Raw genomic sequence first — 121122 nt, 5'->3', positions numbered from 1 at the left:
TCTTACTCTGTTCAGAATAAACTGTATGCTGATATTCAACGACCCTGGGAATTCTCTTACCTCCCACACCAGTTCTACATGGTTTCCAAATACAAGTGTGTGATGAACAGCATGTAAAGATCTATAGGGTCAAGCACACTTAGATCAGAGTTTACACTGCATGTGTGATGATTTCACAGTTTACTAGTTCCAGGGAAGCATCCATATTTTAAGGAATCATTGATCATCATTGGCCTAGTAATAATTTAACAATGCTATTTGCAAACTGCCACTTTACAATGTGTTTGCAGTTACTGTTTTCATGACGAATACCATATATATTTTTTTTAATATATATATAAATACATTGATCCAACCATTCTTGTTTAGGTTGCACCTGTATGTACTGTGCTCTTACTATAAATGCTACATTTAAAATAGAATTATGATAACTAGTAAATATGGACACATACCACATGTAGGCCACGTTTACTGTGCTAATTTTAATAAAAGCAAACGCAATAAAAGTGCAATAATAATAATAATAAATGTATGATTATCTGTAAAACAAACGAAAAATTATTTAATGGGAAAATATTTCCGATAAACTGACCTTGCTACTTGCTTCTATCATCTAAAGGTTAAATTAGTCTCCGTCCGTTATTCTGTCATGGTTGTGTCTCAAACCAAAGATAACTGTTTACATAGTAACTAATTGGGTATTATTTCTATTATTATTAAGATATTATTTACGTAAAAAATATTTTTTTTCTTTTTTGTAAATTTTCCATATTTATTGCGCTCTTAAGACAACACGTCACACGTCAGTGATGGCCCAAACAATGGTGTCTAGGTAGGCGGCTCACTAGGTTTTGAGACGTAGTCAGAGTCCAGTATACACACCGATCGCAGATGAGCGCTTGTGCTAAAACAATTCACCATTCTTCCTTTCAGCTTGATGTCAGTAAACAGTCTGCGGGACGTAGATGGTTTTATGCAGAATAAGTAAATTATATGAAGTATAAAAATAGTAATATTGGAATTATAGTACTTCAGATAGTTACATCTTGATGAATGGATCTCTTTTTATTAGCTCTAGCAGCTAAGCTGTTAGCTTACCGGTAAACTCTACTGCCTTAACCGACGACGCTTAACTTCCTGTAGGCGTGAGAAACAGGAAAGACCGCGGTCTCGCGGGCCTAATAAGGGCTTGTGTTTCTGCTGTAGCCAGCGGCTCTGGTAAACTTCAGGTAAGTCGGTTCCACTACTGTTCCACGGTCCCCAATGATACAAAATAAATTTTTATTAGATTCTGATAAATTAACGCCCAAGCTAAAGAGTTTGATACGTTAAATATAACTTTGTTTTTCACTGTGCTGTGCATCTGAGAGCAGTTCTCGTCAGACTGAGCATTCTAAATAGTATTTTTTAAATAGTTTTTTTTTTTTTTGGAGCAACAAATGTTAAAACGCGAATATAAATTTTTATAAATACACCTAAAGTAAACTCACTATTAAACTATGGAATTGTTTTATTACCATATTCATATGGGAATATGGGAACATGGGTTTAACATTGTAAGTCATGTTAATACCACAGTGCTGTTTTTAGTGTGGGTTTTAGTCACAAATGGCACCAAAAAATAAATGAAACAAAATTACAGTTATACTTAATTGAAATGAATAAATCCCGTAGCCGTTTATTATAATGATTTTACAGTAATAGCAATAGTTGGACTAATTTATATTATGTAAAGGATGGTTATTATAAACCTTTTTTTTTATCTCAAATGTTTGCTTTGTCTTTCCCTTTCTTTCTTTGCAGCAGAATGGCAGACAGTGTCAGTCTTCAGTTTGTGAGTCCATATGCATTTGAGGCCATGCAGAAGGTAGATGTGGTCAGACTAGCAGCTTTAAGTGACCCAGAGCTGCGGCTCCTGCTGCCCTGTCTGGTGAGGATGGCTCTGTGTGCCCCTGCAGATCAGAGTAATGCCTGGGCACAGGACAAGAAGCTCATCCTGCGACTGCTGTCAGGGGTGGAGGCGGTAAACTCCATTGTTGCACTGCTGTCTGTGGATTTCCATGCTCTGGAGCAGGACGCTAGAAAAGAGCAGCAGCTGAGGTGAGTTCAGAAGCTAGAAATTGCATTCATGTGGTCGTTCTATAGCAGGGATAGGCAACTCCGGTCCTGGAGGGCCACTATCCTGCAGAATTTAGCTTCAGCCCTCATAAAAACTTTTCTAGTAATCCCGAAAACACTGATTGCCTTGTTCAGGTGTGTTTAATTAGGGTTGGAGCTAAACTCTGCAAGATAGTTGCCCTCCAGGACCGGAGTTGTCTATCCCTGTTCTATAGATTCCGTTCACTGGCAGAATAAATCAGATAAGTAAATCTTTCTCAGAATTACTCTGAGAAATTAAGAGAGGTGTTTTTGAAGGAATTTTGCTTAAAGGGGGGGTGAAATGCTCGTTTTCACTCAATATCCTGTTAATCTTGAGTACCTAGAGTAGTACTGCTTCCTTCATAACTCCAAAAAGTCTTTAGTTTTATTATATTCATAAGAGAAAGATAGTCTGTACCGATTTGTCCCGGAAAAACACGACCGGCTTGAGGCGTGACGTGTGGGCGGAGCTAAAGAATCACGAGCACCAGTAGGCTTTTGCGTTGAGAGCGTTTGGAAGCTGTGACATTACCGTGAGGGAAAAACCATCATCCAAAACAAACCATGGCTAACAGTCAGATTCAGTGTATATTTATGATCCAGAATCAGATCCAGAGGCTGAAATTTAACAAGAGCAGCATCAGCAAAGGCGTCTCTGTGTGGTATGTACTGAAACTGTATATCGTCGCTGTCCGATGAAAACCACGTATGTCCATTTTGCCGATTTTGAGATTTTTTGACGGATTGAATGTCCAGGTTCATTTCCGTATACAGTATGCTTCACATATCTAAATGGCCAATGAAAAGTTGTGAAATCATGTCATCTGATTTTCACGTATATCCATTTGGTGTCAAAGCTGTCAATCACGCCGCGTATCTCCCGCCCTGTGGAAGCATCTCGCCGGTCTCGTAAAGTTTCATCGAAGCTCAGCACTGGATAGCCGAATAACACCGTGAGGTAAAGTAAATAAACATAGCCTGGTGAGACAATGACTTTCCTTCATCGAGGTAAACGTTTCCCCCCTGACGCCAGACGTACGTCTAGGAGTGACAAAATTACGGTAGGACTGTGCAAACAAAGTATCTGTCTAGCATTACCATGTCAGTGTATTGATTCATTGTCACTTCATAGTTTGCAAGAGACATTTAATAAATTTATAATTAATATTAAATAAACTAAGCGTATTTAATAAACTAAGACGTAGGCTATTTAATAAACTGAGCGTATTCATCTGTCAATATGAAACGTGACTTGGCCATTCTAATTAATGATCGGAAGAACGCGTATCGACCACCATTACTGTAAAATATGCACGTATGTCCATTTAAACTCAATTTTGGTCAAATGTGGATTATATCATTACACTGGCAAGAATATGGTTACATGTAAAGATGCCGTACCAAGTATGACAACGCTACATTCAACTGCTTTTGAAATACAGTGTTTTTTTCACTTCCTGAAAAGTAACCGTTTTGGACATACGTGAGTTTCATCGGGCAGCGACGATATATTAGCTTAGCGGATTTGGAAAATGACTAAGTTCCACTTTGTCGTCTTTTTTTTTCTTTTTTCTTTTTTTTTTTAAGCTGTACATGTGGAAAGTGCAGTTTGATGACAACATCGCATGTTGTTTACTTGATGTGCTTACGCGCCGATAGCTAAGTTAACAACACAGAGATATTTGAAGCAGTTTTACTCACCGGCTGCGGTTCCAACACACGATTGTGACCCTTTTTCGTTGGGACTGCATTATCCTTAAGAAATAAACGATGTGCAAATCCGGCGTCAAACTGGGCCTTGTTTGTAAAACAAGCATCTTCGAAATGCAGGGAACAAACACAAACACTTGCACAACTCCGTTGATGCTCTGTAAAAATAAACTCCATCCACTGGTCCCTTAATGCTGTTTCTCTTTTGGTAATCTGTGCAGGGTTTTCTTGCTCTGGCAACCAAAAACACACTCCTTTCGTGATATTTCGCGACGCTCTCGCTGTGATCAGTGATTGTCTGTGCACAGCCTCTCTCTGCTCTGCTATACGGGAGCGCGCGCTCTTCCGGCAGACGTGCCCTCAGGACCCATATAAGGAAATTCCGCTCCATCTAACGTCACACAGAGCCATACTCGGAAAAAACTTTCCGAAACTTGTGACAAACCGGAAGGAGTATTTTTGGAACAGAAATACTCCTTCAAACGTACAACTTAATTTTTGAAACTTTGTCCATGTTTAGCATGGGAATCCAACTCTTTAACAGTGTAAAAAACTCAGTATGCATGAAATAGCATTTCACCCCCCCTTTACATATCTGATGATTCGAATTATATTTTCTCTCTACAGACATAAGGCTGGTGGCTCTAATGGCGAGAGCATTCTGGTCTCTCAATTGCAGCATGGTTTGACTCTGGAGTTTGAGCACAGTGATCCTCTCAGGAGACTCAGACTGGCTCTTAGTGAACTGCTGGCCATTATGAACAAGGTTTAGTATTTACTTCTGGATAATGATCTGTCCTTTAAAAGTGAAGTGTATCATTTTTTAATGACAACTGTAAGTTAGTTACTGTGTGTGTGTGTGTATATATATATATTTATAGGGAGTTTATTGTGCAAAAAAAGATAACACCATTTTATTTCATAAAAAAAAGTTTTTGTGTTATACGTGTTAGTAAGCTTTATTTTTTTGTTATTTTTTACCTAATCAAAATAACCCGACTGCAGTTTGATTTGAGATTAATTGGAATTCACAATGACACACCAAGATTTTTGAAAATTGTTATCCGTCTTTGCAAATGAGCTCTTCATATAAACATAAACACAAACACACACACACACACACACACACACACACACACACACACACACACATATTTATATATGATTTGGAAAGGCACACGTCTTAATAAAATGTTGATTATTAAAACAGCTGATAATACATATCAGAGCAAAAATCAAGCACTGAGGTTAAAGAACTGTCTGTAGAGCTCTGAAATAGGTTTGCGTCAAGCCACACATCTGTGGAAGAGTTCAGAGAAAAATTCTGCTTCATTGAAGGGTCATAGAAGCGGTAACAGAGTTTGAAACAACAGTAACAGAAGTTTGAAACAGCCATGCCTCTTTCTAGAGCTGGCCTCCTGGCCAAACTGAGAAACTGATGGAGAAGGGCTTTTGTTAGTGCAGTGAACGAGAACCTGATGGTCACTCTAGTTGATCTCCATGATCATGTGTGGAAATAAGAGAAATCCACAGAAGGACAAACTTCACTGCAACACTACACCAATCTGGGCTTTATGGTAAAGTCTTAATCCTCTCCTCGGTGGAGACAAATTAAAACACACTTGGGATTTGCAAAAAAAGCACCTAAAGGACTCTCATACTCTTGAAAAACAAGATTCTCTGGTCTGATGAACCTCAATTCTAAGCATCATTTTTGAAGGAAACCAGCTCTGCTCATCACCTGCAGAGTATCACCCCAAAAGTAAAGTTTTTTTCAGCGGCAGGGACTGAGGGACTCGTCAGAGTAGAAGGAACACTCAGTGCACCAAAATACAGACTGAAATACAGTGAATATCCTTGAGTGGCCCAGCCAGAGCCTAAGCTCAAACCTATTCAAATATTCTGAAAATGTGAATCAGTCCCCATCCAACCAGACAGAGCATGAGAGGTGAAGAGATGAGAAGAATGGCATATAATTACTAAATGATGATGAGTAAAAAATTGTCAGCATCAAAAAAAAAAAATTACTTGACTGTAAAGGTGCTTCAGCTAAACGTTTAGTTAACGGTGTGAATACTTATACAATACACTTAATTCAGCTATTTTTTTAATTTGCGAAGTTGTGACATTTTTGTTTTAGTTTTGTCAATATTGTGTATGGCGTGTAGATTGATGTGGGAAAAAAAAGTAATTTAAAGCAGTTTAACATAAGAAAACATAACAAAAAGTGAAAAAATGAAGGCACTGTGTGTGTGTATGTATGTATGCATGTATACATTGTTATTATGTTTTTGTTCAAATAAATGTAGCCTTGGTGGACATAAGAGACCAATTCTCAAAACATAAAAAAATGATATAGCTATTATGATCCTTTTAGCAAACTGAAAGACAGAAAGAAAGAAATTAAACATGTATGTTTTCCTCAATATTTCATAAAGATGTTTGAAGAAGATGTTTGCTATCTTTAATTTATTCTATCACACTCCGTGTTCAAATATTTTCCTGTGTTGAACAGGTGGCTGACTCTAATGGAGAGTTTTTCCTCCGGTCCTCTGAGTTGTTTGAGAGCCCCGTGTACCTGGAGGAAGTGGCTGATGTTCTTTGCATCCTACAAGCAGGTGAATGGTTCAAAGACCCAATCTATGACACAATCATCATCACATCTGTAAACATTTCCTTCAGCATGTCAGAAAAGAAAACACTTGCTAAAATGATACTTCAGCTGTGCCTGACATTTGTCCTGTTTTGTCCTTTATTTACTGTCTTTGAAGATAAAACTATAAATTTGTCTTAAACAGAAAATATATATTCTTTTATTTATCTGCTCCCAATAGAGCTGCCTTCTCTGCTGCCCATCATTGATGTGGCCGAGGCGCTGCTTCACGTGCGGAACGGAGAGTGGTTCCTGTGTCTGCTGGTGGCAAATGTCCCAGACAGCTTCAGTGAGGGTATGTCAATCATCTGCTGAAATATCCAACAAATATCGAATCAAAAACAATTAAAAATGTCACTTTTAATCCATTCACTATCCTGTCGTTTAAAGACATGTATTCAGCACTTATTGGATGTACTTTTTATTTACACGTGCCTGGCCTACTATGCACATTTAATCAGACATGTTCATTTGTGACCCGTGCTGGCAAAATGAGTCGGAATACGGAATGTAGTTTAATTTTAAACTACCGTATTTTCCGGACTATAAGTCGCACTTTTTTTCAAAGTTTGGCTGGTCCTGTGACTTATAGTCAGGTGCGACTTATTTATCAAAATTAATTTGACATGAACCGAGAGCAATGAACCAAGAGAAATGAACCAATAGAAAACATTACTGAGCTCTATGCTGCTCTGTGCTCCTGTAGCCTACACTAAGCAGCATAGAGCTCCCTCTCGTGGCTGGAGATGGTAATGTTTTTTTGGACTGATGCGACTTATACTCGAAAAATACGGTATATGCAAAAAAAAAAAAAGGTTTAATTTAAGGTTTTCACCAAAATGAGTTAGGCCCTCCTCGTCTAGTGATCCTAATGCTCCAAATAGTAATTAAACGTCTAAAATTATCTTTATTTGTACCTTTACTTGCAATATTGTGATTAAAAATATAGAAATGATCATTGAGAAAAGAAGTGGAGGAAAAGATGCAATGTTGCTAGGTGAATTTGCTTTGGAACTATCAGAGAACTTTTTATATATATATATATATATATATATATATATATATATATATATATAAATAAAAATTCTAAAAAATGTAAAAATAAAAATAACATATTAAAAAAAATTAGCTATTTGCTATAAATCATTTTGCCAGCACAGGTCACATTTATAAACATTCCACATTATGAAAGTTCATTAAATTGTGAATTCACTTTTAAATAGTTGGAGTTGCATTCAGGTGTTTCTAGGTTTTGGATCAGGGGTATGTAAATTAGTTTTCTTTTTAAAATATAAAAATAGGTTTTGTTTTTCTTCATTTACTATAAATCCACGTGAAACTCAGTTTTACTTTACATTTTATCTGTCTTATGTGGCCATTGCACGATCATCTAAAAGGTGCTGAATTTCCATTTTGATGAGTATGGCAGGGTTGATTATGTGCAGTTTGGGCATGGGTCTCTTTGTGTACCTCTTTATGTGTGTATGTGGGTTTTCCACAGAGATTCTCTAAGTGGAAATAAAAACATCTCAGAGTCTGTGCTATCTTTTCATCACTCCTAGGTCCTTGTTGAGTCAATAGCTTATTTGTGTGAGACTCCATTCAGAGCCAGTTTGAAATGTTTCGTATTATTGAATGGCCAATTCTCAAAGCTGATTACCTAGACAGGATCTTTCATTGGGAGAATATTCCGCTCAAGGCTGAATCATTAAGGGAAAGAGCTTATCTATGGAGATGCACTGTAATCAGATGCAGCATGAATTGTGACAGACTCAGCTGCGGTTTCCCTCAATCAGGCGTTTTTTCATAAGGGGCTATTGAAACTAATATCATTCCGGCAGCCGTCATAAAAGATTCTCTGTAATTCTAATCATTCAGCGTGGCAAAATGTCATCTGTGGTTAAAATCACATAGTAAAAGGTAAACTGATATTTTAATTCAAGTTGAGAGGAGAGCAGGATTCCAAGCTAAATAAAGAAAGACATTTGTGAAAAATATTTTTAAATGATCTCATTTGAGTTGTAACATAGTAGTTGTGACGATCAGTCAAGTTTAGCTTTGGTGCTCACATGGACTCACAGTATCAAATCTGGTCTACATCTTGTCCCAATGGCACATATAATATTTGGGAAAAGCTATGTGTTAGCATTCCTGTGCATCTTAGTAAACTGAGACTGAACCATGTTAACCGGCCCATTTCTTTTTTCTTGATCGAATGTGTCTTTCAATAAAAAAAAGTGTCAAAAGGCCAAAAAAAAAAAAAAAAACGAAAGAAGCCTCTTCTCACTCAGGATGCATTTATTTGTTTAAAAAAATGGCAAACACAATAATATTAATTCATATACCAATTAATAATAATAAGAACTTCCTGTGAAATGAAGCTGAATTTATGCAGTCATTACTATAGTCATCAGTGTCAAATGGTCTTTTAGAAGTCATTCTAATGTATTGATTTGGAACAATTCTTATTATCAGTGTTTAAAACAACCTTTTCGGTACATGGTACATTTTTTCAGTGTTCTTTGAATGGAACATTAAAAAGAATAGAATAGAAAATCTGAAAAAGATGTCCTTCGTAACAGTTTTTCTTGTATTTACGGTCACGTTTGATCAGTTTGATGAATCCTTCCTGAATAAAGATTTGAATTAAATCATTATTTATCTTAATGACCCCAGACCTTTGCACTGTACTTAATGTATATAATAAAAATGCAACAAAATTAGCATCTTTCATGTGGTTTTCAGGCTACTTAAAGTTAAAAGCAGCACATTTAATCGAAGTAGCTCATGTGTCCCTGTGTCTCCAGTGTGCAGGGGTTTGATAAAGAACGGAGAACGACAGGATGAGGAGAGTGTGGGTGGGCGACGCAGGACAGAAGCTCTCCGGCAGCTGTGTCAGATGAACCCTTCTCAGGCTCTGAACATCAGGGCCATGGTGGTGAGTCTCGAGCTTTATACCACCTGTCATGCTTGGTAATGGACAGCAGCTAAATTGATCCGAACCATGTGTCATTAAAATCAAGCCCTTGGTCCTTCCACAGGTGGAAGAGTGTCATCTTCCAGGTCTGGGCGTTGCTCTAACTCTAGACTACAAGCCAGACACGGCAGATGAGGCGGTTAGTCCTCTCGTGTCTTATGTCAGCGGCCTACTCCTGGGCACCAATGGAAAAGTGCGTACCTGGTTCAGTATGTTCATTCGCAACGGACAGCAGGTAAGGAGGAACAACAGAAGCACGCAGACAATTGATGATAAGCTGCGTTGTAAACACATGAAATGCATGTATGTGTCTCACTTCAGAGGAAAAGAGAGAGCAGCTCAGTGCTGTGGCAGATGCGGAGGCAGCTGCTGTTGGAGCTGGTGGCCATCTTACCCCGCTCCCGCAGTACCCACGTTCCCAACGACAGTGACATGGACTCAGAGAGCAGCTCGGGGTACTCTGGCCTGCGGGAGGAGCATGTGGTGAAGGCCAGTGCGCTGCTGCGGCTCTATTGCGCACTTATGGGGATTGCTGGTCTTCGGTATGCTACAGCTGACACACATCAGTTCTTTAAAGTATAAATGGGTGGTATAGTAACTCTTAACCATGAGTAATTTAGATGCTTAAGGTGCTGACTTCCCCTTGGTTCTGGCTTCATTCCATTGCGAGGTTATGGAAGTTAATTCCAACAGTTTATTACATTCAGTTCCTAATGACACTGAATACCTCTTCCAAATGTTGCGAAGTTTTAATGGTGGTTACCGATGTGTTTTCTTTCCGCAGGCCCACAGATGAAGAGGCGGAGCAACTGTTGCAGTTGATGACCAGTCGTCCTCCAGCCACACCGGCAGGAGTGCGCTTCGTCTCCCTGTCCTTCTGCAAACTGCTGGCGTTCCCTACCCTCGTCAGGTACACACTTTGACACTTATACTCCACCTAAATAAGGATTTAAAGATTTAAACGGTCATATCATACTTCAGTTAAAATGTTGTCATTGAGGTTCAGTGGTAATGTGCCATAAATCATTATAATTTAGTTTGACACAGTTTTCCACCTCCATTTGAATCTGTGCTAATGCTGATCTTTTAGGACTTCTGAAACTCTGCTAAACTGTTACACTACAGTTCAAAAGATTGTAGTCAGTACAATTCTTTTATGGACAGTTAGTAATACTTTTATTTAATAAGGAGGCTTTGAATTGATTAAAAGTGACTGTAAAGGCTTTTATGTTTTTACAGAGGGTTTGTAGTTCAAGTAAATGCCGTTTCTTTTGAACTGTCATTTCCATCAAAGAATACTGAAAAAAAATACATCTCAGTTTCCACAAAAATAATTTTACTCCACGTTGATAATAAGAAGTTTTTGTTGTCCTCTAAATCAGCATATTCACGTGATTTCTGAAGGATCATGTGACTCTAAAGACTGGAGCAATGGTTTGCTGGAAAGTCAGTTTTGGAATAAATTACAGGAATAAATTACATTTTTAAATTCAGTTATTTTAAATTGTAATAATTTTCCACAGTTTTTTTTTTTATTTTTGCTGTATTGTGGATCAAATAAATGTAGAGCGCAAGAGACTTCTTTTTATAAAACATTAAAAACACATTATAGACCCCAAACTTGGGCAATAGTGAATGTCAAAAGATCAAGGAAAATAACTGTTGCATGACATGACCACTTTAAATATGTAACATTAGCAAGCACTTTGTATTTACAGTAAACATCAACATTAGCACTTTAATGTTCTGTGACTCAGTTATGTTTAATGTGAAGTTCAATTCAGTTCAATTCTGGTGCAATAATTTTATTTACTCAAAGTCCTTAAACCCAGATGCGTCATGGTGCTGTTGTTGTTTCTTCTCTCTGCAGTACTCCAGAACAGGAGCAACTGATGGTAATGTGGCTCAGCTGGATGATAAAAGAGGAGGAGTATTTCGAGAGGTACAGAAGCCCTTCAAACCCATAACAACCAATAAATGCATTTTACAACATACTAAAAATGCCTGTTATTTTATGATTCGGCAAGAAGGAAATCTTCTGGAGAAGTTTACAGGAAACAGAATCGTCTGCTTATGTTCCAAACGTCTGTTTATCCTTCAATCCAATTAGTTTTAGTTCATAGAGAACTATTTAAGAAGTATTTGGAAATTACATTTTGAATTTTCACATTCTTTATGTCCGCAATCATTTCATTCCTCTGAGGTCTTCCCAGTCTGGAGCGTTCAGACCCACTTCTGTTGTAGATAAAGGCGGTTTGGAAGCATAGGCTGGTGAGCCAATATGAATCTTAGCCTGCAGTACAGCCCTTTTTTTTTTACTTAAAGACCACTTTTTTAGTAGACCAGAAAAAATTAAATGTGTTGTGCAAAAATAAAGCATTTGTGGTGAAATGTGGTAAATGTGGTCAGTATATTAGATAATTTTATGCTTATAAAAGTGAGATGGGGAGAGCATGAATGATGGAATGAAAACAGATGGGGTTAAGCTGAGGTTAGGCAGTGGCAGGCTTTTTCAATTTAATAACTAATAAGCAGCTGATGGGTTATAAGTCATCTCCTGTAGCTTGTGCTCCTTGTGACCCACTATGATTGGAGCGCTTATCCACATAAATTTAGAGATAAATGTCCATCGATGCACAGCCCGAGGGTGTTTGTGGTTAGTGTTATCGTATATGTGAAGCCCACTGTAAACCTGGGGGTTGATATGTGTCTATCTGTTTGTTCTATATAAAAGAGTGTTTAAATATGTACTCTTTTTAAAGCATTTTCCCCTTCTACTCATTGTCTTCACTCTATTTTGCCTTTCTGTCCCCCTCTTCTCCTCCCTTCTCTTATTCTTTCCAGTGCCGCCGGTGTCTCTGCCTCTTTTGGAGAGATGCTATTACTGGTTGCAATGTATTTCCATAGCAACCAGCTCAGTGCCATCATCGAGCTGGTTTGCTCCACCCTTGGGATGAAGGTGAGTTTAAGCAATCAGTTGGTCAGCCAATGAATAAAACCTACAGTAAAGACACTTCAGCACTAATCTGGGGGCATTAGGTTTCCAAGTTATTATTATTAACGTCGGATGCCTGTCATTTCATGTAATTTATTAAGATGGGAGTGTCTCTTGAATGTATTTGGATGTCATAGATGTTTGTGCGGTGTATGCATGTGCAAATTGAAAACAATAGCATTTATTTGAAAAGTTAATGTTTTTACTGTCCCTTTAAAACAACTTAATGTGTCCTTTCTGGATTTCTGCATGTTTATTTATGTCCCCAAACTTTTGAACAATGGTGTATATGATTAGGGAATTCTATAATGAATGTGCACGAGGTAATGCATTAAGTGAGGATTGGCCTTTTAGTTAGAGTAATGAGTGTATAAATGAGTGTTAAAAATACATTCCACAATCGCAGATGTTTCTACCCCGGTGAGTTTAATTTCACAGCGGACCCCAAAGATAGGCGATGAAAAAGTAGCTAATATGCGCTGTAATTTTTTACCACAGTTGTGTGAGGACACGAAGACTGGGATTTCACAGAGTACATCTGCGAAACACATATTTCAAACAAACCCATCTGAATAGGAATTTTAGCTGTTTCAACTGTCTTACCTAGACAGCCGCTTTGGACATTCTGGACATTTGATTTTTAGCTTATAATGAGCAAACATGCTTTATAATTAAGCAAATTAGTTTTTTATTAGACACAATTAATTAATTCTAGTGCCTACAGCAGTAGGTCAGTCTATCCATCAGGGGTTCACTCTAGAGGTATTGGGGTTTTTGTTTGTTTCTCTATAAAAACAAGTCAAATTTAGAAGCAAACAAAGGGGGTACTTAGTCCTGTTTACTTTGGGGCTTAAATGCCAACATTGGTTAAATTCCAAAATTAATCCTCTAGGTGTAAAACATCCATTATACTTAGCTTGCACTGTAAAAGTCACAGAAGAGAGGGTGTTAATTGGTGGATTTATTGATTGTTAGTGTCTAGGAACATGCACATCCCAGAGAAGGCTAAAGTACGTCTGTGTAATATGTTATTGCCCTTAGCTGAGTCGTACATTATTGATGTGGTACAGATAGATGAGTCATGGAGGGTTTGTTTAGCCAGAATGAGTCACTTTCGGCATTAAGAAAAAAAACTTCATGTTTTGTTGAAATTTGTTTTTGAAGTTTCTAAACCTTGTACAGAGTTTAATCTAGTTGAGAACTGTCTGAAACTCCTTATCCTTCCACAGATCGCCATCAAACCCAGCTCACTGAGCAAAATGAAGACCATTTTCACTCAGGAAATCTTCACAGAACAGGTGCCTCTTTCTTGACACTGGATTGATGGTGTTTTAATGCAAAGCGGCCGTTAGCCTCTCCTAATAAGAGTAATGTTTTTGTAAAAATAATTGTGTGCTTCTGAGTATGTGCAATTTATTTGACATATTGTAAGAACTGTGTAGGCACGATTTCAAACATCTTAATTACTAACAGCCTGTCATATTATTACATGCACTATTATGGATATCCTTTCCTAGCAGCTATCTTTGAGAACTGCATACTTGCCATCTGTTGAACATGGCAGTCTAACGAATTGAAACAAAGCACTTTTTGTCATCATGGATAAGACATCTGTTGAATATCTTAAATGTAAATTGTGGCATCAAGATGGATATAGTGACAAGTGGATTTTTGTGTTGTCACAGGTGGTCACAGCACATGCTGTGCGAGTGGCCGTTACTAATAACCTCAGTGCCAACATCACAGGATTCCTCCCCATCCACTGCATATACCAGCTCCTGAGGAGCAGAGCCTTCACCAAACACAAAGTGTCCATAAAGGTAATCATTAGAATACTCTTCTGACTGTGTTGTTTCTGTTCTGTTGGAATTGTTGTGTTGTATTCATTTTTTTTTAATTCTTCAGCAGAATAAATCATAAGTATGTTTACTCTCATTTTGCTATAATAACAAACAAAACAACAGTTGAGAAACACACACACACAACAATTTTTTTTTCTGTTCTGTTTTGTTGTATTTGTTCCATTTGTTTCTATTGTGTTCTGTTTGTTAAATTCTAGTTACATATACTAGCTTGTTATATCTTATTATGTTTTATTTTGTTTTCTGTTATTTTCTAGCTAGATATTTTATTATGTTTTCTATTCTGTTGACAACCCTCTATGGACACCTTAGTAATTGTATTGCAAATTTCTTAAGCCCCTTTCACACTGCACGTCGGACCCGGTAAATTGCCGGAACATTGCCGGGTCGCCTTTTGTGTGAAAGCAAACACGTCCAAGGATTGATTCCGGCATTGAACCCGGGTCGGGGACCTAGTAGCATTGCCGGGTTCAGTCCCGGAATCAGCGCTGTGTGAACAAAAGCCAGATCTAATGCGGTGTCGTAGTGATGACGCACTTTATCGCGCAACTCTTTTACCGGCTGTTTTGAAGGAAGATCAATGTTCGGGAAAAAAATATGTGCAAACTGTAATGAAGCAGAGATCAGTTAGTTCCTCAGTTTCCGCGCTGACGCCGAGATCATTCGCAAGCTTTAATGAAAGTGTTACGTGCCTAACGTTTTCGACTCCTACATTACATGTCACGCCCTGATGTCACGTGTCGTTACGGGACCTTTACGGGGTGGGTGTGAAAGCACGCACATATCCCGGGTAATCACTGGAAGTGTGAACATGCACAATCTAGCGACCCGGGAACAATTGCCAGAAAACTTTACCCGTGTATTTGCCGGAATCGCAGTGTGAAATGGACTTTAGTTTACTCACCAGACTGATATATAATATAAGTATATGTGTGTGTGTGTGTGTGTAATTAGAATTAAAATTTGGAAACCATGTATTAATGCTTACTAGTCATTTTAACTGAACTTAGAACTGATGGTGGTGCATTTTTGGTCATTCAGTGTTTCTGTAAGAAAATGGGAAAAAAAATTTTTTATAATAATGAAAAGATAATAATAATAATACTACAAGTTCTACTAAGAACAAAATAAGATGCACTAAGGATTAATCAGCTTCTGGATTCATGAATATTAATCAGGTTGTGTGCATTGCCTTGAACTAATTTGCTGAAATCATGAAATCAAAACACGGGGACGATAATAGTGAGAGTCAGCCAATGAGACTGTCGTTTGTGCATTAGTTCCCCCCCCTTTACCAGAAAACCGACAGTTCTGAAGAATTTCAAAGGAACTCTGTAATTTTGACAGGAAAATACAGCAAAGAATATTGTTTACATGTGTCAATTCTGCATGTTATGAAAGACTCTCTTAGTTTTCTTTGCATGCAATGGCGAGTCAATGCGCCTTCACACTAGAGTTTAAGGTACGTCAAATACAGGTGTGCTGCGCGTCTATTCAGATGAACTGAGGAATATCACAGATGGGGTGGGCGAAACTGCAAATCAATCCGTTCCAAGTAAATTAAGGGCTCGTATCCTTGATACAGATACCGATGCAGATCATTTCTTCATTTAAAAACATACATTCAAATGATCAATTACACTTTGAAAATTAACAATAACTAATGCTGTTATGACTAAAATATTACATTCACCTTAAAGCTATGTGGATATTCTTTGACTTTCTGAAAGGAGTTTTCAAGCCCAAAATATGAAAGCAATGCATAAAGTTTCATGTTAAGTATTTTCCTCCCATAGAAAATAGTTATAAAGAAAGAAAAAAAAAATGTATGTGACTTAATGCATTAAGAAAGTAATATTAAAATATGCAGGCAAGCACCACAGGGTATAAATGCAAAGTCCATGAATGTTAAGTGTTTTCCTAATAGAAAACCATTATATATATATATAAAAAAAAAGCATAACGTGGCTTAATGGTTGAAGACAGAGATTCTGTATAAAAAGGACAAACTCTGTAAATTTCATGGGTCTGGATTCCAGTCTCATTCACTTTTCAGCTAATTTTAGCTGTGCACTTTTTGCTGCTTGATATTGTAAACTGGTGTTTCTTACCATATTATCTTAATGTATTGTATTAATTTTAGACACACAGAGTGGATAGCACAAACAATTGTACTTTTTTTTTATATTGCACTTTATTTTTCTCTTTGTTTCCATACTGTGCCTAATGAAGCCGAAGTCTCGCACATTCACCGAAAAAAGCTTCCTTCCACACTGAAAATTGAGATGGATAAGTTGGTTCTTGTTCTCACAGACATGTCTACTCTTTGTTGAATGTACTGAGCAATGTATTAAGTCTAGAGGGGAGAATATTAACCTAGAGTATTGATCTCATCAGGCTAGTATTGATCCGATACCAATACCAGTGTATGTATCGATATTATAGATATTAGGATCGATCCGCCCACCACTTATCACAGATCGCTTGACAGTGTGTTCGGCGAGTGAAGATATATATGTGTTAAACTCACTCCAAACACTGTAGAAATACCTTGCTTATACTGAGCCTCCACTGGTGAGTAAAACTGAGAATTTATTCATGAGGGTTGTGTTATTTTGTAATGCATTCTAATTTACTTGGTTTCCTGTTTTATTCTATTCTGTTCTATTACTTTTGTTTGTTTATTCTGCTCTTTTGTTTGTGTTTCGTTTGTTAAATTTTATTGTATTGTAATTCTGTTGTTGTTTTGCAGTCTGTTTTGTTCTGTTTCTTTCCTGTCCTGTTTTGTTTTTCTGTTCTCCTTTCTAACGACACTACATTACTCTGTTGACTCTGTTCAGTGCTAGTATCGACTTGAATCCATTGGGTTCTATTATCTGTTTGACTGGCTGGCTCCTCTCCTGACTCATGGAAAGACACTCCATTGATTTAATTAAGGATGTGGTTTTTGAATGTGGGAGCGCATCGCCCGGCTGATCAGAATTTTTCCTCACAATTACATTGTCAGCCTTAAAGGCTGGAATCTGCCTCCTCTGGAGTCAGTAAGCCATGTTATAGCTATTGATCTGCTCAGTTGGAAAGATGATTTAATCACCCGAGTGCCAGAGGTAGATGATTGGATAATTCACTTATTCTGAATGATCTCTGAGTGTCTTTTTCTTTCTTTCTTTCTTTCTTTCTTTTTCTTCTTAGGACTGGATCTTCAGACAGCTTTGCGAGACGACTACTCCACTCCACACTCAGCTCCTTCCATTAATTGATGTTTACATTAACTCCATCCTGACCCCGGCTTCCAAAACCAACCCTGAGGCCACCAACCAGCCAATCACAGAGCAGGAGATCCTTAATGTTTTCCAGGGCTTGGCAGGGGTGGGTGGAGCTTAAGCATCTTTTTGATAGCGTTGACTGCAAAATCTCAAAAAAGAAAAAAACTTAACTTTGATAAATGACTGGCCTGCAGTAGCAAAAAATCAGTTGCATAGATATTATTGAAGGTTATTTTTAGACCAGTGGCATCTGGATATTGCAATATGCACAAGTCAAAGATTCAGATTTTTTTTTTTAAACGATAAAAGCAAATTGTGTTGATCCTTGATAGAAGCATAATTAATATAGGTTAAAAGGTACTTTAAAACAGCTGAGGTTTAATTGTGTTAAAGACCTGTTATCATGTGTGGTCTGTGGTAAAGTATAAATCACTGATAGAAATTAATATTATAATTTGAACTGCATTTATATTATCGGGTGAGAACAAAATTTGAACTGAATTCAGCTTGAAAATGACATTAACTTTGCAACCCACGCTGTTTTTGAACAAAATTTGATCAACTTTGAACTGACTTGAGCTGAATAATGACACTATTGTCTAATGTAGAGATGAACCGAAGTTGTTACAGTTGTTAAACTGCATTGATACAATGTTCTAAATTTAGCTGAATTATGGTATTATTATCTTCTGTCAAGCTGCTTTACTAGTCAAATTGAATTTGTTTCATAATTTTTTTATATTACAGCATTAACAGTGTTATTTTCATGTTTATTAATGTGAAGCTTCTGTGAAACGTTCTGTATATTATAAAGCGCTATGTAAATAAATGTGACTTGTCTAAATTATACACTGTATATCTCCAGATCTATTTGACCTCTATTTGTTTCTGTCTCTCTCTCTCAGGGAGATGGAGGGAAAGTCCGTTCACAGTACACCATCACCACCCAGTTGCTCATTCTCTATTACATCCTGTCGTATGAGGAAGCTCTGCTCGCAAATACAAAGACATTGGGTAGGTATATTAAACAATTTACTGACATAAGTTAGGTGAAATGTACTTAATTTTAGTTTTTATTTTAAATTAACTTTTAGTTTATTAGCTTTTTTTTTTTTACTTTATTATACAATTGTATTTAATTTGAAGTTAGTTATTTGTATTGTATTATAATATTACATTTTATGGACAAGGATGGATGGAAACTTCATTTTAAATGTGAATAGTATATTTCCTGTTTTACATTTGCATTTAGAATTCACTTTTTTCCGATTGATCCATTCATTTCAAATTACAGTTTAATCAGTTGAAAAATATGTTTTTGAATGTTTTTATTTTTATTTTTAGATTTGTGTTGTGTTTTCTGATTTTGTCTTCTCTTACAGTCTTTTTCTTTATTTAAATTTAAACGATTCAACTATTAAATGATAGTCTCTGAACACTAGGATTTAATAATTTTATCTCCAGGTAATCTGGTGTATGCTTGCTTATGTAAGTTCCTGTCTTGCCACCCAGAGTGCTGTTATAATATTAGGATGAGAGTGATACAGCTTAGCTTCTTGCTCTCTCCTCTGCATATTTAATAGCTTCAAACTCACACCAATCACCTGCAGTTTGACTTTGCTTTGGAAGCCTCTCATCGGTTATTAGAGCGGTTACTCTTCAGTGTTTATGCACACAGCTCTTCCCAGAGTGCTGTGCTTATTTAATCTCTCTCTCTCCCTCTCTTCTCCTCTATCATTCTGGAGTAATGATGCCCTTTGGCTGTGCTAATGAACTGGAATACAATGAAAAATCACCTGTACATGAGCTGCACCACAGAGGCCTATTTTTAACAAACAGCCTGATAACCATGCGTTCTCTCTCCTCCCAGCACTTATGCAGAAGAAACCAAAATCCTACTCTCCTGCCCTCATGGACCAGATTCCCATTAAACACCTCATTCGCCAGGCCCAAGGATTGCAGCAGGAGCTGGGAGGTAAAGGACACCCCTTAACCTCCATTGCACTTATATAGATTAAACATATGTGATAATACAAACCTAGTTAGTTACATCACTAGATGCTATTATTTTTCTTATTACATGACACTGATACTTGATATCTTTCTAAAGAGATGTTTCATCAATTTTATGTGCATTGGATTACAGGCTATATACATGCAAACAGTAAAAATGCAATTTTATATATATATATATATATATATATATATATATATTAGTTATAAACTAATTTGTACTTGAATTGATTTTTTAGGCTTACATTCTGCTCTTCTGCGTCTACTGGCCACAAACTATCCTCACCTGTGCATGGTGGAGGACTGGATCAGTGAAGAAGAAGTGACTGGTACTCTGCCTTTACTGAGGAAGATGTTGCTGACATCCTCATCCTGCAAATACTCGCAGACACAGCTACGAGAGGGTAAGAAACTCACACTATCAGCCCCTTAGTTAAGAGCAAAATGTGGAAATCACATTTCTCATGTGACCGAGATTGCATTAAAGATTTTCTGCCATATACTACATTTTCGAAATTTGACTCGTAATTTAAAAATCATTTTGATGGATGACAGTAAAAATACACAGTAAAAAACATTAATATTGATTTAAAATGAAGAAAAGGGTATATGTCAAAAGTCAGTTTTGGTTATATCAAACACAAGGTCAAAATAAGGACCTTGTATGTACATGTTTTTTTTTTTTTTTTTTTTTTTTTTACAATTAACCTGAGTAAAAATAGAAAAGTTGTAGCTCAGGTGGATTCTGCAAAAGCAATTAGCACATCTCTGCTGTACAATGTTTTTCTCACGCAGTTTTCACACTACACTAAACCAGACCACTGAAATCTACATTGGGACTCATAAGGCCCTTTGGCACTGGACGAGATCACAAGTGTTTATTATGGTCTATGATATGAATAGTTTGTTGTTATAGTCTGACCTTTCATGTGCATGACTCAGTTTTGCACCTGCGGAGTAATGAGCCTGAAGGTGTTTCTGTATTCATACAACACTGCTCTGACAGGCCTGTTTCTCCACAGGACTCTTGTATTCACAGACGGTGACAGGATAATGCTATATTTAATGAGAAAAAATCTAATCTAAATCAAAATCATCCAAATATTTTACATTTGTCTTTGAATTAAAAGTCGTCATTTGTGTGCGTGTTTAAAAAAAAAAGTATTAATCATTAACTTTTTTGTTTTCTTAGCTTTCCAGAATGTTCTCTCTGGTGGGCCCAGGCTGCTGCGCATCCTGGAGCACCTGACGCTGCTCTCTGCGGGAGATCTGATCCCATACGCAGAGGCTTTGACTGCCAGCATGGGGGTGCTCTTAGAGGACGCCGTCTCTCGCAGGATCCTACAGACTGTTAACAAACTCTGGATGGTACTTAATACAGTCATGCCACGCAAGTGAGACTTCCTCTGTGTTTAGTAAAAATGGAAGGAAATCTTGCACTTTAGCACTCGTTCTAAGTCTCTTTCCTCTGTCAGGCTGTGGGTGATGACAGTAAACGCTTTGCAGCCTTCAGTAAAGCTCCTGCGGCAGCAGAAATACACTCAGAATGATCTGATGGTGGATCCTCTCATCGTCCTGCGCTGCGACTCCAGAGTCTTCAGGTATTACCTGCTTAGAAATGCCTGATAAGAAAAACCCTATAAAGAAATTCCATAATTCATGCAAATCTTAGTCTTACTGAAGGAATGTGTGTTTGTTCTCATGAAGGTGTCCTCCACTAATGGACATCACACTTCATATGCTGAATGGGTACCTGTTGGCATCTAAGGCCTACTTGAACGCCCACCTGAAAGAGACTGCTGAATTTGAGCGTCAAGGTCAGACGGTATCAAACCTTGGGCTGGGTGGCCAACCTGATACCCCCGAGGTCACGAGAGAGGAGCTGAAGAACGCTCTGCTGGCTGCTCAGGTAGACGCATGCACAAACACATCTCTACTATTGATCTCTGAATCACCAGTTTGTGCATTTGGCATATTTGTGTTGTTTTTGTCCACCTTCAGGACAGTGCCGCAGTGCAGATCTTGCTGGAGGTGTGTTTGCCGTCCCCTCAGGAGGAGCTGCAGCTGGGAGGAGGTGGAGGAGCAGACAGCCTGTTGAGGAGCGTTCAGTCTGCTCCAGGTATTCCCATGAGGAAGCAGGTGGGCGACGCGGAGGCCCAGGGGGAGCGCGAGGCAGAGGGCGGGCTGCTCAGTGACCTGAGGGAGGTGCAGTGTCTCATCTGCTGCCTGCTGCACCAAATGTTCATCGCAGACCCCAACATTGCCAAACTAGTACACTTTCAGGTAATTAAGTCTTTCTGTTACAGTACTGCCATCACCATTATGATACATACTTTATACTTACATGCGAAATGATCATAAGACACAGTACACACACAATGTGTTTTTTATGTGGATTTAACATTATGTCATGCATTTCAGAGTGAAACAGGATATTCAGTAGGAAACAAATAATTGTATCCATTGGGAATTGATTAGATTTATTAGTGACAAGTGGTCTCTGTAAGACAGGTGGATGGAGGGGAGGGGTTCAAATCAAGTTACAGTACTGTTCAAAAGAAATGTTTAATTTTTAAAGAAATTAATGCTTCAAGGATTCATTTAATTTAAAAGTTGTAGTAAAGAAATATATAAAAAATAATAGATTCTGGTCTGAAATAAATGCAGTTTTTTTTTGTGTGTGTTTTTTTAATATAATTGTTTTAATAGAATTTTATATATATATATATATATATATATATATATATATATATATATATATATATATATATATATATATATATATATATATATATATATATATATATATATATATAAAATAATTATTTCCTACCTCAAACTTGTAGAACGATACTGTCAAACTTTTTGACACTATTCTGTGCACCAGTACATCATTTGCAAATTTAGCAGAAACGTGTATTAAAAAATCATTTCATTTTCATCTTGGCTTGAATAATTAATAATAAAGCAGCCTATAGGTTTTTGTGAATTGGTTTCAGATAAAGGAAAACCAAATCAAAGAACTCACTAATTGGGTTCTAAAGCTCTAATTGAGTTCTGAAGGTTTTCTAAATGTTCTTTAAATGTTTCTTTAGGGTTATCCGCAGGCTTTGCTCCCTCTGACGGTGGCAGGAATTCCTTCCATGCACATCTGTCTAGACTTTATCCCAGAACTCCTCGCTCAGCCGCAGCTGGAGAAACAGGTAAGCAATTATCAGTCCGTCCATCCATATTTTCAGTCAGGACTACTAAATCGATCAGTTGCCAATTAATTTGAATTCATGTGTGAATGAATCCCTTCATTTGTTATCTCATGAATATACACAGAATATAATTTATCTTTTTAGAATTTAGTATGCAAGACTCTTTATAGCTTTATAGTATGTACTACAACTTAATTTAGAGCTGTATAGATATAAGTTGAAAGTATAAAGAGTATGTATTTTGCTACTCTAATCACAGACACATGGTGAGCCCTCAGGGTTGACCTCTGGGCTTGATGCTAATGGGAGTTTTGTTTTGTCTGGCACAGATCTTCGCCATACAGCTGTTGTCCCATCTGTGCACCCAGTATGCCCTGCCCAAATCCCTCAGTGTGGCACGTCTTGCCATTAGTGTGATGGGCACCCTCCTCACAGGTAGAAACAACTCTTTCAGCTGTTGCTTTATCTCTTTAACCTTCTTTCATTTTCTCTTTACCTTGGTCTCTGTTCTTATTAATTTATTAGGGCTGGCATTTTATTAAAGAATGTCTAAAAATAACACTGATAATTGGAGATATCAGACCATTACCTTGACTTCATTTGTAGTAAAAACCAGCCTGTGCAAACTCGTCCCATTCTCTTAGTACACACTGCCCTCTGCTGGCCACTTATTACTGCCTGTGACAAACCTTCTTCTGCAGTGTTTATGAATTATGCATCAGCCATCCATTTATTGTTTTATTGAATGGAGTACCAGAGTTAATATATTTACTTTATATTTTTGGTATCTTTCACAGTGCAGACCCGTGCCAAGCGCTTTGCATTTTTCATGCCGACGCTGCCATGCCTGGTTTCGTTCTGCAAGGCTTTCCCCCCACTCTTCGATGATGTCATGTCCCTGCTGGTTCAGGTGGGACAGGTGTCTGCTGCTGATGTCACCACCAAGGCCAGAGATATTGACCCTCTAATAGCCAGTGAGTGTATTCTTGCCTTATTTGGCTGAAATGTTTTAAATTTGTATTGATCAATGGCTATTGTATGGGGCAGGGGCAAGGCAAGATGTTTTATTATTTTACTCCGTTCAGAGTCAGATTTAATAGAGTAAAAGTGCATGCCGACTTTTTCAGGTGCCTTTTGTTCTTGAAGTATTTTTTCCATAGGTTTAAAAAAAAAAGTTGGTAACACTTTACAATAAGTTTCATTAGTTAACATGAACTAGAAATGACTGATACTTCTTCAGCATTTATTAATCTTAGTTCATGTTAATTTCAGTATTTCCTAATGCTTTATTTAATTTCATTTACTAACGTGTTCTATAATGCACATTACTTAATGCACTTTGAACTAACATGAACAAACAATGAACTTAACGTAACTAACATTAACAAAGATTAATATAGAGTGTAATAAATGTAGTGTTCATTGTTCATTCATGTTCATTAATGCATTAGCTATTGTTAACAGAAGACACCTTGTTGTAAAAGTGTTACCAAAAAGGCTTAAGAGCTAAAGAGTTAAAAGCCAAGAACCAAAACCAACTAACAGCGAGGTGAATCACAACATTATTAAACAACCGCAAAAAGACATTGTGGCTCAAAAGTGAAGATTTTGACATTTGAAATAATTTATACATAATTGTCAACTGCATATTAAAGCGCAAAGTTCTTTCTTTAGTTTTCTAATTATATTGATGTTCAATTCAGAATAAAATATCAATATTTATTATATTAATATTGCATTTAAATAGTCGATAACTAAAATATTTAATTATTGTATTATCATCAGATTTAACTTCATAGATTCCAAAAAGACTTGTGTTAGTGACAAGTGACCTGTGACCCCATCACAGTTAAAATAAATGAATATCCACTTGCAAATTCAGGTAGCCCAGATAACTTGGTTTGTTTTCATTCACTTCACTTTTGGGTCAGTTAAAAGTGATTTGAGACTGACTTTCAAGTCTGATGACCCTAACTGTTTCTGCAGACAAAAAAATGGCATTCTTTGGAAGTTTTTGCACAGTCTGTTGAGCACGTGAGCTTCTGTTCCAAAGTGTTCCATTCCTTCTTTGTTCCTTTATCTTTTATCTAAGCATCAGTAATATGAGGTTATCTTTTCACAGTTCATTTCTCAGTATTTATCAAGACATGATCACAATATGCTGTGGCCAAATCATGTAGCCCTGGATTTAAATCTAATCCACTGTGCTCTTGTGTTTAGGGCTGCAGTATGTCAGACAGAAGCCACAGGAAATACCGCTGTCAGAATCCAAATACTCTCTACGCAAAAGGTCTGCAGAGGAGCTGGGTGGAGCCGATCCTGATGTACAGCTGTGCTATCAGATAGAGGCCACCTTCATGGACATCATCAGCTCCAGCACACAGGCACTGTGACAACACAAACAGACAAATAGAAATGTTAATGGGTCTGTTTGTCCCATGTTAAGGTCAAGCCTCATGTTACAGAAATCTGCTTATGAACATGCAAAGCAGTATAATGATAGATGACTTGCAGCTGTTGGACTAGTGCTGGGACCATTTCAGTTTAAAGCCAGTCCGTTTAAAACACTGAACATGAATTTTCTCCTCCATTTTGGCATACCACAAGTTATGCAAACATCTGGAATGAAGGTAATGAAAGAAATTCTAATTTAATGTAGTTTTACGTGAACTCTACTTATATGGTATAAATGAATAGTCAAATCATGGGGTACCGTTTTTCCAAACAAAGGACGAGATGTACTGAAAGATAAAAATATAGATTTGCAATTCCATATTCTGTTGCCAGCCTAAAACCGCCATCTATATTTGACTCAAAACAATGTTTGGCTTTCCAGGAAGCGTCTTTTAAGTCTTAAGTGAATTGGACTTTCATTCTCTAGCCTGTCCTGAAGGATTGGAGTAATTCTGGTCACTAAGCAGCTTGCTGTAGATTTAGTAGAAGGCATTTTCTAAATAGTGTGTTAGTTAAGTGTGTATTTGAGTGTGCGACAAAATGTGTGTCCAGGGCACTTAGCAGTGATATTATTGGTCTGTTTTCTAGACCACCATTTAAAAGAGTGTTTTCTTGGCTCAAATTCACTGTTTCTTGAAACGTGACGTCTGAATTGTGATTGTGACCTTGGTTTTGTATACATGTCAAATCTTATGCTGTATTAAAACATCTTTTCGAAAACTCAGATACATCATTAAAAATATAGTAAGAATTACACACTTTCAGGATTTTTTTTTACACAAATTGAGGAGGAAATATGGCTGGCATTCTGATCAAATTGAGGTTGCCACATTGGCAAAACTCCAACTCACAAAATGCACCAACAGGAAACTGAAGACATTTGCATGAACTAATATTTTACATATATGCCCTGATATTAATTTATCCTTTATCCATGGTGAAAAAATAGTGTTTAACACATAATTTTAGATCCATGTGGGGGCGCTCTTGTCACATGTAGAATCACAGGATCCACAGCCTGGAGTACACATGGAAACGCTTATGCATGTTCAATGATGAAATGATCAATGATTGAAACATAATGAAAAACTTGGCCATTCACATGCTCCTTTTGCTCCAGAACAATGGTTTTCTGTGTTATGAGAGCTTTAGAAAATGCTCTCATTTAATTTGCAATCAAATTTGGCCCAACATACTTAACATTAAAGTAGAAAAATCCAGTAAATACAAGAATGTTCTTTTTTTAGAGCCAAATTACACCATGAAGTTTGACCTAACCTTCACATTAGCTTTTTTTGGAGTGGTTGAATGAAAATCTGTCATCTGTCATTCTTACCCTCATGTTGCTCCAGGCAGACTTACTTTCTTCTGTGGAAATCAAAAGAATTTGTTTTGAAGAATGTTGCTAATAATTTTGGTTCTCATAGACATCTATTGTACGGTCTGAAAAAATATAGTAAAAGTCATTGAGAACTAAAACTTTTTGGTCACCAACATTCTTCAAGAAAGTTTGCAAAGACTTAAAGGTGAATAAATGATGACAGAATCAGGCTCTGGCCTCATCTGGATCACTTTTGCAACAAAACAAAAACATAAACAATAATTTATACATAGCTTGTAATGTCCCTTTAAGAAGCGGTGAAGTTTCTCTTGTCTGATGTGCAGTGTGTGCTCCAATATAAGGATAAATAAAAAAAAATAACTACGGCATCCAGATCTGCCCATAGGGTGATTTGTAAATGTTGTTGTGTATGACAGAAGTGTAAGAAAAGACACAAAATATCCATCCAGGGTGTGTAAATGATTCTCAACGCAGGTCTTTTGCCTCTACAGAGCTCTGACTCTGAGCTGCTGAGAACGGCCTCAGGCTAGCGAAGCCGAAATCACAGCTCACTTTTGTTTCTCTAAGGCGCTGTCAAGTTTAAACACCTTTTTTGCACAAAAAAAACTTCAGTGCTCTTTTCTCTCTTTCACCTTTCCTTGCACCTCCATTCTTGCGCGAGTGTGCGCGGCAGAGAGAATTGGAAATGTTTATCACCTCCCCTAGCACAGCCGGCTTTCTCTGTTCCAGGGCCATTTCTCGTTACTTGCTCATTTGACCTGCTATCGAGTTATTTTCCTCACTTCTGGATGTCTTGAGTGGGAAGTTTGCCGTTGTGCGCATCAGTAAATCGAATTGACTTTGTGCTGCGAGACAAAGGTCTGCTGAAGTCTAAAAGCGCCGATAATGTAATTCACGCTTTGATTTGGTAATTGACATCTGTTTAGTGTTCTGCTCCTCACTGCACAGCATCCATTTGTGAAATCCGCCGTGGCGAGTGCCAGCTTTCCATCTGGCAGTGGCTGGCGGGCATGTGTGCGAGATTAAATCCGATACGGATCTTTACAGTAAAGATTGTAGGTTGCGACCGGTCAGGCTATCTTTTTCTTGCATCTTGTTGCAAGCGCTTAAAGATGGAGGCGATTTTTCAAACGAGTTCAAACGGGAATGTCAAGGAACTCTGTGAAGCCTGCCAGTTGGAAAGGCGAGCGAAGCCGAGCGAATTTGTCTCTTGCCCAGATATTTATATCAAGCCTCTGATCTCAGGGACTGAAGCCTTTGGTGAAATTCAAAACATCTCGCTTCAGAACGCGTGGCTCTGCAGTGAGTTTGTGTGTTTTATTTCCCACTGAATCAAAGCAAGCTGTGCTGCAAATCGTGTTGTCAGCGTAGGCCGACTGAACTGGCAAAAGCTATTTACAGACGCTTGCAATCAAATCACCATATTTCAGCTCCGGCCCCACGGGCTCCATCTAAATGCAATATGCCTCTGCGTTCATGGCACCCTGGAGCCTTACATCATGTCTTTAGTATTGTTTATGAGATTAGAGATTGCACCATGTAAAATACTCCTTCCATTGTTAGCTGCAGGCTCACGGTTGAAAGGTACCATATGCCGGCATGCGGTCTGCGGCGTGCTTGATCTAATTTCCCTTGCTATTACGAGCAGAGCGGTGCGGCCTTGGTATGTAACCTCTCAGCTCCACGCTCGCCGTTGCGGGGAGAATCGGATGCGGAGGAACCTTAAGGGCTCTTGGATGCTATACCATCTGGAGAGAAGGGAGAGCGTATTACATCCCACACCTGGTGAATGGGTGATTAGCTTCTGGTCTGAAGCATAAATCATTTGCAGCCGGTTGCTCTGGGCCCACATTGACTTCATCAGCTGCTCTAGGTGACTACGTTAGTAAAAGCAATAAAGCTATTTAAGAGATCATCTGAGGTTTTGGCTGTGCGTTACAGGTGTTTTTCAGAAAAAAGAGACACTCTGATATATATGAGCTTATAAGCAGCATTGTGAACTGACTTCACAGTAATGGGAGCAGGAAATGTTCGACTCAGTTAGCATCTCAATATATATATTTTTTTTTTTACTATACTGCCACGTAGGTTTCCAACATTCAGTGTGCCATGATTTAATTCCGTGGTTGTTTTACACCTTTTACAGTATTTTTCTCTATTTATATATCTATCCAGTCAATTTTGTGTTATGACCGAAAACTATCTAGCACAGTGGCTCTCAGCTCGTCTTGCTTCAGAACATCAAGTGTCGTCCCAACAAAGTACTATTTTTTTTTTTATCACAAAAACATGAACAAAAATGTACTTAAGAATTATAATAAATAATAAACGTCCTTGATAAAATATAGTGCACGACTGATATGGATTTTTTGGGGGCGATACCGATATTAAGGAATAAAAAAAGGCAGATATGGGTACATTGGCCGATATTCTTTGTGTATATTATATTACAGTATCAATCAAAAGCTTGGACAGTTTCATTTTATATAATATGTTATTATATTAATATATAATATTATTTTTATGTTTATATATATATATATATATATATATATATATATATATATATATATATATATATATATATATATATATACATTTTTTTATTTTTATTTTAAACTTTATTTGTTTGTGCAATTGTTTCTATTAATTAATATTGTTACTTTTGCCTGGTTTTACAGACAGGGTTTAGACTAAGCCCGGATTAGGCCAATAGTTCAATTTTAGGACATAGACATTTTTATAAAATGTGCCTTAGAAAAACATTACTGCATTTTGAGACAATACAAAAGGCACTGATATATTTTAGGATCAGGCAACAGCTCAGACTTACATTATAGCCTGAGACTAAACTTAAACCTTTTCTGTGAAAGCGGGGGTTTACATACTCATATTTACGTATGTAGTTTAAATATATAAAATGGTTTATATATTTAATTTTAGTATTAGATTATAACTTCAAATCTCATTTATATAAAAAAAAATGGTTAAGATAAATTTATATAAAACTAAAGTTAATTAATGTAAATAATTCAAATAATATTAACCTTAATAGCCTATATTTCACTTTAGACACATTAAAACATTATGGTCATGAATCTTAATACACTTTAGGTCATATTTTCATGTTGGGTTTAGAAGAATCCCACACAACCTATTTTTCTTGGCGTGTACTTCGTTTGTATACATTAAATCAAGTGGCAGATGGATTTGCGCAATAATACTGTAGTTTAGAACGGATGCAGAGCTTTCGAATTCAACAACACAAGATATCGACAGTGTTTTCTCCTCACTTTTATCATTTATAAGCCTGTTTAATTTGCTGCTTTGATGATATGGTTTATTGCACTAAATTGTTTACATTTAGCATAGTTTTCTCCCAGGAGAAAGAATTGATTTAGCCAGCACTGATTTCATAACAAAATTATACAACAGTGTATTATTTTACAAAATAACAATATTTTAGTGTTTATTTGTTTACCTAAGAGAGGGTAAATGCTGAATCTGTATAGGATTATATAAATGGCTTTGCTATTGAAATTATTATTATTTTTTTGCAGGCCAAAAAACATACCTGTTGTCATTTGTCAGATCAAGGTACCATCTTTGATGACTCCAACTCTCACTTAAATACACTGTAATCTTTAATTACCAGTGCTGACATGGCGTATTACTTTTCACTGTTTCCCCTCCGAGAGTAAATTGCTCTTAACCAGCCAACCAGCCATTTAACGCCCTCATTATATACACATTTGACCTCGTTCTGACGGCTGTAAGCTGCATAACGCGTCCTCTTAAAGTGCTGAAGAGCCTTTGAGCACCTCTCTCTCTCTCTACACAACAGATGGCTGCAGTGCTGAGAGAGTATACATATTAATAGCACAATTACAATGCTCTACATCAAGATTGTGTCATTATCATTGTGATTGAAAAAGCAATTATGGTTCTTGATTATCATCAGCCACTGTAAATCTCTGTTATTTTGTTGTTGCCTCTGGGCACGATCCCCCATCCGCTGTCAAGAAAGCGTTCTCTGTGGTGCAGGGTTTGGGAGACGAGCACTCCTCTTTGACTGCCAATTAATTAGCTAGCCTTGAATTTGCATAATCGGCTCCTCGGGTGGTTTTGGGAGATGGTTCAGCCTGGTTCTGAAGTTTGAAGGTGTAGATACTGTTCAGGGATCAGGCACAGGAAGTATTCGCTTTGAAATCTGTTGTGTTTGCTCGGGGTGGTGAAGTTCTTCAGGCAGGTTGTTTTGAGGCAATCACTTCAGCTATAAATGCTAAGCAATTAATAAAAGAAAAAAACAACACAAAACAGAAAAAAAAATCTATTAAAAATGAGTATATGACTAACAAAAGAAAAACTACTTCTACACACAAACATATACAAATGACCCTGGACAACAAAGCCAGTCATAAGTATCACAGGTATATTTGTAGCAATAGCCAACGATACACTGTATGGGTCAAAATCATCTATTTCTTTTATGCAAAAAATCATTAGGATTTTAACTAAAGTTCATGTTCCATGAAGATGTTTTGCAAATTTCCTAATGTAAATATATCAGAACTTAATTTTTGATAAGTAATATGCATTGATAAGAACTTCATTTGGACAACTTTAAAGGTGATTTTCTCAATATTTCAAATAGTTGTATCTATCTAATATAATATTGTACTATCCTATCCAAACCATGCATCAATGAAAACTTATTTATTTGTGATGTATGTGTATATATTTGTATGTGTGTGTATATATATATATATATATATATATATATATATATATATATATATACAACACATACATACAGTACATACACAGTAACATTTAAATATTTATTGTAAATAATTATGCATAATCAATATAGCATATGGAAATATAATGATGAATAATCATAATATTACTGGAAATCATGTTATATATATATATATATATGTCTGTCTTCTGCCAATCTAGCAAGATGTTCTTTGCAGTCAGATGGTGTATGTGTGTATCTACCTGCAGGGACTAACATGGCTATGCTGACCAGTCACATCTTGACCACTTACTTACACTGGAGCTGATCCACATATGTTAGTGCTAATAAATAAATCAATGTATTTGCTTTACCAGCACAATCATTCCCAGGGCTGTACTCCCATCACATTATCCAAACGATTGCTGTAGATCCATTGAGAGGATATGTACTCTTTTGTTATGGGAGGCGGGGGGTTGCTCAAGGGGGGTGTGCGTACCTTCACTTTGTAAAGTCACAGATCCAATCTGTAATGCTTTTGTAACCTCAGGTGTGAAATCTCGTACAGCCCACAGCTCAGTGGCTTTAGCAGCTCAGCTGTGAAATTATATCTGTTCTACCTCTTGAGAGCTCCAGAGGAGTGGGATGTGTGTGTGTGTGTGTGTGTGTGTGTGTGTGTGTGTGTGTGTGTGTGGAAGACTGTTAGTGGTCTTTGTGAAAAAGAAGAGAGAAGAAAAATAGGAGCAATAAGTGGGTGGCCAGATCAAGAGCAAAATCTGTTTAAAATCCATATGTATTCCTCATCGAAGGCCTTGCTATTGCATTCCACAGCTGAGTGGTTCTCAGCCTCCAGCCACTGTGTCTCTGTGTCCAACAGAGGAACAGAGACAAGCTGTGGGTTAGAGGACTCACCTGGGGAACCTGAGGCTGATGATACATGTGGCCACATTTTGGGCAATGTTGCCATCAACGAGTAATGTAAACAAAAACTTTTATTTTGGATGTGATTTAATCATGATTAATCGTTAAACAGCACTAATTTTTAAGCATATTAAAAATTGTAAATAATTTTGCAAATGTGAGGGTGAAAAAGTGTTCCTTTAAAAGATTCACAGCACAACGGTGTAAAGATCCGTTGCACGCAATGATGGCTAATCAGTTCCATGACTGGCTTTTGGAATGCCAGACACAGCTTTATAAAATGAACCATAAAAGCTAATCAGATTTTTACTGCAAGGATGATTTCATTTTGTGCAGAACCAGTGTGGTGATTAACTCCAAATTGCATTAAAAAGGCTGCTTCACACTGGGGATAATGAAATATGAAATCGGTAGTTTTTCAGTTGATGGAGAGAGCGTGTAGGTGGCTGGGAAGATGACGGAGAAACTCTGTGGATATTGGGAACACTTATTTGGAAAGCCTTTGTTATGATTGGAACGTCTTCCAGCTGTCGTCACCTTTATCACCACCTGTTTATTGCAGCTTTGGGAGTGATGAGACAATTCAGTTTTTTTCCCTCCAAGCACATAAACACATGAAATGGGCTCTTTATGACGCTTCTAATCCTTTATGAAGTGCATGAACAGACTGTCTGGACAAAAAATATTAGGTTTAAGGCCTCTGAGAGACAAAGGAAAGGGGAAGAACAAAAAAAACAGTTATTCATTTTTATTTTCATTCAGGTTTGCCTTTTTCCGTGCCCTTTCAGTAACCACTTTAAGTGGTGTCAGATGCAAACAGACACATGAAACACGACCCAAGCCTAATTGTTCCTCAACTCATTTAAATCGCTAATGAAATACCTTGATACCATGCTGAAGTGAAGAAGACAACCAATCAGATGAGAGAAGAGCAAGGCCCTATATAAGCCCTATATATACATTTAATTTAAGCTGTTGCACTGTAATTCTTTGTCTTCTAATATCCAGTGCAGACAGTATATGCCCCTATTAAGTGAAGGTGTGGGGGGTGTTTCTTTTTAAGAAAAATAGTGTGCACTCTTTAAAACCTGCAAATGAAATTCCCAGGTTTTAGTGTGATAAAAAGTCTGTTAATCGGCTTCTGAAAAATGCTCTACATTTGTCTTCATGAACTAAGCCGGCGTGTAATTGCTCTTTTGACACATGAATGTGTGTGTTTGTGTATGAGCAAGTGTGTGTGTGTGAGAGAGAGAGCTCCTGAGCGGCCCCAGAGGTAATTTTCACCCGTCTGTGCATGATTTTCTCTCCTGGCGATATGTAGAGTAACACGGAACAAGTGTAATATCACCTTTTGGAGATATCAGGGCAACTTTTATTTAACACTCAATAAATAAAATAACACAAACAATTTTCAGTATTTATGCCTGAAAATAGTCTCAGATTTCTCTCACATAAGCGTTCGCACGTAATGAAAATGGCATAGCTGATAAATTTTGTTACATGTTGAAATAAGCATGTAAACTTGTAATTTAATTATAGGTAAAGGAATAGTTCACCCAAAATTGGAAATTTGCTGGAAATGTATTCTCCCGCAGGTCACCCAAGATATAAAGTCAAACCAAAATGTATTCATACCCCTACGACATTTCTCACATTAGCACAGTTTATTCGCTATAGTTTAGAAAATGGTAATAAAATATGACTAGAAATTCAAACAGCTGATAAAAACATCGCAGTAATCCACAAGTAACCCCACATGGACCCGACCGGGTCATCAGTTAAGGTCTTGTGATGTAAAAAGCTGTGTTTATAATTAACAAATTCAACATTTTTCACTTTAAACCATCAGTTTGCCATGGCTTGTCTTAATGATGGCTTTGTTTTCGTAAAAACACAGCTTTTCACTTCATAAGATATGAATTGATGTTTTGGAGTCAAGTGGATTATTTGTGGATTATTGCGATGTTTTTATCAGCTGTTTGGACTCTCATTCTGACGGCACCCATTCACTGCAGAGGATCCATTGGTGAAGAAGTGATGTAATGGTAAATTTAGCTAAATCTGTTTCAATGAAGAAACAAACTCATCTACATATTGGATTGCCTGAGGGTTAGTAATTTTTTTTAGAACATTTTAATTTATGGGTGAACTATCCCTTTAATAGTTAGAGCAATTTGTAGCAGCTTTCAAGACATTATTGCCTTTCAGTAACTCTTCGCCTTCATATTTTGGGCTTTCTATTCTTTGTGTCTTGTGAACTGGCTCTTCCCTCTTACTGTAAGAGGAAATGAGCTCAGTGGTGTGTGTTTAGTACCCCAACTGCTGCTGTAGATCAGGCTAGTGGCTCTCTGAGGGGCCGTCAATATGTCCTGTGCAAAAAGCAGCCTGTCTCTAGCCCCCATGACTCCAACCCTGATAGCTCATGTCTTTAACAGTTCATTTGCAGAGCCGTGGATGAAAAGTGTGTATGTGTGTCTGTTTCTCTCGTAAAGTACAGGTACATTCTACCCAGGAGTCAATCTGGTAATGATGCATCCATATGCAGTATATTTTCTCCATTGGGGTCGGGATCACCTTGTCTCAGCCCAGCTACAAAGGCAATATCTGAGAGAAGAGATTACAGGTGACCTCACTTCTCACTTCCTCCTTCCACCGACATTACGCGTTCCGCCACGATAAGCCATTTGTATTCTTCTCATGTATGAACCTCCAAGCTGGCGCAAATTACTTTCATCCAAATTATTTTTGTGACCCAAGGATATCCTATCAGTCCTTACCTTTTTAAGCCACTCTTTTCCTCCTCCATTCATTGCAGGCTCCAGTGAGCTGGCAAAGGGAATGTGTGTGTGAGTAGTTTGACTTTTTCCTCCTCTAAGCCGTCTGTTTCCTTTGGCAAACACTGCCGTGTGCTTTCACTGTTTATTAACTGCCTCTCGGGTGCTCTAACTTTTTCTTGGAGCCCTGTTCACGAAGTTTAACAAGATCTCTCTGTTTTAAAATCAGCTTGATTTAGTTTCCAGACTCTGCGGGGTGAGATCTCAGGGGCGCTGCGACCCTCCTCAAGCTCTGCTGGTTAAAGTTTTGTGTCCTCAGTCAAATGGGTGACTTCAAATGTGAAATATTGATATATCTGAGCTTAGGAGGGTGAAAGAAAGGGATATTGACAATTTGCATTGAGTTGTTGTTTTGAAAGACATCTTTAATGCTCACCAAGGCTGCATTTATTTGATCAGAAATGTGACATTATTATTACAACTTTTATTTTTGAACAGTACATTTAAATAAATAAAAATCTCATTTATTAACCAAGTATTAAACATATGATTTATTTATTTATTTTTTTGTGGTGCACAAAAGAAGATATTTTGAAGAATGTTCATGCTGCTCTTTCTACACAAGTTTGTAAAGTCCCTACAGCTCAGCATATGGTTGAAACAACGTAAGGGTGGATAAATAGAAGTAGCTTTGACAAAGCTTTAATTCAAATTAGAGTAACCACTTTCAACATTTTAAAGTCGAGAATAAACCTAGCAAACATGCTAAACAGCCATGGCAGCTCAGATTTACACTGTTGTGTCTAATTCAGAGCAAAGAGAGAGAGAAAGACATATTGTCAGCATGGAGTTGCTTTCTAAACAGTCCCAATTAGCATGACGGATGGTTCCTGCCTTCGATACCGTCCCACGAGGATGTGAAGATACAAGTCCTGTAATGCTACAAACAAACAGACAGGAATTTTTCATTCTTGCCATCTCACAGCGTGCCTGCTGCTTTTTTATCACACCTGACAACTTGTGCTATTTTAGGGAGAGGGCCTGTGGGACAGATCGACAATGGATTGCATGAGAAGGTGTGGTGGAATGATGAGCCGGAGATGGAAGTGTGTGTGTGTGTGTGTGTCTGTGTCTGTCTACACTTAATATTGAGCAAAGCCTCTTGTGGGATAGAGCTGAGACGTTCAGTGATGTTTTCTCTTTTCCCAGGGGATCTTTCCACATCCTTCCTTTTCTAGCCACTAACCAGACAGGATGCACCTCTCACAGCCAATCTGCCTGACAAATGGGAAGCAGACTTTAAAAAAAAAAAAACAGCAGTGCTCTATTTCATCTTATTCCAGCAGGTTTGACTTTGATTTGCAGCAAAATAACTCTGTCTCATTAACCCCTGATTTCTCTTTGATTTCTCTTTTGAGTTAATTCCAGCATATCTAGCTTCCTCAAATTGAATGTAAAATCAGTATTTTGTATCAAACTGATATTGACAAAAACAACAATGTTATTTGCCTTTACCAAAATAATGTATAGGTAAGCAGTGTATCGATTAAAGGGTCCAAAATGTAACCATTTTTTGTTAATTTGGAATGAAACTTCATTAACTTTGTAAACACACACACACACAGAGAGAGAGACACAATCATGAACAATGTTTGAAAAATTAAAAAGTCACAGATAGTGTAGATAATGGTCAGAAATTACCACTATAGAAAATGATTGAGAACTACAAAAAAAAATTTAAATGCAGAGTAGACTCGTGATATTTATTTTTTTCTAATATTTTTATTTTTGTAAATAGGAAAAAAAATAAGCATAAAGGAATATTTTTAATACAATGAATTCCCCTAAAAATACTAAATTTATAAAGTACAGTACATTCATTTAAAAATGGCTGATAAACAGTATGTGTGACCCACAAATAAGCAGCTTCAGAGATTTAAGAACATTGTATCGCCATAAATATTTCATACCAATCAAGAATCTGTATTTAGAATGTTTTAATGAGAGAGAGAGAGAGAGAGAGAGAGAGAGAGAGAGAGAGAGAGAGAGAGAGAAGTAAATAAACTCTGGTCTGGAGTGATGCATGTCAAATGTCAGCCAATCAAATCTGAAGAACACAACTAAATGTTGAATAAATGTATATTTGGAATCATTGTCCATATTGGATATTAAACTCACCAGCCACTTTTTACTCTGATTTGGCGTGTGTTAATTTTGGAGCCTGCTTCAAATGCTTCATAATTATGCTAAGAAACTCATTATTAGGAACATACCCTGAGGACAGTAATGAGTTTGCCTTTTGCCATTCTATATTTATAAATTAATTTTGCTAGGGTCAAATACAGCCCCGAGGACATCTGTTTCCACAGCTGTAAATCAGGATGATAATTGCAGTGAATGGCAAGTGATTCATCACGCTTGTCTGTGTGCATGCAAATATCTGTCTATATGTTTGTTCTACTCTGATGTAAAGCATCTCATGCTAATTGCACAACTGAGATTTGTCATAATGAAATCAGTTGATACGCATTTCACGTATTTATACATATATATATAAAAAGGAACACACACACACTCACACATACACACCAGTGCTGTCTTTCACATAAAAGCACACTCATCCATTTGACTGCTCATCTTCAGGTCTGATATTTGATAAACAAGAAAGGAGGAAAAGGAAGAATTATCTTCAGTGATGACAAGAACTGATTTCCAATTTCCTTCAAGAAAGGCTGCATTATCGCGGACGACTCGGGCCATTTGGTCTACATTACTGCACTGGCCTGAGGCTGTAGATCAAGCCGACAGCTGTCGTAACCTGGACGAGTGCTCACACTGATGACGGACTGAGACAGATCTGCAGTCTGAATAGCTCTATCAAACACACACCTGAAACAGACCCTGAAGAGAAAGAGAGAACGACGGATGTCAGTTTTTTTCATTTTTCATATTCTCATGATAGGAGCTGTATAAAATTATAAGAAGCTCTTACAAGTGTAAAACTTGTTGCCTGGAACAATGGCCAAATATAAATTAAGATGTCATTGCAATTGACCAATCAGATGAAAGTATGTTTCTGATTGGTCAATCATTCTGTCCATCAGTTTGGTAGTTTCTAAAATAACTGCGTCTTTCTAACTGAGCTACTTTATTTATTTATTGCACTTAAAATTTAATAGAACGGTCTTTGCACACAAGTCATCTTTCGTTTTTTCAGTGTGCATCATTGTCATGCACAGAAACCTTGCACACTGAGTCAAAATGTTTGCTATGGGATGTAGAAAAAATCCAGAAAATCCCAAAAAGTTTCACATGGCAGTCTGTAAACGTTATTGGCACAACATGAGGTTGTATTTATTTTTGTAACACATAATACATCACGTTTTTGTTTGATTGTTTTACCATTCTGATTGTACACTGACTTCCTTTCCTACCAAATGTCTGTTGTGGGAGTATGTATAGTTTGCAAATTATGTGAAAATGGCGAATAGCTTTACAGCAGCAACAAATGCATGTGTACAGCTATCGTACAGTTACACTCATTTAACTATAGGCTTTAGTAATGTTAGACTTCATAATAAAATAAAAGATGTTGCGTCAGCTGAACAGTCAATACATTGTTAAACAACAGAACAAACCAGAGGCAGCATATCAGGGCAGGCGTCAGACTCAGATAGTGCCGCTCTATTAGACTCTATTCTGTATAAGAGTGTATTTTTATCTTGGGCTTTGGCAGGCAGAATATATGGAGGCTCATTAGTTAGCTGTAATGTCTCTCACTCTGTGGTCTGTGAACACGCCGTTGTCTGGCATATTGAGGAATGACCTGAGCAGGGCTGTGTGTGTACAGAGCTGGAACTGAATACCGGCTTGTCTCTGTGTTGTCGCATCGGGGGGGATTTAGAGTTGATGTAGGGATTTAGTGGCAGTGGATAAATGTGCGTGTGCTTCTGTAAAAGCACTTTAACCATGCTTTTGGGAAATAAAGTATGTGTGTCTGATACCGTACTACTGTCTCCACAACAGTGTGAACTTCTAGTGTTTGAACGCCAGTTTGGGGCATTGGGATGACATAGAGATCATAAGAAACAGACATAAACAATTCTACTGTGTAATGCAAATATATATGCAATCATGCAATCATGCAAATTAAAATGAACACTCTTAAAAATTAAATGTTTAAAGTAGTGTTTTATATAAAATAAAAAAATATGTAAAATATAAAAATTTAGATTTTGTGTAATTTATTAATGTATCTTTATAAATATATATGATTAATAATTTATTATATATTAAAAAGGGTAAAATATGTATTTTCAATTATATAATATTTTACATAACTTTCATAATATATGATAGAATACAAATATATAATAAATAATGCATAAATTATATATTATATTATGTATATTATATAATGCATTTTTACATAAATGTATTTAATAGGACATGATCAATTTATTATTTAAATAAATGTATATATGTAGGCCTATATCTATTTTAAATTGCATACAATTGTAGAGAATATTCTTATTTATTATACATTATAATTCAACTTTAATTATAAGTAAATGACTTTGAAAACACTGTTTACAATGTTTTGTCAGACCCAACCAAGTTTATGAGGGGTGTCAAATGTTTTTTTTTTTTTTTTGTCCAATAGGCATAATTCACAAGTCATATTTTTAAGAAAAGGTTTATGACACCTCTCCTTAAAAAGCCACATTTATGTCTGTAAAACAAATGGTGCAGGACAACTTAAAAACATCTCCAATATGTAGCTGAACTGCCTTGTGTCCTTTTACATCATAAATATCAAACTGAAACCTCAGAGGTGATGCAGGGTCTAGCAGTGTTTTTTTATCGCCATGACTGGAAATAAAATCTGCTGATATGTGAACAAAAGCACTTTCCATTTAATCAGGGAAATCTTATTTTGGAGGGCACATCAGGAGGGACATTTCCTTTAATGTCCTCGCCTCGCGACAGCTGTGGTCTGATAGATTCCCATATAAAGCGATAAGACATGGACGATTCCTCTGTAAACCCTAGAGCTTGTCTGATAACGGCTTCACTGATGAACAGGCCTCTGTTAAACCGGTCTGGACTGTTTGCCACTTAATTCAAGAACATCAGCATAACCCATTAGTTCCTCATTTCAAAGGCTCCTATTTGTGTCGACAAGCATCTTGTGCGCAGGCTGTAATTTCCTGCAAAATGTCTGCCCGCATTTTACAGCGTTTCAAATAATGACAGCTGCATGATGCATGAAAAGGGGAGAGTTAATACACAGAGCCTTTCAAATGTCAAGCAGTCCGCTGTTCACGTAAACACAATGCCTGAGTCGCAGCATAAAAGCCTTTATGAAGGCGTCTAATGTGAATCCCATAGATAGTAAACCCTGTTCATTTTTAAGAGCCTCTAGGGGGCTGCATTTAAAACACTTATTCCTCCTATTTACAGTACATACTGTATTTACTGTTTATGGATAAAGTGCTGTACGATCTATATCTCTTCCTTTTGCTGTGACTTTTTGACTAGCCTACTGTAACTACTGTGTGACCGCATTTACAATTGATAAATCCTAACCTCACAGCACAATACTGCTTCGATAGGGACTTTCTTTTTAATAGACCCCGTTCACATGTTACTTCAATTACAGCGGAGCTGCAGAGTGGCTGTTAACTGCAGTGTGCAGACTGACCTCGCTTAAGAGCACTTCATTAATGAAAGCTGATAATGGACACAGACCAATCTACGATCGGAGCTCTTTAAATAAAGAAGCCCTCTGAAAGGGGCCCTGGAAACAGAAGAATTGTTTTAAGATTTAATTTCCAACCGAGTTCACAGTTCATTGACACTTTTGCAAGCCTGTTGTCATTTCTCGGTAGTACTCATGCATATAATAATACGTTTGTTCACAAAACAGGTGTTAGCTAGCGGAGTGAGATGTGCAAATGACAGAAAGCACATTAGAAATAGATATGGCATGCATTTTTAATTGCATTTTGTACATATATTTACAGTTACGCTGAGAAAAAAAAAACTTGTTACTATTATGCCAAATAGCTTGTTAATTCACCTCATTATATGCTGAAAGTTTAATTATAAAAAGAAGAGGAAAACAAAGATTCATATCAGTGAGAATGCTGTTGTTTTCTAAATATATGATATTCTGCGAAAATAGCGTGATTGCTAGTGTTTTATTCATTTTAATAGAAAAGATGGTTAAATAAATAACAAATTAATATTAGGTCATGTTAATTTTAGAGTCATACTAGCCAATTATTTTGATTCTAATCTAAACAGAGTCAATCATATCTGAGCACAACAATAACTGTAGTTTCTGAATGAATCCACGTTGTTTAGTGAATCAGTGACTCACAATCATTCCTAAATGAATCAGCATTTTTGTTCACTTTTGTTCCTGAATGAAATTAAATAATTCAATTGATTCACTGATTCACTCATAAAGAATTGTCACTTGTCGCCACCTACTGGTGTAACAAGAATATTGCAAATACATGAGTTCCGAAGACTCTAATAAATCTTTCTACTGATTCTTTGTAAAACAAATGCAAACATTTGGCTTAATACAAAATAAATTTAAAAAAAATTATTATGTACTGTGAATGACATTATGAATCTGATATAAAAAAAGACTCAAATGAGGAGCTTTTGTGAAGGAGGGGTTGACTGATAATGGAGGAAACAACTCTGATTATTGAGTGATGATTTAGCTTCTATGGCCAGCTAACATTGGATCGATCGAATAATAAAGACTGTGAGATTAAATGAGGGGCATCAGTCAGCCACAGGCAGAAAAAAAGATCAAGTGAGAGACTAAAAATCAATAGAAAGAAATTTATGCTCAGCTGTATTTTTTAAAAGCGTGTTAAAAACTCAGGACGGCAGAAAGAGCACTTATCACACAATGAATGACCTGCAGATATAAGCCTGGTTTAATGGGGTGTCTGGGAAAGCCATTAAAAGTGCCCAGCCATCATTAATGGAGATCTCATATCGTGTCAAATGGGCTTGTTCAGGCATCAATTCACGCATTGTAGCTGTTAAAGCTAAATTCAATCAAACTCCCAATAACCCTCTTTTGGTGGTACTTAATCAAAACACGATCGGAATACAAACAGGAAATCATCAACAAATGTAGAAAAACTATAAAAAATACAGTTTATTCCTTGATAGAGAAATATTGCATATGAAAAATATTTTTGTGACTGTCGTTGCAGTTATGAACAGACGCACACAGATTTCCGTTCCCCCTGCATTTCCAGAAAGCTCCACAAATTTACACAGCATTGGAATATGTGTTGTTTACAAAGTGGAGCACATCCTTGTGTGTATATGATAATTTCATAGTACTTTCCCTTACCATTACTTTCAGCTCCATTCTACCATATTTAAACCCATTAAGCAGATTTCCCCAGTGAAAATGTGGAAAAATCCCACAGATTTGGTCTGGGCCTGGATGTGGAGTGCTGATGGAAATGAAGTCTAAGCTGAAGCTGTGTCTCACTCTGAGGGAATGTCATGGCCTGAGTTTGTATCCTGGCAATATTCTCATTTTTTCATGTTCTTGGCTTATTATCATGCAGTTTATAGTTTCATATTAATGCTCTCTTGGTTTTAGGTATGGTACTAAACACGAATATGAAGCCAAGTTGGAATTAAAAGCTGTGTGCCCTTTTTTTTGTTAAGGTTTTTATGGTTTTGAGTTAATGAGCACAACTGCACTGAGCAAATCCTATTTGAGGATTCCATGTCAGATCAGAAATCTCACATTATTAGTCTCCATATGCTTTGGGTGACTTGTATTAGGCATGAGGAGAAGGGGTGAACATTTTAGATTACATGTTGAAGATGATACAGTACATATAGACTCAAACACAGCAGTTTAAATGCAGCCTTTGCAAACTCTAGACATCTCATGCCCCTTTTCTCCATCTTTGCTGGACATACATCTTTTCACTTGTGAAGGTCAATTCATTTCCCAAGTAATTGCACTTCAAGGTTCTTAATTTTAATGAGATAGTTAATCATTTAATTCCCAACCATATCAATAAACCCTGTCAAAATGATTCTTTATTAACCTCATAATTGTCAAACCTCATTAGAGCAAATGGGCAGTTATAGTGTATAGCTGAGCCCAGGTAATGAAGGGTGGATCCAATCGCTGTTCAGGGCCTTTAATTCCTGTTTCTCACGCTGTGAATTATCCATCCTCTGTGGAAAGCATTCTGATGCACTAGACCATCATAAAGACCCAGGAGCTTAACATTACGTGTTTAAATCACAAAACATGAATCACCTTTCCTCATTAAACTCAAATCAATCAGGTCTTAATAGCTGCCCATCATTATGTACAAAAGTTTATACAATCTGCAACCAATACTTACATTTTCCAGAGAATAAAATGTTAAATGAACAAATATAAAAACAATGTAGTCTTAAAAATATTACAATAAAAGGAGATGAAAGAAGTAATTTAATGTTTTTTTTTTTTTTGTTTGACTGTAGCCCTGTAGTGTTAGACCTAAATCAAGGTGACTGCATTTATAAGATTAATTTTTCATTCTGCCTTCTTGCTTAAACACATACGACTCTTAATAGATTTTATGTTCACCTGCGCTTGTCAGCGGAAGTAAAAACCTGGTGAAGCACGCGACTCCCACTCCGCTCCTGAATATTTCAGTATTTAGATTACCTGCAGCAGCATTGCTGAAGATTTGTCGGAGCACCTCAGACAGGAGTGTAACGGGAAAAAGCAGGTGGGTTTTGAATTAAAGATGAGCCTTGGGGTTTAAGAAACGGATTCGACATGAATTTTTGATCTGAATCTGCCAGATGAGCAGACTGCAGTTACCGGATGCAGTTACACTGTTGGCCACTGGATGGTGCTGTTCACCCGTCAATATTTTTTGTTAAGGCCTTTCCTTGTTTTTCTGACATATTTTTTTTTACTCCGTATACAAAATTGCAGTAATTTATTCAATATTAACAAGCAAATAAATGTTACAGAAATCCACCAAACTGTTTTATATGCGTGAGGTATTCCTGTAATGTTAAAATACACCTACAACACAGGCTAAAACAGTGAGTTGTAGTGGTTAGCTTTCACATATCAGGTTGTTCTAACTGTAATGAACAATATGTTGTAACGTTAGTTCACAGAAGGTATTTACGTCTTTATTGTTTTTGTTCTTCATCCTCTGGTGCTATATTTAGTTTGTCTTCATTTATATCCTTACCCGGTGTAATTATGATAACATATGCACTTTCCACAACATAACATATGCAGGTTGCTTTGGTAATCGCCTGCCAACGTGCCAAGAAAATAAATGCAAATGTAATTAGGCGGTGTGATTGGATTATACAGTATAGCACACATATCTCTGAAACATGAATGGAATTAGAACAGCACTTTATTGCCACTCTAGAGTGCAGTAGCTTTGGGTTCCGAGCTGAAAGCAGGGCTTCTGTCGGCCTGCTTGTCTTGGCACAGACGGAGTTTGTCTTGGATTGAGGAGAAGACCATCAGAAAACCAACGAACCGTACTGCGAACTATAAGTAGTGTTCATTTCCATAATCACACACAGGCTTTTAATGGGGGGTGCTGAAGGATTTTGTGGCCCTCACACTTTCTCCTTCTCACTCTCATTTCCTCATGTACACACACATATTCACTTTAATTCTCAATTTTGAATGGGTCTCAACAAACAGCATTCGATAATCCTGCCCAAATTCAATGCGAATCCCAGCAATCTGTGGACCCTTTTCAGTCACTCCATGTGCTCTCGGTCTGCTCCCACTGTGTTTGGAGCATGTTTCATTCTATTTCAACTCGATTTACTAATATTTTTTATTTTATTTAAAATCATTAGCTCTAACTTTAATGAATGAATTAATGATAGGGCTAGGTATACACATCTCCCGACTCAAGTCTGATTCACAAGATCTCGGTTCAGTATTCTGTATGCACATAATATTCCATCCATACTTCCTGAAATATATGAATATACTGTACTCCACCCACAAGTAGTTACAGTCATCTTCACGTTGAATCGATAACTAGCTTTACAAATGCAGGATATTTCAGATATCATCACATTGATTCAAACTGCAGTTTTGCTATTTTTTTTAAAAAAGATTTGACTAAAATTTCCTTCTGTTTCTTGGTAAACTGTTTGTCCATTTATCACATTATGACGCCAGCCTCAGGTAAAAGAGGCTGTAGATTTTTCAGAGTTTATTTTATGCTTAATTTCACAGATGCCACTATTGTTAAAATATATTATTTCAGTATTTGCTCATCTTCCTTGTTGTGTTTACATATAGCCTGATGTCATTTGTATGAAATACTGTCCTTAATTAACTTCCAGTAAGATGTGTGTAGTGTTTTTCGGTTGTTTTGTTTTGGTAAACATTACAAAATGTAAGTATTTTTATTCAGTTTTTAACATTTACTGACATTAACTGACTGTAACATTCACCCACATGTACTTGCACATGTACTGTAATTTAATTATCAATCTCACTAATTAATTTGGTGTGTCAACAGCATTTGAGGCAAAGCTTCAGAGCTTTAGGCTGAGCATTTCCTGAATAAATGAACAAAACCCACAAGTGTTACAATTATCCCTGCTCCCTGCTACATAATCAATAAGAAAAAGATTGGATAAATCAACTTCTGGTTCCTCACAGCAGGGACGGAGGAGATGAAATAGGCTGCTTCAGATTTCCACAGCTGTAAATTCTATATCACGGCAGGTTGTTTAAATTCTCTTCTCATTCAGCATTTTCTGAGCTCTTTCTGAAACCCAGATGGACAGGCAGACAGATGAAGGTGTATTTGTCCGTAGGCTTCCTTTCTCTGTCTTCCTCTAGCTCATTAAATACAACATATCGCTTCCCTTCATCTCTCCATCCTCCCTTTCCTCTGTTTGCTGCTCTCTGTCTGCTTCTGTGTCTCATGTTTCTTTTATTTTTAACGTGCCATGTCAGTGCTGCGTAAAGATGCTCTCTGTTGCTCTGAGGGGCTGTTTGTGTTTAAGTGTCTGTGTCTTCATCTTCTCTTGAACGTTCCTATTTCTTTCTCCACACGGAGAGATACTGCATGTCTAGGGTTGAAGCGAAATGTTGGTCGTTTGTTTTTCCCAGTGATTTTCCCAAGGGAGAATTTCTAGTGAATCTTTATAAAGCAATGCAGTCTTGTCGTAGTTTTGGCCCTGTCAGTGAAAACAGTCTCAGTTTATTTAGATTGGAATGGAATATCACATGATGTGTACAGTTGCCTCAAAAAGCAGCTGGACAATGAAATGAAAAGTCGTTTTCCATATTGATATTTGTAGGTCTTTTACCCATGTTTTGAATTGCATTGTGTCATGTTTAAGGCTAAACGGACACATGTAGGTAAACTTAACAGACAATATTCTGGTAGAAAATTACCAGTATGTTTTTCATTAGATGGAATTATATATGTATCTGTAGTCACTTGATGTGAGAATCAATATCTGCCTATGGAAACCAATATTAGTTGATTACCGTATTTTTCAGTATACTATAAGTCGCACCTGAGTATAAGTCGCATCAGTCCAAAAATACGTCATGATGAGGAAAAAAAAACATAAATAAGTCGCACTGGACTATAAGTCGCATTTATTTAGAACCAAGAACCAAGAGTAAACATTTCCGTCCACAGCCGCGAGAGGGCACTCTATGTCTTCAGTATAGACTACAGGAGCAGTGAGCAGCATAGAGCGCCCTCTGGTGGCTGGAGACGGTAATGTTTTCTCTTGGTTCATTTCTCTCGGTTCATGTCAAATTAATTTTGATAAATAAGTCGCACCTGACAATAAGTCGCAGGACCAGCCAAACTATGAAAAAAAAAAAGTGCGACTTATACTCCAGAATCATATGATTTGAAAGAAAAACCTTGTTTGGTTCTGATACAGCCATTATATTTTGTTCTTTGGTCGGTTAGATGAAAAGGAAGACAATTTAGTCATTTGAAACAGACTAGCCCTGTCCTGTTTGCACTTAGTCGCTGTTGTATTTTGAACACCCTGTGTGTAATGACTGCTGTGATATTGAGCTTGTTTGAATGATGGCTGGTTTGAGCCGTGCTTTGATGCTGGTGGAGTGCTGCGGCAGCATCAGATGACCTGACAGATATCGGGTAATAATGGAGCTGTAGACAGGGGCAGCATAGCAAGGGAGGATTGGTCTGAAGTGCGCTCTCTCTCTCTTTCTCATTGTTTCTCGCTGTGTGTTTCACCTCTCGGTTCTGTGATGAATTATATATAGGAATCAGTCTGGCTGTACACTGGCTTTGGATCAAAGCTCAGGTTCGTGCATGTGTGTACATGACGATGGTCTGCACCTCACATTTTCTTTACAGTTATGCTTTTTAAAGCATATTTCCAACATTATTTATTTTTTCTGTTGCTAGTGGGCTGTCCAAAACAACACTGAATCCTACTGACTTTCACCGGTGTCATGTTCTAATGTTGAATGTTAATCAGTGCTGAAAAGTAATTTTAATTGTTTTATTTTTTGGCCAAATAAAGATGGACTGTTTTCCAATATTTGTGTTTCAGTATGGTAATGTAAAAGTCAGTAAGGTCCAGTGCTGGTTTGGACCCTGTTGACTCTTATTGTACTGTTGAAACATTCTTCAAAATATCTTTGTTCCACTGAAGAACAAAAGTCATACAAGTTTGGAATGAGCAAGTAATGACACAATTGTTGTGGAATCATTTTAATAATGTTATGTCCTGATAGTACAATGAGTGAATCCAAAATGACGGAAACTGGAGTTTGGAAAATAAATGTTTTTACGGAAGTTCTCTAAATCTCACTGTAATTACAATTCTACAAACGGGAAGGCATGCACAGACAGCCCAGGTCACGCTGTTTCCATGGCTGGACAACAGACGATTGCATTTCACCAAACTAAATGTGTTGAAAGATTTAGAGCAGTCTCTATAGGCTTCCTGTGTGAAACAGTTTGAGGAGTTCAACTTCGTGACAAATGTGAACTCTTGGCTTGGCGCTGATTAGCCCTGTCAAAACATCTTTGTGTTTCATTTATGGCCCTCCCTTTGTCTCCTCTTTCCTTTTCCTTTCTAGTTGGTTTCGGTATTGACCTTCCTGTGTAACAAGTGAACTCTTCGTGCTGTTCCGCTCTTGTTAAAGGCCTCCTGTCTGGGTTTAAATGTACAAGCTGCTCCTGTGTGTTGTCTGCTGCCAATCAATGTCCTTATGTCCGCTTCTCAGAAGGTGCCTGCCCACCTATAGATTGTTCTGTTCAGATGAAGTGAGCCATTTTGCCTGGGTTTGAAAAATCAGATAAGCTTTAACCGAGGTTGAAAGACTCAGTTTTCATGCTTGATTAGGAGATTGCTTTTTTCTACTCCAGGCCTTTTCAGTATCATGACTCTAATCAGTTGCTTTTGAAAGCTAATTATGGTTATTCCACTGATGGCGTGTGTGTGCTGGTGCAGTTTCTGCCCTTGCATTTGTTTGTTTAATGTGTAAGTATTTTGAGAAATGGTATGTGAGCGTGTTTGTGTTTGCATTGTGGGTGAAAATGAGCTGTGCGAGCCTCTGTAAATGGTGAGATGACAATCATAATGAAAAATATGTAGGCATAAGTACTAGGGATACATGATTCAGGGATTTATCCATGCCATATTGGTTATCGGCCATAACCGATAAATCGGTTTTCTTCTCTTTTTTTTAGTCCATGCTAATTTGATTTTTATTGTAATTATGTACTCACTTTGTTAATCTTAAAAACATTATCTTTAGTAAATCCCAATCATTCTAAAATGAACATACTTTATAATTTTAGTGTTTTATTTTTTATTTATTTCGACAAAATAGTATAGAGTACACAATATTTATCAATTTATCATGCAGAATAAAATCTTTCAGTTGACAGATTGTATATCCACAGTATACTACTACAGTATAATAACAATTAGTGGTTTAACATTGCATATATGTAATTTTACTGTAAAAATACAAATTTGTGGTATTTGAAAGTAACGTGACACATATGACATATGGTTATATTTTATTACAAATATTCAGTTTTTTATTATATATTTGATTTATATTGTTTGTTTTATTGTAGTTTATTACATTAATTTAGTGCTGTGTGTTACCCTGTTTCATCTTTAATTTGCATGACCCTGTGCACCATATATATATATATATATATATATGAATATTGCTTATTTTTGAATACGGTTATAAGCTGTAAAATATACAGGCACCAATGTAAAACCAAACATATTGTCACAGTGAATTTCTGGCAACCACATCTGCCAGTTTTTTTTAATCACAAATTTAATGAGATGTTTTTCCAGTGTACTATAGATGTAGTCATAAAAGCGGATTCTCTTTCAGCAGGCTAGATTTTGGAAAAAGGAGAGGGAGGTGAAAGAGGGTGCACGAAGAGGGCACTGAAATAAAATTCATTAGTTCTAACGATCCGCCAGTGAAAGAGTTTCCTCCGTTTCCCGCTTACTCCTTTTCATCCAGATGGAACGTAAACAAACACAATCAGAGGCAAATGGGTGCAAATGCGATGTGGCAGAGGAATAGAGCTTAATTTATTAGCAGTGTTTACATGGCCCCTGTGTTCCTTCACCCAGCTAACACAGCTGACTGAGTGTAAATGAAGGAAATCATCAGGTTCATGCAAAATGTAAATAATTAATCCCGACATAAATAGATGGTGCCATTATGAAAAGCTACTCTGAGTTGATTCAGCCTGGCTGCCTTAAACGAGAGTATTGTGCAGTTTGACAGTGAGAATCCAATTCCGAGCTCTCGTGTGGTGTATAATGTCGCTTGAGGAGCGAGACATCAATTGGCCTTGAAGGTGGCGGTAATGATGTTTTTCCTGTCAGAGCTTTGAAAGAATAAGAGGTCAGACCTGCCCGTGATTATTTTTCATGTAATGGTGCAGCCGAGAGCAGCAGATTCAACAAACAATTTCAAAACAAATCATACTTCTTATCATTCTCACACTTAAAATTCATGGAAAAGATTAGATTATAGTGTTTGTGCTTTGAGACATAATCTTGTTATTACAGAGGATGAAATGACTTAGATTCGCAGGGTCAAGCTAAATGACTCCACTGAGGGAAAGTGGTTATTGATGGCTCCGGCGTTTCCTCATCAATATTTGTTCCCGGCCAGAGAGGCACTGTGTGAAATATTTATTCTGGTTCCGTTCCATCAGTGGCATTCCATTCTCATTCACATTCCACTCCACCGTGTTCCATTAGAATTCTGGAGGGTTCCAGTCTTGCGCAGGGTCTTGATCAACTCCGTTTCCATGGGAGTCTTGGCTTTCTCTGGCAGACTCCAGCTGAGAGAAGAGCTCTTCCAGCACATTCTGTGCAGCCGTCGTCTAGCAGGGAACCCAACGAGTGGTTTTTCCTGCCCTATTTCTTCCTCAACCTAAGCCTTATTAACATGCTCTGCTTTTCATCAGAGAGAGAGATTGTGAAGTCACAATCTCTTTTCCGAAAAGACTGAAAATACACTTCTAGTGAAGCTCTTCAAATATTTGATGCTGGTGGATTAATTGACACTAGATTAGTATTCATTTACAAAATAAAGTGTGGGATTTCTTGGTTTGCAGTGCTATGAATTTCCACAGGCATATCTGAATATTATATTTTAGGCTTGTTTCATACTGCATGCATGACTACAAGTAGTGGTGCTAATATGTGCCATTTATGGGTAAATTAGGTTCAAGGATATACTTTTTATTCTTTTTACCTAAGGGTACCACCTCAGTGACAGTTTTCTACCCTATTTGTGGATTCAAACATGCAACCTTTTGAGTCCTATCTAAGATATGAACCATACGCCGCCTACATTTTTATTCAGATACATCTTTACACAGACCATGCAAATAGTGATATTAGTCATTCTAGGATTTTTGCTGCCGCTGTGTGCTTTGAGTTTGAGCTCCGCTAAGTTAATTCTCTATTGTCTATTTTTTATCTTCAATTTTATACACCTTTATTGTATTTTACAACAAAAACAATCCTAGGGCGCCTTTGTTATCACTAGTTTTATTTTGATTTCCTGTGTCAGCTAACCTCACGTACATTGCTAATACTCTATTTACACACTTTACCATTGTTTTATTCACTGTTACTTGCTTAAATGGCGGATGTGTTGACCCTAGATTGAGGACACTGGAGGCCGTGGAGAAGCAGATTTGTGACTTGGTTCAGAAGTAGGCCCAGCTGAGAGAGCGGAGAGCCGTGCTGGAAACCTACCGGGCTGACACTCACTAGTCTGGGGTAAGTATACAGTGAGCTGTTTACAGTCCCACCACCTCTACTTTTGTCATGGTGTAAAGCACAGAAACTGCTCTTTGTTAATCATTGGAATCTTTTCTAGGAGCGTCCTAGACTTTTTTGCACTGATGGCCTGCACAGAGTCGGAGCAGAACTACTGTCGGACAACATCTCCAGGATGCTAAGCTCCATATGACTAGTAAGCCAGTTCTCAGATAACTGCTATAATGGCTTTTGTTCTACCCGCTTAAATGAATAGAAGTACTTGCGCTGTCCAATCTGTTAAGATTGTGAGATTCTGTGAGGTCAAAATATACATTTTTAAGAAAAATCTGATCGTGATTAAACCAGAAAAATGTCAAATAAATAAACAAAAACTATTTTTTAAGTTTGGACTCATAAACATTAGATTACTCCCATTTAAAGCAGTTATTGTAAATGAAATGATCACAGATCACAGATCTTCAATTTGATGTACACTGCTTGACTGAAACCTGGCTAAAACCAAATTATTATAGTGGTCTAAATGAGTCAACTATTTGCAGATTTCCTCTCAGACCTTTTGGTTACCAGTGATAAAGCGCTAATTGGTGGAGGTTTTAACATTCACATTGATAATACAGATGATGTATTAGGACTTGTGTTTACTGACCTAATAAACTCTTTTGGAGTCAAGCAAAATTTCCCCGGGCCCACTCATAGATTTAATCATACGCTAGACTTAATTATATTGCATGGAATCAATCTTACTGATATAGATATCACACCGCAAAGTGATGATGTTACTGACCATTTCCTTGTATCATGCATACTGCATATTAATGATATTAACTATATGGCTCCGTGTTATCATCTGGTCAGAACTATTGTTCCAGCCACCAAAGACAGATTCGCAAATAACCTGCCTGATTTATCTCAACTGCTCTGTGTTCCCGTAAATACATATGAACTACTAGACGAAATGACTAGTAACATGGGCACTATCTTCTCTAATAATTTAGAAGCTGTTGTCCCCATCAAATTGAAAAAGGTTAGTAAAAAACATACTGTGCCATGGTATAACAGTAATACTCACTCTCTCAAGAATTAAACTCGTAGTATTGAGTGCAAATGGAGAAAAACTAACTTGGAAGTTTTTAGAATTGCATGGAAAAACAGTATGTCCAGCTATAGACAGGCTCAGAAAACTGCCAGGGCCGAGCATATCCACAAACTTATAGAAAATAACCAAAACAATCCAAGGGTTTTTATTTAGTAAAGCGGCTAAATTAACAAATAACCAGATGCCACCCGATCTAAATATTCCCTCACAGTTTAATAGTAATGACTTTATGAATTTCTTCATTGATAAAATAGATAACATCAGAAATACTATAACAAATATAGATTCTACAGCATCTAATACTTCAACTTCATTCATCACACCAAAAGATAAACTGCAGTGCTTTACAACTATAGGACAGCAAGAGCTAAATAAACTTATCACTGTATCTAAACCAACAACATGTTTATTAGATCCTGTACCCACTCAATTACTGAAAGAGTTATTACTTATTGCTGAAGAACCACTTCTCAATATTATTAACTCGTCGTTATCTTTAGGTCACGTCCCAAAACCATTCAAGCTGGCGGTTATTAAATCACCTATTAAGAAACCACAACTTGATCCTAGTGAACTGGCAAATTACCGATCCATTACAAATCTTTCATTTACGTCTAAAATTTTTAAAAAAGTTGTGCCTGCTCAATTGTGCTCCTTCCTGCAAAAAAGAAAAAAGATCTGTATGAAGATTTTCAGTCAGGTTAAAAACCCCACCATAGCACAGAAACTGCACTTGTTAAAATGACAAATGACCTGCTTCTTGCGTCAGACCAAGGCTGCATCTCATTGCTAGTTTTACTTGATCTTTGTAGCGGATTCGACACCATAGATAATGACATACTAAAAGATTGATTACAAAACTATACAGGTATTCAAGAGCAGGCTCTAAGATGGTTTAGATCCTACCTGTACAATCGCTACAACTTTTTTTTATTTAAATGGGGAGTCATCTAATTTATCACCAGTAAAATAAAGAGTGCCTCAAGGATCTGTCCTAGGTCTTCTGCTATGTTCAATATACATGTTGCCCTTGGTAATATTATTAGAAAATTTGGGATTAGTTTTTGTTATGCTGATGATGCTCAACTATATATCTCATCGAGACCAGATGAAACTTTGAAAATTATCTAAGCTAACAGAGTGTGTTAAAAATGTAAAAGATTGGATGACAAACAATTTTCTCCTATTAAATTCAGATAAGACAGAGATATTACTTATTGGACCAAAAAACAGTACACACAATCTTGTAGATTACAAATTGCAACTAGACGGATATACTGTTACTTTCTTTACTGTCAAAAATCTGGGTGTTATATTAGACAGCAACTTGTCTTTTGAAAACTATATTTCCCATATTACAAAAACAAATTTTTACATCTTCGAAACACTACCAAGCTACAAAACATGTCACCTGTTTCTGATGCAGAAAAGCTAGTTGCATTAGTTGCAAGCTACATGCATTTATGACCTCTAGACTGGACTATTGTGCACTGCTAGGGGGTTGTACTACATCTTCAATAAACAAGCTACAGGTAGTCCAAAATGCAGCGGCTAGTAAAAAATCCTAGTTTACCACATCGCGTGGTAAACTAGGATTTAAACAAGCTCCAGTCTGGATCAGGAACACCTGAGAAGAGATAATGCTGATCCTCAGAGGACCTCAGATGATGCTAACCTTGAAACATCATACAGAACTACGAAATTTTGCCAAACGCTTGATTGCATCATTATAATTGCTGTTAATAGTGTTTGTTGTCTGTTTGATTACATCTTTAACGTTTGATTTTTTTTCCCCCCGTACATTTGTGCCATATGTACATAAACTGAGTCACCACTGATAAGCTACTACTACATATTATAGAAACATTTTCTGTAAAGTTGCTTTGCAATGATTTGTATCGTAAAAATTGCTATACAAATAACATTTTATTGAATTGAGTTGTGACCATTTGAAAACTGGTTTTTTACATATTTTTCCCTGTATGCAATTTACTGTTGGGAAACACTCTAGCGATTTGGCAAAATGTTTAATTAGCTGCATTAGCATAATAACTGGTTCTACTGCACATGAAAACATCAGAAAACAATGAAACTGAATTAATTAGCTTCATGAATATTCCGCCTGTCATGTCCGGTTGGATGAGATTATATTGATTCAGAGCTGGTACACTGATCTTAGAATGACTGCTACTTTACAAAGGACGACATGCTTGATTTGTTTAGTGAACTGAATATACATAAAAATAATCACTATTAGGATGCCAAATTGCAGCTCTACTGTAGAGATGAGATTTGGATAGAAATTAAAATCACACAACCTTGTATTTGTCTTAAAACAATAGGCCATTTGCGTATAAAATCAACTACACCCATGTAAATGCTGAAATTACATCACATCCCCATGTAAATATAGTTACTGGCTGTGAATATACACATACACAGCTACAATACATAGTCTGAAGTGTTTGATTATCTTTATTGCCGTAATATTTACTCTTAAACTACTGTGTTATTGCTTTCATTACTTGCTTTCTAAACTTCTTATACCACCCTGAGAGTATCCATTTTTCGCTTGACTTTCCTACATTGCTGACTGTAATGACAAGCAGGATCACACACTAATATAAGTATGATTACAATCTCGTAATATAATTTGTATTCATGCAACCTTATCCACCATAAGACATATGTAATCGACCATCTGATTTGAACTAATCAAAGATGTGCTTTGTGTTTTGTGTTAAATCTATTATGACAGATAAAGTTTTCAGTATTCTCTGCTAATAGAATGTTACTCTTTGGCTATTGTTCCCATCAGTGCCAAAATAACAAAAGACTGGTAACACTCAGCTGTAATTAGATTAACTGAATGCTTGCTTAAATCACAGGAGACCTACATTTCTTCTGATCTCTTATTACAGAGAAACATTTTTGCTTCACTTAGAGTAACTGTGTCTGTGTTTACAGTGCTGGGGAAACTGACAGTGTGATTTTACTTTCAAATGAAAGATTTTTTTTTTCTGCTCCCCTATCATCATTTAAAGATCTTGACTCTAAATCTTGGTTTATCTTTACCATACACCAGACGTTGCCGAATTGAAAGCATAGTGATTGGCTTGAATGTCATGTTTGATTCTTTGTAGGCTATCTCTTGTATAGTTATGCACATGTATACTTAAAAACAGCATTGATTATTGACACTCTGAGATATACATACATATATATATATATATATATATATGATAAGCTACTACTAAATATTATAGAAACATACAAAGGTGCTGTAGACATAAAATTTTCACCTGATGTCGGTAACAATCCAATTAATCCATATATACAAAGAAAGCAAAACAAATAAATTCAGAAATTAAGTTCTGTGTAATAAAGTGGAATGACACAGGGAAAAAGTATTGAACACATGAACAAAAGGGAGCTGCAAAAAGGTATGGAAAGCCAAGAAACCATCTGAAATCTCTCAGTAATTAGAAAGCAGTCCTGCCCCTTGTCAGTGGAAATTAACATTAGTTGGTTCGGTCCCAGCTGACAGCCTATAAAAAGGTGTCTTATGACCAACGTGTCACACAAGAAGCATTTCATGATGACCTTCACAGCCTTACTGTTGCAAAACATACTGATGGCATTGGTTATTAAAGGATTTCTATACTTCTGAATGTTCCAGTGAGCACTGTTGGGGCCATAATCCAGAAGTGGAATGAACATCATTTCACCATAAACCGGCTATGACCAGGTGCTCCTCATAAGATTTCTGACAGAGAAGTGTAAAGAATTATCAGAAGAAGTTTTCTAAGAGCCAAGAACCACTCGTGGAGAGCTTCAGAAAGACCTGGAATAAGCATGTACAATTGTTTCAAAGAAAATTATAAGTACGATAAGTAATGCACTCAACCACCGTGGCCTGTATGCCCGCTCACCACTCAAGACTCTATTATTGAAGAAAAAGCATGTTGAAGCTTGTTGAGAGTTGTGGACACACTCATTTGGTTTCAGAGAAAGCAAATAAAGCTGCAAGAATGGCCCAGCCAATCACCTGACTTGAAACCAATATAAACTCAATGGAAAGATCTAAAGATTAGAGTTCATAGAAGAGGCCAATGGAATCTTCAAGATTTGAAGACTGTTGGAATGGAAGAATGGGCCAGAATCACACCTAAGCAAATATCTTGAGCTTGTGTGAACCATGGACCTTATGTTAGGGGATTTAACCATACTCCCATTAAAAAAACATTGACTCTGGGACAATGGGACAATGGCCCGGAAGTGCTAAAATGCTAACTTGCTTCCGGGTTTTTGCCTAAAAAGTGACATCATGGTTCCACCACTCTATAGGTGTCATCATCAGACAATTCACACCTATTTATTAAATCCATGTCACACAGTGTGACATGCAGTGATCTTATAGGATTGCTAAAATCGTGCAATGTGTTTTGAAATTTAAAGTTATTTGTTATCAAAAATAAACTAAAAACAGTAATATTGTGAAATATTACATTTTAAAATAACGGCTTCCTATTTTAATATACTTTATAATGCAGTTTATTTATGTGATGGCAGAGCTCAATTGTCATCAGCCATTGCTACAATCCTTAGTGTCACATGATCCTTCAGAAATCATATATTTATTTTTATATGTATAAGATATATCACTTTAATACATACATTTGTGTGTGTGTGTAAGATTCAAATTAATTAGATTAAATGCTGAGGAAATGTATTGTCTGTTTCATGCTTTGTATTTCTATGATCTACAACACATGTATCCTCACATTTATCACCAATTGAATTGCATAGTCTTAGCTTGTGTGTAGTGATGTAGAGGTGCTTCGCTTAGCTCAGTTGGGCCTAGTTACAGTACATGGTGAATTTGTAAAACCAAAGAGACTGAACTAATCTGGTTTAGTAAGATTCTCATTTGGGGATGAAGAATGATACAATGAGAGTTTAGGGACCATGAAGGACAAATATAATAGATCAGAAGTACTATTGTTTTTTGTTGCTGTAGATTTATTTCATACTTAATATAATCCATTGGGTGTTCATCCCATGTGTCTAACTCTCAGCAGTGTGAATTTGCGCCTCAGGACCAACTGATAGTTTTAAGCAAATGCAACCTTTTCATATCTAACATGGAATTAGTGTTAATTCTCTAATGCTTGTCCTTGTTTGTTTTAAAGACATAAACTAATGGCCACCTTGTCAGTGCCTTTATCCAAATGGGATGCACGCTAGGCGTCAGCCTGTCTGTTCTAATTCCCCGCCCTGCTTCCTATTAGCCTGCAGACGGGGTGCTGCGTGCAAATTACTCATCGGAAATGATTAATTCTGCACAAGATTAATAGCTCTGGCTCTATTTCACCCAAAGCAAATTTAGCAACCAGGGAGGAGATTGGCTTTATTGCTAAACGAGGCTATTTTCTTTCTACTCTTGTTTCTTAGCGACAGGTTAAGAGAAATAACGCAAATTGGCTAAAGTAAAGGAAAGGTTTTGGCTGCTTCGGCATGACCGTTTGTCATAAACCCTGCATTTTGCTGCTTGAATTTATTCCCACACTCAGATGCCAGTCATGCATGATCGTTTGATACAAGTGCTTTATAACTACCGTAGTGTTTGTGAGGCAATTTCAATGGAAGTAAATGATGCAAATTTAATCTACGTTAAAAATCTGAAGCTTAAAATAAAAAAGTTATATTTTTCTGTTAATCATGCATGTTATTTTTTTTTTTTTACTAAAATCATATTAAACATTTTGTGGTGTAACAGACTTGAAAGACTGAATAATTTAACATTTATAAACCTAGAATATTTAATATAATATAAGCATTTCACAACTCTGAAATGTACAGCTTTGGATAAAACTAACTGCTAAATGCTTAAAAAAAAAAAACATGTAAATTGTCATGCGATTGTTGACCTTGCACTTTTGACTTTTTCCTGAAGGCCTGCTCTTGCCCCTACCTTTGTAGACAACCAGATTCATCCTTCCTCTGTCCCCGTCCTTCATGGCAAACACCATATTGATCCCTGCCACCATGTAATAGCTCTAATTGAAGGCCGTCACGCCTTTAGTTGCTGTCATGGATGCTGGGATGATCTGTGGTTCAGTATTGATGAAACGGAGCACCCTTACACCGTAGCACTGTGTTCAAACCATGACCTCCGGATGGTCACAGACGTCTGGCCATGTGATTTGGAAGGGTGGCTTTTACAGCAGTTAGTTACAGCAGTTTGCTCCGTGCTGTTTTTTTTCTTTCTTTCTTTTTTCGGTGTGTATGATGGGGTCAGAGCTTGTCTTTTCAGCACTGTCAGGAAGACTGATCTTTGCCACGCTACTCTGGGAGATTGGGTTCTCTTGATGTTGCCTAGTTGTTGTTTAGAAAGCTCCCAGGGGATATAAGAACTTGGTCCCTGCACACCAATTCAGGCTTTCTGTGTGTGTGACTCTAAAACCTCCACTCCTCAAAACTTCATAAAGGTTTCTTACATTGAACCTGGTTAGCTTTGTGTTATTTGATGCACTGTGGCATTATAATTGAGGTCTGCTGCATTATAATTAGGGCTGTCAAATAAGTAAAATGTTTAATTCTCATAATTGTTTTTGTAGTTAACATGTTAACACATTCACTTCCTCTTTAAAGGGATAATTCATTTGCTGACCCTCATGTCACTCCAAACTGTTTTTACTGCAGAATACAAAGGGGATAATTTAATGAATATTCAGTTAGTTGAATTCAGTACAATGGCAATACATTGCATTTTGCTTGAAAAATTCGCAGTATTTGGTTAGCATTGCACCGCATATATTTATAATGACACACCTTTGAGCGTTTTAGTGAATTTAGAAAGAAATGAAGAGGAGTATGTGATGACAGAATATTTAATTTTGGGTTGCGTTTATGGATATAAAATTAGGCTGAAGTGCTATGATGCCCTTCTCCTTAATGTTTGTACCACAGACAGTGTGTAAGTATTTCATTTGTCTTAATGGCATTAAAACATTTAATATTGAAGGTCCTAATTACAATACAAGAAAGTCAATTGTGAGGAAAATGCAACAAGTAACTTCCACAATATCCATATCACCACTTAAAGGGGTCATGAACTTGGACATATAAGAGGTAACTGTACTATAAAAATGTAACTTTCTTGTTAGTCTAAAAAAAGCTTATATTAAAAACCAATTTGCCAAAACAACAGGTTGTGGAATGTGCCACTTTATGACGCAATAGTGCGACTAAACACCACCTCCGCAGAAGATGATCAACGCCTGCTTCTACATCACTGCCTGTTTAGCCCCACCCACTGATTCATGCATGCACTGTAAATAATGGAGGCGAACATTGAAGTGCCAGACCAGTAAGAACTTGGTCCTTTGTTCACCTTATTTTTTGTTTACAAACAAGAAACGAAAAGATTTTTAGATGCACCACACAACTGTGAGCAACTGTTTTAATTAAGAGTTCACTATTGCTTTTTCTGTTATTACAGCTTGATATGTACTGAGTATAGATACATTTATGCATCCATCTATGAAGGATGTTGTCTGTTAGCCAATCATAGAGTCTACAATCCATTGTGCCTATTCGAACAAGAGCGTTCAGATGAGGACGGTATAGTACAATACAATAAAAAAGAGGCACTAGACTCCTTTAAAAATATTAACCATCTTCTTAGACACCTTAAAGATATAGTTAACGCAAACATTTATATTATGTCTTTTAGTCACACTCATTGCCATTTTAAACCTGTTGTACCTTCTTTCTTTTGTCCATCCATCCATCCAGAAGAAAGTTTGACAGGTTTAGAGCAACGTGAAGGTGAATAAATGATAGTTATATTCAACTTATGCTATTATGCACATTATCTAAGTGACTTACAATGCTTTCAAGATATTGATTTGATCAGTTCATACATATGCATGAACACACAACCTTGGCATTGTGGCCTTAACTGTTGGGTGGACTATTTTTTTTAAAGACAGGTGAATCCACATGTGTTTTTTTTAAACCTACAAGTTCTGAGACTGTTTAAAACATGACAGAACTGCTGCTAAATACTTGAATTTGTGTATGCACAAAGATCTTACTGTCACACCTGCCCTTTTCAAAATGCCACCCAAACATGTCAGATGAAAGGTCAGTGATTTCAGAATAGCATCGAAGACATGGCAAACATTTGACTCTCATGTTAGCGTTATTATATACAGGCATGAGTCATGTCCATCTTGAAGTGCTAATCTGTTTATTTCATGTTTTAATATGTGTGATACACAGGCATACTTAAAGTAGCCATGAGCCTTTCTGAAATGGAGTCTGATCTCATTTACTAAGAGGATGCTGGAGATGGTCCCCCCAGTGCCCTGCCTCCCCTCCCTCGGTGTGTAGTTCAAACAGATAGCATGTCCCTGCAGCTCAGACACAGCAGGTCAAGTGCACACCACAAACAGACCATCTTCACTCTTCACTCTTTGAGCAGATGTGGATGGTTGTGCATTTAGCCTCTCTGCCAATAGCACACTGGTTTTTGTCTCAGCATTTTTATTTAAAAGTATTGTCATAATGCACCTCACCATAATTTGTATTTTATGCTAATAGTTTATTTATACATAATAGCCTATCTTCTCTCTGTGAAATAACACTGTTTGCACAGTGATATGTTGTTAGCATAATGATATTGTGTGGGTATGCTGTCGTGTCGTATTATAAATATACGACATGAGGATTGTGCATGATTTACTGTTTTTATTTATAAATCTTTACTTTTATTTTTTTTACATTAGAGTTACCCTAAATGCTCCGCGGGGGCAACATGGACCTTTTTTATTATTAATTAATTGATTTATCAATTTGAGAAAAGGACCAAATTTGTATAAAAGCTTGATTTTGGGAGAATGTGTATTTTAAAATGAGATATTTGTCTGTGATAAATTTGTTAAGAATTCTGCGTCTTCTTTTCCATGCTTACAGAGGAGGGCGCCGTTACTCTGTAGGATCAGAAGGAACCGGTTTTCCTCTCATTTCACTGTCTTCTTTGCATTTCGGTTGAGCTGTACACCATCAAGGCTGTGAGGCTGGACTGTGAACCTGTAGGATAAATGTTCATCTTACATGCCTTAGTCATTAGAATGGATGTTTCTCTTAATTTCGGTGTGTTTCTTTTTCTTTTCTTTTTCCCCTCTCATGCAGCTCTCCCATACACCTGCACCCTCCCAAAAAAACACACACACACTCTTTAGAAAAGAAAAAAAAGAAGAAAGGTACAAAAGCTCTCATTAGGGTGATGCACTTTTAAGAGGTGCACTTTTGTACCTTATTTGCACCTAAAGGGTGATTGCATATTTTTTTATTTCCTGATTCCTTGGCATCATGCTGTTTGAACAGCTGAAAAGCTGTTTTATAATTTTTGAACAATGCGGTAAGAAAATTAAACTGAACATAAGACATATTCTGTGGAAAAGTCTTATTTTCTTACACAACTTCGCTTCCCAAGTAGATTTATCTTGCTTTAAGAATGACAAACAATTATTTAATAAAATGTAATTTTTTTGCAGTGTATTACTTCCTAGCTGATCCCTGATCCATCGATTTTTCTTCTTTTCACGCTCTTTTGGGCCTCATTGCATTCAACACCTAAAATCAGTATAATTGATGTAGGAAAGCTGTATTTTTGCAAACTCATTCTACAGGAGCAGACTGTAAAAGAAGCAGTGTAACAGCAGTTCTCTAGGGAATGCGGTACGGTTACTGGTCTGATTAACAGTGAACTTGCAGCTGGAGGATGTTTCTTAAGGATGCAGACAGCTGTTCAACCTTCCCCTGAGAGGAGAAGTGATTGGATTCGGCCTCACTGAGGAAAAAAACCTTGCATGATTGAACCGAATATTACATTTATTTAAAGTTTGATAAAGTCTTATTAATCTTTAATGCCTTTACATCATCTATTCAGTGATAATTAGCCCCCTTTCTCAAGCTGAAGGCGCACTGACTCACGTACATTAGCTCTGTGCTGCTTCTGCTGAATGAAGGCTGTTTGATTGACATGTTCCTCGACTGCTTTGTTTCTGCTGTCAGCTTGGGAAGAAGTGAACATGTGTACAGATGCTGTCTGTCAAAAAGCATGTATTTTGAGGTTAAATAAGCTGATCAACCAAAAAAAAAATCAAAATCAAAATCCTTATAACATTTACTCAAGCCTCCTTTTATTTCAAACCTTTCTTAGAACACAAGGAGATGTTCTGCTTACTGCTTTCCACGTAATTACAATTAATTGGCTCTGGACTTGTCAAGTTTGAAAGAAATGACAGAAGGATATAAAAGTGTCCAAGTCTTCTAAATCTTGAAATGGTTGAAAACTGCTTTTAGAAGTTAAAATAAGCGAATAATGACTTGAAAGGGTTTGGAATATAAGGACGATTTAATGATGCAATTAAAACAAAAAAATTGCATCAACATTTCATCTTTAACATCTGGTTCTGAGAAGATTTTTGAACCCATATAATACTGTTTAATATTTGTATTATGCAAGTATGTGTTTTTAAAATTTTAAAAGTGGTATTCTATAAAATGGTCACATGCCTTAACATTCCATAACATCATCAGTGCAGTCTGGAAGAAAAGAACTCGTAAGTGAAGGTGTGAACAAAAACATGAAGTGGTACTTCTGTTGTTCTGTTACTTCAGCTCTCCACACCTTTTTCCCCTCTTTTCCTGTCTTTTCTCTCAGCAGTATGTTCTGGTTGTGTCTGTGCCTCTCAGCAGGCTCTCCATCCATCCCCCTCTTGTCTCCTTATACATTCCTGTAGTGATAAGTCACTCCTGGCTCTTATTTCCCTCTGCTACCCCTGCAGAAAACACACTCCAGACAAACACACATGGACATGGTTATGTGTACCAGAGGCCGTGTAATTCGACCAGCTTCTTTTTGATTTCAACCTCCCTCCGCTTCCCTTGGATCAAACATGCGTCGTTTGAGTCGTTGTTGGTTCAATCAAGGTTCAGTACAAGTCTGTTTGGTTTGAGGTCCTCACCCCGGGAGAAATGTCCTCAAGGTATTATTTGCAGGCATTTGTACCTCTGAAAGAAGAGATCACGGGTATGCAAGACCACCTACAGGTACTCCCACAATTCAATACTTAAAAAAAAAAAAGACCTCCATTCTGTGTGGGCACAAAGAACAGTTATTCTGAATGGAGAGTGTGTTTTGATAAAGCAAGCTTGTGTCTCGCTTAAAGGAAAAGATTTTAAGCCTGTAAAATCAAACTCACAGTCACTGATTATGGGAAAGTGAACGTCATTTTGGACTTCATGTGGTTTCACTTTGGGTCTGTGCTTTGAATGCTGAGATGTGTTCGCATATTACTCGTGGCACATTATTTATTGTCTGTTTGGCAGAGCTGGTAGACTGTGTTGGACCAGCTACTGTACCTACTGATGGAAACGATGTCAGAGAAGATTATATTAATAAATATTATTAATATAATAATTATTAATTTGACCTTTTATACCAAGGCAAGGTTAGTGGATTAAATTCAGGTTTATTTGTATAGCGCTTTTTTTACGATACAAATCACTGCAAAGCAACTTCACAAAAAATTATGTTTCTACAATATTTAGTAGTACGTAGCTTATCAGTGGTGACTGTCAGTTTGTTCGCATATGACAGGATTTTTCTGAAAAATTCATACAAGACGTAGTCAGCCAGATGATGAACATTATTAACAGCAATTATTATATGATGCTGTCACACTTGTAGCAATATGTGTTAGGTCTGTTTATTGTTTCAGGGTTAGCATCATCTGAGACAGAGTTTTGTGAACTTAGGGAGCGTGATGGATTGTAACGTGGTATAAGGCTAGTTAGGTACAGTACGCCGGAGCTAAACCATTTAGGGCCTAATTAGTCGATGTTGTCAATGTCATGTGGTGCAGCTTAAAGGATTAGTTCATTTCCCGAATGAAAATGTCCTGATAATTTACTTACCCTAATGCCATCCAAGATGTCCACGTCTCATCTTTCTTCAGTTGAAAAGAAATAAAGGTGTTAATTTTTTGAGAATGATTGTTTTGCTAGATAATACACTTATTCCTCAGCTGGGTCCGTGTAGAGCCCTATGGAGCATTGAAACTGCAGTTTGAACCTTCAACCCATTGGCTCCCATTAAAGTCCACTACTGAGGAAAATCCAGGAAGGTTTTCTTCCAAAACCTTAATTTCTTTTGGACTGAAGAAAGAAAGACATCTTGGATGACATAGGGAGAATAAATTATAAGGACCATTTTTTTTCTGGAAGTGAACAAATCTTTTAATGCATTTCATTTATATTACATTTACCTTAATTTTGGGCTCAGAAACTTTTAGTTGTATTCAATTAATCAAATATACAGTAAAGATTTGTATGTTGTTACAAAAAATACTTTTCCAAATAATGCTTTACTTTTCATTAAACTCTCTCTTTAATTAAGGAATCCTGAAGAAAAACAAACATGTAGTATGGTTTCTATGAAAATATTAAGCAGCACAACTATTTTCAACATAAATAAAAATAAGAAATGCTTTTTGAGCCCCAGAACAACATATTAGAATAATTTCAGAAGGACTGGACGAGTAATGACTGCTGAAAATTCAGCTACGCCATCAAGGAATGAATTACTTGTTTGTTTTTAAATAATTTTAATATTTCACATTATTACTATTTATTTTTGATTAAATAAATGCAGCATTGGTGAGTGTAAGAGACTTCTTTCAAAAACAATTTTTTTTTTTTTTAATTATAGTGTATTTTTAAAAAAAATAAACAATTTTTTGCTTGGTTAAACCCTCATAACATTAAATTTAACACATTTTTTTCAGTTGTATAAAAAATAAAAAAAAAGTGAAACCACAGGACTGCAGAGCGTAAATTTTTGATAACCGAAAAACCTTTTTAATAAGTTTTAACCTAGATTTCTGAGGATTTATTTTGTCATCATCTGTGATCATGCAGCTCAAAGTGGTCAAGGTGTTTTTTGGGACATGCTGGTTGGTTGACCAGCCAATAACCAGCAGCATCTTTGTTCTGCAGATTCCAGCTTAAGCTGGGTTTTTTCCAGCAAGGAGAGGTGGCTGGTCCCCTTGGGCCTTGTGCAACCACAACTCGCCCTTGATTGTCCTTGACCCTAATTCAGATCTGTGGCTTTTATGACTCTGAATTATATTTGGGACACTGTTTACTCTGACTTCCGATCATGTCTGCCATTAATTTGGGGGTATTGCTACTGAGGACCTAGAACTGTCACATTCTATCCATTTCCTTGAATTGATTGAACTGGTTAAAAAAAGCCTAGAGGTGAAAAAGAGTCTCTCCTGAGTACAGCTCATTTCAACGAAAACCAATGAGTTGTTCTCTATAATTATTTCCCTTCGTCCCATTAACCAGTGTGTGGTAAAGGTGATGGTATAAATGTAGGCTAAAACACATTTGTTTTGATCAACACGACCTCAGATAACAAAACGTGCCAGCGGGTGAATCACTAGTGCTGCGGCTCGACAGCAACAGCTGTGTTGATTTATTATTTTATTTCGAGCCTCACATGTTGTAATTTCCACAACAGTATAATTGGTTTTGTGTGCTCTTGATATGAATTGACAGTCTGCTCTGAATGAGTGGTGTTTAGCGTCTTTAAGTGGATTCTCTCTAGGTGCTAAAGTGCTGGTGACTGACTCATATTTTTCGCTTCAAGCGGCCGGTGCTGTGCAGTTTGCCTGAGCGCACTTCTGAGAACTTGTCAATCATGTTTTCTCTTCTCTATTTAAATCATAATGGTGACGAGGGCCCTTTGGGTTTTGTTGAAAACTATGCGGTGCACTTGCACAAAATGTGACTAGTTACTTGCTTTAAACCATTTGCTGAAGTGCATAAGTGCTCTTGCTCTTTCTCTTTCATTCGTGCTGAAGTGGGCTGCCAGTATTTCATCTACTGTACAGTGTAATCCTCTACAATTTTAACATTGTGCTTTGGCAGTCTTTTGAGCCCAACTATTAGATGTTCTTCTTAGTAACCAGTGGGGCTCCATTATAAAATATTCCTTCACTTTCCTCTCACTGTTGGGTTGCCACACGACTGAATTCTGCTTTACCAGTCAGCCCAAGGGGATTGTGGGGGATTATGTTTGGTCTCTCTCCCCTGGAGAGGGCCTGAGGCTGATGTTTCAGCTTGTTTAGTTGAATCTCTGTGAAAGAGAAGAGAAAATGGTGGTTTGTAAGCACTTTATTCACTCACTAATGCGTCTGTGTGTGTGGTGGTAATGCTTGATAATGTTGATGGCAAGTAAATCTGTATTGGAGGGTAGATTTCAATACCCCACTACTGATGAAATGAAATTTTAAATGGAAATTAAAACTATAGTTTCTGTTGTATGACATTTATGAAGTTTCTGTTATGAAGGTTAACGTGAATTTAAAATCTTTTTTCTTTTCGAAACTTTGCGATCATCAGTATGTTTTATTTGTTATATATATATATATATATATATATATATATATATATATATATATATATATATATATATATATATATAATTTTTTTTTTTTCTTATGCTAACAGTGGCTGCCTTTACTTGATAAAAAACAGTAATATTGTGATATAATATTCAAATTTAAAGTTAAATAATTACTTTAAATGTAATGTTTTAAAATATAATTTAATTTTTAGAAGCCTTCAGAAAACATTCGAATATCTTTATTTGATGCTCAAGAAAGATTTTCTTTTCTAATATATATTTTTTTAATGTTGTTGACAGTGGTTGTGCTGAAACAATATTTTTTCAAAGTTTTCTACTATTATTATTTAACATAAGTAAAAGTATTTACTGTCACTTTTGATGAATTGAATCTGTCCTTTCTGAACAAAAATATAGAAATAAACATTCTGACCATAAACTTTTGAATGGTAGTGTACATATGTACAATATTCTGTAATGTATTATAATAATTCTGTAATTTATTATAAAAAAATTGTTTGGCTTCAGTACAGTGACAATATAAAGGCGAATTATTTAATTATGGAAACAAAATATTTTATTGTCATGATGTTTTTCCTCAGATTAAATGGATTTTTATTCATAAATATAATGTTTCCTATAAGGGGTCACTTATATTTAATTATAGAAGTTATAAACATCAACAAACCAACCGAGCGTTTTAATGCAGGTATACAAGATAATGAAGTATTTAAACACACCTTGCACTTACCTGCTCCCCACAGACATAGTTTATAATTTGCATCACTGCTCCTCTCGGCATTAATGATGCAAAAACAGTGGATTCACTTTACAGAGAGCAGATATGACAGAGGGCTTGGAGAGATATGCATCTATTAGAATAAGTGTTTTGCCCTCTGTTTGTATTACTTTTATAAATATTGCGGGTACACACTTTTGCAACCCAGTTGGCATCCATATTTTTTCCATCTCAGCCGGCTGGTCATGAGTGGCAGTGTGATGTTCCCATAGCAACCCTGCTGTTTGGTTAATGACTGTTCTGCTGTTAAATGGCTTGGGAAGACTGACGGCAGGCGAGATGAGAAAGCAGGAGAAGCAAAAAAATATGATGTAGTAGAGGAGAGCAAATATGCTGTTGCATCTTACAGATAACTTGATTATTTTGGTGGATTTGTTTACGAAATTCATTTTGCATGTAAATGCAGGATGCCTTCCAGACAAGACTTGACAAATACTTCCTCCTATACATCATATCTCGTTACAAAAAGTTCAAAGCTTTGAATCCAAAACATTTTTAAACTGAGGACCAGTGAACAGTCACACCATTATCTCTTGCCTCTCAAAGCACTTTGATTGACACTGATCTGACTCCACCCACTGAGCTGAGGGCTGCTGGGATAGAACAGATGGACTGAATCAGGTAATGTTGTAGGTGGATTCTGGCTTCAATGCAGAGAAAGGAACAGTGTAGGTATAATAGAAAACAGGCCTACACATACCTTCATCGCCCAATTTATCACATAGTCTTATGAAATTTAGTGCTGGTGTATTTCATATATTTTCATTTACCATTACCATATTAAAAAAAGGCCATTTCCGTTGTATTTTACTGTACTGACACATTTACCGTCTACTTGAGTCTGCCAATAAGATATTTCTAGTGTAGTTTGATCTATGAATAGACCGATTAAATGTCTCGGACACTGACCTCATATGTCTTGGAGGTATGATGGAAACATTTTGGATCGTGTTGTGGCTCATCCTTTGGTTTAATGCATGTAAATTTATTCCACATTTTGCCCTCCCTTCATTTCTTAATATCACAGAGCGGAAAACTAAGTGCATGTTTCAGGAATGAAGCTAGCCTCAGCGTTCTAGGTTAAAGAAAGCAGATTAAAGTTGAAGCAGGTAAATCCAAGCTGTGACCAAGCAGGAGCCAATGAGAGACTGAGTCTTGTGAATAGCGATGGACCCTGGGGGACGGAAGCGCTGAAGGGGAATCAGGAGGAGAAGCAAGAGATATCGAGCGGAGGAATGAGGCTTTAGATGGTTTCCAGGAACCCCTGAGCTCCCCAATCTCTGTCACACTCGCTGTTTTAGACACACATCCTCCAGGGGATGGACTTGGCTCGGTGTCTCTGATTAGCATTGTGTCTTTCACATAGCACCCAATTCTACATTCTCAGTGTGCTCGCCCTGGTAAGAAGTGGTGGTAATCTCTCAAATGAACAAAAATATTCACCAAAAGGCTTTTTTGATTTCTTTGACATTATCCTTTTGTTAAATGTTGATATTGATGTTTACTATATGACTGAATGTTTGGTTGATTTGACACTTTTTTGTCGATAACGGTTGTTTTTGTAGAATGAAATTAGATGCCATTTCAGTAAAGCGGACTGAAATTAATGAATAAGACAAGGAATATTTACAGGGGTGCACATAAGTGGGGCGCATACGTAAATAAGATAAATATGTTCAGATCGCTTGTTTGTGCAACAACACGGTTCATGGCTGTTAATGCACTGTTTTAGGTCGACTAACTGTAATATAGGATTTCCATTCGAACTGAATGCATAAATCTAGGCTGTACACTGCATCTGCGCCAAAACCGCCAGTGCCGGCAACCTGCCAAAATAAAAGCTTGCTAATTTTGGGTTTAAAAATTGTACAAATTTTTATATATATATATATATATATATATATATATATATATATATATATATATATATATATATATATATATATATATATATATATATATATATATATATATATATATATTAAGTGTGCTATAAAATAATTGTATTTTTTATACTTATATTTTATATTTAATACTCTCATTTTATTTAAAAATATAATAGTATTATCAAGTTTTATTTTATTTTAAAAACTAAATTAAGTGCAATATTATTATTACTGTTATTAATTATTATTTTTTTTATAATTATATTTAACGGGTCACACTATGTGCAGTGAACTTAAAAACGTATGTGCATCCCTGAATATTGACTGAATCTAAAGAAATATTCTGGGTTCAATCAGCAACATTTGAGGCATAATATTGATGACCAAGAAAATAATTCTAATTCTAAATAAATAAATATTCTTTTCTATAGAAAGCTATTACTACAAAAGAACTGGTAGGGAGTGATGGAAGAGAGAATCTCCCCAGTGCTGCATCAGTATGTTGTCTGTGTTCATCCCCGGGGACTGTGCAGGATCCTGTGGGGTCTGTGTGGCCCTGTACATGTTAATGGATGATGCTGCAGTTACTCACATCCCCTCTGGTCCTCCTCACACACTCCTCTCAGCAGAAGAGGCCAGTGATTGGTGGTCTGTGTGGTAGTAAATCAACCCTAGCTGTTCCATTAACTGGATTTGTGGGTGGTCTAATACCTATGAGTAATATCTTAAACAAAGCTTTTTAGCCTTGTAGCTCATTTTGGGAATGTGTGTGTTTGTATGTCTGGCTAGAGTGCCATGGGTAATGACTATATCTGAAGCAGTGAATGGTGTTTTCAATCAGAGCTTGTACTTTGAGCTCAGACTCGTATCCTAAAGCTGGTTTGCAAAAATAGGCTATTGGATAAAACACAGGTCATTGGGTTTGTACACAGGGCAGTGGCTGTAACAGGCACATTACTGCAAAACCTACATGTTATGTTGCCTAGCAGCTTTGCCCAAAAAGTTGCCCGGTGCATCATCACCTTAAGACACAGAGCTCCATGTTTTCTTCTCTAGCAATTCAGGTTTGCGATTCTCCCACCTGTTGCTTCAGATTATTGTGTGGTTTTAGTGATTTTAAGCATCTCTGCATTGTTACTTCCAGTTTCAGCATTACCAAATTCTTTTGTCTGGCAGACATATTACCTCATCTTGCATCAGCGCAGTTTGTGATAGCAAACTAGTCAGTCTGGAGTGAAAAGACTTCTTGCATGTGTGCACACCTGGAATACGCTCATACGCGCTGTAGATTGAGAAATGTAGAATACGTTTTCTGCTTTTTTTATTTCTTGCATGTAACTCAAAAGGAGATGTTTAGATAGATGTCCAAGCTGCTCCTTTGTCTACTAAATATATTTTTGGTTTCAAGTAAGCCAGTAAAGGCGGGTTACATGGTGCGATTTTTGTTGTCGTATGACCCTTTTTTTTCTATTGTATTTCTGGAAAAACAAGCAGAAATTCGGAAATAGCCTTCTCACACCTTCTCATAGCGTGTGATGTCCAAACAGTTTTGTTTTTTCTTCAGTTATATACAGTACATATTTTTTTATTAAGTTAATGCTAATTGCATTATTTGCAATGTAATGTCATCTTTTACCCAGATGGTGTTTTGTCTTTGTGTAATATTGTGTAGATATTGCCTACTTGTATTATTCTGGTACTTATCAGTACATTTTAGGGTAAAACATTTATTGTTATACAATTAAAAGATTGTCACTGTATTTTTTTATGGTGAATTTTTGGTCTACAGCTGCTGTTTAACTCTAAACTTAACTGATCGTTTTTACCGTAAGCAGACTATTAATGACAGTTTAATATAGATACCACCGGTTTTATTTCAAATGAATTGATTTTTCATAATTCTCATCTCATCATGCATGCACACAATTTTAGCTGAGTGACTGTGCTATTTTAACAGCCATCTCTCTTGTTTTCCAGCCCCCAGAGTGTGCCGCGCTTTAGCTGTGTCTCTCTGGTGGTTTGTTAGATAAGATGTAGGTGAGGGGCAAAGCTCTCCTGTGGGGTCTCTCGCTCTCAGCGGAGAGAGATTCTCTCACCAGCTGACACTTCAAGGGATTCGCAATCATCTCACCCACATCCCGAGAGAAACTCCTGTCTCTGTGAGACGTGGGGAAGAGAGAGTATCTCTGTCAGACAGACTGAGAGCGCTTTTAGTGTTTGGATTAGGGTGGATGGATTCATATAGTTATGAAAATGATGATAAAATACAGATTTATTTAGCTGTCAGGTTTGTCTTTGGCCTTCAGTTTCATTTATTTGATCTAACTGCTTATACAGTGACTATTTGAGCTCTACGTCACAGCTTTCCTATATGTAACAGTGTTATCATTATTTATATTATATACAAATGTAGTATTAAATAATATTCCGATTTTTTTTTCAGTTTTCAATATAGTTTTAGTAATTTGTATGGGCTTTTATAGTTTCTATTCATATTTTATTTCAGTTTAAATCATTTTAATACTTCAACTTAGTTGCCAAGTCAGCATTTATAATGTGTTTACTAATAAACACTTTATAATCTTTCCTATATATATATATATATATATATATATATAACAGTTAGTTTTTAGATTTAATAACACTAAACACAATGTTATAAAGTGGGGATACATATGGATCATATGCTTTTTCCAAAATTTCTTCTTCATCTCCAGCTGTTTCCGGGCTTTCCTTTCATCTTCTTTCTCTCGATTACTGCTGAGTTATGGGGCGATATGGTTTTAAATGAAAGAAAACTCCATTGTTTCAGTGTTTCCTTAATTGCCCCTCCACCAAATGTCATTCTGGAGAAATCTGGCATCAGCTGCAGGGCTCTTCAAAAAGAACTATTTGATTCTGTTGCCAGGGTCTTAAACCTCAAACAGTCTTGTTTACTGTTGAGAGGAATACCATCATTGCTTTTATTCACAGACTTAACAACTAAAAAAACAAAAAACAAAAACTACTGATGCACAAACAAGGCGAACAGCATGTAGAATTCACAGACTTGAGGGCCTTTTAACCTCATTTTTGCTATGGAAATTTAAACACATTAATCTATAATATTTGTCCCTACTTCTAAACCCGTCACATCCTCCCTAATCTCTCTCTTAATGCCTCTTTCTCTCTCTCCATGTCTCCAGAAGAACACTGCAGGAAGAGTAACCTTGTGGAAAATGACATTATGTGGAGTAAAGTGTCTAGAATTTCGGTGTGGATATGGTTGAGTGAGCTCTGTCTTAAGCATGTGTTTTATGCTAATATGGAGATTACCTCTGTAATTGCTCTTACAACACTCACTGCATATTACTGGAGTGATATGTTGAGGGTGGATTATGGTATGATGATACAGGTCAAGACAAATAAATTCACTGCTTTGTAACTCAGTGTTTAACACTTACGGATGTAAGCTGTATAGCTGTGCATATGTTGTGTAACCATAAATGCTATAGCGATGCATGAGATATGGCAGGGGTGACGAACTGTGGTCCTGGAGAGCCACAACCCAGCAGAGTTCAGTTCAAACCCTAATTAAAACTCACCTGCTTCCCAGTTACCCTGCAGACCTTGATTAGCTTGTTCAGGTGGATTTGATTATAAAACTCTGCAGGACCAACATTCGCCACCCCAGTTATTTGTATACTGTATATTGGGGGTGTTAAATGGTACGCAAAAATCACGGTTTGGTACGTACCTCGGTCTTAAAGTCACGGTTCGGTTCATTTTCGGTACAGTAAGGAAAAGAAATGCAAACATTAAACTGCAGGTTGTTTATTACTATAAACTTTTTTTTACAATTTGTTGACACTTAAAAAAAATACTTTTTAATAATATATATATAAAATAAAAAAAGAATAAGAATTAAAATACTGCTGCAAAGTTCTCCACTAAATAAAATACTCTCAGTCTCAAACCAATATCATATAGTAAAATATAATGAAAAATATAAATAAATAACCATGATTACAGTGCAGCATTACCAATCCCAGCTTGTAGGCCTGCTCATATTTAAAAAAATATATATATAACTTTTCCAAAGTGTAAAGTGCAGCATCAACACTTTCAGTTTTTAGACCTGCTCAGATTTCATTATTGCGTTGGACCGATCAGAATTAAGAGCAAAGGTCTGTTTAAATGCCGACGGGAGCTGAGTTTGAATTACAATAGATTTTTCCTAGTTGTAGTGATGTTCACACTCGCGTGATCCCTTTTGAAAACCTTGACACACTGGCATATTGCACCTGTCAAACATAGTCTATTTTGCCGCCAATACTGTTGACGGTGTCCTTTATCAGTAGGCTTTATATTTATGTTCAGACAAGATCCTGGTCTGTCGGCGGTCTCCTTCTATGTCACCTACAGTAGCAGCAGCGCACGATTCTGGTGTGTAAAGACACAGAAAACGTGAAGCAGCTGTCACGCAACTGACATGCAGCAGAAACGCCACGCTCACGCCACGCAGCCAGTGTGTCACCGGCCTTAGAATCAGCTGCAGGGCGGGATTTGCGCTGAACGTGGAGACTTACGCCACTTAATATGTTCGTTTGGAAACACGAAAATGTACCTATGTTCCGCACACAAAATATTGCATTCGGTACACACGTGCACCATACCGAAAGCCCTGTACCGAAAAGTTCCGGGACGAATACACGTACCGTTACACCCCTACTGTAGATAGATAGATAGATAGATAGATATAGATGAGGGAAATTTGAATGCTCTTTTCTTTTGTTTTTACATTGTAATACTTACTACTACATTATTAAATGTATTATTTAGCACAATGGTTCCCTGTTCCTGGAGGCACCCCAACACTGCACATTTTGCTTGTCTCCTTTCTGTGAAACACCAATTTCAGGTCTTGGGAGATTTAGTTCTCTGCAGAGCAAAAGCTGGCGTTTATCACCTTGTGGGTGTTTTCAAACTGCTGGGTGTTTCTAAATCATGCAATCTAAATGATCCCCCTTACCCAACCCCACCCCACCCCACCCCTAAACCTACCATCACTATGACGTCAGCCAATCATGTATCATGGTGTAAAAACACCCTGATCTGGTAACTCCCATTACTTTCCTGCAGAGACCTATACTTGGGAGTCTTGGAGTCTCTAATAATGAGCTGATGACCTGAATCAGGTGTGTTTGATTAAGGAGACATGCAAAACGTGCAGTGTTGGGGTGCCTCTAGGACCACTGATTTTGCCAATGTTAAAATATATATATATATATATATATATATTTTTTTTTTGTTTAACATTGTGATGCCTAAATTCACTTGTAGCATTTTGAAAGCATGAACCCCTAAAAAATAATACAAATATCAATCAAAATATAATTTCATCCTTAAAGTAAACGCACCTGATTCATGATACATTTATTCAGTATTCTTTGAACAGAAAGTTCATTTGAAATGAATGTCTTTAGTGTCACTTTTAATCAATTTAATGCATATTTGCAGCAAAAAATAAATAAACTTTTGATTGGTGGTTCTTTGATTAACAGGTGCATTAGTAAGTTGTCATTTAGCAGCATTACATTCAAGTTATTGCAGTTGAAAATTCGTCCAGAGAAACCTGAGGTTAACACTCTTTCCTAAACCACAAGATAAGTGTTTCTACTCTGAAAGTGAAAATGCTGTACAGCAAAACACAACACAACACAGACTCAGTCAGTTAGAACAAATTTTAAGGCAAGTAGGTAAGGCTATCTAGCCTGATGCTGCAGAAAAGTCTTAAAGTGTACATTCCTCCAGTCCTGATGGGTTAATCCTACCTTTTTGTCCAATTTCCCTTAACTAGAAGACAGTCATGTGGCATCCCTTCCTGTTTCCATCTCAGAACCCAGGAGCTGCTGTGATGGAGTGAGGGGAAGGGGGCCTTCTGCTGTGATTGAGGATGTGCAGCTGGCATCTTCGTCCTTGCCTGAGCAAAAATCCATCAGAGTATTAACCTTGTGAAATAAATCAGGAGATGCAGGCAGACAGGATGAATAGCACGGCCTGAATATAGGCTGTCATGTGAATAGCGCAATGAACAATGTCCGCGCTACCGAGGGGCCGTCTGAATGCTGTTGCTGCACTATTGTGTCACACACAATGGACAAAGCTACATCAGGGCTTCGTTGTGATTTCAGGTATTTTGACTGCTTTTTTTTTCTTTTATGTTATGGATCACCTTTAAAAGCCAGAGTGGCACAATGTAGGGAGGTTCATTCACGATTAGACATGCACGCCAATAGTGTTAGAGAGTGAAATCGGAGAAAGAAAGTGGAAGCGATTAGAGAGGGAGGGTTGGGAAGGGCGAGAACTTGATTGATCTGGATCCTTTTGACCTATTTCAGTAGTGGTTAATGGTGCTGCTTTAAACCAGAGAGTAAAAGAAAACACCTGTTCTTCTTTTAAAGGTGACATATAATGAAAACTGACTTTTCCAGATTTTAAGTGCTGTAATCAGGTCCCGGTTGAATCTACCAACCAAGGAAATGTGAATGTTTGTTAAGCCTTTTTCTGCATGCATCTGAGAAAATGAGTGCGTCAGATCTCACTCCCTTGGTGACGTGGCAGAGGGATCTCATTATACGTAGTATTACTTCAATCTTCATTTTGATTTTGCAAGCAAAAACGCTGTACCAGTTCTAATGCCATGGTGAAAGTTTGAGCAACACATGCTAACTGTTCTGTCTTTGGCTGCACTGACAAGCACAGAACACTGTTGAGAGTCCCAGACCCAGAGGAGACAAGAGAGCAGTGGATGTATTGACTAATTTACTCTATATTGCCACTGCCACACAGATCTAAAATCAACATGCAATTTATCTAAAATAAACATGCAACATGCAATTTATTTCCCAGCTGTTTACCTTCACAGACATAACCGACTGTTTTTGTAACTCGTGATTATAACGTAAACTTGTGAATGAGAACTTAGTTTAGTACTCACATGCTGTGATAGCCATTCCAGCTATTGCTGAAATGCACAGAGATATGATAGACACTTGTTCCCCTTAAATTTCACATAAAATGCAAACACCGTAAAGACTTCTTTATGAGTTAAAGGGATAGTTCATCGAAAAGATGCTTTGAAGAATTTGTTTAACCATATATATATATATATATATATATATATATACATATATATATATATATATATATATATATATACATACATATATATATATACATAAAATAATTAATACTGTAATAAAATTGTTATACTGTTACAGGACAGAACTGAATACTGTCCTTGGAGTTGAGCTGAATAGTGATCCGAAAGGCGATGGTGGAGATGGTGATGAAGACAAGGGAGACACACACACTCACGGTAGAGACAGGAGGGAACTTGGAGACGTTGGAGACAGGTAAGTACAATACTAGGAGTCCTTGAAGTCAGCACGTAAGAGAGTCCTTTGTGCAAACGAGATCGGGCATTGGTGAAGTGAGTGAGTGCCTTTTGAGTGTTGACTGATGTGCGTGTAGATGAGCGACAGGTGTTCGTGATCAGTATTCTGGTGAGCGAGTGCGCTGTGATTGGGTGGTGTTGGAGCCTGGCGTGTCTGTGACATATACACATACACCTTTAAATGTAACACTGTATATCCCGTTAAAATATATCCATCTATCCACCCATCTGGATTTGTGTAAATGCATAATATATAACAGAGCAGTGTGTAACTAATTCATAATATATTTACTTACAGTTGAAGCAATTAAGATCAGTTCCTTTTTGCCCACTTCTTCTCTTTTGCTTGCCATATTGTCCTCCTCTCTCATTGCCCATGTGTTGATTGCTCGGAAGTGGCAGACCCTTGGAAGCGGCACCACCTGTGGTCTCCAATAACACATCTTTCCTCCCCTCTGTCCTCATGTCTCTCCCCCCACCCTCCTCCATGCCTCCACCGTGAAGCTCTAAAAGGCCTTTGCAATCAAGGTTTTAATTAGTATGGGGAATAGAAGGCAGATGAGACCAGAAACAAGCTCAATCAGCAGCCCTGTGGGGTCTGTAATGGAGGTGGATGAGGAGACCCTGGGTGGTGATGGTTCAAGGCACATTTTTACAGCCTCTTGTTCCTGCTCATGAACAAGCCTAACTGACTGTTTCCTTCCCTCACCAGTGCGCTGGGTGCTGTTGGAGCAGTGTACGGCATATGACTTTTTGAGATGTTATATGCTGTTATGTCTTTTGGATCCAAGTCTCTATAAATATACAACAAAGAACATAAAAACAGTTTTGCATCACACAAAATGTAATTTTTGATGTGTATTACGGAACAGAATTATATATTTTACATAAAAGATTTTTATAGTCAACAAGAGAAAATGATACTCATAACACACAGCTGTTACAAAAGGTTCAGACGTTCACCAATGCTCCAGAAGGAGAAACGATGCATTGAAAACATGGAGTTGAAAAGTTGAAAATCTGATAAACTTAAGTTTTTTTGGCTTCTGGGGAAACAACATCTTTAGCTTCTGAAGAGCAGTAATAAATGAAAAAAATATGATATTTAGGTAAAACAAAGTGCACATATTATTAATTTGGGAAAATGATCTTTCATGTAGTGTGTCACACAGCTCTAACTGAAAGAAAACATCCTGCAAAGTTTTAAATCTGAAAGTGCACCGTGTATAAAGTGATTGTCTCTCAAAAGAAAGGTCCAATTGGACCATCACTGCAGATTGGCGTCATGCCAAGGAGAGGTTTGGAAAAATTAATAATCGAGCGATTCATTTGTGAGTCCTTGAGCAAGTAAGGTAAAAATAAATGCATATCTCAAGAAAATGAAAGACCTTGCATGCATTTATCTTGCTATTGGGGACACCCAAAACCAGATTATTTCCCATAATAGGGGCACTATAGTGCATCGTTCTTCCTTTCTGGAGCATCATTTGTCCTGAGTGTGAAAAGATCTCAAAATCATACAGTCAGTGTAGGAAATGGTTCAAATGTGCCAAAGATACTGGAAAACCAAATCATTTTTCAAACCTGAAGGAGTTTTCTGATGACAGCATGCAATTTAACTGTTCAGGACAAACAAGGGACTCTTACACTACTTTTAAAAAAAAAGCAAAAAACAGCTGTGGATCATCCAGGTAACAACAGAATTAAGAATAAAGCACTTGTACGCATGTAAATGCTGAATTAGTTCTTTGTGTAAGAGTTTAGGGTTATTTCCCCTCCGCCTTTTTGTTTTTCAAATCTGTAACCGTCAAAGCAATCTCATCTCTAATTTACTGGAACTCCACAGATTGTCTACACGCTTTCAACAGGTAAATTAGTTCTTTTTCTATAACTTTAAATTGTAACTGGCTACCTACCAATAATATCTTTTTCTCTTTTTAGTTTTTTAACATAACATGTAATCTGATTCCATATGAGTGTATGAGTATATGTGAACAAGCAAACAAACCAGTAAATTAAACAACAACATTGTGTGTACGTTTCTGGCCTGGAGCTTATTTTTTGTGTAATTCATCATCTTTGGATGGCATGGCACCCACTCAGGAGGTGTTGATTGAAGTTGGTACTTTCACTGTTGTAGAGGTTGGTCGGGTAAAGCCTTCACTGGGCTGTGACCGATAGCACCAGCAGAGGCTAATGCCCGCTGAATGCCAGTGCACTCTGTATGTAATGCAAATGGCCTGACATTTAACTGCTGTGGGCAGGGTGTAATTAAAGATGTGGCCTTTAACAGCGCCTGTCCTCCCCTACTGATGAGACACAAAGAGAGAACAGGCTATAGTCCTCACTTACAATAGAAACAGGCTTAGGCATTTCTCCTCAGTGTCTTTGAACAGTTAAAGACAATGAAGAGGGGTATAATTACCCTGATTAATTATCTGAGAGTTTTAGTCCTGTAAAACGCTCAAATATGCTGAGTATTTAAAGGGATAGTTCACCCAAAAATGAAATTAATTACTCATCCCCATATCGTTCCAAACCTGGAAGACCTCTGTTCATCTTCAGAACACAAATTAAGATATTATTGATAATGTCTGAGAGCTATCTGACCCTCAGTAGGCAGCAAAGCAACTACCAAGTTCAAGGCCTAGAAAGGTAGAAAGGACATTGTTAAAATAGTCCTAGCGGTTTCATCAGCGGTTCAGCAGCGGTTTTATAAGGCTACAAGAATAATTTTTGTGTTCATAGAAAACACTGATGATTTAGTTCATAATGAATTAGTTCAACAATTTCTTCTCTTCCGTGTCATTAATTAATGACAGAATAATTAATGCCTGTATAGCCTCAGGTAGCTGGACTTTGACTAACTGCAATAAGTCTGGACTTGTCTTGCTACGGAATGCATGACTGAAGGTCCATTCCAATGTTTTTTCATGCTGATATTGAGAGTAAATTGTGAACGATCTCATGGATATCAGACACCTTTTCTCTGTAATGTATGGTGATCTGTTGTACAATGTTTATGTGGAATTAAATCTTCTATTGTGATAAAAGTTCATTATTTTCCACAATGTAATGATAAAAATTTAACTTTCATATATTTTAGATTCATTGCACACCAACTGAAATATTTCAGGTCTTTTTTTGTTTTTGTTCTTTTGTAGTGCAAAAGATAGAATGCATATATATATATATATATATATATATATATATATATATATATATATATATATATAGATAGATAGATAGATAGATAGATATATATATATATATATATATATATATATATATATATATATATATATATATATATATATATGGTCCTTCTAAAAAAATTAGCATATTTTGATAAAAGTTCATTATTTTCCATAATGTAATGATAAAAATGTAACTTTCATATATTTTAGATTCATTGCACACCTACTAAAATATTTCAGGTCTTTTATTGTTTTAATACTGATGATTTTGGCATACAGCTCATGAAAACCCAAAATTCCTATCTCAAATAAAAATTAGCATAATTCATCCAACCAATAAAAGAAAAGTGTTTTTAATACAAAAAAAGTCAACCTTCAAATAATTATGTTCAGTTATGCACTCAATACTTGGTCGGGAATCCTTTTGCAGAAATGACTTCAATGCGGCGTGGAATGGAGGCAATCAGTCTGTGGCACTGCTGAGGTGTTATGGAGGCCCAGGATGTTATGGAAGCATGAAGTGCTCCAAAATCTCCTGATATCTAGCTGCATTGACCCTGCCCTTGATAAAATACAGTGGACCAACACCAGCAGCTGACATGGCACCCCAGACCATCACTGACTGTGGGTACTTGACACTGGACTTCAGGCATTTTGGCATTTCCTTCTCCCCAGTCTTCCTCCAGACTCTGGCACCTTGATTTCCGAAAGACATGCAAAATTTGCTTACATCCGAAAAAAGTACTTTGGACCACTGAGCAACAGTCCAGTGCTGCTTCTCTGTAGCCCATTTCCTGCACATGCCTGTGCACGGTGGCTCTGGATGTTTCTACTCCAGACTCAGTCCACTGCTTCCGCAGGTCCCCCAAGGTCTGGAATCAGTCCTTCTCCAAAATCTTCCTCAGGGTCCGGTCACCTCTTCTCGTTGTGCAGCGTTTTTTGCCACACTTTTTCCTTCCCACAGACTTCCCACTGAGGTGCCTTGATACAGCACTCTGGGAACAGCCTATTCATTCAGAAATTTCTTTCTGTGTCTTACCCTCTCGCTTGAGGGTGTCAATGATGGCCTTCTGGACAGCAGTCAGGTCGGCAGTCTTACCCATGATTGCGGTTTTGAGTAATGAACCAGGCTGGGAGTTTTTAAAAGCCTCAGGAATCTTTTGCAGGTGTTTAGAGTTAATTAGTTGATTCAGATGATTAGGTTAATAGCTCGTTTAGAGAACCTTTTCATGATATGCTAATTTTTTGAGATAGGAATTTTGGGTTTTCATGAGCTGTATGCCAAAATCATCAGTATTAAAACAATAAAAGACCTGAAATATTTTAGTAGGTGTGCAATGAATCTAAAATATATGAAAGTTAAATTTTTATCATTACATTATGGAAAATAATGAACTTTTATCAAAATATGCTAATTTTTTTTAGAAGGACCATATATATATATATACATATGCATTCTATCTTTTGCACTTTTTGTACTTTATACCTCTGCACTATCTGTGTGTTTGAGCCTGTTATTTATTTATTTATTAGTATAGATTAATATGCAGTGAAAGAAGTTAAGAATAACTTTGCATCATTATAGTGGATCTGATTGAATGTGATAATGTGGCGAGCTAAATGTTATTTCTTTTATCATCAGCATGCGTTCTCCCATTTACTCAGATACTGAATCTCCTAAAGTATTCCTGAGACATTATGAAACAGATAGATGCAGTATGATAGAGAAGCACAAAATAAAACTGAAATATTAATGTCTGATTTTGCCTTTCAAATGAACTAAGAGTAGATCCTCAGGGAGAGGACAAGTCAGGCCAAGCAGAATATACTGCTCTCGTTATAAAGGTGACATAGCATGGCTATCCCTCTGTGTCTGTGCGCTCCTACCATCCATATATCACACAAGTGAAGATGTACGAAGAGCCGAGCGAACAAATCAAGGGCAGAGACACAAGGGAAATCTACTAGTGCGGAGTCACAGGCCAGGTTAAAGCCCTGCTCATCTATACGCTGTTTCTCCATTGCCAGTGACCGTGTCGAGGGCTCAGGGAAAAGAGCGGAGCAGATTCTCAGATAGCGTCCGTACCGAGAGATGCCGAGCCCACAAGAGGGCAGCTTAACCTTGAATCCCCTTACATGATGCTCCGTTTAGACTCTCCAGATAAGTAGCCAGAAAAATTGCCTCTGCCAAGCACTATCTGCACTATTTTACTGGATCAGAAGTATATCTTGTGCTCCAAGTTGCACAAAACTGCATCTTATTGGATATCATTGTGGCTTAAATATCGTTTTAAAGTGATGGTTTTGTGACTCATAAACCATCATAAATCTTTCTTTTTAATTTGATCTCTCCGGGGGAAACATTTGTTGATTAGCTATACACTAATGTTCAAACGTATGCAGTAAGTAAAATGTTTTTGAAAGTCTTATGCTCATTAAAAATGATATTGTGAAATATTAAAACTATTAAAAAAACATTTTCTGTTGTAATGTATTTTAAAATGTGTATTCCTGTGATAGCAAAGCTGAATTTTCTCATGATCATTCAGAAATCATTTTAATTTGATTTTCTAAAGAAACATTTCATATCAATTTGTGCAGTTGTCCTGCTTAATATTTTTGTGCAAACTGTAATTGAAAATTTTTAGGACTTATTTTTTTTTACATTCTTTAAGTAAAAAAAAAAAAGTAGAATAGCATTTAATTGAAATAAAAGTATTTTATAACATTATACATGTCTATATGTTTTTGCTGGATACAAGTAATTAAAAAAATACTTAAAATTAAATAGAAAATTATTAATTCATGCTCATGAACTGGACTGAACACACTGATTGAACAAGCTTAAAATCTTAAAATTAATAGTCCCCACATTATTTCTCCCCAAAAAATGGTAAAAGTGGTGTCCAGTGTTTTGGACTCCACTGACTTTCATTGTATGAACAGAAACAGTTAAAATATTTCAGAACAGTTAAAATGTTTCACAGAGAAAGGAAAGACATGTTTGTAATGACATGAGGCTCAGTGAATGATGACAGAATGTTTTGTTTTTGAGTGAACTGTTTCTTTAAGAGCTTACAAAGTTATCCTCTGGGTTTTGAACACTTGGCATGTACTACACAAGTAGTATAACTAATGATTTTTGTATCATTTTTTATGTTTGTGGGCTTCATTATGTGTAGAGGAGCGATTAGATAATGCAAGCAGGAGAGGGTCTTACAAAATGCGTAGTATGTGTTTGCATGCTTTGTTTGTTCTGTATTTTCTCTCCTTTACTGTCTCTTACTCTCTTCCCCTCTCTTTTGTTCTGTTTATATGGCTAAATGACTTCTGTACAGTTTCAGTGGCTTGGATGACCTTATCAAGATAATCAATAATAAGCTGAGTTTATGTGTGTGTGTGTCAGTGTGTGGAGAGTATTGAACTTCTGCTCAGTCTGTTGTAGCTAACACATTAGGACAGCTCCTCAGCAAACAAAGGGCACATTCTTTTCTCTGGGTCTGACCCAGACGGAGGTTGTTAGAGCCCATGGAATCTCTGGCTATGCTGCACACTCAGTGTTTCGTGCAGGTTTAGCCTCTGCACAGGGAATGTTTTGTTATTGTTTTGACTCGATTTGTTGCTTTTTTTTTCAATTTAAACTTGCACTACCAAACACTTTGCAGTTTCCAGCACAAATTATTATAAAATGTATTATATATATATATATATATATATATATATATATATATATATATATATATATTGGGGATTTTGGAAAATAATGTTGATATACCTTTCTGTTTAAACATTTGGGCCCAATAAGAGTTTTAATATTTTTGAAAAAAGTCTATCATACTCACTAAGGCTGCTAATATTAATTGGTAATATAGTTTCCAATTAAATAAATTAATTTGATAAAGAATACAATAAAAATTGTGAAAACCAGCCATACAGTTTTTAGTCACATAATCCTACAAAAATCATATTACAGTAATATGAGGATTTTGTTTTTAAGAAACTTTATTACCAATGTTGAAAACCATTGTGCTGCATAATGTTTTTTTTTTTTGTTGTTTTTTTTAAACTGAGATATTATAGATTTTTCTATAATTATTTAATAAGTATATTCTAAGAACACTTATGAATTGAATTATTTTTAATCTAATAAAAAAAAATAATAATTGTAATTTTTGCCGGTGGTCTAGATACTTTATTTGAAGATTTTTATTATTTGTTTCAAATTAAACATTGTTTTTAACAAATAAATAATAATTAGCAATAGCTGGAAATTTAACAAATATAAATTTTACAGCAATAAATATCTGTACTGAAAAATAATGGCATAGTGTTAAACTTTGATTTGTATACAATTTTAACACCTACTCTTACAGATGTTTTAATCATCAAAAGTCATTCTGGCAGATATATTTAGAGATTTAGGCATTAAAAATAAGATTAAAAAAAAACTTGATTGCGCCAAATATTGTACCATTTTTGTTAATATATGAAACATTATTTTTTTATGCCATTTCATTAGTATTAAGTGTGGACTAAATCATTAAGCATATATAATAATTATGCTACCATTTCAGTTTGTGTTCTTGTAACCATCTGTTCAGATTTGGAATTTCAACTATGAATGTTGTTAAAACATAATCAGAGTCATTAAATGTACACTACTCTGGAACTCATTTGCTAAATGGCTTGATTTGTGAAAAGAAAAAGGCAGCAAGTGTGCCAATCTGAGATCCGTCTATATGACATTCTGACTCAGACTGCATGTAGTTAAGCATGAATGCGTCCCTTCACTTCATCAGGCTTTTGAAATAATAAATTACAGGAAGGCTCACACTCACCTCTGTGAATCGATTGTGTCCCTGTTCACCTGACAGCTAAATCGTGTGTACCGCCTGACCAAACAAAATAAGGCTCACCCTATTTCTATTTCATCCTGACCTCGGCTAGTGCTCTGTAAAATGCTCTCCAACACATCTTCTGTTGTGTTCATGTATTGCTTTCTTCCCTTATCACTTTCCTTTCATCCCTTTCTTTTTTCTCGGTCTCTCTCTCTGTCATCAGTGCTCTTATTTAAAATGTGAGTCTGATGTCATGCATAATAAGTAACTTTGTCTCTCATATTGACAGAACTGTCAATCTAGAGCAGCAGTTGTTAAAACAGGTAGGGAGTGAATTTACTACCTCCTTTACAGTATAGACGTGAGTGCAAGGAGTCACAAATTTGCTTTGAGTCAGACAGGCTGTTAAAGCTCTATTGTCTGTCGGCCCATAACTTCCTGAAGACATAAACTACCCTAGACTGTAAAATCAATTCAGTCAGTGGTGCTCGTAAAAAGGAGTAGCATTCGAGTCTTCTCTCACACACACACGCAAACACACACCTGCTGTGTGAAACTGCGCAATCCAATCACTCTCTACTGTGTTCACAGTGTGCAGTTAAGTAATTACAGCTTATTTGGGCTTTTGTTGGCACCGAATGAATTTTACACTTGAGGAGCCTTTAATATGTTTGCGTTTCTGTTTAATGGGTGAATCTACCTTGGCTGGGCTGCGAACATTGACCTGTAAAATCTTGTGTTGTGTTATCCCATATTGAAGCAGAGACAGATACATTTTTATTTATTTGTGTTTTTATTAGGGCTGTCAATTGAATTCAAGAGTTTAACAAATTATTTAGTAAAATGTTGATTTATAAAACTAATTACTCACACAAACATACTGACAATATGGATGGATGTATAAAGGTAGATGGATATACAATAGAAGATAATAGACTCACTGGCCACTTTATTAGATACACCTGTTCAATTGCTTGGTGACACAAATTGCTAATCAGCCAATCACATGGCAGCAACTCATTTAGGCATCTAGATGTGGTGAAGACGACTTGTTGAAGTTCAAACCGAGCATCAGAATGGGGAAGAAAGGGGACTTAAGTGACTTTGAATGTGAAATGGTTGTTGGTGCCAGACAGGCTGGTCTGAGTATTTCACAAACTGCTGATCTACTGGGATTTTCACACACAACCATCTCTAGGGTGTACAGAGAATGATCTGAAAAAGAGAAAATATCCAGTGAGCAGCAGTTGTGTGGATGGAAATGCCTTGTTGATGTCAGAGGTCAGAGGGCAGACTGGTTAGAGATGATAGAAAGGAAACAGTAACCCAAAATAACTCGTTACAACAAAGGTATGCAGAATACAATCTCTGAATGCAAAACACATCAAAACCTGATGAAGATGGACTACAGCAACAGAAGACCACACCGGGTGCCTCTCCTGTCTGATAAGAACAGGAAACGGAGGATACAATTCACACAGGATCATCAAAATTGGACAGTAGAAGATTGGAAAATCATTGCCTGGTCTGATGAGTCTCGATTTCTGCTGCGACATTCTGATGGTAGGGTCAGAATTTGGTGTAAAGAACATGAAAGCATGGATCCATACTGCCTTTTCTCAACAGTTTAGGCTGCTGGTGGTGGTGTGATGGTGTGGGGGATATTTTCTTGGCACACTTCGAGCCTCTTAGGACCAATTGAGCATTGTTTAAACACCACAACCTACCTGAGTATTGTTTCTGACCATGTCCATCCCTTTATGACTACAGTGTACCCATCCTCTGATGGCTACTTCCAGCAGGATAATGCACCGTCATAAAGCTCAGATCATCTCAGACTGGTTTCTTGAACATGACAATGAGTTCACTTTACTCAAATGGCCTCCACAGTCACCAGATCTCAAATCTGCGTGATTTCACATAGATCAGCTGTTACTACACAGAGCCGTTGTTAATAGAGAAGATGCGCAAATCCACTTCATTTTCAGCGTTTTTTGGCGCATCTTCTCTATTAACAACGGCTCTGTGTAGTAACAGCTGCTCTATGTGAAATCACGCACCTGATGGAATTTACCGCTGATTAGAAAACCGGCTTTACTGACGAGATGCGCATAACGATCGGCCGATCGTGATCGGAGCACCCCTAGATTTGGGATGTGGTGGAGATTCGGATCATAGATGTGCAGCCGACAAATCTGCAGCCGCTGCGTGATGCTATCATGTCAATATGGACCAAAATCTCTGAGGAATGATTCCACCACCTTGTTGAATTTATGGCACGCAGAATTAAAGCAGTTCTGAAGGCAAAAGGGGGTCCAACCCGGTTCTAGCAAGGTGTACCTAAAAGTGTCCAGTGAGTGTAGATAGGTTGATGATGTACAGATGGATAGGTAGATACATACATTGAGTAGATATGGATGAATGGATGAATTGATTGATGATCAGTGAATGGATATACTGTACATAGATCAATATACATTGGTAGATACAGATGGATGCATATATATGAATATACTAGGTAGATACAGTTTCATATATAGGTAGGTAGATGGATATGCATGGATGAATATAAATAGATGTACATCAGGTAGATATAAATGGATGAATAGATGTAGATAGGTAGATTGATATACAAGGATATAGATCAGTAGATGGGTGTACATCAGGTAGATATGGATGAGCAGATGGATAGATAAAGATAGATATATATACATAGATGGATGAACTGTAGATAGATACTGTAGGTAGACATCTAAATCTATTGTAAAAACCATCTGTATATCTATCTATTAGATAGATATATATCCCTTAGAGAGAGAGAGAGGGAGAGATGGACAGACTAATGGATAGATGGATCTATGTGTAGATAGATGTGTAGATATAGATAGATAGGTAATACATCAGATATGGATAGATATAGAGATGGATATACTGTATATATAGCTAGCTAGCTAGCTAGCTACTGTAGCTAGCTAGATAGATTCATTTTTCTATATCATTAACTTATTTTGGTGGTTCTATATAATTTTTTAAATAATTGACAAATAATATTTTTAACTTCTAAAATGAACTACATGTTAAAATGACAATGTCTTTTTCTGCTTTGTAAAACTAATGTGAGATGTGTTGGATTAGCCAGTGTTATTATCTCTACTGGAGCATCCAGCAGTGAACTGAAGAGCTGAGCGGTTGTAAAAGCCAATAAAACGTGTTTGTATTACCTGCCCCATGTGGCTGCTTCCTCTCTATGTAACATCTGCTTCTGTTACATTTGCTCCATTTGTTCTGGGCCAATTAATTCATTTCTAATTCTATAAATACAACAACGAGTTCAATTAGCTCTGCCTGTAAGCCCACTGCTGTGAAACTGATTTCCACAGGTATCGAGACACTCCATAGTAATGATAGTCAACACCCTGTTGAGGGTTTATGAGTGTGTTTTTGTGTGTATTTGGAGGGGAAGAATGAGAGGTCGAAAAACGTGAAAAAAAAGTGCCCATTTAAAAGCAAACGAAGTGAGACTCTTAAATTGAAATATGGCCTCTGTGGAAATTAACATGTTCAAGAGCGCTGAACGTTTATCCGATTTTACGGCACAGCTGTTTGTTTGAAAGAGTTTATCTTGATTTTAATCCCCTTCGTCCCAGACTGATGATTATTTTCATTTTGTCATAGACATTCATCATCATTTTGGAAGTGGGCTCAGAGCATCAATTGTCTGCTAATTATGCGGCTTCTCCTCATTTCAGAAGTGTGTGTGCAGATAACTTTGTTATTAAATGCATTCTCTCTTGTGTGCCGCTCATTTGCAAGAGCTCTGTGGAAGACTTGCGTTTTCAGCAGTTTGACTTTTCGGCTCATTATAAGAAGCATCGTTATGAATTCTCAAGAAGATTTAAGTGCACTTATTCACTTTAACAATGATTAGTGATCGTCACAGCAGCTGCAGCAGCCTAATTCCCCTAATTGATGCCACTTGCAGGGAAACATTTCTTTGAATAGTTAAGGTTTTGCCCACTAACCAGCGAATCTCATGTAACCGGTCAAGTCTTAGTTGTATTTTACCATACTCATAATATTGTTTTTTTGTTAAAACAAAATAATGTTGTTTATTTTTATTTTATTATTTTAAAGTTAAGCACATTTACTGTATTGCAAAATTTCATTATTATTGCTGTAAAGCAATGATATATTTAAATTTACAGTGCTTTTTTTGCTTCTTTAAATCAAATTAACATTGTAAAACAGCAAAATAAAAATGTGCAGTGAGAGTAATTACTGATAATTATTGGAATTTTACTGATATACAGTAGAAACACAGGCCTAGACATATTACTGCAGTGAGAATTTGGTGGTGAAAAGGTGCTTAATTATTATAAAGACATTTAATATAATAATGTCCTATAAATAGGCTTCATGTGCTTTCTGGAATATTTGCAAGTAAACATTCATCCAATACGTTCCTAGAGGATTATTTGTTCACCTTGTTATTCGATTTCACACAATTTGACAGTCTATTAAAAGTTACATATGAATTCAAGGCATGTTCTGCTAATTTGCATTATAGAAGACAAAATTATCTGTATTCATAGTCATCACCAATCTGGTGTTTCTAAAAAAAAAAAAAAAATTTTATGTATTGCACTGTTGTTATTGCTTTAAAAAAACAATTAGTTATAGCATTCCAGCTGCCTTCGTGTTTTCCAAATGGTATGACCACCCTTGTTTGACCTCCTCTGATCTGAGCTCTCAGACTATTTAAAGAATTGCAAGATGTGTTCAATGGCCCACAAAGACTTAATTTATCGTAAAACACTCAGTTTCATCCAGAATGTTTTGGATGAGGATCATACCATCACAGTTTTCTGTAAATAATCTGGTAATGTTGAGATGTGAGGAGACGGCACATATTGCTGCCACCCTGATCTGGCGTAATGGACAGAGAGCTGAGGTTCATGTCATATATCTAATGTTCCCTGATAGATCCAAGCTGTTTCCAGTTTTAGCTTCAGCGTTTGAAAAGCTGCCCCATCTTTGATCTGTTCAGTGTGGGTGGACAAGTGGGTTTATACACAGTAACAGCAGGCAGCCAGGAGTTCTCATTTTTTATCGCTAAATTCTTGCCTGTGCTTAAATGCCACTGTGATATTCATGTATTTCAGTACAAGGATAGCAGAAGCAATGATGCCAGTGTCTTTTTAGTAGGTTTTAACCTTCAGAATTATCTTTTTAATATTTTTTTCATAGACAGGCTCCAATAGTTTTATTTAATTTTTTTAATAATGATATTCAGTGGTGTCTAGTTTTGTTTCTGACCACATCAACTTTCACTCTATGTAAATATAGAATGATATAATAACCAAAAATAATACATTTTAATTAGTAAATGATGACAGTTTTCATTTTTGGCTTAATTAGTTAACCTTTACTTCTAATATTGGAAGCAGTAAGACATGGCACTGAGAAAAAAGAAACATCTTGTTTGCCATCTCAAGGCAACCTTGGGTTTGCTGATCTTAGCTGGGTTTCCAGCTTTAGAGGTGGTTTTAGAGGTGTTTTGAAGCAAAGCAACTTACGCCTTAAGCATTTTTATCCCTGCATGGATAGATCTGTTTTTCATAGAAAATTATTGCATCAGTCATAATGCCCAATTGTTCTGAGAACCACTTTAGAATATCGAATGAAATTCTAGAAACTAGACTGTTCAAAATGGGCAGAAAGAGCCAAATCTGATCATTCATTAGCAAACCAAATCTTGGATCTGTCTTCTGTATGAGCTTCCTGTCATGTCAAGCTTGTACGAGGCAATTCCAGTCAAACCAGTGACTTTCATTTCTTTGTTTGCATAATACATAAAACCTAGTGGGATTCTCTCCAAGAAAATGTCAAAGACGCCTCTAATTTTGCATTTCTTTTATTGCTTTTCTGTCTCTGTGCTTTTTGTCAGTGACATTAAGACACTGCTATTAAAGAAGGCCTCAACCCCGCTGTCCCACAGGAGCTCTGCAAACACTTCACAGCCTGGGTCTCTTCATGCATTTATCCCAAGTCAAGCCCCGGGTTAAACTAGCTAATCAAATTCATGATGTTTTTCGGCTCCTCACTTTGAATTAAAAGACCTGGGACGCAGCGGCTGCCTTTTCTTCAATTAACCTTTTATCAACAGAGCTATTAAAAATTCCCCAAGTTTCTGTTAAAATGTCATTTTTAGTTTTGATATTTTTTTTCCCACTCTCTCATTCGACACATGCACCGACAGATTAAATCAAAACTTAATAAAAGGTTTTATAATCAGTGGACGTAGAAAAGCGAGGGCGTTCTTGCTGTTTTACATGAGAATGAATGCATCCCGCTGAAAGACTTTATGGTGTAAATAAACGCACACTCTCATCATTGTAATGTCCCGCTGCCAAAAATCCTGATGGCTTTTGAGTGCTTCATGTTTTATAAAAATGCCCTCTTTATACTCGTAGTGATGAATAAAGACATGTTTATAGAATAGGAAGATTGGCCTAGATTAGTCGTCTTTTCTTTTCTGTCTTCATTCTTTCTCTCGCTCCCATAGCTTGCTTATGTTTTATGCTTTGTGAACTAGTTTCCCCTTTCAGCAAAAAAGCAAAAGCAATTTGTTTTCATCATCTTGCCTTCACCTGATGATGTTTCTCCATTCAGATGCACATACACGATGGTTTCCTGCTGTGTCGATCCAGCTGGTAAGCTTCCAAAAATTTAAGGGAGGCAAAATTTTGACCAATTCTCCTTTTATTTAGAGGCTTATGCTGTCTATTATTTAAGGCAGCAGAGAGCCACTTTAGTGTTCAATAGGCACTGATTTTCTGCCAGGTGCCATCAGATTCAATGGGCTCTTTCCCCTCCAGATAAGAGGAGATCCCCTCTGACTGGGTCTCTGAACTCTGCTGGGTTACTTATCTACGAACTGGACAGTCTGTCTGCAGTGATCAATTTCAGCTCGGCTCCCACTAACCCTGTTATTGATAAAGAGACGCCACTTCTGTGAGATTGGAAAAACTAAAGGAGAAAAGGTCTCATGAGAAATAAGTTGCTTTTGTGTTTGCACTTGAGCCTCGGCTGAAAAAAAGAAGCAATGCTAGTTAGATTTCTTCTTTTCTAGAGAAGCTGCCACAGAGCGTTTCTCTCACAAAGAGTTTTATATCACCAAACATGTTTTGTTTTTAATCTAAAAACGGCCCCATGAGTCAAGCCCCCCCCCCCCCCCTTCTGCTTGCAGAATCGCTCATCATTTGCTCCGTGGTGAGCTGGGCACTATGCAATTGTTTCTTAACTTCAGAAATGTGCTATGAATTTAAAGGAGGAACAGATGAAACTGACTGGATCCATAGAAGAACATGAGGCAAAACTCATAAAAACTAATAAAAACCTCTTTTCACCAGGACTTGGGCCCTTGAATGAGGTCAGAAAAATTGGAAAGAAATTGTGGGTTGGCTGGAAGGTGAAAGGGAGAAAGGAACAATCAAGCCCAGTTTGTCAGATCCGACTTCCCTCTGAAAACCTCAGTCTCATGCATGTGATTAAACTATTTAATCTCCAAGCTTAGTGTACGTAGTGGTATTTCTTAATTTTCATTTCTTCATTATTTTGCTATCAACTACTACAACTACTGGCATCTCTATCACCAGGCCGATTTAGGATCGTTTCATTCTTCTCTGCAAACTGACAGTGAATGATGAAAAGAGGCTTTAGCAGCATAAAGACACTGGCATGGATGTTGGCGGCGGCCCAACAGACATTGATTTGCTTTTTAATCCTTCACATATTGATGGACTAGGCTAGAATTTGGCGAACCCCTCATGCGATGGTCTGCGGCGGACTTATTCTTACCTCGCTCTCACTTCTCTGAATTGCACCTGGAAGTTCAATAAAAGCACATTTTGAGAAAGCAGACAGAGCCACATCTGAGGTAGAGACAGGGTGGCCTTGGCATAAGAAACTGAAGTGCTGTTTTTTTTTTGTCTGTGTGTTTTTCTATATTGTGGCTTCGACCTCTCTTTGCCACTCGCATCACAGAACTGTATAGTACGAAAACATAGCTGGGAGACTTTACAGTGGGTTAAAAAAAGACACCACATTATGTTAGTAGTCAGTGCATGGATGAAAAGCTTCCTTTTACATCTAACTTCTTTTTCTGTGTGTTTTTTGTTGTGGCTTCAACTCAGTCTGGAAGAAACCAGCAGGCCATTAAAGCTCAAGGACCTTTCAGTTACTTTAATTGAAGATGTATTCGCTTAAAGAAATTCTTCCTTTTTTGTTCCACTGTCTTTTTTCCATGTGTAGAAACCAAAACACCTCTAGGCCTACCTCCATGTGGTCCACCCGAGGCTATAGCATTTAACCTGAGAGGAAATTGATCATTACGGTAGACTTGCCTGGTTGCGTCTCAAGGCTTTTGCCTAATGCTATTTCAGCGCCAGCTTAGGCATGTGGCATGACTGCCAACTCACATCTGCTTGTGCAAGTTTGATCACTGATTTGTTCCTACTCCGTCGGCTTTTGAAGGAAACGATAGCATGATTTGATTTAAGTCTTGGGAATTGATGGATTGAGTGATGTGTGTCAGTGCGAGAGAGTATGAGACAATGCGTGGCAGCTGGGATCTCCACGTGAGGCGAATTTAAACAGCACTGTTAATGTCAAATCCACAAAACAAAAGACTTGCGTTGTAGAAACTGATGGGAGAGGACTATATTTTAGATCTGTATGAGAGCTTGAGAGCAAAAGCATGAAGGGGGAATAAATGAAGGAGAATCCTTATAAATTAAGGATTTGCATGCATTTACCCCACTGCTGTAAATCGACTTGCTGATGAGACTTGGCTCAGAAATGAATTACCTTGCTTTTGTTCTGTGGTTGTTGTTTCTATCCACTTTTAATGCTCCATTTAACAAGATAAGTAAACAATATAACTGCACTCAAATGAAACTTAAACACATTTTATAAACAGTTGTACTTCTTTCCAGAACCCCAGAGGGATGATTGTGCTGCTTGAAAGTCCTTGGAAATTTGGTTTGGATGTGATGTTGGCCATAAACAACCAAATGGTGAGTTTATTGTGTGAGATGTGAGAAATCCAGTGCATTTAGCTCCAGTGTAAATCACTCAGATTTGAGGTTTGACTGTGTTAACAGCTCTTTTAGCACTGTTCCCCTTGTTTACTTTTTTTTCCATTTTTGTTATTGGCAAGGTTATACACATGCACAGAAGAAAAAAAAAATCTTTGGTGAAAAATAGCTGTTTTGGTTGCTTGTTGAATGCATTACAGAACTTGAAATGCTTGTGTTGCTGGTGCTCAAGAGGGGATGACGAGAAAACAATTGTGTGAATTAAATCTTTAGCTTGCAGCTTTCCCATAACGACAATCATCTGCACTTTCCGCTATAGCTATAGATGCTAAGCTTGCAGTTCAATTTGTCCTAATTCCGGTCTTAATTGTAGCGAGCTTTGCAGCTAATTAAATGTTCAGAGGAGTGATAAATTGGGTAGGTCGAACACAACTACAGTAATTAGTCCAATGTACCGAATGCAGAAACTTCCCAGCATGCTCTACAGGATGAAAGGAAAGAGCAATGCTTATAGACCATAGATCCATTTGTTTTTTTCTAAAGATACCGGGCCAGATTTACTAAGAGCTTGTGCCATCGCAAAGCTTCTTTTGCCGTTAAAATAGTAGTGTCAGGACAGAAACATTAGCGGTGAAAAGGCGTGGACAGTTATTTTTGCACCTGACCTTATTGAATTGCATTTGTTGGAGTTTCACTTTCAGACTCACAATTTCTGGGGAGAGAGTATAAAAATGAATCATGCAATGTGATTTACTAAGATTTGCGCTCATCTAGTGTTATTATGTAATATCCCAAAACAGCATGTCTTAAAGCTCTTGCGTTGGTAAAAAAATAAAAAAAATAAAGAACAAATCAAAAATATAAAGCAACACATTTTTCTGAAGGGTCATGTGACACTGAAGACTGGAGTAATAATGCTGAATATTAAGTTTTGCCATCACATTTTAAAATATATTAAAATGTAAAATTATTTCATATTGTAATGATATATCACAATATTACTGTTTCACTGTATTTTTGATCAATTTATTGCAGCATGGGTGAGCATAAGACTTAACCTCACCAAACTCAAACTTTTGAATGGTAGTGTAATATGTGTATGCACAGCTGTGTTTATGTGAAAAATAGTAAATAATATGTATGAAGACAGAAATTGCCAGCTGGCAAATAGAAGCTTAAGAATGACATATTTTATACTGATAAAAGGCCCAAAAATAAATGCTTATCTAGCACAGCTCTTCCTCTTTCCATTTTACAGACTGTCTGAAACATAACACAGCACAGCATTTTCTCTCTCTCTCTCTCTCTCTCTCTCTCTCTCACACACACACACACACACACACACACACACACACACACACACACACACACACACTTAAGTGACAGATGTTCCCTGATCTCAACCCATCTGATCTCTATACTTAACTGTGTGATGACCCCTAATCCTGGTGGCCTCTTATAAAACAAGCAGACAAGCTGTTAAACAGTGTCTCGGTTTGCTTGTGTGTGCAGGCCTGACTCACAGGATAATACTTATGTTGAACTTATATTGAAATGAAGTGTGCATCTCTCTATTCACAGTTGAAAGGGTGATTTGAATCATCCAGACAGTCATTGTCGGCTGCTTAGCAAAGACAACGGAGCAGATTAGCCGGTTTAGCTTTTCAAATAGTGGGTGAAATATAAAGGAGGCTTTGCTCATCTTCTGGCTAAGTGCTGTTATCTAAAGATTTACAGTAATTCACATCACTTAGAGTGTAATTAAACATCTTGGACACAATCACAGACACTTGGAGAGATGTAGGGCTGCCGGTGAACGTGAACTGTCTGCCTGCCTCCCACTGACAGAGCCATTCTACTGTCCGGATAGGAAATCAATGACTGCCGTACGGCTCTTCAATCAAAGATGTAATTTATAATCAAATCAGAGGGTGGACATTGGGGGTATCATCCTTGCTGCCTGCTTCTGGGTTTCAGCAGTATTCATCTATCTTCATTTTTTGTCACCTTTAATTTACTTTAAACTTAGTTTTTTTAAACAGTCTTTTTAAATGCTCTTTTAATATCTGCCTCTCTTTTGCTTAATTCAATTCCTTAGAAATTCAGCTACTTTTTTTTTTAAAGAACAGCCCCTCCCTCTCAGCTGTTTGATGTAATTGATTTAAATGAGTTCAGATCTAACTCAACTATCTTTGGTAACCATTTAATGTTTCTTTTACCATGTTTTGCAAAGTGTCTCAATATGTATTTTGTGAATGTAAAATATTTTTTTTTATATGAACAACCCATATTACAATTTTGAAATCCAGATGTGCATTTTTGTTAACATGGAAAGATGATTGGAGCTGCAATTATATTTAGAGCCTTAGAATTATTATTATTTATTTTTTTTTGTGCTGTGTGCATACTCTTTATATATCCAGCATAGAATTTCTAGCCTGTGTTTATATCACAGCCCCCTGTTATAGTTCCCCAAGGAAAAATAACTTATAACAACTTATGAAAGCCTGCGTTTGTCCACATGCCGGTGGCATAACCACCAGGGCTCTCTCTAGCTAATGATGTGTGTGTATGTGTGTGTGAGTAGGAGAGCTCACACAGATCAGAAGGTCATGGGTGAAAACAACAACAGCAGATCTGATCTTTTTTTCCTATACCTTTCAACAACCGCCTGAGGCCTTACCATCTGCACTCCATTTCTTATTCGAAAAAGGCAGTGGGAAGGAAACGTTCTGCCAAGGTTAAAAGAATGTTATTTAATAATCCCAGCAGGTGTACGGTTGGCTGCACATTTCATAACATTGATCAGTTTACTTTGAGATCTGATGAATACATTTACATTTTCAGAATGCTGCATGTTTCTCTTGAGGTTTTATGACTGGCACCTTTCATATTTCTTTTTCTGTGTAATATCACAGGCCACTCGTCGAACAAGTGTTGCATCTTGATTAATACAACACACACTTCAACAGATCTGTCACGCACCTGTCTCAGATACTGTATGCTGGAGGTTGTGAGATCTGTGTGTATCTATTCTTTCTCTTCCCGTGTTCAGTGACACTTTACAAATAAGGTTCCATTTGTTAAGAGTAGTTAACATAAACTATGAGTAATACTTTTAAAACATCAATTAATTTGAATTAATGTTAATTACGTTCCTATTAATGTTACTTAATGCACCTGAGCTAACAATGGACTAACAATGAACAGTTGTATAACTAATGTTAACAAAGGTTATTAAATACTGTAACAAATGTGTTGCTCTTTGGTAGTTAATGTTAATGCAATAAATATAATTAACAAATGGAACCTTATTGTAGTGATGCCAATGTTTCTGAAAGTAATTTTTAGTGTTGAAATATTTTAGCAGTACATCACAATATGGTTCAATTTTCTGTTAATATGGATCAAAGTTTATTTAATGTATTAGGGTCTCATATTTGATGTAATGTATTTAATGTATTAGGGTCTCATATTTGATGTAATGTATTTAATGTATTAGGGTCTTTATTTGATGTAATGTATTTAATGTATTAGGGTCTTTATTTGATATATCAATGAACAACATATATTATAGTATTTAATCATATTGAACTATTACGTGCTTTTGTCGTCTTCTTTTTTTCGGTATTGATTTCAACTTATTTCAGTTAGTTGCCAAAGCAACATTTTAATTTTTAGTTTCATCTAACATTTATACAGTTTCATCTAAAATTTATTTTTATTTATTTAATATTTATTTCAGTTACCAAATATTATTTGAAGAAATGTAATTTTAGTTAATAACCAAACATCTTAATAAATGCTAATCAGTGTATATATTTGTATAAATTAGTGTTCATATTAACAATTTTAGGCAACGTCGTTATAATACTGTTAGAAATTGTTGTTCATTGTAATTCATGATACACAAATTAAACCTTACTGTAAAGTGCTACCAATATCTCAGAATCTCAACCAGCCTGCAAAGAAAATTTGATTAACCAATGCTGTAATTTGAGGCGGACTATCTGTTTGGTTGACCAATGGCATGACTTCAGGAAACTTGTTTGGAAACAATACATTTTTTTCGGTTTATATTTGGTGATTTTAGAGGCACAGGTTTTTACGAACTAGAACATATAGAATATATATGCCCTATATGTATAATTCATGCTTTAATAAGCTGTTTAGGATGTACAACATAAATTTGAGTGTACATCTCTCTCATTCTTATTGTGGGTGGTATGGTAGGAGTTTCTGTTGTCTGTTGCTGTGGTGATGGGTGATGTAGCTTTGTCCTCTGAGGGCAGTGGAGGTCATGCCCCCAGGTGCCCCCTGCTGACATCAGGCAGATGTTCACCTGGAACACATTAGCCATGGAGCCTGTCACTACCTGCTGATACATTTATCAACCTCCTGCCCAGATTTAATTATCTCCCGTAGACAGAGACAGAACAGGGCACCAGGGCGCGTGTATGTGTGTGTGGAAAGAGAAGCCGCTTGTCTGTATTGTGTGTGGTGAGTTGTTGAGAGAGAATCAGATCTGTCTGAAGTAAAAAGGAAATCCGTTTTGGCCTTGTTTACTTTCTTAATACACCTTCTGGTTCTGTTGTGAATGATGCTGAAAATGCTGAAAATGTACCCTCAGGCCATTCAAGATATAGATGAGTTTATTTCTTCATTGGAACATGGTTCCCGTCAGAAATAGAGTCCAAACAGCTGATAAAAATAACAAAATAATCCACACGAATCCAGTGCATTTATTAATGTCTTGTGAAGTGATTTTAGAAAAAAAATCCATCATTAAGAGTTAAGAGTCCAGAATCCATTAAAACACTCCCTTCAGTAAAAAGCCCACCCCCTGTTGTCTTCTCGCATCAAAATCCACAAACATATTTGTTTAGAATAGTTTTGATCTGTGCACAATTTGCTCATGGTTTAGACCAGATATTTATGGAGGACACATATTTTAGCCCGAAGCAAAGATTTGAATTAAAAATGTCTTGATGGATTTGTTTTGTCCAATTATGCAGCTTGTTTTGACTTCACGTAAGGAATAATTGACGACGGACTGGTGAATTATTAGAAAAATAATGCACACTCGAGGCGAGGTTCCATCTCGAGTGTGCATTATTTTTCTAATAATTCAATGGCCTGAGTCAATTATTCCACTTATACTACGGTTACCACACCTCAAGTCATTGATCAGGTGATGCATTTAAAGGGATTCACCCGGTTTTTGTTCTTAAATTGCAATTGTGAGTAGGATCATTTCTTCCACATCTCAATCAACGCCTCTTTTGCTAGGTCCAAAATGTCATTTTAAAGCTGGTAATGGAGGCTTGAGCCATTGATAGCATTCTAATGCAGTTATTAATGAAGTTATTAAGAGAGTGAGAGAGACAGAGACACAGAGAAAGAAAAATAAAGAGAGAGAGCTTGTGTGAATTAGCTACCTCTGTGTGTCCCTCAACAGTCTTCTGCAGCAGCATCTCTAAACAGCGCTGTTATTACCTCGCTATAGTTAGAAATGTCCTGTGTAGCCTTTAAGTTTCTACACTATATAGGCTATATACACTATATTTCACTCAAAAGCAACTTCAAGCAAGTTCTATTCGTAATGTGGTCAGTTTACTCAAGGACACAGTATTTATTTATTTTATTACTTTTTACAAGGTATTTCTTATGTAATATAATACATTTTGTAGTAATTAAAACAGTTATTCTTATTTCTATAGTTGTCTAATTCGTTTAGGTATTCAGATTCACTCTGTGTCTTTTAATTATGTACAATTTGGCATCTCTACAGTAATCGTTGAAGCCTGACAGCTTTGGGCTCCATGATCCACAACCGTCTCACGTCAGAGACGTGTGCAGAATATGTGCTTTATTCAGTTCCACCGTCTAAATAAGCAACAGCAGTGTTGTCAGTCACATGATGGATCTTCCCCAGCAACAAAGTCATCCATCAACTGAATTTATTATAAAAGGCAAGCGGCACTAGCAGCACTATATACAAACATAAAGAAATCAAACTCTCATTAGCGGCAAGTCAGTCTTCTATTTATATGATGATCCCCAACTTGCAGTTCTTACTCTAATGTTGTAGCATACAGAAATGTGATAGTGTGAAAATATTAATTACATAAAAGTATGTAAAAGGCCTGGAATAGTCATATTTCTTCTAGTCTTTTAACTGCTCTGTAGCAGAATAGTCTAATATGTAACCAAAATGTGTTTAAGAATGCAATCATCAGAATTCTCAAGGCGAGTATTGCAAATGATTATAACATTGCTGCAGTTTCTCATTCATTCAGTCAGCATGATGCTTAATTTAGGTTCCTCACAGCATGCACTTTTGGAAATCAAACGTGGTCGTGATATGATTAGCCTCATCTAAACATGCCTGTTTCTCTACTCGTGTAATTTAATTTAGCCAGACAGTCGCTGGAAGGTTCGATATTGTGAATAATGTTTTGAGAGAAGATTTTGAGCTTGCTTCAATTTGTTTATTGCGTTTAGAGCGGGAGGGGATATAAAGGGGATATGCGAAAACTTTAATTACAAATCCAGAGTCCAACTGTTTTTAATTTGTTGTTAAAAGGTCATGAAGCATTAAAATAATAAACTGATGCAATGTATGCATTTGTATTTTAACGGTTTGCTTCCAAAGCAGAAACAGCTGCAATGTAAAGAATTATATATGAATATGGCTTTGTTTGAAGCTATTTTTAAACTAGTAATTGATTACTTGTTTACTGAACTGTTGTGTAAAATCAGCATCACATGTTGCAAAGTTGCAATCGCGCAGATATTCGGGAAAGCAGCAATCTTGCTAGTGTGATATTACTTAACTATATATATGAAAAATATATATATATGACAACAGCCCATATGGGGACTTTTTTGCCTTCATACCTTGGATTTTTAGGGGCATAAACTGCATATAATTTTTAGGGGCATATAATGATGGGCGTGCATCATGTTTGTTAGCAACCACATGTAATGTCACACATACTGTCCTATATCAGCAACTCCTTTTGTTTGAACATATAGTCCTTGTCTGCCTTAGGCTTTACAGAGAGGGGTTTTGCTGTTTGTGTGTGTGGAATCAGATATGAGTGTGCACAGTCTGTTCCTGAAGACCTCCTGCTGGCTTGCCATCTATCCTGTCATTACAGAGCTCCTCTTCAATCAGAGGAGATGAAGTGTTTCCTCGGTGCTGAATGCGAATTTTTCTTTCCCCAAACCACTACAATGCATTTCCCGCCCTTCGGCCCATTTCATTGGTTAATGGATAGGATTGGTTGTAGCATTTTGTAGATAATCAGCATTGTTGTTGGCATAACCAATGAAATGCTTAGAATTAGTAACAGGGAGGAGTTACTGTAGCGCTGAAGTTGTTTGGGGGAGAAAAAAATATTGATGTGTGCTGCACACAGACACACACTTCCCAGTGTCACAGTCACAGGTTCTAGAAGCTTCAGCAGAACAATGTATTTTTTTTCCAAATCATGAGAGTTCCAGATCTCCAGTCGAGTTGAGACTTGCTGTCTGGTTGAGAAGGCTACAATTTTTGCCTAAGTACAATCAATCAGATTTAACTCATCTCTCGAGCAGGAATAGACTGAGCCACATCCAAAAGTCATTTGGAGCTCATTTGTGTTTGCATACATGGAAGTGTGTTTGCATGTGTGTTTTGTCACTCTGGGTTGCAGTAGAAGATTACAGGGTGTAATTCGGCATTCTGTAGTGGCTGTTGTAGAAATCCACTCAAAGCTGTGCTACCTCAAGCGGTCAGTGTGATTAAGCTAATACGATTAGCCATAGCTATTTTATCCCAGAGATTAGCGAATTGGACAGTTGAGTGAGAGGAAACATACTTCATCCCATGCTGGTTCAAGAGATTATCAACTCCAATCTGGCTCTTCAAACTGTCTGAGGCCTCTCGAAAAGAAATAAGCCTTTTATTTTGAGGAGAATGTGTTACTGATTGGTTGACAAATATTATTAAGCACAGCTATTATTTGATCTATGGAAATCAGGGGAACATTTGTGGCTTTAGTATTTATTTATTTTGTTTTGTTTTATTGTGTGTGTCTGTGTGTGTGCAAAGAACTGCCTTAGTTTATATTGTGTCTAGGACTGTCTATTAATTGTGATTATGATTAACATTATGAAATTAATTATATATACATATACAATTTAATAAGTAAATTGGGCAAATTAATATGATTCATTTCATATTAACTAACAAATGCAAACCCGTGACAAGAAGTATGGAGGTCACATGATACCAGCATATTTAGTAAAACTGACACAGTAGGACCATGTTTACCATACAATAGTTTACTTGCCTCAACAAAACTGGTTCATTTGCAACCATATGCTCAGTATTTATTGAGATCGTTGAGGTCCTGTACATATAAGCTCTGCAAGAATGGCAGAGTGTTCTAGCATAATAGGCCTGCCAAACCTCTCCTGGCCCCAACTGGATTTGGTGTTGCCAAGGCTAATGAAATGGAATGTAATTGAGTGGAATATAATCAGATGGAATAAATGGAATGGAATGAAATGGATCAGAATGGAATGGCAATGCCGGGATGGAACAGGACTGCGCAGCTCACTGCACCCAGATTCTTGGTCTGTTTGCTGCGCCTGAGCGCAGGTTAATTTGCACAGCTGCTCGGTCTCGAGCAGTGGTTTTGATTGGCTGTGATTTTGCTCCCATGATAACAGGTGGTGTGTGCCAGGGGCACAGATGTGGACCTAATGTCATCATTTGGCTAACAGCTAAAGTGGAGTCTTTGACAAGATTAGTGCACCTTTTAGGATAGATATACTTAGTCAAAGAGCTTTATAGTCAAGACCTGCAGGGTGGATTTTGGCTTTAGATTTTATACTAGTTGCTTTTACAGTCAATCATATAACCAGTTCAATCCAGTTGGAGCATCGACTATTGCAGTAATCTCAAAGCGATGAACTTCTAAACGCCCTAGAGGAAATCTCCCTACAGATGAAATGCTGAAAAATGAACAAATCAGTCCTTTAATGGAGTCTTGTAGAAATGAAGTATGAGGCTCAGCAGTACGCTTTTAGGAGGTACATTATTCAAGCTGTAAATTGAAATGGCGAGTGGGGCTCGTAGACCAGCTCACCGATGGATCACTCTTGAGGCCACTCATTTGTCATTTCACCTATAAACCCTACAGCTCTCTGTATAATTTTCATTCACTGTTGACTATTCTGCCATTTAAAATTAAACTTTCTAGAATAAGATGCTTTGAATTGCGTTAACTGATTTTTAAAACACTTACAAAACATCTCTTAAAGGAATAGTTCACCCAAATCTTAATGAAAATTTATTAAATCTTTACATTTTCTGCAACAATTTCTGCTTTTTGCTATATTTCTTTTGTTTATTTTTCTCTTACTTCTGTTTTTTATTTTATTTTATTTTATTCTTAGTTTTTTATGTTTGTATTTTTGCTTTTTTCTTTAGTGTTTTTAATTTGGTTTTGTTTTGTTTTGTTCTGTTTTTAAAATTGTTTACAGTATGTTATTGCCCAGGTTTAATCTTTTTCTGCTTTTGCCAAAAATACTGACGCTACCAATTAAGCAACTAAAAATTAATTAGTTCTTTGTTCTGTAAGTTGCATTGTATTACATGGTCCCACATGCTTGACTCATCTTGACTTTTCCTTTTGTTCTTCTTTTGCAAACTCATTAGTTTGGTTGCTTGATCTCAACCTTTTTGTCATTTCCTCTTTTGCTCCGTCATAGCCTCAGGCAAGCCATTTCTGTGAGGATTTGTTTTGTGATGGGTGGCATTTGCCAGAGAAAAAGGGGAAATGACTAAGGCTGATGAAAGAGGGTAATATGAGAGACACTGTACTTGTGTGACAAGACTGATTTTTGTTAGACATACATAACTCAAGTTCATCACTAAGGGCTTGCTCTCAATATCAGACAGTGTTTTAAGACTTAAGGTGACTGGAGAAGAATGCACTCAATTGCTCAAAACAGTAGACTAGACTAAGTATTGCCAGCATTGCATCTGTCAAGGGACATTCATAAGGGTGACTTGAAACTGAGAAAACTTAAACTTTTACACATTAAATGAAGACACTGGATGTGATCCAACTTCATGTTCATGTTGGCACATACAACAATATAATGCTAAATAAATATGCAAGGTACACCGTGTCAAGATTGTCATTCTCTGTGTTTAATTAATGCATTCCTAAGCATTCATCTTAATTGTGATGTTGCAAGTCAAATGCAAAAGAATTTATCCTCTAGAAAATGTACCTTTTATGCATTTAGCAGATACTTTTATCCAAAGCGACTTACGGTGTAAAGACAGTATGTGAATGTGTGACAGTAAGACGAAAAAATATATAATTTACTAGCACCAGCGATCAAAAGTACAGTAAAATGGCAACATCATGCCATGAAAATGGTTGTCAGTGTGAATATGGCTTCAGTGTGAGTGGCTTTAACATTTCTTCGTACTTTGTGTGAGCCACATTCTGAGAGGTCTTTAGGAAGCAAAAAGCATTTGAGATTATGTTTTCAATTTACTTGGAAATCGACCTGTGTCAACCGTGCTTGTATATATGAATAGAATATTTATCTCATGCATTTTCAAGGATGGATGTCTCTGTTTACTGGGGTTGATGTCAGCTGGATTTATCCGCTATCATATCAAACACGTACTAGAGCACTTATTTTTCCTCCTCCTCTTTATCTCCCTCACTGACATCCCACGTCAGGTCACGACTCGTGCTGCTCTCTCACACCGTGTTCCTTTATCCATCCCCTCTCTCCTTTTTAATCTTCTCCCCCTCTCCAAAGATTGTGTGATCTGCCACTCTGTGGGTCTGAAATTAGATTAACCTCTGATCAGATGGAGCGTCTCTCTGTAGATCAGAGCCAGTGTGCAGCCTAATGCCAGGGTTCACTCTCAGCTGCATCACTGATGCTAATTACACTTTAAAGGACAGTTCACAAAGGTCTATTAAGACAGAAAGGTCACTGAAGAGGCAGATAATTGGAGGTTTGCTTCCATTAAAATAGAAATTGAGGATGCATGTCTTGTGTATTATCATCTATCTATCTATCCATCCATCCATCCATCATATAGATACACACTATACATATTTTCTTTAATAAAGTCTAAATATAATTTTCTTGTTTTTTTAGCAATCTATTTTTGATTAGATCTAAATGATCATTAATATTAAAATATTAATAATTTAAACACTTTAAATCATCACGATGCTCCTGATTAAACTATATTAATAAAATATATCATATTTATCAATATATAATGATTTAAACAACGTTGTTCTAAAATTGCCAGAAACTATTTTAATAAAATTTTTAGTCAAGATCAGAAGTGATACTCAGAGATGGAATAGACTCTCTCCAAGGCAAAATCTCCACGGTCAAAATGAATTTGTTACCTTGGATAATTTTCTTTTTTCTATGCTGCAGCTTTCCCCTCCTCCAGGTTACTTTAAGGAGATCAGTTCCATAATTTCCCAATATATCTGGAATGGTAAGCGACCCAGAATGAAACTTGTCACATTGCAGCGTCCTATACTTTCAGGAGGACTGGCTGTGACAAATTTGTAATTATATTATTGGTCAATCCAACTTAAAGCTCTTCATACTTGGGTCGATCCTCAATCTAAAGTTTTATGGAAAGTAACTGAAGCTGACAAGGTTAAACCGCATAGGCTCCAAGATATTCTATTTGCCGGCACAGGAAATAAAAATAATTATAAATTTGACCTTGACCTTTCAAATTTTGTAACAACACACCCTTAAATTTTTTATGTGGAAATCAACCCTTTTTTGTTCAGCCCTCTTGGTCTACAGTGGGCATAAACACTTGCGGTGACTTATATGATAGCCAAGGACTCTGCTTATTATGAGAACTAAGAACTAAGTTTTGTTTCCCAGCATCATCATATTTGGTCTTTTTTCAGTTTTGTCTTTTTTGTCTCATCCTATGTGGGATTTGATCACACCACCCTCTGGTCAGCCATCTGTTTCTCTAATATATATTAAACTAATTGATCATACTGCAAAGCCTCTCTCTATTAAAAATATCTGGAATCGTGAACTAACAGATTTGGACTTATCAGTCGACTGGGAGAGGATGTGGTCTAATCTAATCTTAACTTCTCAAATTTTGGCTCATCATCTTATCCATTTCAAAGTCATCCATAGAGCATACATGACTCCTTACAAGAGGTATAAAATGAAACTGCAATCAACCTACAGTATAACAGCCATATCTGTAACATTGTATCATCAAGTATCTTTCTCCACATGTTTTGGGAATGACCAATTGTTGTCAACCTATGGACTCGTGTGAATTTTGTTTTGTCCTTTTTACCTCAAATTGATTACACGTCTAATCCGGGTTTATGTTTTCTCAGTAACGATTCTAATTCCTATACAAATTCTCTAAAGAAGAGAATGCTGGTTTCTGGTTATGCAGCTGCAGAAAAGACAATAATACAAAACTGGTTTACTTCGCACAATTGTGCAAAAACATATATATATATATATATATATATATATATATATATAAGCGTGAGATAAGCATGTGTGTTTTGAAATCCGAGACGTCTTGAATCAGTTTGAGTGTCCCTGCTGCACAGATTGAAGTAAAAGGCTTTAGAACAGAGGAAATCAAAGTGATTTGTTAATATGCTTTGGGTTCTCTTTCACCACTACTGCAAAATAGATATGTCACTATAATACTATAATAAAGATATGTCACTTCAAATGGCACTGGACTCGCAAGCATAATTCTTTTGTTTTCAGGCTGTGTTTTGTCTGTATATGCCTGTACAGCTTAAAAACCTCATATTTTTAATGTGTGCCTAGGGCCCAAGAACAAGCACAGATTGACAGTTTATTCACCAAACAGCACTATTTTCTCGGAGGAGAGCCTGTCGTAGCCTGGCACTTCACAAAGCACTTACAACACACAAAAGATGTCTAATTGCACCGTCTAATAATAAAGATATAATTATATAAAAAGCCAGGAAGACATGTTCAGCAGTGCAAAGAAAGCAAACAAGAATTCCTCAGCTAAAGATTAACTGCAAAAATGCATTTCATTTTTATAGTCTGCTTGTAAACTGGTCCAGTAAAGCAACAGAACGAGCCCATATTTAAAAATACAGCAATTGAGTTGCACTCACACATGCAGATGGAGTCTATTTACTAGGTGTTTTCAATCATGGTTCATCTTTGAACACATTTGGACATTGAGAGATCAGTTTGCACTTATCATCCTCTTCCCTTCACCCTCTTCTCAGGCTGTTTTCGGAGGATCAGTGGAACAGCCATTTTTCTGCAGTATCACTTCTCCGTGTGGTCAAATCTCCTTAGAGCGTGGCCTTGTTAGATCCAACATGACATGCCAAATCAGCGTGAGTGGCAGATAGCGGTGCCACGGGCCATCAGACACTTCACTCACTCCCACTCACTCACTCACGGCGAGAAGACAAGCTTTACTTCTTTTGTATTTTGGAGAAGGAGATCGGTGGGTCGTGTGCGTATCTCCAGCTACACTCAAATCTTGACTGCGTGTCAGTAAGACACAAAGATGTTAATAAAGCGATATGATTTACAGCTGCCGTCTAACATTAATCCGAACAAGATGTGATAATAGAAATAGGTTTGTTGAGCTAAAAGTGATGCCTTATAGAACAAAGGCGCAGTGACGCCCTCTGGAATTCTTCGGGGATCACAGGTTTCGTCATGAAGACATCTACCGGCTCTGTAAATGACACTTTCATTTGTCATGTTTAATCACTTTGAGAGATGTCAGTGCACTCAATGTCATTGCAATGCTCCTTTTAATGGAAGGGTAAGAGCCTCATCTGGCGTCATTGTGAAGTCCTCTGTCTCCATTTTATTAAAAAGACTTGTCGCCTACAGCGTTCAGCCGCACTCAATAATTCGCTTTGATTACCTGAAGGAAATAATACACTATTGCTTATTTTAATGACTTTAAGATCCCTCGTGTGCATCTTGCTGATGGGAGCTCTTTTAATCATCGAGCTTCGATAACAGCGGCTGAGCTTGTATTTCTTCCCCGGGCTTACTGGAATACTAATGCGCCTCGCTGGTGTAACGGTGAGACGAGGTCATCGCTGAAACACCCTGTCACTTCCTGACAGCGCATGAGGAAGAGGAAGTCGTTTGAGAGGCTTCTCACACACCGTTTAAGACATTTAATTAACTGCTGAAGAAAGTCACTTTTTTTTTTGGTGGTTTGCGGTTAACTCGAGGGCAGTATGCATCTGCGAGCTCAACACAATTGTGGTTTGTAGGTTTTGCTTTGAACTCTATGAGTTTAATAAATTTTACTTTTGCAGCAGAGCTGACTTAACCACTAATATATGCACACTTCCACCAGAGAAAATTGCTTTGAGAATTCTTTTTCTGTTCATTATGTGGAATTTGATTGGAACTGGCCAACCGTTAATTTATTTTCTATTTTATGTAGATAAAAAATATGGCACTTCTGATACTAATTTTATTTTTATTTTTAGTTAATTTACTAAATAAATATGCTACTGTATATATATATATATATATATATATATATATATATATATAACTGTATATATATATATATATATATATATATATATATATATATACAGTTGTGTTCAAAATTATTCAACCCCCTAGAGACTGCAGTACTTTACAAATACAAGCTTTTCTGAAGATCCAGGATATAATAAAACTTGTATCTATAACAGTTCACTGGCATATTAAAAGTGATATTGTCAATATATAATGTAATGTATTTGAGTTATAAGATTTTTTTAATAATACTGCTATGTCATAATTATTCAACCCCTATTCAGCATTGCTGTTTTTAAATCACTTATTTGCATGGTGGGGAATAAAACAGTCTCAAAACACAATTAAGCCTTTAGAAACTCTATTAAAAACAGAATTAGCTTGAGCTGTTACACATACAGTTAGCCCATGCATGTGTTGAAGTTGAGTAGCAAAAGTGTCAACAGAGATCTAACAAAAGCTAAAGAGAATAAATATTGTATTACTTTAGAAAGGCTAAGGCTATACGATGATTTCCAAGACATTGAAAGTTCCTAGAGACACAGCTTTCAGCCTTATCTCTTAGCTTAAAGTGTGTAGTACCAGAAAACCTTTGAGGTTGTGGAAGAAAAAGCACAATATCATAAAATGTTTTATCAGAGCAACTGAGAAAAAACCTGCAATGTACAGCCAAAGACTTGCAAGATGACCTGATGAAAGGAAGAAAACCATTTCAATGCAGCGTGTAAGAAGAACACTAGACAAGTATGGCCTTCATGTTGAGACATCTTGATAAATACCACCATCTTTTTGATCAAAAAGAACAAAAAACCAACTTGAACTTGATAAAATTCATTTGTGTGGACCTGTGGAGCTCTGGAGGAATGTTTTATGGAGTGATGTGACCAATCTGGAACTTTTTGGACCCATGGATCAGTGGTATGTCTGCAAAACAGGCAAAGCTCATAAGCAGAAGAACACAATCTCCATCATCAAACTTGGAGGTGGATCAGTCCTGTTATGGGGTTTCTTTACTGTAGAAGGAAGTGGAAATCATGACTGTATGAAGGACATCATGGATTCTTCAAAGTATCAGGCCATTTTGACAAGAATTGTGATGCCTTTGGTGCAAAAACTGAAGCTGATGATCAATGGACTTTCCTGCAGGACGGTCATCCCAAAGTACACATCCAAATCTACTTCTCCTTGGTTCAGGGATCAGTCATAGAATGTTCTTGAGTGGCCTGTTCAGTCTCAAGGCTTAATTCTCATTTCAAATATCTGGTTGAATTTGAAGAAAGCAGTGGCAATGTGAAAACCAAAGATTATCAGTGATCTGGAAACTTTTTCAGGTGTGGAATGGGCCAAAACTGTAGTAGAGAGGTGACAGAAGCTTCTAAACACATACAGACAGCGTTTATTGGTGATTTTAAAGAATAAAAGATTCTGCACAAAGGGGGTTGAATAATTTTGAACATGAATGTTTAGAGCCAGTTAGAATTTTATCATGATTCATCAATGTTCCATTCTCAGAATCACTCAAAAGTGTGTTAACAAACTTTCTCTAATACTTTACTGATGCCTTTGTTAAATTGATTTCATAAAATGTTATCCTCCACAGCAAATTGTCTTGCAAGTCAAGGGGGTTGAATAATTTTGAACACAACTGTGTATATATATATATATATATATATATATATATATATATATATATATATATATATATATATATATATATATATATATAGCCTATATATATATATATATAGCCTATATATATATATATATATAGGCTATATATGTGTGTGAGTGTGTGTATGTGTGTGTACATTTATATTTAAAGATATTTATGGTTTATATTTCAAATAAATGCTGTTATTTGTAACTTTATTTTTAATAAATAATCCTGAATAACAAAGAATGTTTATAGGATAAATAGTTAGTGGTGACTGTATTGAACACTAAATACATTTTTCTCAAGCAGCAAATCAGCATATTATAATGATTTCTGAAGTATCATGAGACACTGAAGATTAATGATGCTGAACATTCAGCTTTGCTATAACAGGAATTAATTATATTTTAAAATATATTCAAATATAAAACAGGTAGTTTAAAGTGAAATTTTAACTTCACTTTATTTAATTTTTATTTTACAATATTATTAGCAAGTATATTAAGCCTTAGTGAACATAAGAGAGTTCTTTCAAATTGTTCAACCTTAAACATTTTATACAGTGAATATACAAATGGAAAGCTATACTAGGTTCTATTTTGGGCATTATTCATATTGTGTAATGTCTCTAAAAATACTCGTGTTGCATGGTGACTTGTTTAAGTAAATGTTTAACACATGATTATGGCAATTCAGATTGCAATTCTGTGTCCTGTTCATCACCTCAATTCAACCTCAATAACTGAATTAGAGTTTAAAACACATTCTCACTTCAGTTCTGAATGGCGCACAACCCTGACATACACAGGTACAGTTGCCCATCTCCAGACTCCCGCTCTGTCTCTCTGTCATGCCTCCAGCCGTTGTGTCTGCAGTTTTCTCTTTGTGCCGGTGTCAGTCTTCATGATACACAGAGCTCCCGCTGTCATGGCTCTCGGCAGCTCCTGTTGGCGTGCTGTGGGGTCTGCTGGAATAATGGATAGAGAGGTTTCTAATGTCACAGCAGACTGACAGCTCACCAGAGGAGAGGAGAGGGACGCCTTTGCGCCTCTGTGTGCGTCTAGGGGAGGCCTGACATGCCCCTGAGAGAAGTCGAGCTCTGTGTCTTTCAGGCAGCTGAGAAGAGCCTGTACTGATATTAGTCTCTAGACACTGAAAAGCTGCACTTACGTGAAAATGTCAACCTGTTTCTTTCACTTTTATGAGTGAGTTTGCTGATATGGCATTAACTCTTAGTTTGCTTAAATGGAAAGACTATTAGTTAAGAACAGAGTGATATCTGATTCCAGTTCAGTTCAGGTAGTTAACCAACTTGGTCATGCTTTACTTGAAGCCTGCATGTACTGTATATTTCAGTAATACACGTTGAATAACAATTATAATATAATGAATTGCAATATTATAAATAACTAAACATGAATCAGTAAATATTATATCTATTTACTGATTTATGTTCAACTGTTCATAACATTGCAAGATATCATTTTGTAATTGTGGTTATAATTATTCATGGGAGCATAACTGCTTATAAGGAAACCTTTTTAGCCATAAAATGATGATGATCCTTAAATTTAATTACTGCTATATACATGTTATGAGAAATTGTAACCTGGAATGCAATATTAGTCGCTTTGGATAAAAGTGTCTGCTAAAGGCATAATTAAATTAAATGTGAATGGGAATTTTCGCATAATTTACAAGTAGTTGAAAACATTAGAGATATTGTAAGTAATCAGTTGGAGAAAATATATAACTCTAGCCTAGTGGTTTTTTGGATATTTTACTGCAAATATCTCACAAATTGTACCTTTAAGTTAATATTCTAATTTTCTGAGATACTGAATTGTGGGATTTTCCTTAGTTGTCAGTTATAATCATCAAAATTAAAAGAAAGAAACATTTGAAATATATCAGTCTGTGTGTAATGAATGAATACAAGTTTCACTTTTTGAATGGAATTAGTGAAATAAATCAACTTTTTGATGATATTCTAATTATATGACCAGCACCTGTATATATAAGTGCTTTCAAATGATTAATCACAATTAATCGTATCCAAAATATGTTATTGTTTACATAATATATGTGTGTGTACTGTTTATATTTATTATGTAGGATATATATAAATACACACACATACAATATATATTTCAAAAATATTTATATGTATTTACATGTCCATATTTATTTATTTTCAAATAATGTATATTATATATAAATATATTTAATATATGAACATGACATTTTTCTGAAATGTTTACATGCATGTGAGTGTGTGTGTGTGTGTGTGTGTGTGTGTGTGTGTGTGTGTATATATACACACACACACACACACACACACACACCCATCTCCTTGGATGTCAGTAGAATAGTTAAGATTTAAATTTAACACATTCTTTTATATTTAATTTCTCAACATGTCAACTTCTACAGCTTTTGAAGTGATGGTTCATCCAGAAATGAAATTCTCACCTTCATGTTTTTCATTCATTCATTCATTCCATACAATGAAAGTCAGTGTTAACCAAAACTGAGTGTTTTGTGTTCTAAAATATTGTTTATTCCAAAAAAAAAAAAAAAATAGTTTTCATTTTTGGATGAATTATCCCTTTCTCCAAAAAGATCTGACATTGTTGGTTTAAATCTGCTTTTTGCTCTCTTTTTGTAAACACCAGTTACAGTGTATTATAAGATAATGTTTAAGCATTATATATGCAAGCTTCATGTAAAAATCTACTTTCCTCATAGCATATCTCTCTATAAGAGCATTTTGTGTATATTGTATGGCACATTTCTGTGGTCACTGTGAAGGTCAGGCATAGATGATTTGATGTGGTGAGAAAATAAAGGGAAAGAAACTGAGAACTATTGCAAGCAAAAAGCTGTTGTAGCATGTCTAGTGGCGCGTTACAAACCCAGACAATGATTATAACAACTATTTCTTAAAAAGGGTGTAAAAATCAATTTTTGCGACAAGCAGAAAGCTTTCCTGACCCACATTCAGAAACGCCACCCCCCTGTCCCAGCCTTTAATCCAGTCCGACCAGAGGCTCCGAATAAATCTGCATTCAATTAAAGGATTACTGCCTGTTTAAACAGCATTTTCTCTCTGCCTCTTTCTTTCTTTATCTTTCAAGTGGGTGTTCATGAATGGCAGATTTGTACGAGTGGCACTTTGTCCACTGGAAGGGGGAAAAGCACAAGCAGAAACAATCACTAATATTGATGACATATGTCACAGTTGAGCGGTTGAAATTGGACTTGTTTCAAATAATAGCTCACTTGAACATGAAAATTCTGTCTTTATTTTCTGCAGAGCTGATTTCTTTCTTCCATCGAACAAAGGGAACATTTTTGATGAATGTATTGAACATTTTTTCCCCGTGTTATTAAGGTGAACTGCAGATTTTATGCTTCTAAGAGAATATTAAGTATGTCACTCCATGTAGGAACAAATTGTTCTTTTGAGTCAGATCTTTTTTACTGAATTGGTTGATTGGTTCAAAAAGCCATTCTGAATCATTTAGTTAATCAGAATGAACCAGTTCTAGAATTCTGTATACTGACTTGACCTGATCAACAGCTCTCTTAAGAAGACTTGGAATATAACCACTTTTTTGCAACTTGTGTAATGCTATTATGGTAATTTCACATCTTTTGGAAGCTCCGGTCTCTTTTCACTGGAGTTGCATAGAAAAGGGACATAAGGATGTTGTCCGAAACATCTATTTTTGGAAGAAAGAAAGGTTTAGAATGAATTAAAGAGAGAGTAAAAGTTGACATGATGATGTCTGAATCGTAATTTTTGGCTTGACCAATTTTGGTACCAAAGATCTTTTGGGTGAACAACTGAAAAATACAGAAGGTCTTATGTATAGCATTTGTTTGTATTCTATTTATAATATATTCATGCATTACAGGGCCTCTGCAATAAAAATGTCTTAAAATGTCTTAATTTCCCCTTAAAGTCTTTAAGTCATGGAAAAAAAAAAACCCCGCTATTTATTTTGACAGATTTGTTCTTTTTTCAATTATAAACTTGTAATGACGTATTATGTTCCATTCCATTTACATTGTCTTAAATGGGTGTTTAAAAGTTTTACATTTACTTTTATAAAGCCTGCTGAAACCCAGTGCTATTTAATTCATTCATTCATTCATTCATCCACTGTTATTTTTTCACACATTCTTCACATCTGATGTCAGCAATGTCATAGATTACACTACAACAACAAGGCTGAAATGCACAAGTAGACTTAACTGGAAAAGTGTATGCGAGCGTGAAGATTGGCGTTTGTAAACAGTAGGTGGTGACAGGGTCCATATGCTTTGTGCAGTCAGCCCTCTTACTGAAAAGTTTATTTAAACCTCTGAACATGTGCTTGTTCTCGTTAATGACAGGCAATAAATCAAAAGAGACAGGCCTTGAGCTGAAATAACGAATGAATAAATCCTCTCACCATTGATTCAGAAGAAAATGTGTGTGGATTTTATAGATTTACTGTGCTGAGAGGCATTTGACTGAATTTATAGTGCAGGTATGGCAGATTAAATGTACGTTGTGTTGTGTTGCATCATGCGTGTGTGTGTTCATATATATCCTTTTTTTTGCCTCTTGTTTCCTGCTCTGCAGGGATGTTCTATTGGAAAAATAAATTGGATGTGACACAGTTTGAACACCTCTCTGGGACGTGAACATGCTAACCAGTGGCTTTATTAATTAGCTGATAATGAACCGCTCATGCTCTGTTCAACTCAGAGGTGAAGCTGTAGATCCTGTTCTCATCGGTCTGTTAATTACAGATGCCTGTGGTGCGGACGACCCCAACTCTTACTCTCCGTCTCTCTTATTTTCTCTGTTTGCCTGTCTGTATATTCAGCATTAATGCTGTCAACGGGGACCATAACAAAAGAGAGAGTCAGCGTTTATTCATATCCATCCATCCATCCATCCATCCACTTAGTCACTGATCATAGAAAGTGTCTGATTATCTAAGGTCAATGATTGGTCAGACCACTATTGTCACTCCCACTGATAAGATGTTTATCTGATTTGGGGTCAGGCCTAAATCCAATGTCAATTTCTGTGGATGAGATACAGAGATTTAAGATTAAAATGATATGTAGATTGTACTATATTGATTTTGTGTGTGTGTGTGTGTGGGTCCAGCACTTTACAGATGAGAGAATCTGTAGAATTGTCTATGAAGGGAATATACAGCACAATGGGATTGATACTCAATGAACATAGTGGCTGAAATCATAATGACATCATAATCTGCGAATAATCCTTACTGGCTTGGTGCTTAATCTGGCCAAAACTAAAATGTATGCACGTCTGTGTGTGCTGTAGAGTTTGTAATGCATGTGCTTATGTTATGTCATGTGTGAGCGGGGAAGATGGGCGGATAGAGAGAGAAAAGCAGAGGCAGATTTACTGCATGGTACATTTTCCACAATCGTAAAAGGCTTGGAAGCTCACTTGAGGATGACACTGCAGAGAACACCGTTTATCAGTGTAGGCAGTTTGTCAGTGCTGTCCTCAAAGTACTCTTTAATACCTCTGCTCAAAGCACTACCTCTCTTTCTCTCTGCTGCTACTTTTTCTTCCATCTGTCTGATTAGGAAAGCTGCTTTTTAGGTGTCTGCATATAATCATTTTCACTATAGCTCACAGATCAGAGCGTAAAAAGTCACTAAAAGCCAGAACACGATGGGGAAATGGGATAGAGGAAAAGCTTTCACTGGATTTTGCACCTTAAAGGGCTCATTTCATATTTTCCTTGATCTTCTGAGATAAGACTAAATTGTGCTATAGAATTGTACTGTATATATCAGAACAGAATTTCCTCCACATGTAAAAAGGCTGTTTATTGAAACACTGCAAACCTCTGCAATTTTCAGATGCATACATTTACACAACTTATTGGATATCATCGTTTTTCCATGGAAAGCCATACAGGTTTGGAACAACACAAGGGTGATTTTTAAGACACTTTTTCTGGCCAGTAGTACAATAATGGAATGTAGCAAGGCATTCCTTTAATCCATTCATACATGCTCACATATTTTGTCCCGACCATCTGGACCAACAGCAGGCCTGGATGCCCTCTGTCAGACTCCCTCGGGAATGGGAAATGGTGAAGAGCCAGAGCGTCAAATTAATTATCCCAGCGAGTTTGTTTCCCACAGACAAGAGGGAAATGTTCTGGACATGTCACGCACTCCCAAATGTGTGGTTTTGACTTCCGTTGCTCTTTTTTTACACTGTTTAAAGTTCCTGTTCTGTCAGGAACATCATTGTGATGCTGTGAGCTCCCAGACAAAGATAAAGCGGCGCAGGGAGAGAATGAGATGGAGGCAAGAGTCTCAGTGGATATCAGATATTTCATCAGAGTTTGGGGCGAAACAAGGGAATGACAAGAAGTGTTTCATGTGCTAATGTCCCCTGCAGGCCCCTCCACATCTCACATTAAACATGTCATTGAAGCCGTTAGTATGCAGCATGTCTAATTGGATGCAATGCCTGTTTTTGTTTCTTTGTTTGCAGGATGCTGGGTTGGGAAATGCATTCTGGGCCTGCTTAGAAGAAAATGACAGAATGCCCTGACTTCAAGCCTGTGAGAGACACGATAAAATGGCAAGATGGATTTCTGTTTCTTTTATTCTATTGGTTATCTCTCTCTATTTTTTTCGATTGTTCTTACAAGCACACATTTTTACTGAGAGCTTTACGGAGTACAAACAGGAATCACGCAGACACTCAGTTTAGTGTGAACAGTACACGTATACTGGATGTGTGTGTGACTCTCATGTCCAGCCTTTTGAGAGGACTCTCGACCATTTCATCTTGTGCTTTATGCTCTGGCTCTTTGAGGGCAGCTTGCTTTAAAGTCCCTGTAGAGAAGGTGCTCATGAACACTGGTGTGTGTGTGTGTTGCTCTAAAGCACACTGAGGTTCTCTATTCTCTCCAGGAGTTTATCTAAGTGAGTTAAAATAAAAAGCTCTGACCTGTAAGCTGAAATCCTGTTTTTGAACATCTAAGATTTCACTCTCACCGGTACAAAATCTAAAGTTGATTTTCAGTATGTGTGTGTGTGTTTATTTTGACTTTGCATTATTTTGTATTTCAGTGTTTTTACTGTTTTTTATTTTATTATTTATTTATTATTCTTCCACACAATATAAGTAAGTGGAAAGCCACTACCATGACCCCAGAAATGTATTGGTATGTGATGGGTAAATGGGTAAGTATTTTGCTAAGCTTCAAGGCTGTAAATGAAGCCAAGGGGGTTTATACACTTGTCTATGCCTGGTTTGATACAATGAGAGGTTTTTATCCAAACGTTATTAATTACACTCAAGGGAGTACTTATCGTCATCAAATTACAAAGCTGTAAGATCAATAGGCTCATTTCCCACAATGAAATAAAAATAAGAGTCAGTGCAGATATAAGGTCTACAGCAGGGAACGGTTTCATTCCACAAAGAGTGATCAGACTTGTTTTGTCAGTCTTCTGCCTTTCTCAGATATACAAATAGATACACTTTTTGTCTCTGGGCATATTGATACCGAGCAAGGATGTGGTGAAAGCCAGATGGAAGGTGGCAGTCAGAACAATTGTCAGAAGGACTAATATAAGGCTTCTGTTAGTGGTTTATATGGTGGAACCTATAGGAACCTGCTTCTTGCTTTTCACATGTTCATACAGTATAATGGTTTATAGGGACATGGAATATGAAAAACCTTTGACTTGTGTTGAGCACTGGTGCTGGTTGTTGCAGGTTGATTTACTTGAAAATGCGAAAATGGAGGGCATGTTCTTCTTCCACTGAAGGAGTTGTAAAAGGAGTTGTGTTGTTTCTAGTATATATCTCTATGTGTTTTTAGTATAGTATCCTTTAGCAGACACACTTAACCTACTAGTCCATCATCATTCAAGTGGACTCCCCCATCATCCAGAGGTCTATTCAGCCGAGTCTGTGTGAATGGGATCAGATGTGACTCACACCCATCAGATGAACACATTGAGCAGATGTAATTGCAGGATGGAGGACTGAAGCAGTGCTGCTCTCACACACTTACTGGGTTTCTGCTGGACTCTGAACTGCTTTTTCATTGACAGATTCGAACAGTGTTTTGCTAAAGATGGTTTGACCAATAGTCAAATGTTTTCCTTTCTATTTCTTTCATTCCTTCATTTCTTGCATCTTCCATTTCTTCATTTCACTTCCATACATCTTACATCATACATCTTACTTCCTCCCCTTTCTTTCCATCTTCATTACACTATCCTTACTTATTAATCTGTCCATCCATCCTTTCTCCCCCCCGCTACGTTTCTTCTTTCCTACATTGACATTCTTCCTTTCTTTTCAATACCTTCTATGCTTCTTCTTTCTTTCTTACTCTATCCATGCATCCATCCATCATCCATCCCTTTCTACCATGATTTTTCTTTGCCTCTTCCTTTTCTTCTTTCCAGCCCTTCCTTCCTTCATTCTGCCATCCTTCCTTCAACACTCATCTCTTTTTTATTCTTTTTATGGATAATTTACTTTCTTACCCTTCATTCCTTTCATTTATTCCTTCAATTATTTCCCTCCCTACTCCTTGTCTTCTTTCCCCCTATATCTACCTTATGCCATCTTTTTATCCTTCCTTTATTTTTTTTTCTTCCTTTATTTTTCTGTCTTACACTATCTATCCATCCATCCATACCTTTCTATAACTTTCCATCCTATTCCGTTCTGTTCTTCAGTAATTACTATATATGCTGCTTCCTCCCTTTTATATTTCTTTGACATTTTGCCTCTTACATCTCCCTTCCTTTTCTCTTTTTCTCTACCAATACTCGAGTCATTCATATCAGATATATACGTATTTTTCTTGTCAAAATCGTTCAGCAGCATACAGTATATCTGGGTCTGTTGTGACTGTGTATGTATGACACAGTGTTTTAGAGAGAGAGAGACATGTCCAGTCATGGTAAATAATATTTACAGAATCATGTTGATAACACTTAAGGGAAAATATTATCCCCTTCATTATCTCAGCCTTCCTTTAGATACAATTTAGCTCAAATCCCTCCTTTCTGCTCTGCTCTTTCACTGCTAAATTGGCTTCTCTTTGTGTTTTATAGATTAAGGCTTTGACCCCCGCGTTCCGCTTCGTCCGCTTTGTGTGTGTTCTGACCAGTGTAAAACAACTAAAGGTTAAATCCCCCACTAAGGACTCCATTAATGCCCATCAGTTATCTGTCGGCCATGACTTATGAAGCATTTATGAGCTCTAATTAACTGCTGTAGATTTGTGTGCAAGTGTGAATATGTGTGTGTGTAAATCACAACCTGACAGTTGATGCTTATCTTCAGCTTAATTAACCCCACATAAGTGCCGGGGCCTTTTCTTCTCTTTAACAATCAGCGAATATTAGACACCACATAATTACTTTAATGAAGGGTTCCATCTCATATTTTTAAGCAGACATGAATATATAGTATACACTTCTCATGATACAATAGGTTATTCTGCTCCTGCTGTGCTTGCATGTGTTTAATGATAATGCTTGTCATTATAGTCCCAATCTGGGGGGGGGGGGGGATGGGAACCTTTTGTAATTATCATTGTTATGTTTAAACAATTTGTTCAACAAATATATGGTAGTACTAAATGCTATGTTTGCTGTTTGTAAATTGAGTTTTTGAAAGATTGGCTGAAATCCAGATAATTACAAATGATTCACTCATTTTTACTTAAACGTATATGTGTTTTGTTGTTTGTATTTGGAAATCAATACTCCTGGTGGGTCTGTCATAGGGTTTGGGCTACAGGCCTTTGATGGCTCTCCTGTGATAATCTGCAGGTCGAGACACAGATGCTTGGACTTCCTGGTTTAGCCAAAAACTCCACTCTCATTTGACCCTCTCCAGTGCTCATCTCTCAGCCGATTGACCCAGCATGACCCTCCTAGCGTGACTGGAGTACACAATAAGGTCTTTCTGCAGTCTCTTCCAGACAGGTGTTTTACATCCAATAGTACAGACCGAGTTGGAGAAGAGTTATATTTGTTTAAATCAGCAACAGATACCTCTCATGTCTGTTAGCCAAACTGGATAACGCTGCTGGTCCCTCCCTAAGCATTAATATTCTGAATCCCATCCATTCTACCCAAGCCGCTTTAAGAAATCTCAACAAATTTAGGATGTTCTCAGTTTAAGAGTACTGTCAATCCCTTGGGTCTGTGCGAACTGAGAAAAAGCCTCTCATCATGATTCTAGCAAATATTTTCCAGTTTCATAAGCCTTGGAGAGTTGATTTCAAAACAGCAACTGTTCAGTTCTGTTCTGTCAGTCATTTCAAGTGTTTTTTTGTTTGTTTTTTTTTTACCATTGGTTTTTGGATGTATTTTTTTCTTTGGATTGCAAACTGTCCTTTCTAAATAGAAAATAATTATACCTCCTGAGGATATTACAAGAATATTTGAATAGTTCTGTCCAGTTAATAGTAATGCAGCATGGTTTGTGTGGAGGAGAAATGATTGTAAGCAGCTTTTAAAAATCTTACTGTTGGATTTTAGCATCATTCTGTAATCATAGTGTAAAAATAAACAGAGT

At 36.8% G+C, this 121122-nt stretch overlaps 1 protein-coding gene and 1 long non-coding RNA gene across 3 annotated transcripts; both read left to right on the top strand.

Moving 5' to 3' along the window:
* The first annotated feature begins 832 nt into the window (after positions 1 to 832).
* On the top strand, positions 833 to 26026 carry LOC113097144 (integrator complex subunit 2-like). 2 transcript variants are annotated; one of them, XM_026262342.1, is made up of 25 exons: positions 833 to 1229; positions 1807 to 2100; positions 4477 to 4615; positions 6365 to 6467; positions 6684 to 6797; positions 9310 to 9440; positions 9544 to 9714; positions 9801 to 10021; positions 10264 to 10389; positions 11350 to 11421; positions 12324 to 12438; positions 13704 to 13772; positions 14160 to 14294; positions 17529 to 17705; positions 18508 to 18616; positions 19473 to 19577; positions 19855 to 20019; positions 20808 to 21009; positions 21091 to 21216; positions 21323 to 21524; positions 21617 to 21898; positions 22711 to 22818; positions 23148 to 23253; positions 23616 to 23792; positions 25039 to 26026. In XM_026262342.1, the coding sequence occupies exons 2-25, from the start codon at positions 1808 to 1810 to the stop codon at positions 25209 to 25211; spliced, it is 3621 nt and encodes a 1206-aa protein (XP_026118127.1). In that variant the 5' UTR covers positions 833 to 1229; position 1807; the 3' UTR covers positions 25212 to 26026. The 2 variants fall into 2 exon arrangements, with proteins under 2 accessions (XP_026118127.1, XP_026118126.1); XM_026262341.1 differs by having other exon boundaries at positions 1804 to 2100.
* Positions 26027 to 43654: 17628 nt separating this feature from the next.
* LOC113097148 (uncharacterized) lies at positions 43655 to 117337 on the top strand. Its single transcript, XR_003288781.1, has 5 exons — positions 43655 to 43836; positions 51283 to 51400; positions 51501 to 51596; positions 76938 to 77072; positions 117055 to 117337. It is a non-coding gene; the product is annotated as an uncharacterized LOC113097148 (long non-coding RNA).
* The last annotated feature ends 3785 nt before the right edge of the window (positions 117338 to 121122 follow it).

The sequence above is a fragment of the Carassius auratus genome, unplaced genomic scaffold, assembly GCF_003368295.1.
Source record: "Carassius auratus strain Wakin unplaced genomic scaffold, ASM336829v1 scaf_tig00216123, whole genome shotgun sequence".
NCBI classification, from domain to species: Eukaryota; Metazoa; Chordata; class Actinopteri; order Cypriniformes; family Cyprinidae; genus Carassius; species Carassius auratus.
The sequence above is the reverse complement of the archived record's forward strand: the minus strand, read 5'-3'. Positions and strand labels throughout refer to the sequence as shown.

Bases quoted from the DNA above. Each gene is read 5' to 3' on its own strand.
- LOC113097144 (XM_026262342.1), top strand. From the start codon at position 1,808: ATGGCAGACAGTGTCAGTCTTCAGTTTGTGAGTCCATATGCATTTGAG. The intron at 4,616-6,364 runs GTTTAGTATTTA...TGTGTTGAACAG, and splicing joins TGCTGGCCATTATGAACAAG to GTGGCTGACTCTAATGGAGA. The intron at 21,899-22,710 runs GTAATTAAGTCT...ATGTTTCTTTAG, and splicing joins CCAAACTAGTACACTTTCAG to GGTTATCCGCAGGCTTTGCT.